Here is a 144,179-nt window from a genome sequence, read left to right as displayed (position 1 = left end):
AAGCTGGGACAAGTAATGGGAACTCATCCCGTTACGCGGCACTAGGGATTCGAACCGCTGAACTGCCGACCTTTCAATCGACAAGCTCAGCATCTTAGCCACTGAGTAACCGCATCCCTTGGCAATATGATAGCACTGTTCAAATATTGGCATACCATCTGTTGTGTACCTTACTTTGGAGATGACCACTTCTAATGCTATGATTCTCTGATCTCAATACCAGGTCTTAACAGTAGGGAAGTTTCTGTAGTAACATAAGCTCTAAGTCCTTCCTGTTAAGATCCATCTATTTTAAAAGAAATAAACTATAAATGATGCCAGATAAATAATACCATAAATATGTAGTTGCAATATACCTCATTTTTAAAATTCAATTTTTTAAACTTCCAGGCAGCCATTTATTCCAAACAAAGTGTCTTATTCACATACAGTTTCTCCTACTGTCAGACCAGATTCCATGCTTCTTCTTTTTTGTAGAGGTGAAAGAAAAACATTCCCCCTCCTGCCACCCTAATATACCCTTTGTCAGGTTTCGAGGTCGTCTCAAATAAATTGCATTTCAAACAAAGTCTTTGATGAAAAACTCCCATTTATTAACTAACTCCGACTCCATCATAGCCAACACTGACTTCCTGACCCAAAACCCTCCCTTTCCGTTCCCCACTCCCCTGCACTCATTGGCCATCTTCCAAGTCACTCTATCCCTAATCTACTGCTCCAGCTCAAAGGAATTTTCCCCCTCCCATCCCATCTCCTAGGGGATATTATCTCCAGGGAAAATATGTAGGTGAAAAGTCAAACGTCCCTTTCCAGATGCCTCTGCTTCTCCTTCTTATGTCAGCACTAGAGTAAATGCAGCTTGAAGTGCTGACACCCTTCTTGTTATATTCAAAATACAAAATAAAAGAATAACTTTTATTTTAATAAAAGAATAAAAGAATCAGAAGGGACCTTCGAGGTCTTCTAGCCTAATCCCCTGCTCAGGCAGGAAATACTATAATATTTCAGACAAATGATCCAACATCTTAAAAGCTTCCAGTGTTGGAGCATTCACAACTTCTGGAGGCAAGTTGTTCCACTGATTAATTGTTGTAACTGTCAGGAAATTTCTCCTTAATTCTAAGTTGCTTCTCTCCTTGATTAGTTTCCGCCCATTGCTTCTTGTCCTACCCTCAGGTGCTTTGAAGAATAATTTGACTCCCTCTTCTTTGTGGCAGCCCCTGAGTTATTGGAACACTGCTCTCATGTCTCCCCTAGTCCTTCTTTTCATCAAACTAGATATACCCAATTCCAGCAACTGTTCTTCATATGTTTTAGCCTCCAGTCCCCTAATCATCTTTGTTGCTCTTTTGATTTGATTTGATTTGATTTATTTGATTTATATACCGCCCTACTCCCAAAGGACTCAGGGCGGTGAACAGCCAAACAGTAAAAATACATAGGTACAAAATTTAAAAACAAAGTAAAATCGAATTAAACAATTTGGCCCAGACAGATTAAAACACCCCAATCATTTAAAAACCGATTAAAATTTGCATAATTAAAAAGAGGGAAAAGATTAGGCCAGGCCCACCTGGTGGAATAAAAAGGTCTTAAGAGCGCGGCGGAAGGTGTGCAGATCCGGGATCCTCCGTATCTCTGGGGGGAGCTCATTCCAGATAGTAGGTACCCCCACAGAGATGGCTCTCCCCCTAGGGGCCGCCAGTCTAGTGGCACAGCAGACTAATAGCCTGTTATTAACATTCAGCTGTCTGCAATTACTGCAAGTTCGAATCTCCCCAGGCTCAAGGTTGACTCAGTCTTCCATCCTTTCTAAGGTAGGTAAATTGAGGACCCAGTTTGTGGGGGCAATAAGCTGACTTTGTATAAATATACAAAAGTATGAAGGCTATTGCTTAACACATTGTAAGCCGCCCTGAGTCTCTGGAGAAGGGCGGCATATAAATCAAATTAAAAATAAATAAATAAATAAAAAAGTCGACATTGTTTGGCCGACGGCATCCGGAGGAGCCCCTATGAGAGCGTACCGGCCAGTGGGAGGCTATTAGTGGTAGTAGGCGTTCCCATAGATAACCAGGTCCTAAGCCATGGAGCACTCTAAAGGTGGTAACCAAAACCTTGAAGCGCACCCGGAAGACCACCGGGAGCCAGTGCAGCTCGTGCAGGAGAGGTGTTACATGGGAACGCCATGTCGCTCCCATTACCAGCCATGCGGCCGCACTCTGGCCAGTTGGAGCCTCCGGGTGCTCCTCAAAGGGAGCCCCATGTAGAGAGTGTTACAATAGTCCAGGTGGGAGATGACGAGGGCATGAGTGACTGTGCATAGGGAGTCCCGATCCAGAAAGAGACGCAACTGGAGAATCAGGTGAACCTGATGAAAAATCCTCCCGGTCACGGCCGTCAAATGCTCTTCTAAAGACAGCCATGAATCCAGGAGGACACCCAAGTTTTCTGCACTCTTTCTAGAGTCTCAACATCTTTTTTACATTGTGGTGACCCAAGCTGGATGCAGTATTCCTTTCTTGATCGGGATTCCCTTTCTTGATCAGGATTCCCTGTGCACAGTCACTCACGCCCTCGTCACCTCTCGCCTTGACTACTGCAACGCTCTCTACATGGGGCTCCCCCTGAAGAGCACCCGGAGGCTCCAACTGGTCCAGAACGCAGCAGCGCGGGTAGTGACGGGAGCAGCATGGCGCTCCCATGTAACACCGCTCCTGCGTGAGCTGCACTGGCTCCCGGTGGTCTCCCGGGTGCGCTTCAAGGTGTTGGTCATCACCTTTAAAGCGCTCCATGGCATAGGGCCTAGCTATCTTCGAGACCGCCTGCTGCTACCGATGACCTCCCATCTACCCGTGCGCTCCCACAGAGAGGGCCTCCTCAGGGTGCCATCAGCCAAACAATGTAGGCTGGTGACCCCCAGGGGGAGAGCCTTCTCTGTGGGGGCACCTACCCTCTGGAATCAGTTACCCCCAGAGATAAGGAGAACCCAAGACCTCAGTGCCTTCCACCGTGCCCTTAAAACCCACTTTTTCCAGCAAGCCGGGCTGGCTTAAGAAGAAATTTTTAAAGTTTTAAATTGGTTTGTGATTTTTTAATTTTTTGGCCAAATTTATATATATATTAATTGTTTTTTTAATATTTGCATTTTCATGTTCTTAATTCTGGCTGTACACCGCCCTGAGTCCTCAGGGAGAAGGGCGGTATATAAATTGGAAATAAAATAAAATAAAATTAAATTAAAAAAGTAGTCATTTCAATAATTTTGGCTAAAGTCCTGATGGCACTCAGCAGCTCCACTCACTTATCAGAGAAAGACTACCACAAAGCAGGAGGCAAAATAGAAATGATGGCACTGATTTTCCTAACCAAGTGAGCATTATAGATTTGACACTGTCACCGACTAGAGCTGTAGTTCTGTTAAGAATCAAATATCATTCTTCTCAAGTTATTTAGTTCTCCAACTATTCATTTTAAAGTCATCTACTTGGCTAAGTTTTCCAGGCAGCTGAGGCTCAAGTAGAATGATTAAAAGTACCGTATTTTTCGGACTATAAGACACATTAGAGTATAAGACACACCTTAGTTTTTGGGGAGGAAAATAAGAAAAAAGCTGATTGGTGGGTGGATTGGCCTCCTGAAATACCCCCAATCAGCTGTTCCCAGAGGTGAATTTTAGCAACAGGTTCCTTGGTTGTGAGCTCTGTGCCTTGTTTTTTGTTCTGCCTCTGAAACTTCTGAAACTCTGTTTCAGAAAAAACTTTTTTTTTCTGCCTCTGAAAGCCTCCGAAACAGAGCTTCAAGGGGAAAAAAAGGCTTTTTTTCTGAAGCTCTGTTTGGAAGCTTTTTTTCTGAAGCTTGTTTCAAAGGCTTTTATTCTGAAGGACTATCTGTACTCTGTTCAATCTCCTTTTTTTGGTATTGGTATATAGATTAACTCCTTCCGATCTGTTGGTTATTGTGTCATTCTCCAGATTTGTTAGCATAGTTTGGTTAGAACCTGAGTCTTCTTTTGTTGCTTGCCATATTATTTTAGATAAAAGCCTTTCAGAGGCTTTTTTTCTGAAGCTTTATTTCTGAGGCTTTTTTTTCTGAAGCTTCTTTCAGCGGCTACTTTCAGCTTCTGAAATCTCCTTTTGCGAGGCTGGGCGGGGCTACATTCAGAGTATAAGACGCACCCAGATTTTCACCCTCTTTTTGGGGGGAAAAAGGTGCACTTATACTCTGAAAAATACCGTATAATAAGTGAAGTACAATAATTTTTAAAATATCCACCACCATAAGCTGGTTGCAACTCATTGGATGTATCTATATGAACACATAATTTCTCTTGACCCAACTAATCTTGTGGCTTGCTTGTATAATGAATTTTAAATTGTCCAGTTCATTTTATCTCATATTTTCCAGCAGACATAAGTGTCATATTTTGTTTCCAGATTTCAAAGAATAAATTTAGAGTAAAGCCATAAAACCAATGCAGTTACTAGTTTGTTCAATCTACAAGCTGCCACCAGTCTTTTTTCCCCATTTCCTCACCCGCTCCATCTACTTCACTCCTCTTCACCCATTCTTCTCATCCCACTTTTATTTTAACACATGTCCCATCATGGGGGGAAAGAACCAGTTTCACATAGCTAATGGAGAGACATTCTGCTTAACACCAACTCAAATTAGCCAATTCATTCAGTGAGGAGAAAATATGCTCACACAATAGAGCTCATCAACTTTGAAGCATAAGAGAAAACACAACTCATTTTCACCCTCTCAATCAACGTTGGGAATGTGAATGAAGCATAGGCATATTGCCCTGTAAAAGCACATTCATTATATAGCAAAAACAGCATCCAGCACCACAATCCTTTTCTGGCTGGGTGTTTCTCATACATGCATCTCACTTTAAAAAAATGTTTAAAATTGGCTTTCTAAATAAACTTGGGTTTGCATTAATGTGCAGAGATTCAATATTGGAAGGAGTAGGGTTGGTATTCATTTACCTTCGCAAATGTGAGCTCACGCATCACCTCCACACATGCGCAGGCCCTTCCGCACAGGCGCAGAGCGTCAAAAATGGGATGTGATGACATCTGGGCAAGTGGGCGGAGCCTCTTGCAGCCACCACTACCGATTCGCCCGAACCTGATAGAACCAGCTGAATACCACCACCACTGGGAAAGAGATAATGGAAGAAGTTTGAAATGTTCATATTTAGCATGTGAATCTATTGCAGCCTGACATTAGCAAGCCACTTTACCAGATGAATAAACTGTTAGTTACAAGCAAATAGTTGAACTGTGACTGAGGATAGAATAAATGGTAAAAAAAAAAAAAAACCAGAGACAATGGACATGTAGAAAGTACAAATGATGGTAACAATGCAGCAAAGCAGAAGTTGGGAGATAGCATAACCATTTTCTCATTATGAAACTGATGGTGGTAGAATAATAAACTCTTGTTCCTACTCAAGGCACGGAAAATAAAACTGAAACTTCTTGATGGCTCGTAATATAGCTTTTTATATTTTAAATCTGTCCTTTGTGTTCTTTTGATAAGCTCAGTAGTGAACATTCTCAGAGGCTGAAGGGGTCCCATACAGTGGTGAAATGTAAAATTTGTTACTACCAGTTCTGTGGGTGTGGCTTGGTGGGGGTAATGTGACTGAGTGGGCGTGGCCAACTTTTTTTTACTTTTAAAACCATTTTTTCTACAACCTCTTCGGCCAAAGAAGTTAGTAAAAAAAATGCTTTTAAAAGCCTCTGACAATCCCAGCTGAGTTGCCTGATCATCAGAGGCTTTCTTTTCTTTTAAAAACATTTTTTTTTCAGCCAAAAAGGTTGTAGAAAAAATGCTTTTAAAAATAAAAAATAAGAAAATTCTGGAATGTGCAGAATTAGATAAATTAACTAAAGAAATTAAGGGGGAAGAAGAAACAAAATACTATAAGGTATGGAGTAGATGGTATGAATGGTTGAAAAATAAAGAAACAAGATAAATGAATGAAGAAAGGAGGGGGAAAATGTGTACGATCAATTTATAGGATAGAAGGAATGATAGAAAGCAGAAAATGAACATCAAATAAGTTAATACTAAAATATCTGTAAATATTGATGTATAGAAAGAATGGACCGCTGCAACCAATTGAAAAGAAAAGTGATATTAATCTTTATTTTATTTTATTTTTTAAAAAATTATTATTATTATTCTATAAATGTTGTATGTCTATGTTTGGTTTTTAATGTGTTTAAAATAAAAAACTTTTTTAAAAAATAAAATAAAAAAATAAATTTAAAAAAGTGTCTGATGATTGCACGGCTCAGCTGGACATGGGGGGTGGGGAGAGATTTTTGTGACCGGATTGGGCGATCCGGTCTGAACCGGGAGGATTTCACCCCTGGTCCCATATTACTTTTTCATCATCACAGCTGTCATTTCTGATGTCAAATTAACATCTACTGCTTCTTTTGTGGAAAGACTATTTGCTCTATGAAGAGTACGGTAAGAAATTATTGACATAGAATATAACATTTTACCTACTGGAAGATGAGTGGGTAGGTGTATCTCTGTTAGTGGTTCACTGACTTTTCCCATTCTAGTAAGCAACAAAGCCATCCACAAAAGCTCCTAATTTGTATGACTTCTTAATTTTTACTCCTATGATCTCTCACCTTTTCTTATAGAAGAGAATTCTTTATTGGCCAAGTGTGATTGGGCACACAAGGAATTTGACTTGGTGCATATGCTCTCAGCATACATAAAAGAAAAGATACATTCGTCAAGAATCATAAGGTACAACACTTAATGATAGTCACAGGGAACAAATAAGCAATCGAATCATATTAGGATACAATCAATATAAATTGTAAGGATACAGCAACAAGTTACAGTCATACAGTCATAAGTGGGAGGAGATGGGTGATAGGAGCGATGAGAAGATTAATAGTAATAGTAATGCAGACTTAGTGAATAGTTTGACAGTGTTGAGGGAATTATTTGTTTAGCAGAGTGATGGTGTTCAGGAAAAAACTGTCCTTGTGTCTACTTGTTCTGGTGTGCAGTGCTCTATAGCATTGTTTTGAGGGTAGGAGTTGAAAACAATTTATGTCCAGGATGTGAGGGGTCTGTAAGTATTTTCACAGCCCTCTTTTTGACTTTTTAACTCTTTTTGCAGTATACAGGTCCTCAATGGAAGGCAGGTTGGTAGTAGTTGTCTCTACTAGGGGTGGGTTCTACTTACCTTTACTACCGGTTTGCAATGGGAGCACACACTTCTGCGCATGCGCAGATCACTCATGATGATATTGTGGTGATTGGGACGAGCCTCCTGCCAGTTTTACTACCGGTTCTGTAGAACTGGACCGAACCGGGAGCAACCCACCACTGGTCTCTACTGTTGATACTATGTTGTCTAGTATTGTAAGAGGCGGTAGTATGGGGGGGGTTCTCCTAAAGTCTACCACCATTTCTACGGTTTTGAGTGTGTTCAGTTCCAGATTGTTCAGGTCGCACACACTGTGGTGTCTATTCAGTATTTCAAAAACTAAAATAAACAAAAGAGAAGGCAGTGGGCAACTTTGTCTTGTTTCTTTTTGGATATCATATGGTTTTTATTAAAATAATATATTTATATTAAAACATAAAACACAAATAAACTTTGTAGTCTTTAGCTATTAATCTTTACTGTTAATACCTCTGTGGAGAAGGTTGTTATATGGGAGTTACTGTGCTAAGTTATTCTAGGTCTCTTAAATCAGAATGAATTGTGATTTTGACCTAAGAGCTAAGAATTTTGCATAGCTGTTTTAAATTCCACAAAGTGGATTTGCTATGATGATTCTGACTGCCTATCCTCACTGAGGCCTCAGATTAACATACAATTAGCCAACTCTATATCAGTTAAATGAATCATGAGATATAACTATATAAGTATTTTCTAGAAGAAATCCATGTCTATCCTACTTACATTATATTCACATTTAACTATGGTTGACTGAACAAACCCAGCCCAATAAACCAAAAAGCAAACTGCATTATGATTTGGCATATTGAATGATCCAAGGCAATGATTCTTAATTCTTATCTTGCTTACTTAACAAACTTATCAAAACAATACCTTTAATTAGTGTATCTTAACAGAACCTAAATTGGTTCAAGAAAATATAGAGGATGAATGCCTCTAAATGGGCTGGGAATTATAAATCAGATTTGTATGTGAACAAATCTGTCATTCAGTTTTGAAATGATATTAAAGAAAACACAAATGAGCTGAATCATCCTTTATTGAATTCAACAGAATTGGTAATTGTCCATTTCAGAAGTATACCAGATGGATCTTAATACATGCATACATCAACATCATCATCATGAAGTTACTCATTCCAAAGCAACCAGAATTTTGTGTCTGCCTTCTTCATAGAAATGAGCTGTGAATTTGGATCTCACTAACGTAGGATAATGACAGCCAGTTTGGTGTAATGAATAAAATTATGCTCAAATCCTTATTTTAAAATAAATTTAACTATTTCCTGCAAATACGCTAACGTACTAACACCCAGTACCATTCCTATTCCCCTGAATTTTAATCAAAGTAGTTAGATGGGACATTGATATTTCTTTTCCGAAAGGGAGGATCCATTATGACAGAAGATCTTACAGTGCCCCCAAAACAGAAACTGGATCTATTTAAAACATGTGGAAATCTTCATACTGAATGCTACAGGTAGGGCTAGTACAAAGAATCAAAATAGATTCCCATTTCTTATCTATATATATAAAAGCAAAATACCACTTATGCATCATCACAAAATCTCCAGAACCTAAAGCCTACAAACTTGAAATTTGGCACGTATGTTCCTCTTGGCTTCTAGGTGCTCGCTAAGAAAGGATTTTTCGAAATGACCATCAGATCATTAGTATTTCTTACATTACTATTAACATGCTCTGATGCTAAGGAGTTAGACGTTCTACTCCCCCTCCCCACTTAAAAGAACTCTGTTCCAACTGCTGCTTGGTTGTGGGTGTGGCCAGCGCATGACTCATCTGGCCTGCAGGCTGGAAGGTTAGACTTTCTACTCCCCACCTGAAAGAGAGAGAAGGGGATAAAATAGGAAAGGCCTCTGTGGGGCCAGCCTGAGGGAGAGAAGGGGATAGGAGAGGATCAATGGGGCCAGCCTGAGGGGGAGAAAGGGAGGAGAGGCCTCTGTGGGGCAAGCCTGAGGGAGAGAAAGGGATGAGCCAAGGTGGTGCAGTGGTTAGAGTGATGCACGGATTGAAGATAAGCAGCAAGAAAAAATCACAAAGTACCGGGACTTGCAAATTGAAGTTGAGCAACTGTGGAAAAAGAAATTGTGTGTTGTTCTGATTGTAATTGGAGTCCTTGGAGCAATACCCAAAGGGCTACCCCGCTATTTAGAAATTCTAAATTTACCGGACTTGAACATTTTGACTTTACAAAAAACCACCTTACTCGGAACAGCTTACATCCTTCGACGATATCTTAACAGTTCCTAGGTTCTTGGTTAGGACTTGAGCTGCTGAGCTATTAACCAGCCTCAAAGGCTGTGAATCTCACTAAAGATTAAATAATAATAATAATAATAATAATAATAATAATAATAATAATAATAATAATAAAAGATCATTGGGGCCAGCCTGAAGGAGAGAAGTGGATAAGATAGGAGAGGCCTCTGTGGGGCAAGCCTGAGGGAGAGAAAGGGATAGGAGAGGAGAGGCCTCTGTGGGGCAAGCCTGAGGAAGAGAAAGGGAGAGGAGAGGAGAGGCCTCTGTGGGGCAAGCCTGAGGGAGAGAAGGGGAGAGGAGAGGCCGATTGTAACTACTCATTAATTTTCAATCTTAATTTAATTTCAATAAGTGTCGATTTATCAAGCCTGATCACATAGTTTCGTAGCGGAGCACAGGTATCCAGCTAGTGTTCTTATAGATGGTCCTTTCAACTGAGCTGAGCAAGAGAACTATCAGAGGAGCAGAACTCATTGTAAATACAAGAGTATCCCAGCCCAGCAAGTCTTTTAAACTCCTTATAATATCGAGTTGGAATCATTAAAATACACCTCATATAGTTTTACTCATATCAGTTCTGCTTGATAATGTTCATCATCATTGTTCAAAATCAAAATGGAACGTACCATGTTTTCTCATCTGAATCTGAGACAAAAGACAATTAAAAAAAAAACTAATACTGTTTGCTTTAGGGCTTTGTAGTTATCCTGAATAATAGGAGTGAATCAGTTTGAATTGTTGAGTTGAATTGTAGAAATGAATTGTTTGTTCGTTTTCCTTTTTTCTTAATGATTTAATTTGACCAGCAAGAGCTGTGCAAATCAGCGGGGAGGAAACATCCCATTGTCCTTTGCGCCGTTCTAGATAAAGAAGCATGATGCCTTAATCTAATATGATCCTGCTGTGGATAGTTCAGGGGGAAAAGCTAATTTCCAATTCTAAATTAACTGTTCCTATAAATATTATGCAGCTTTCATTTTATCACAGCGAGAGAGACAGCCGAATGAAAATCAGAGCAATAAGTGTCTCTCTGGGTCAGTGTAAAGAATCCTGTGACAAACTCATTTCTCATAGCCAATTTGAATGTATCCATATATTCTATTCTAATTAGTTATTTGAATACATGAATAATAAGTCAAATAATGGGTGTAACCTCCGAGAAATGAAAGCTCTCATGACATTAATTGTGACAAGCAATGAATACCCAAAATGAATACCAATGGAAAATTCATTTAGCCTTAACAGTGAACTACTTTTCAGTCCATAAATATATATGTGTGCAAAGCATTTTGGGATATAAACTTATTTTTTAAAAAAAACTTCCCAGGAAAGGATGCTGAGGGAATATTCTTAACTGCTATTCTAGTTCCAAAGATTTGTAAAACAACCAGACCAGCAGTGGGTTTCAAAAATTTTTTACTACTGGTTCTGTGGGTGTGGCTTGGTGGACGTGGCAGGGGAAGGATACTGCAAAATCTCCATTCCCACCACACTCCAAGGGAAGGATAATGTAAAATCTCCATTCCCTCCCCAATCCAGGAAAAGGTTACTGCAAAATCCCCATTTCATCCCAATTAGCTGGGATTTGGGAGACAGAGAATAGAAGGGGGCAGGGCCAGTCAGAATTTTTACTACCGGTTCTCCGAACTACTCAAAATTTCCGCTACTGGTTCTCCAGAACTGGTCAGAACCTGCTGAAACCCACCTCTGAACCAGACAATCCTAAAATGACAAATGGGCCATTTTTCAGAAATATTTTCTTACCTAAACAGAGAAATAGAATGACTGTGGGAAACCAGAAAAGCAATGGAAACAGGAACAACTTCTGTTTTCCTGCTGGCTTCTCCATTGATTTGTTGAAAGCGGGCAAGGATCATTGGAAATGGTGCTTGCTGCTTGATTGCTCCCCAATCCAGCATTCGGTAAAATAATCCATTTGAATTAACTTGGTGGAATAATTATTGCCCTATATCTTTCAATATCAAATAAACATGAGAATTTTTATTAGCATATAGATTTTGTCATTTTTCAGTCCTTAGGAGGAAACATTTTAAGGATATTCAGGAGGTTTCTTCTTACTACTTCTTGATATCCAAATAAATATCATTGCTACTTAAACACAAATTCTCAGGACCATTAAAGTCCCTCTGTGAACCTTTCTTTGTCTGGACATGACCAAACATCCATGCTTTGAAGTTTGGCAATATTTTTAAACGACAACAAACTGTAAACACCCCTGACAACTCTTTGGTGATGAGAATTCATGCTACTGGTTGGTGATGAGAATTCGTGTTACTGATAAAAGCAGAGTTAACTTCATTATATCTATTACTAAGGTTGTGCAAAACATTAAAAGGTGTCAAAAATGTTAAGAAAATGACTGTCACAATGTGATTGAAATCTGCCCATTGTTAATATGTGATATACACACACACACACACCAGGGGTGTGATGCTCCCAGTTCGGACCAGATCGCCTGATCCAGTAGCGATGGAAGCGGGTGGTTCGGAGAACCAGTAGCAAAAATTCCTCCCCGTCCCCCCAGGCCCAGCTGAGCCGCACAATCATCAGAGGCTTTTTCTTTTAATTTTTAAAAGCATTTTTTCTACAACCTCTTCGGCTGAAAAAATGCTTTTAAAAGTAAAAAAAAAAAAGCCTCTGATGATCGCGCGACTCAGTTGGGATAGTCAAAGTGTTCGTCAGCTGATGATCCCAGCTGAGTTGCCTGATTGGCAGAGGCTTTTTTCCTTTTAAAAGCCTCTGACGATCCAAACTGAGTTGCGTAATCAGCAGAGGCTTTTTTTCTTTTAAATGCCTCTGACGTTGCCTGATCGGCAGAGGTTGTTTTTTTTTTTCTTTTAAAAGCCTCTGACGATCCAAGCTGAGTTGCCTGATCGGCAGAAGCTTTTAAAAGAAAAAAAGCCTCTGCCGATCAGGCAACTCAGCTGGGATCGTCAGAGCCTTTTGAAAGCATTTTTTTACAACTTCTTCCCTGAAGAGGTTGTAGAAAAAATGGTTTTAAAAGGGGAAAAAAATTGGCCACGCCCACCAAGCCACACCCACAGAACCAGTAGTAACAAATTTTAGATTTCACCACTGACACACACACACACACACACACACACATTTTATATTATGAAAGATTGGTGTAGAGGATAAGACATCAGGCTAGAAAGTAGGAGACTGTAAGTAGTAGTCCCACTTCAGGCACAAAGCCATCTGGGTTAGCAAAGCTGGCTGAGGAATTCTGGGAGTTGAAGTCCACAAGTCTTAAAATAGCCAGGGTTGGAGACCCCTGATCTGAGTGACCTTGAGGTAGTCACTGTCTCAGCCTTGGAAACAGACAATGGCAAACCACTTCTGAAAAAAAAAAAATCCAAGAAAACTGCAGAGACTAATCCAAGTGATCACCAGAAATAATAATAATAAAAAAAACTAACTCAAAGGCACACACACATTGTTGTACGTGTCATGCATAAAAATGCTAGTTTTCAATATTTATTTATTTATTTTATTTTATTTTTTAAATTTTTATACCGCCCCCTCTCCCGAAGGACTCGGGGCGGTGAACAGCCAAGATTAAAAAACATACAATATAAACATTAAAATACATTGAAAACAAAATTAAATCCCTAATGGCTTTCCCCAATTTAAAACACCTTACCCATAAAATTCACCAATTAAAAATTTTAAACCAGCCCGGCTTGCCGAAATAGGAACGTTTTCAGAGCCCGGCGAAAGGTTCGGAGGTCCGGGATCAGTCGTATCCCTGGGGGTAGCTCATTCCAGAGGGCGGGTGCCCCCACAGAGAAGGCTCTTCCCCGGGTGGTCGCCAGTCAACATTGCCTGACTGATGGCACCCTGAGGAGACCCTCTCTGTGGGAGCGTATTGGCCGGTGGGAGGTTATCGGTGGCAGAAGGTGGTCTCGTAAATACCCGGGCCCTAAACCATGGAGCGCTTTGAAGATGAGAACCAATACCTTGAAGCGCACCCGGAAGACCACTGGAAGCCAATGCAGCTCGCGCAGGAGAGGTGTTACATGGGAGCGCCATGTAATATAATAGCCATCTTGGCATTTTTCACCATGGCCTGGAGGCATCTCTAATGTGTGCGACTTTCCTCAAAGCACTAAAAAAAAGCTGTGTCTTCTGGAAGGTTGGTGTGATGTGGCTCCTTCAAAGGTTGCATCTTAGCTTTCTCACATTTCACTAGCAGTTTCAATAAAAAAAAACACTGGGGACAGAATCCACAGGGCTTTGCAAACCAACTGAGAGGGTTAGTACAAGTAAAGCATCTTTCCTCAAAAGATAAAGCAGCCAGGCAACTCTTCCAAAGAAAAAAAACAAGTGCTTCTAGAGTCCTAATACTCTTTGCAAGATGTCTTTTTCAAATCCTTCGGACTGCTCCATTTGTTATATCCTTTATGTAGTCATCTTCTGTCAATAGTTTTGTGATGGATTGACTGATGCAGAGCTTAACTGAATAAAATAACTGTTCATGTCATTTAGAGTTGATATAGATACATATGCATCAGTGGTGGGTTTCAATTTTTTTTACTACTGGTTCTGTGGATGTGGCTTGGTGGGCGTGGCAGGGAAGGATACTGTAAAATCTCCATTCCCTCCCCGATCCAGGAGAAGTTTACTGCAAAATCTCCATTTCCTCCCGATCAGCTGGGACTTGGGAGATAGAGAATAGATGGGGGTGGGGGCCAGTCAGAATTTTTACTACCGGTTCTCCAAACTACTCAAAATTTCCGCTACCGGTTCTCCAGAACTGGTCAGAACCTGCTGAAACCCGCCTCTGATATGCATATCATGCGCAGTGCACTTATACACAGTGTACACCGCATACACAGATTCCTTTGATTGCATAAAAGCTTTAAAGTTAACTGAGAGAAGAACACTGTGTGTCTTCTGATTTTGGTCATGCCATATTGAGTGGCAAGGCCATAAAGAAATTCAAAAGAAGATGAACACGACTCTTGAGCTTTCTAGAGCTGGCCCCAAATGTTTGGACTACCATTCAGCAATACAGCCCTTGAATTTGAAAGGAAAAAGATGCCCTGAAACACACCCTTAATTCTTTAACCAAATAGAGTAGAGTGGAGTGGAGTGGAGTGGAATGGAATGGAATGGAATGGAATGGAATAGAATAGAATAGAGTAGAGTAGAGTAGAGTAGAGTAGAGTAGAGTAGAATAGAATAGAATAGAATAGAATAGAATAGAATAGAATAGAATAGAATAGAATAGAATAGAATAGAATAGAATAATGAAGAGTAGAGTAGAATAGAGTAGAATAGAATAGAATAGAATAATGAAGAGTAGAATAGAGTAGAATAGAATAGAATAATGAAGACTAGAGTAGAATAGAGTAGAGTAGAATAGAATAGAATAGAACAGAATAGAATATAGAATAGAATAATGAAGAGTAGAATAGAGTAGAATAGAATAGAATAATGAAGAGTAGAATAGAATAGAATAGAATAGAATAGAATAGAATAGAATAGAATAGAATAATGAAGAGTAGAATAGAGTAGAATAGAATAGAATAATGAAGAGTAGAGTAGAGTAGAGTAGAGTAGAGTAGAATAGAATAGAATAGAATGGAATGGAATGGAATGGAATGGAATGGAATGGAATGGAATGGAATGGAATGGAATGGAATGGAATGGAATAGAATTCTTTATTGGCCAAGTGATTGGACACACAAGGAATTTGTCTTGGTGCATATGCTCTCGGAGTACATAAAAGAAAAGATACATTCATCAAGAATCATAAGGTACAACGCTTAATGATAGTCATAGGGAAACAGTCAATATAAATCTTAAGGATACCAGCAACAAGGTTACAGTCATATATATCTTTCCCCAAAATTAGGCACTACTGTAAAGAGTTGCAATAAATCATAGTTCAAAGCTCCTCTTTGTCCATAGCCTGAGCCTATAATCCACCACATGCTCTGATTAGAGGGACACTCCATCACTTGTTCAACTTTGATTGCTGCATTAAATTCAGGCAAAAAACAGAGAAGGGTCCTATTTTATTTCTCTCCCCTTTTCTCTTTTGTGCATAGAAATAGAGCTTTTTTGTTTCAAAATATTTTATTTGTTTAGTTTGTCAAAAATGTACGAGAAAATAAGTATAAGTATGAACATGGACATGAACACGGGAAATGAGTACGAATAAATGGGGACAGTAGGACAGGGATGGTAGGCACACTGGCACACTTATGCACGCCCCCTTAGAGACCTCTTAGGAATGAGGTGAGGTCCACAGTAGACAGTTTAAGGTTAAAGTTATGGGGGTTTGAGGATGTAACAACAGAGTCAGGTAGTGCATTCCAGGCATTGACCGCTCTGTTGCTGAAGTCGTATTTTCTGCAATCAAGTTTGAAGCGGTTTACTTTGAGTTTGTATCTATTGTTTGCCCGTGTATTATTGCAGTTCAAGCTGAAGTAGTCATTGACAGGTAGGACATTGTAGCAGACAATTTTGTGTACTTACGCTTAGGTTAGTCCGTAGGCAGCTTAGTGCTAGATTGTCCAAGGCCAAAATTTCGAGCTTGGTGGCATAAGGTATTCTATTGTTAGCAGAGGAGTGGAGTACTCCTGTAAATAAATCCTGTAATACAAATATGAGCAAAGAAAATTGGGTTAGTTTGCTTTGAAATACGTTTTCTCTATTTAAAGAGTAATTGGAATTTTTATAGAGAGTTTTTATTTTAATTGGCTGCTTTATACCTTGGCTTTTATTTATTTGTATGTTTCTTTTCTTTCTGTTATTATTTATTAATGTATTCTATTGAAATTCTTTTCTTTGTACTTTTTTAAAAAATATCCTGTAATCAGCCCAGGGAATTATCATCATTGGAAGGATTAAAATGATAATGGATGGATAGATAAATTGTTCTGTCCCAGTTTTTACAGCACAGTAATAAACAAAATAAGCAAATATAGTATCACAGATCAGAGCTTGCCTTTCTTTAAAACTAAAATTCACTGGGGGGGGGGGGTTCTGTACTAAAGATGCAGCATGATTGCCTTAGTGTATGAGAACCACAAACAAAAAATTAAATATTATCATTTTACTTCTTTATATTTAAGAGCCATAATCTCTCAAACGCCCCCCCTCCCAGTCTGATATAGGTTTATGATATGCTTTTTGGTCATAAACTGGAAAGTCTAATTGAGTTTTCTTTTGGGGGGCAGGCAGGCTTTTAAGATTAACTTTAAACCTTCTAAATTATTTTAGTTCCAATGTAACTTAAAACTGACATGCCAAGAAATCTGAAGCAAGCAAACAGGGCAGAACGTTCATAGGGGAATATCTACAGTGCATCAGAGAATTGGGTTGTGTATCAGATTGCAAGTCATTTCATACTTATTCATGGCTAACTGCCTCATGCTTCTCAGAAAGCACATCAAATTGTACAATTTTAAAAAATGCCGAGTTTGGCTAGCATTATGGCTCAACACAAATAGCAACAAATCCAGATACACCTGGAAAATGGTAGAGTTACTCATGCAAGGCATCGGTTAAAATGAAAAGCTCAGTAAGGAAAATAAAACAAAAATGCTGAAAAAAGTGAACTTGATGTTTTCAGAGTTACAAATGTGTAAAGTACTTAGGTCACGTAATTGTTCTCCTATATTTTAACTTTCTAGGTTTCTGAAATACGTAATTTTTACTTGCAGATGTTTCATTCACCAGCACCAATGCTAGTCAGCCTGGGGGTTTGTTTCCGGTTTAAATACAATGAACATCCATTTTACTGGAAGATGTTGTATAGGCAGCCTGCTTCCTGTCCTGGTGTTCTGGATTACTTCATGCATGCGAAGCGCATGCATCAGGGGTGGGTTCTAATTTTTTTTATTACCAGTTCTGTGGGTGTGGCTTATTTTGTGGGCGTGGTTTGATGGTCATGTGACAATTCTTTAGGATTTAAGAGAGGTACTGGTCTACCAGGCTTTTAACTGCTTGCAGAGCTGTACTGGTCTACCCATTTATTCTTGGAGCGTCCTGGTCTATCCATTTGTTTTTCAAGCGTCCCGGTCTACTCATTTATTTTTGGAGCGTCCAAGTCTACCCATTTGTTCTTGGAGGGTCCTGGTCTACCCATTTGTTTGTGGAGTGTCCCGGTCTACCCATTTGTTCTTGGATCGTTCTGGTCTACCACCACACTGCCTTTTAACACTGATCAGCTGTAGGGCGGCCCTTTGAACCCCCCGCGGCAAGAGTTTAAACAGTTTTTTTCCTTCTAGCCAATCAGCTGGGACTTGGGAGGCAGGGAATAGATTGGGGGCAGGGCCAAATAAAAGGTAAGAATAACACGGGCGGGGCAGGAGGGCCCAGCTCCCGAACAAAGAGAACTGGTTCGGTGACGTCATATTGTCATTGCTACCAGCTGGGCCGAACCGGACCGAACCAGGAGGAACCCACCACTGGCATGCATGAAGCGAATCGGTGGTAACACCAGTTGAAACCCACCACTGATCTGTATGCTTCTTGACTACTCAATCTGGGTATTTCTCCCACCTCTACCCTCTTCCGCTGCCAAATTCCCCAAATTTCTGCCCGAGCCCCTATCTCCCTTCCAGACATATCTTCCAACTCCCTTAATACATTTCCCCCATTTTTAACAATTTTAAAAAGACTCTAAAAAGGCTGAATATGTGAAACATATGAAATAATTCAGGCATGTTTATCATGGAAAAATTCTGCGGGGCCTCCTTTTTCAGGCAGCCATTATTGTCTATTGATTTATGTTTCAGACTCAGGCTGCAAAGAAGAAAGCAAAAGGCAGACGGACAGATGAAGCATGCCTGTGAATGAATGAGGAAGGAGGCTGAAAATAAACCTAACATGAGAGGACAGATTTAAAAAAAAAAAAAGAATTTCACATATATTTAAAGATGACAGAGCGAAAAGTGGTGAGCATAATTTAGCTGACAGGTGGGGAAAACATATCTTATGCAAATGGCGCTTGATAGTTAACAGTAGGAAGCATTGTGATAATGTATTTTAATGGCATGGTATCTTATATTCGCAAGGCTGGATGAGTGGTATCGCTGTAGAATTTCCAGTAAGGAAAGAAAAAAAGTAAGACACCAAGTTTAGACATTGCCTGTTCTGGAAGATGTAATGGAGGACTTGCCAAAAGACCTCAAATTTTTTTTATATAAGAAATATAACAGTATCGTGAAAATCAGAAGTAGGCAGCTCTGGTGTTCAAGGACTGCACTGAACATCTGAAGTGGGACAAGGTCTATGAGATGTGGTATACCCATTAGAGTTTTTCAGTTTTACCCTGTTTTTGAGTTTGGGTGGATTCTTCATAAATTTGTACACTATAATAAATTTATGAATATTTTTTAAAGTATTGAGGTCTTAATTACTAACACAGGAGTTGATCCTGAACGCAGTTTTAGTAGATTTCATGCCTACGATGTTTCTGTTTCTACCTCCACTTGAATGTAAGCAGTTTACAATCTATTATTGTAAATTGGTAGAACATAATATAGATGACTATTATGTGATAAGAATGAGTCATCTTAATGAAGCATTTTAATCCTGTTCAACACTTCAATGAATACTGCCCATTAAAGTCACTTTACTTCAGGGGTGTCAAAGTCGCGGTTCATGGGCCAGATGTGTCATGCGCTGGCCATGCCCACCCCCATTTTAGCAAAGGGGGGAAAGTCATGATACATCATGTGACGACAATGTGATGCCGCAAGTTTGATACCCCTGGTCTACTTCAACCAAGACTATACCAGAACAGATCACTTCAATAGACCTACCTGCCTCACAAATACAGGTTTCTGAAGCGGAATAAAGCAAAGCAGTACACAACTCTTCCACAGACAGCCATTTTACTTTGTGGAGGCGCCTCACAGGAAAACTTCACTCAATTCTCTATCCAAGGGAAGTACCCATTCAAAGATCAGCACAGCCTCAGAACTGAACATTAATTTTGCAAGCTACAATGAAACCTATGCTGTTTTGAATATTTAGAGGCATTGAAATTGAATCAAGCAACACAAAGTTCATATTCTAGGGTATTTAATACAATCTTAACCTGAGACTTTAAGTATTATTTTTAGTTTAAGGATTCAGGGCATAGAAATCATTGATAAAATGGATATGAATCTCTAAACAGCTTGACTAATCATTTTAGTAAAGGACAAGAGTGCTGGAAATGGGAGTGAAAAATCTTATAGGAGATGTTGCAGGAAAGAATGGAAATCTGCATTCCTGCCATGTGCATCAAATGTGGGTCTGCGCTAAATATTGTTCAGTTATTTGTCCGGGATATACAAAACTTCTTGAACTTGAAACACGGCAAACTCAAACAGTTCCAGAATACTTCAAACCAGTATAAATAATACCAGTAAGCTCCTTCAGCATAAGACCAAGAATTTTAACACAGGAGTGTAACCTACTTACGATACAATAATCTATTCACATTTAGATTCTCCAAACTCAGAATATAGTTTTTTGCTACACATGAAATGCTATTAGGATGATACCATTGGCCATGAAAGATAATCTGAGATCAACTGGTAATTCTTGAGCTAGATATCACCCATTCTAACCCTATAATAGATCCCCTGGAGGTTGCAGATCAATTTAGGTAGAAAATAATCTGACTGCCATCAGATTAAAAACGGTTTTGCATGCTCAAACTGTTTCTACTTAGCTCAAATGACAGATGTGGTGTTTTCCCAGTTTCTATTTTAGTGGCATTTTCAATTTGTTATTTATATTTCAGTGAACTGTGGGGGAGTATAAAATGAAGTTCAATATTTAATCTAGATACTATATTTAATATCCCAGTCAGAAGGGAGTCAAGTAATATTAATATAAATGAATAAGATTCCACTACAAGGGTAGACAGTTCAAGTGATCGTTCTTTATATAAACTGGAAAAATGATGATCTTTTGGAGGTAAAAGAGGCAGAGTGACATTGAGAGATGGACATTTAGATTAATCCTAATCCCAACCCTTTGTATTTTGCCTTTCTGTCTTGTTGTTTAATTGCAAACAAATGAATAGAACTCTGTAGAACTTGAGGATTGAGAGAAGAAAAGAGCATTGTTTATTCAAACATTTGTTGTTTAACAAATAACGAGATAAAAATAATCACTAATGTATGAAATATTTGCATTTGTCTAGTGACATAAAAATCTTATGGCATTCAAATTCTATCTGTGTTTGCAAATAATAAACTGTTCAGATAAATGCTGAATCACATATATCACCATGAGAAAGGTGGACGAAGTTTTCTTTTAGAAGCCATATCTGTTTTCCTTTCTGCCTTTCTTCTGAAAGCACCAGTTGGAAATACATTTTGTTTATTAAATTTATATTGATAGAGTTGGTGATTGTATTTCCAGCAGAAAATAGTGCATTAAATCTCCCAGAGCCTTAATATATGTTTGTTCATTCTATCTGTCTGTCTGTCTGTTTGTCTGTCTGTCTGTCTGTCTGTCTGTCTATCTATCTATCTATCTAATCTATCTAAGATGGATGGATGAATGGATGGATGGATGGATGGATGGATGGATAGGACAGGACAGGACAGGACAGGACAGACAATTGAAACTTGCCACTATGTGATTGACTCTTGCCAATTTTCCCCAGGGAAGAAGACTTAAGCCTTTGCAACCCAATGGACCACAGATATCTCTGTGCTAAATTTTGATTTAACCTTTTTATGGAATAAATGAAAATGCCTAAACTAAACTAAAAAGCATCATTGTCAAACTAAGATAGCTACATTCACACATTGACTCAGCTAAAAGCAATGTACACATTATGGTTCATTATGAAGAGTAAAGATTATCATTTATATGATTCTATGACAATCATCAGGGAGGAAAGGATGATTACGTTGTGTGCTATCATGAAAGAGCCCCTGTTACAACACGGTGTGATATTTTCAGTCATATGCAATGTTTAATCTCTAGTACCATTGTTTTCTGATTAATGTGTTCTATGGCCCTAGCTACTGAGGCTTGTAAATCATATTCATACTGTACTTTAAGGCATGCCCAACATAATTACCATGATTTATTCAACAAAATATAGTCTGATGTAATGACTAAGATTCTGGAGACTATGAATTCTAGGCCTCTCTTACGCATGGAAGCCGGGTGGGTGACTCTGGACCAGTCATTTCTTTCAACCCAACTCATCTCACAGTGTTGCTGCTGTGAGGAAAATAGGAAAAGGAGTAGGATTAAATATGTTTGCTGCACTGAGCTATTTATAAAAATAAAAAATGTAGATAACAATTAATTAACAAATGATTGGTTGTAGTGTTCTAGTGAAAAAGAAATCTTTTGAATTCAACTTCATCAAACTGAATCATTCACGTAAACATCTCAGAGTTGTTAGTTTTCTATTTAGATGACCAAATATTTTAGTAGAATAGAATATTTTAGTAGAATTTTAGTAGAATACAATAAAAAGTGGTTCTGTGTCTATAAATTAAAGTAACTCTGATAAACAATGTAGTAATTTATTAGAGTTACTTTAATTTATAAAGACACAAAACCACTTTTTGTTGTATTCTATTAAAATTCTACTAAAATATTGTATTCTACTAAAATATTTGGTCATCTAAATAGAAATATTTGCCAAATGGGTCCAAGAAAACTGGTACATCTGCAGTATATCACTTTTGGCAATACCTAACAAATCCTTGGCAGGTAGAAAATGTTCTAACTGGAAGATGGAGGATGCCTTTGGCCATAATAAAGATTTATTCATTCATGAAGAATAAAAAGTCAAATTAAACATAGACAATATATACATGACTGCCATTTATAGGAGATGTCTTCTTATATCCTGAAGGATATTTTGTTCTGAAATATGTAAGGGAAAGAAGTATTATTATGGTCTCACAACCTTAGGACATTCTAAGAAGCAGACCATTCCTTCAATATTTAAAAACTTTATTTTGCTGCATGCAACCTAGTGATCTCATACTGAGAGTAGTTAAAGGCTGATCTAATTTCTTCACTTGTCTCTTACAGGCTACAAGCTAGATGCCAGATGAATGTCCTCCATGATTCTCATACGACTCTGAGATATCTACGCAGATTCACCATTGGGCAGTGCAAATTCTCACAGACAGAAACTCTTCTTTGCTGAGCAAATAAGGTTGGGGATCGGTATGTTTTGCTTAAGTATGAATCTATTCATTATCATCAACAGGTCCCTTGTTATTTTTGTTTTCAATATCTTGAATATTTTGTTTTATCAAAATCAATATTTTGTTTTCAATATTCAAAGTTATTTATCCATGGAGCTCTTATTTCTCAAAGGGATATGAAGTATATATAAATAGAAAACAAACCTCAAGTTGTCTCAGACCATAGGAAAAGTAAACATCTGTTTATACACATACACCCCAAGAAACTCTATACAATTTCAGACAAATGGCTGTCCAGTCTCTTCTTAAAAACTCCAGTGATGGAGCAGCAACAACTTCGGGAGGGAAGCCAATCCATTGGTTAATTGTTCTCCCTGTCGGGAAATTTCTGCTTAGTTCCATGTTGGTTCTCTCCTTGATTAGGTTCTATCCATTGCTTCTTGTACTTTGGAAAATAGTTGACCCCCTCTTCTTTCTGGCAGCCCCTCAAATATTGGAACACTGCTATCATGTCAGCCCTCGTCCTTCTTTTCACTAGACTAGATATACCCAATTCCTACAACCATTCTTCATATGTTTGGGCCTCCAGGCCCCTTAGCATCTTTGTTGCTCTTCACTGCACTCTTTGCAGAGTCTCAACATCTTTTTTACATTGTGGTGACCAAAACTGGATGAAGTATTCCAAATATAGACTTACGTTTGTACTAACACTTCACATGATCTTGATTCTATCCCTCTGTTAATGCAGCCTAGGACTGCATTGGCTTTTTTTTTTTTTTTTTGATTTATATGCTGCCCTTCTCCGGAGACTCAGGGTGGCTTACAATGTGCTCAGCAACAGCCTTCATCCTTTTGTATATTTATACAAAGTCAGCTTATTGCCCCCACAACTGGGTCCTCAATTTACCTACCTTAGAAAGGATGGAAGGCTGAGTCAACCTTGAGCTTTGGCGAGATTCGAACCTGCAGTAATTGCAGGCAGCTGGTCTTAATAACCAGCTTAATAACAGGGTGCCTTAGACCACTGTGCTACCAAGGCTCTTTTTAGTGGCTGAAGCACACTGCTGGCTCATATTTAAGTGATTGTCCACTAAACTCCAAAATCCCGCTCACAGTTACTGCTATTGAGCCAAGTTTCACCTAATCTGTAGCTGTACATTTGGTTTCTCTTACCTAAAACCTTATTTTTCTTTACACCAAATTTCATTTTGTTAGATAGGGCCCAGTCTTCAAATCTGTTAAGATCAATCTGGATATTGAGTCTATCTTTTGAGGTGTTGACTACTGTATTTCTGCCAGCTTGGTGTCATCTGCAAATTTCATGAGTTTTCCTTCTATTCTCTCATCTAAATTTTTTATAAAGACATTGAAGAGTATTGGGCTAAAACAGAATCTTGGGATACCTCACTGCTTACTTCCCTCCATGTAGAGGTAGTTCCATTAAGGACTACACATCGAGTGCCGTTTGTCAGACAGTTACAAATACGTTAGGTGGTGAAGCTGTCTATCCCACATTTTTCTACCTTACCAAGAAGCAGGCTGTGGTCTACTTTGTCAGATGCCTTACTGAAATCCAAGTATGCTATGTCCACATCATTTTGCTGATCTACTAATTTAGTCACTTTGTCACAGAATGAAATAAGATTTGTTTGGCATGATTTGTTTTTGACAAACCCATGTTGGCTTCTGGTTATAACTTTGCTTACTTCTAGGTGTTCACAGATCTGTTGCTTGATTATTGATTTCAGAATCTTCCCAGGTATTGAAGTCAGGCTAATTGGACTGTAGTTTCCTGGATCTGTTTTTTTTCCCCCTTTTCTGAAGATAGGAATAACTTCAGCTCTTTCCCAGGCCCCAGTTCTCCAGGCTCTTTGAAAGATATGGTTCAATGGTTCTGAGATCACATCTGCCAGCTCCTTCAGAACTCTGGGATGTAATCCATCAGATCATGGGGATTTGAATTTGTCTAGAGTGGGCAGGTGTTAGTTGGACTCCTTTTGCAACTTTTAAAATGGTTTTTACAAGGCAGAACCTAGTCCTATCATATGAAAACTATCTCTGCATAATCCCAAGCATAGTCAATTGCGTAAATGTGGCAGCAAGGAGGAAATGTTGGGGAGACATTTTCAAAATTATTGCTTGTTAAGCTACTACTTTCTCATCATTTTCCAATCAAAATATACATCACCCTTTTTTTCTTTCTATCCATTACAAATGTTTTTACACCCTTCTATACTTGTGAAGAAAGCTACAGAACTTCTAATTAAATATTGCCTCCTTAAGCATAACAAAGGTGCTTTAGTCAATTGACTAGGAGCCCAACATTTTCATTTCTCTTTAATCCTTTCTCTCTCTAACATAGCACATTCTTCTAATTTCAACACTGCCGAGGACCTTTCAATCACACTGACATATATTCAAAACATCTCACTAAAATTAATACATTCTCAGTTTCAACCACCCAAACCTGATAATGTATTAACTCGAGAAAACTTCTTGAATTCAAGAGCCTGGGTATAATGGCAAGAAAGGCAAAAGGAGAGAGAATTTTTTGCTCTTTCCATAAATAACTTTTTTTTCCTTAATCAGAAGAATGTATAAAATTTTAGCTGTGACATTATGCACACTTACCAGTGAGGAAAACTGAAGGAATCCAGTGGGATTTTCTTATAACTAAACAGACAACAAACTAAATATGTTTTCTATTGTCCCAGAACTTACATTTAAAATAAGAAAAGACATTTTCACAAATGAAGAAGAATATATGTGTCCCAGAATAAACTTGCAAGATCCGATCTGGGTTGGTCACTGGAACCAGAGGTTTAGTCTTCATGCTGGAGCTTATCTTCAGGGAACTTCTCTCTAGCAGAGTGTGTGCTTTGAACTATTCTGGGTATGGTATTTATATGGTTCCAGGTTGTTTATGGCTTTTTAGTTGTTAGTTGGGGTATTTCTGGCTAGCGATTAAGTTGTTGGCTGTTGTTTCCTTGTAGTGCCAAGTCCTAGCTTCCTGTTTACTAGATAAGTGTTCTGTCCCCAACCCCATGCACACACACCAACAGACGTTCAGGAGTTAAAGACCAAACCAGCCGGCAAAATCTTTTTCCTTATGATAACGGAACTTGGCAACAACCTAGTGGCTGCTTGCCAAGAGTTTATTATTTACAAAGAGGAGAGATAACTTCTCCCCACTTCTGATACATCAAAGGAAAGCAGCTCAATAATTACGGAATTAAATCAAGTCCAGAGATACTCCAGCAAAGTCTTAAAGCAAAAGTCCGGCAATGCAGAATGGCGTGGAAGCTTTCAGCTTTGTTCGTCACAAGGTTTGACTGGCCACCACGCTCCCTTTTATATCCTGTGGGGTGTGGTCCAGTGACTCAGCCTAATCTCGGGTACGCCCTTTCTTCTGTTGTGCGCACTTATCTCTGTGATGCTGGCGTGGGTCCAGCCAAGACTCATTACCCTCATCACTGTCCATCTGTGGCTGCGTGGACGTGCTTGGCCCTGGCCCTATCTCTTGCCCTTCGGCGGACACCGAAGGCTTTGCCAAAGTGGAGGGTCCTGGAGAGGGAGGCCTTGCCAACTCCTCCCCTTCACTCTCGGAGTCCTCTCCTGACGATGACACAGGCTCCGGTAACGGAGCCACAACAATAAGCTGGTAGGAAGTCAGTATTCCTCTTGATTGATCAGGGGCCTGTTTCCCAGGCTTCAACCACTTCCCTGGTTGTTTTTGTACCTGCTTGTCCAACAATCTTAGTAGCTGCAATATTTAACATATGTCCTTGTTCACTGCAATGTAAGGCTACCAATGAGTTCGGATCTCCTCATCTGACCGCTTGCTAGTGTTCTTACAATCTGGTGGTTAGCTTCTTCCTTTTCTGTCTGACATAGTCACAGGGCCAATCCATGCAGGGGATCCAGTAGATTACATTGGAAGTATTTCCCACCTCCTAGTGATCTTTATAATGCATAATTTGTCCTCATCTGATTGCTTCTGTGCGATGACCACTTGCAGATCATGGAAGCTGTAGAATGGGTTTGGCAGCACAACTTAATAGTTAGCCATCAACACCCAAATAACTAAAAAGGCACACACAACCAGGCACTATATAAATACCACACAGAATAGCCCAAAGCACATACTCTGCTAGAGAGAAGTTCCCTGAGGATGGGCTCCGGAACGAGTATGAAAGTTTGGAAGACTAAACCTCTGGTCCAGATTAGATCCTGCAAAAGACATTTTGACAGAATAACAAACAAAACTTTCTGATGGTACTTTTTCAAAACAGAGTGGCTTTCTAAGAAAGTCCTATTCTTTGAATTAGGTATTTGTGGTTAAAGAGGCTGGATAAAGGCCAAAAGCAGATTTCCTTCCTGGATGGGATTTGAACTATATTACCTTTACTTCCCATTTTTCTTTGTAAATGATTACATAGAATCATCACTCCCAAAATGTATTGGTTCCATTTTATAGAAATTCAAAATGGCTTACCTCCTCCAATATCCCCAATCTGGATTGAGAAATGACTGGTCTAAAACTACTGTGTGATCCTTTGTAGTTAAATCAGGATTTGAATCTGTGTCTCCTTGATCCTAATCCAACCATCCCTTTGAAGCTAAGGACAATTCTACAGGAAGTCTAAGCTACTTGTTGTCTGTGGTGTTCTAATCAACCAAACTTCATAAATGCTGGCCTAGATTGCAGTGAGTTGGGAGTGGATTTGAGCTGGTGCTCAGTTCATACTATGATCACCTCAAAATCATATGATCATACCAGGGGTGAAATCTACTTACCTTCCCAACAGGTTCGGAAGTGCACGCTCCACGCGCATGTCACTTGCTTTGCTTGTGCATGGGTGCATGCGCATCACGTGTGTGCACACACCCTCTGTGCATGCGCAAACCCTTCTGAGCATGTGCAGAGGGTAAAAAACAGGCTACTTCCTGGTTAAAACCAGGAAGTAACGACTACTGGGCGGGTGGGTGGAGCCTTGTGCCACCATCGCTACCGGTTCTCCGAACCACTGGCCGCCATCACTACCGGTTTGGCCGAACCGGTCTGAACCAGGAGCATTTCACCCCTGGATCATACTCTGCTCTCTGTCCTTTTTATCCATGTAGGAAAGGCAAGCTCCACTGACTGGCTCCTTTATGGACTGGCCTAAAGATGTGCCATTCAGGGACTATTCTCTCCTCACTGGTCTTTTGTCTTTCCATTGATGTCTCAGATGTTTGTAGATATGGGTGCTTTCCCCTCCCCTTTTTCCCATATTATTCCCTTTGACACGAACCTTTTTTTCTTATAACATCCTAGCTCTGAGGCTATAGAAACCAGAGCAATAAGGAAAAGGGTTTTTTTTTTTTCCTTTCATTCTTATGTTTTTCTCTATAGCCTCATGGAAGGTTATTTCTAGCAAGGAAGAACTGATTGTTTAACTTCATAAAAACAAAGTAGTCATGTTCCTACATTTTTTTAAAAAAATACAATTGTTTTTAAAAAATGGGATAGAATGGGATGGGTTAAAAATGTTGTTGTTGTTAGTTGCGAAGTCGTGTCTGACCCATCGTGATCCCATGGACAACGTTCCTCCAGCCCTTCCTGTCCTCTATCATTCTCTGGAATCCATTTAAGATCACACCTACTGCTTCAGTGACTCCATCCAGCCACCTCCGTCTCTGTCGTCCCTTTCTTCTTTTGCCCTCAATCTTTCCCAGCATTAGGCTCTTCTCCAGTGAGTCCTTCTTTCTCATTAGGTGGCCAAAATATTTGAGTTTCATCTTCAGGATCTGGCCCTCTAAAGAGCAATCAGGATTGATCTCCTCTAGGACTGACCGGTTTGATCGCCTTGCAGTCCAAGGGACTCGCAGGAGTCTTCTCCAGCACCAGAGTTCAAAGGCCTCAATTCTTTGGTGCTCAGCCTTCCTTATGGTCCAACTTTCACAGCCATACATTGCAACTGGGAAAACCATAGCCTTGATTATATGCACTTTGGGTTAAAAATGCAATTGTTTAAAAGAAGGGAAGGGAAGGGAAGGGAAGGGAAGGGAAGGGAAGGGAAGGGAAGGGAAGGGAAGGGAAGGGAAGGGAAGGGAAGAGAAGGGAATCTTTGTAGTATTAAGAATCAGACTGGGAAAGCAAGGGTAATCTGCTTCACCCAACCTGAACAGAAACTAAAAGAGTGCTTACTGGAAGATATAAGGATTGAATGTAATATGAAGACGAGGATAGTTCATTGTCTTAATGGTTATCTCTTGAATCAACTACAGGTTTATAGGACAACCAGCAATTACCCAGGAATCAAGATAAAGTGGCTGCACAGACTAAATGCAATGAGCTGAGGATAGAAGGAGGAGAATGTCATCCATTCCTGTATTTATAAAGTGGCCAGAAGCCCATTCTGTCAATGGCCCACGCAGCAATGCGAATTTGCCTTATGCTCATTTCTGAATTCAGTTCATCCGATAGTGACCATAAAAACACATATCTGTTGCAATATTAGCATACAGCATCTGTCAAATTTCTTTTTCAGGAAGTTCCATCTGGTCTTTCATCTAAACCTCATGCATGAAAACAGTATTATTTGCCCACACCTTTCAGAGTTATATATTTTACACACATTTTTATACAGACATTTTTTTTTCAACCTGTTTTATGTTTACTTCCTGTAAAATTTGAAAGCTGCGCTGAAAGCTTTAGTTGAACAGCTTAATATCTGTAAAATGACTACTATCCAGCACGGATCTGAATGCTTTTTAATTCCCTGGGATTAGCTCATTGTGCAGGTTTTAGCCTCCAATTCATTATTTCATATGGCAAATATAAGATGAATGGTGCTTCATTTCTTTTCAGGGTGAAACTTGGGATCTATTCCTATTGCACATCGTCCAATTGTTTACAAGGGCTATTTGTGCCCCATTACAAATCATTTGTTACCTACTTTGTTAGAAAATATCTATGTTTCTGATTGAAAACATATTTAGCAAAACACAAAATATAACCATAGAACAGATGCAACAAAATCTAAGTACCCAAGCAGGTAACAGGCAGATTATTAATTGAGAGATACTTTTTAATGGAAAAGAATGAGTCCTAATCTGTTACTTAACTCATTGATGACACCCAGCTGTACATCTCCACCCCAGGCCACCCCAATGATGCCCTTGAAGTGATGTCCCAGTGCCTGGAGGCTGTGCGGATCTGGATGGGGAGGAACAGGCTCAAGCTCAACCCTTCCAAGACTGAGTGGCTGTGGCTCCCGGCATCCCGATATAGTCAGTTGACTCCATCACTGACTATTGGGGGCGAGTCTTTGGCCCCCACAGAAAGGGCTTGCAATCTGGGAGTCCTCCTGGATATGCAGCTGTCCTTGGAGGAACATCTGATGGCTGTAACCAGGGGGGCCTTTTGTCAGGTTCGCCTGATCCGCCAGTTGCGGCCCTTTCTTGATCGGGATTCCCTGTGCACAGTCACTCATGCCCTCGTCACCTCTCACCTTGACTACTGCAATGCTCTCTACATGGGGCTCCCCTTGAAGAGCACCCGGAGGCTCCAACTGGTCCAGAATGCAGCAGCGCGGGTAGTGACGGGAGCAGCATGGCGCTCCCATGTAACACCGCTCCTGCGTGAGCTGCACTGGCTCCCAGTGGTCTTCCGGGTGCACTTCAAGGTGCTGGTTATCACCTTTAAAGCGCTCCATGGCATCGGGCCTAGCTATCTTCGAGACCGCCTGCTGCTACCGACGACCTCCCATCGTCCCGTGCGCTCCCACAGAGAGGGCCTCCTCAGGGTGCCATCAGCCAATCAATGTAGGCTGGTGACCCCCAGGGGGAGGGCCTTCTCTGTGGGTGCACCTACCCTCTGGAATCAGTTGCCCCCAGAGATAAGGAGAATCCAAGACCTCAGTGCCTTCCGCCGTGCCCTTAAAACCCACTTTTTCCAGCAAGCCGGGCTGGCTTAAGAAGAAATTTTAAATGTTTTAATTGGTTTGTATTTTTAATTTTGGGCCAAATTTATATATATTTTAATTGTTTTTTAATATTTGTATTTTATGTTTTTTAATTCTGGCTGTATACCGCCCTGAGTCCTCAGGGAGAAGGGCGGTATATAAATTTAAAATAAATAAATAAATAAATAAATAAATAAATAAATAAATAAATAAATAAATAAATAAATAAATAAAATTGCTTCTCTACTTGCCTCCTACATTTGCTATAGAGGCTGTAGAGGGTTTTTTTATATCAGTAGAGGGAGTTATAAAACTGGAAAAAAAAGAGCCTTAATGTCCATGGTGATAAAAAAAAAAAGCTTCAGTTTTGCAATTACTAATAACCCAGAAACATAAAATTAAAATTACAAATAGTGAAGTACAAAAAGGAAACAAAGGAATGTAGTACTTCAAAATCATTCAATGCCCAAAGCAGGCCTTGAACTAACCAAAATGATTTAATGTGATCATATCAACTTTTGCATCAAATTAACTTTTGATCAATTTTCAATATCCTTCTAGGTTCAGTTCCAAGTGGGGAAAAAGACACTGGATTCATGGAAATTGCTTGGAAAGAAGGTTTATTGATGAACAGGATCACATGCCTTGGAGATCTTCGTCGAAAAAACAGCAGAGATGCTGAGAGTGCCTGGGTTTCATGCCCTCTTTTGGGCTTTGAATTTGAGCTTATGTTCTGATTGGTTGTCAGACTCCCATGGGGGCCATGCAGGGGTAACTTTGTAGGTTGTTTTTTGAGTCCCAGGCTTGGTTGACTCTTGCTGGGTGATGATGTAATAAAAGGGCTTTGGGCAATTCCTACTATGACTCTGTCTGAAGAAGGTTAGATCTTTGTTATGTAGAATAGATTGGCCCAGGCCTTAATGGCCCATTGACAAAGGTTGGGGGGAGGGCTGAGTTTCTGCCTCCCTTTTAGGGGAAATATTCTGCCCTTTTAATATTTCCTAAAATATCTCATTTTCGTAGGAGACGGGTGGGTGCTAACTTCCTACAGAATAAAATCTGGAATAAACATACAGTTGCTATCATTCAGATGCTGTATCACTCTATCTAAAAGTCAGATGCAATTATCACAGTCTGCTGACTGATTTAATGCCAATCCAGAAGTAGTAGTACAAAATTAAATATTAGCTTTTCAGGATATAGAATTAATATAATTCTGAACAGCAATTTTAATTCTATAGTAATTTCTCTCAATTCTCATTCATTAAGTTTAAACCTCCTAAGGTAGCCAATAAAATGCTTTCAGTATCATCTATTCTATATAAATGAAGTAGTTCTAGTAACTTGATTTCAAGTGATGGCGGAAAGGTTTTAGGTGTCTTGCTGTATAGAGTAATCATTGTAATAATCAGTTATCAAAAAAGAAAAAAACATGGTCCTTGCTGTGTGTGTGTGTGTGTGTGTGTGTGTGTGTGAGGGAGGGAGAGAGAGAGAGAGAGAGAGAGACAGAGAGAGAGAGAGAGAGAGACAGAGAGAGAGAGAGGGAGAGAGAGAGATCTCATAAGCCCAAATTGAACATAATTAGTCAGAGCCAATGCCATTTCAACACTAGAGTTACCTCATAGTTTGACCACCCATTTCTATCATACTACAGCTTCAGGAGCAAACATATACAGCCACAATCCTTAGTTCTGCTTTCTACATCTAGTTGAATAACTTGATTTTGAAAGATATCAATTGTTTCAGAACAGAGCTTTTGCAAATTCTTGCATTCGGCACAGTCGTGTCTGCTATTTCAACAACACCCGCAGAAGACACTCGGCATGGATTGACACCTAAAGGCAAGATTTCATCTTTAGTTTCCAGTAGCCATCACTTAAAGCCCAAGTGGCATGGGGATAAAAACACACACACACACACCAAAGAAACCCACAAGAAATATTTGTGAAAATAAAAGATGGAAAATGAAAGAAAAACAAGCAAAGGAATGCAGCCAATTTATTTTCCATCTAAAGGTTCAAAGAAGAAAAAAGGAGGAAGATTCAGGAATAGCTTGCAGAAAACAGAACGTATCTTTCAATGATGTGAAGTCAGTGGTGGGATTCAGCCGGTTCTCTCCGGATTGCGCGAACTGGTAGCGGCGACTGTGGGAGGCTCCGCCCACCTGCCCGGAGTAATGCATGACTAGTGCGGATGCACCAAAGGCCGTGCGCATGTGCAGAGGTGGTGCGTGCACTCACATTTGCGAACCGGTAGGGAAGGTAAGTGAATCCTACCTCTGTATGAAGTGTAATAATAAAATGAGGAAGGAAAAATAAATATTCTATAGTTTGACCTGTTCTGATCACGTTTCTATTTCTTCTTTCAGTGATTTCTTTTATTTATTTATTTATATATAATAAATATATTTATACATCACAGGCCATCTCACTCACACAGCAACATTCATGCACCTAATTTAATATAAAGGTTATGTTGATAAGCAAAGACAATTGATTGAAATATACTGTTTCATAGTCTACTTGATGGCAATAGAGTCCGTTTGTTAAGTATGTATTATATATCCAAACCCACTCTTGTATTTTAAATATGAAGTTAATCTTTCGGTGTTTGTTGTGATAAAATGTTATGATCATAATATGGATATGTTGTTGTTATGCATATGTAACTTCTCTTGTGGCTCTGCTGCACTAGCATTTGCACCTAATAATTTCACAAAGGTCTGGCATTCCAGCAAAGCCAAAGATTAAATAATCCTAGGCTTTCTACTGAAAAAGGCAGAGAACAAGGAAGATTTCCCTTGGACAATGTTCAGAATCAGAATAATTTTATAGGGTGGAAGACAGCTCCCCCTACCCAACCCACATCCTCCATGATCAGCATAAAAAAAAGGGGGATTTCTGCCATTTATATCTGCCATGATGCTCTGACGTGAACTAAGAGGTCATGCAAGGACACTTTATAAAAATAAAATTGGCATTTAGCTGGTGTCACTGCCACAGCCAGGGTTTACAGAGGAGAGCTTCTGACACACTGATTTGTGTATCTTTCAAATCTATATCCTGCCGGATTGCCAACAGTTCTTCTATATACATTATAGCTGCCCACATTAGGGAAATAAACACATAAGTGAGAGTACATTTTTTTAAAAATGCCAGTCTAAGACTTAACTAAGCTCCATGCTTCCTCAGCCATAAAGCTATGGTTTAAATAAGTACCATAGATGCTGGACATTACTTTTTTCCAACCTGATCTCCCTCACAGAAATATTGTAAAGGAGAAAATAATAAATTAAAGAATTTAAAGAATGGGCAGCATTCATTGAAACACTATTTTCTCACTTAATTCTGCATATCACGGATCTTTTAATATGATTAATGCAGCCTGGGGGATGCTCCCTGCCTGTTAAAAAAGAATATATACACAACAACCCCTTAAGGAAGGAAAAGAAGCCGAATCATTTTTAGCATTGTAATAATTCTCACACTCAGCTTAATAGCAACCCACCCACCCCAGAATTAGTGTCCGAGAAGATTGCTTTTATGAATTCTTTTCCCCCCCAAAAAACTCTGTTCCTTCTCAATTCCACTTTATTTTATTTGAGGGTCCTTCTAATCCAGGGGTTCCCAACCAGGGGGTGTGTGAGATGATATTCCAGGAGGTACGAAAACTTGGGTTTAGAAGTTTCGAAATTATAGTGTATATGTATAATTATAGGCATATCATTATTTACTTTTGTAAGGGGTGCGAGAATATATCAGAAGCGTTCTAGGGGTGCAGGGTACAGAAAAAGTTAGGAACCCCTGTTCATTTTTTAAAATCTTTTTTTTTTTTTCTATTCTTCCCACAATAAAAGTTTGCCAGGATTAGTTTTGGTCACCACAATGTAAAAAAGATGTTGAGACTCTAGAAAGAGTGCAGACAAGAGCAACAAAGAAGATTAGGAGGCTGGAGGATAAAACATATGAAGAAGGGTTGCAGGAACTGGGTATGTCTAGTTTAATGAAAAGAAGGACTAGGGGAGACATGATAGCAATCTTCCAATATCTCAGAAGCTGCTGCAAAGAAGAGGGAGTCAAGCTATTCTCTAAAGCTGAGGGTAGGACAAGAAGCAATGGGTGGAAACTAATCAAGGAGAGAAGCAACCTAGAACTAAGGAGAAGTTTCCTGATAGTTAGAACAATTAACCAGTGGAACAACTTGCCTGCAGAAGTTGTGAATGCTCCAACACTGGAAGTTTTTAAGATGTTGGATAACCATTTGTCTGAAGTGGTGTAGGGTTTCCTGCCTAAGCAAGGGGTTGGACTAGAAGACCTCTAAGGTCCCTTTGAACTCTGTTATTCTATTCTATTCTATTCTATTCTATTCTATTCTATTCTATTCTATTCTATTCTATTCTAGTGCTGGTAGTCACCTATAAAGCCCTTCATGGCATGGGCCCAGGGTATTTGCAGGATCACCTCCTACCGGCCTCCCACCACCCAGTGCGCTCACATAGGGCTGCCCTCCTCTGGGTCCCCTCGGCCAGACAGTGTCGGCTGGTGGTCCCCAGGATAAGGGCATTCTCTGTGGTTGCACCGACCCTCTGGAATGGGTTGCCCACCGGGCTCCACACGGCCCCCAACCTCCGCACCTTCCGCACCGACCTAAAGACATGGCTCTTTCAGCAACTTCCCTGATCTGCTGTGGATTTTAACTTGGGGATTTGGGGATTTTAATTGGCTTTTAATATTATTTAATTTTTATCTATCGTTGGGTTGTTTTATTGTTGTGAGCTGCCCCGAGTCCTACGGGAGAAGGGCGGCATATAAATCTGACAAAATAAATAATAAATATTCTATTCTATTCTATTCCACTTATGACTGTATGATTGTAATTTTGTTGCTTGTATCCTTACGATTTATATTGATAGTTTCCTGATTGCTTATTTGTACCCTATGACTCTCATTAAGTGTTGTACCTTATGATTCTTGATGAACGTATCTTTTCTTTCTTTTATGTACACTGAGACCATATGCACCAAGACAAATTCCTTGTGTGTCCAATCAAAGTTGGCCAATAAAATTCTATTCTGTTCTGTTCTGTTCTGTTCTGTTCTGTTCTGTTCTGTTCTGTTCTGTTCTATTCTATTCTATTCTATTCTATTCTTCTATTCTATTCTATTCTATTCTATTCTATTCTATTCTATTCTATTGTTTTGTTTTGTTTTGTTTTGTTTTGTTTTGTTCTGTTCTGTTCTGTCCTGTTCACTGTTTCAGTTCCCTTGCCTATTTCAAGGCGACGCTGATTAGTGATCCTGGCAAGTTGGCTCGTTCGCTCAGCTAAAAGTGTCCCATTATCATTAAGAACGCGCATTTAAAAGGGAGTAAATAAAATGCCATTCATTCAGAGTATTATTTAGGAATATTATGGGGGGGGAGGGACGGACAGAAACGCACATGCAGTAAAATTAAAAGTCTGCTAAGACCCAACTAAGCCTGAGCAGAAGCCGTCCCCCCCTCCCCAAATGTTCTATATTCCGGGCTACCGCATTAGAAAGGTTACTCTCCTTTTCCCGTTTGTGCAAAATGTCCCATTGCGAGACCGGCCAAGCTTCTACTCTCCGTCCCCCACCCCACCCCGCCCCTCCCGCACCAACAGCAGCCAGAGAACCTGAGCTGCTACCCAAAAGCCGCAGAGTTCCAAGTCCTATTTGCGACTTCCCCCTAAACCCTTATTGGTTAAATCGGGAAAGCCCTCCACCAATGGGAAAGGGAGCCCCGGCATTCGGTGTTCTGCCCGAAGATGTGGAGCAGCTTCCCAGTCTAGCCTTCTCAGCGGGGGCGGCGGGAGGGCGGCTTTCTCCTGAGGGGAAGGTGCTTGCCCGCCCGCCCGGACTTTCCTCTCCTGCGCCCGCCCGACCCCTTTTTCCCAGGGAAGGAAAGCAGAACGAAGGGAGCAGCTGCCGCCTCGTCCTCCAGTCCTTTCTGGCTCCGGTGGTGCTGAGTGAGGAGGGTGCCGCCGGCTGCCTCTCTGTCTCCCCCGCTGGGGAACGGGGAGCCCCGGGCGGAGAGGAGCCGCAGAAGGTCGCCGCCCAGAGGAGGCGCCCCCAATGGCTTCGGTGCGCCCCGGCAGGTAAGGGAGGTCTGGGAATGAGTAGCAATGGGGAGGCGGTATTGATGCTTTTTTTTTTTCCCACGGAGGAGGCAGCTCATCTGCAAAAACTTCTTCCCGGAATAAAAAGTTCTTTTTTAAAAATTATTATTTTTTCTTTCTATTCTTCCCGGAATAAAAGTTCATTTTTAAAAAATCTTTTTTTCTCTCTCTCTTTCTATTCTTCCCGGAATAAAAGTTAGCCAGCCTGTAGTTCAAGATTGTGCACAATTTTGGATGCCAAAATAACTGGTTGGTGGAGAGGGAGGTATATAGGAGTTATTATTATTAAGCAGGGCAATAATCTGCATTAAGCTTTTTTTTTTTTTTTTGGTCTGATTGAGAAATGGCATTTTAAAGAAGAAAAATCTCCCCCACCCAAACAATGCATGTGTTGTTTAGGAGCTTGTAATTTCATTTTTTTAAAAATGTTAGCGCTGTTAACATCTGTCTTCCTAGTGTGGCCACTAGGATGGGTTTATTTTTTTTTGTGAGTCCTTGATGCCCTCTAGTGTTTTGTGAGATTCAGAATTGTTTCATTGGCGTGACAATCAAATAGAACTTGAATTATCCCGGATCTTATGAACATCTTTTTTTAAAAAAATAAAATAAAATCTGAATTTCTAAACGTGGTTATGTCTTTACTTTTTTAAAAACTTTTGTTTGCAATTTACGTGGGATTTTTTTTTTTTTGAAGGAAGAGATGAAGAACAGAAAATTAAATATTTTAGAAAACAAGTTGATATCCAAGCATTTTAGAATATATATATAGAGAGAAAAAAAATGTAATACCGTGTTTCCCCGAAATATTACATTTTTTTGAACCCTGAAATAAATGCTTGGCCTTATTGCTTTGTGTTCAAAAGCCCGATTGGGTTTATTATCAGGGGATGTCTTATTTTGGGGGGAAACGGGGTATAATGAACTTAATATGCAATGATGAGATGCGACCCTGTATATATCCAACTGCCTTAGGCAAAAGGCAGCATGTGTATACAAATCCTAACTAGAAATGTAGATGAAACAATGGCAGAGAATATATTGTTTAGATTGCACCCATACTGCACACAATTCTTTGGATTAAGTATCGTTGGATTGAAAGGGGTGTACCTCTGATTAAATGTAAGGAACTGTATTATTAAATGTTTTAGTAACTTCATTTGAAAAAGAATGTAATGAGTAAGGTACCTTTCGTGATATTGTTAAAATCTGGATGTTATTCTGAATTTTGTTTATATCCTGTCTTTATTATGTTTATAAATAACTCAGGGCAGCAAACATATCTAATTCTGTTTACTCTTTTTATTTTCCTCACAACACCCACCACCATGAGATGGGTTGGGTTGAGAGAGAGTGCCTGGCCTAAAGTCTCTCAATTGGCCTTCATGTCTAAGGCAGGACTAGAATTTACAGTCATTGGAATAAATTCATTACAAAGTCAATTGATGAAAAACAGCAATTCTAAAACAGAGAGAAAGTACAATACAGCCTACCTAAATAGGGGAGTCGGAAGCTTCCAATCTGATTTTATTTTACTTTTTTAAAAAATAAATACTATCTTATTACTTTGAAGGAAAAATACACATGAACCTCACACTTTGTTCTGGATGTTAAGGCAAGTGAGGGAAGTGTCCCTAGCAGTTTCATCCACAGTTGAATAAATTATTTCAGTCTAGCTGAAACAGTTTTCAACTTCACAGTTGCAATCCTGTTAGGCATGTTCCAGTTAGCTCAGTGGGATGTATGGGATTGCATTCTTGGTTCCTTGGATCTAAAAGGGATTCAGGCCACGTTTTGCTGGAGCAGCATTCAGATGTGTCAGACTGAAATATTTAACTTAATACTATGAAATATGTCATTTTTTTTAACATCACTACAATTTTGGAATATTTAACAGAACAGAATATCAGAGTTGGAAGGGACCTTGAAGGTCTTCTAGTCCAACCAGCTCAGATAGGAAACCCTATACCAAGGGTGTTAACGCACATCGTCACATCGTCATCATGTGACGTATCGTGACTTTTTTCTTCTTCGCTAAACCGGGCATGGGCGTGGCCGCGTGACACGGCCCACGGGATGCAAGTTTGACAGTCCTGCCCTATATCATTTCAGACAAATGGTTGTCCAATCTCTTCTTAAAAACTTCCAGTGTTGTAGCACCCACAACTTCTGAAGGCAAGTCGTTCCACTACATTTATGTCAGGGAAGATGCAAAATATAGGGTTAAGTACTATTCGTCTTAATTATTTATATTGTAGCCAACTCTAGATTGGTATGTAAGTGAACCAAAGAGCAACAAAACTGCAAATAGTCACAACATTTCATGTTTAAATCAGGTTAAAACAATTTCACAAGGTGGTATTTGGAGAAATGTGTTATCCTCTATGGAAGACTGCTGTAAATATGTCACTGGTGAAGTAGATTTTCCTTAAAAGGAATGCTGCATAAACCTCAGGAATAGAGAATATAAAACATTTTGTGATTAGTGTAAGGTCTAAAAGAATAGGTCCATGTTTTGTGATTCATACCTGATGGATTCATATATGCTGGAAATTTATGAAGTATCAATATGGCCCTCTCAGATTCCTATCATTGGTTTTTTTTAAAAAATGTAAATAAATACACACAATCTGTGATTGTAAGTGTTCCAAGCAAGTGAAATCCAAATATAGTTAAGTTAAAAAAAATGTTAGAATGTGTCCTTCTTTAATCTTATACTACACAATATATTAAACATTTACTTTTTAATTGCATCAAATCAGAAAAGAGGAAAATCAGGCTGATGTTAAGATCACAGAAGCCTGATTATTTTCTGCCCAAGGATTATGTAGGAGTTTTATTTTTCCCATTAAAATCAGTGGGACTTAAACATTTTTTTTGCTTATCATGTCTTAATGTTTATAGTGTATAGTTCCCTAGCAACAAATGTTGCTTATCCTATTAGTTTATATTGAATGTATTATTCCGTATAATTCATATATTAAGCCATACTGTATCAATTATCTTCTTATAACTACATTTAATTTGTAATAATAATTGCTGTTTATTTTAAGATATTTATTTTTAATGTCTTTTTAAACTGATGCATTTTACTGCCAGACACGGTGTTAGTTTTCTTTAAAAATGCTATTCATACTCAGTGTTGGTTAGATGACTTTAATTTCTATGTACTATTATAGAAAATATTGTGCAATTTGTCATGTTTAGTTGAAGCATATATAATTTTAGTCCAGGAAAAGGACTGAACTTTATTTGTTTATTCAATTTTTATGGCTGTCCACTCACCACTCTATTCCAGGAAGCTAACAGTACTAAAAAAAAAAAAAAAAAAAAAAAAAACTGAAAAATACTTCACTAATAAAATCCAACAAACAGCAGTGATGCAACTAATAGCTATATGCCAAGCACAATAACTCAAAAAACACATATTGACACTTACTGGTGATTCACACAACATTCTGCTCCAGTGTCTAAGGGATGATCCAGATCCAGATCCAGCATGCTTTGGGGCTCTCTGGATATTGGAGGAAAGTTGTTCCATTGAGCTGTCATACCAAATGAAAAGTCACATTCTTGGATCCTGCATGCTGGTATTGTTTAATAGGTGAAATCTGGAGCATGCCATCAACTCCCCACCCCCCCATCTGATTGGACACGGGGGGGGAGGGGGTTTCTCTAAAAATCCTGATCCTGTATATTGTCCTGTATAGTGTTGACAATCTCTGAATTTTAAAATACTTCTATCTGTCACTGTCAATGGTAAATGTGATGGGAGAGTGAATAGAATGGAATGGAATGGAATGGAATGGAATGGAATAGAATAGAATAGAATAGAATAGAATAGAATAGAATAGAATAGAATAGAATAGAATAGAATAGAACAGAATTTTTATTGGCCAAGTGTGGTTGGACACACAAGGAATTTGTCTTGGTGCATATGCTCTCAGTGTACATAAAAAGACAAGATACATTCATCAAGAATCATAAGGCACAATCGTAATATTCCTGATGTTGAAGATTTACTTTATTACATTTCTAAATTTATTTTTATATTTTGTTCTAATGTTTTAATAATTACTTTAAATATATAAATATGAATTGTTTTTTCTATATTTTATTATATTGGGCAATAATAAATTTCAGGATTTAAATGATTAAATTAAATATTATGCCAAAAGATAACTTACATACCAAATAGTAAGTAATTGTATTTGGTTTGGAATAAAAAAGTACTGTTAATTACTTGCATCTAATGAAGATGAAGTTGTTTGATAAATTGCCATATAGAGTGCAGACCATCTAGGAAGAATCAGGTTGGAGAAGACTGTATTTATGGAGCTTTTTTTGGAAGAAGACCATTTTAACTCAGTTCTCATTTCAAATTTAATTCCATTGTTAGATAGTAACAACGTATTAAGATTATTGTGATCAATTGGTTAAGAGTGAAAAAAAATCACTTAACTCTTATTTTTATTTTTTCAGAATATATTGACTGAATTGTACTGAAGACACAGGCTGCAATGGTGACATAAACTGCTAAAATTGAACTGGAATAAATTCTGAAACTCAATGCAGTCAAAACTGGAAAGCATCTTGGCTTGACTTACAACATGACTTTTATTGTGAAACTTCATAGACATTTTCAACGAACAGTAATATTACTAGCTACGTTTTGTATGGTGAGCATTGTTATTTCAGCATATTATTTATACAATGGCTACAAGCAAGAAAATGAAGCTTCTGAACTTTCTTCGGAGGTTGAATGTGGAGATCTTCCAGTGCTGCTATCTCCATGGAAGAAAATTAAGACCAGGGAACCACTAAGGACTGACCCTGTCGTGCTTGTATTTGTGGAAAGTCAGTACTCTGTACTTGGTCAAGATATAGTCATGATATTAGAATCCAGCAGGTTCCAATATCACATAGAGATTGCTTCTGGGAAAGGTGACCTTCCTGTACTGATAGATAAAAATAAAGGCAAGTATCTTCTAATAATATATGAAAATATTTCTAAATATGTGAATATGGATTCCTGGAATCGGGGCCTTCTAGATAAATACTGTGGGGAATTCAGTGTAGGGATGATTGGGTTTCAAAAAAGCAATGATAATACTTTGCAGACTTTTAAGTTAAGAGGTGTTCCTTTCCAGATTCATGGCAATGTAGGTATAAAAGACTGTTGCATCAATCCTCATTCTTCTTTGCTCCATCTAACAAAACCATCCAAGCTTGATAAAGGGCCTTTGCCTGGAAGCGACTGGACAGTTTTCCATATAAATCATTCAGCTTACCAACCTGTTGTATTTGCAAAAGTAAGAGTACCTGAAAACCTTCCTCCGGCTGCTATTAAAAATGTTCTACACGCAACAGTTATTCATGACTTGGGTCTTCATGATGGAATTCAGCGTGTTCTTTTTGGTAACAATTTGAACTTCTGGCTGCACAAACTCATCTTTATAGATGCTGTCTCATTTTTGACTGGAAAGAGACTTCCGTTGTCCCTGGATAGATACATACTTGTAGATATTGATGACATCTTTGTTGGAAAAGAGGAAACAAGAATGAAAGCCAATGATGTTCAGGTATGGTATGCCAGAAGGTCTCCTATGATATGGTGGTGATGTCCAAATATTTATTTTTTTTTAATGCAAAACTCCTATAGTTAAATAAAGTTTTATTTACATAGAAAGTCAACTCCTTTGTGTTCAATATATTCATTTGAAATAAAATCAGTATTTTAATTAAGCCATTGTTTGTTTTTACAACGGTTAAATCTTTTAATTTAGTAGAGCTAAAGCCATAGCATTTTGGCTGGCCTTTGTGGGAACCTGGCTATTATAGGCTATTTTTTTTTTTATTTGATTTATATGCCCCCCTTCTCCGGAGACTCAGGGCAGCTTACAGTGCGTTAAGCAGTAGCCTTCATACTTTTGTATATTTTATACAAAGTCAGCTTTTTGCCCCCACAAACTGGGTCCTCAATTTACCTACCTTAGAAAGGATGGAAGGCTGAGTCAACCTTGAGCCTGGCAAGATTCGAACTTACTTTAATTGCAGACAGCTGGTGTTAAATTACAGTGCTTTTAGTCCGCAGAGCTATCCAGGCTCTGTTATATTCTTGCTGAATATAAATTATATTAGCTATTATATTAGCAAGAATGATTAATCTTGCTGCTATTTTTTTCTATTGGTGAGATGTTGTGATATTAATATCTGTATATTAAATTTTATGTTGTTATGATATACTGGATTTTTTAAAAACACTCTTATAATGTACAGAAGATAAAATTATAGAGCAGTAGATTCCATGGGTTGTTTTCCATTTTGTGTAGTTAAGAGTTCTATGTGCAATGAAAACATATATGACTGCCAATAAAATGGGCTGGTGGATCATATTTGCATAATTTCTGCCCTCTCTAAGGTTGATGATACAATTTATAGCATACCATTGAAGAGAGGTTTGAAGTATGCTCAAGCTTTTTCAGTAACACAGATTTGATGATAATCACTCCTAATGTTTCTGAGATCTGTGAGTATAGCAACCAGGCTGAAGGCACCACATTTTATTTTCTTAAGCTGTAGATTACATGGCAAATGGAATACTTTAGAGCAGAGGAGGAAAATTTATTCTTTAAGTTTAATTAAACTATTAAGTTTAATTATTGGAAAAACAAAAGTTTGTACATGACAAATTAACGGATTTATTTTAATCCCACCTTTATGATTTTTACAAATAGCTCAAGGTGGCAAACATATCCAGCATACCTTCCTCCTCTTATTTTCTCCATAACCCTGTGAGGTGAGGTGAGCTTTGAGTGACTGACCCAAGGTCAGACTTTCATGCCTAAAGTGGGACTAGAACTCTTAATCTCCTAGTTTCTAGTCTGGTGCCTTAACCACTAGACCAGGGGTCTGCAACCTTAAACACTCAAAAGAGCCATTTGGACCCGTTTCCCACAGAAAAGAAAACACCGGGAGCCACAGAAACCCTTCCCATGCCTGACTATTTCTTGAGCGGCCACAAAACTAGCATATGTAATTGAATTAAATGTTCTGTTTTCTTCTGAAACTTTTCTTTTCTTGGATTTATCCATGGTTGGCCTACTGGGGATTGAAAAACTCAACAAATTGTGTATCACACATTGGCACTTGTGATGCATATTTTGAGTGACAGGGAGCCACAGCAGAGTGGTGAAAGAGCCACATGGGGCTCCAGAGCTGCAGGTTGCTGACCCCTGCACTAGACCGAACTGGCTCCAGAAGAGTATGTGCAAAATATTTTTTCGTGGAAAGTTATAAATTAAACAAGATAAGGCATTGCAATACTCTAAGTAAGGAGGACATATTTATTTCTTCATTACAGCAGATATTTTAAGTTATTTGCTACAAACATCCTGCATTTTCTGTTCTCAGTTCTGGTTCTTGCTTGCACTAAATTCAGATGTGGTCCTCAGAAAAGTTGCTTTTTATTTTTTGGGGTTTTTACTTGCTTTCCCTATGAAAAGCTTCCATATTCTGAAATTTATTAATATTCTGCAAAGGGCAAACTTACCTAAAAGAACCTATCGCTATAGACAAGTTAGTCTTGGCTGGTAGAGTTATGGTTCAAACTACCTGGATAATACTAAGTTTGTAAGACTTTTTGAAAATCAACAAATCTCTTCACTTTCCAAGAACTATTCTGGATGGCTCAGAAACTACAGTACATGGATTTTCTCTGTAATAATTATCCTCAATAAGCTAACAATTGGTTTAGCACAGCTTTTCAGCTTCCTCCTCTCCTTCCAATTCATGCAGACAGATGAAATATTAATATGCCGTATGTTGTGTTTCAGTTAAAATCTGGATTTATGTGAGTAGGTGTAACCTTTAAAGAAAGTTATTTTTCTGCACTTTAGTTCTCTTGTTTCATTAAGAAAAAAATCAATCATGAAACAGATGGCTAGGGAATAACCTATAAATTTTCAGTTTAATCTAAAATCAATCTGGGATTTATCACTTTAATTATTGGGTTTGATGCATCAGAAATTGAGAATAGAAGATTAAGGGTATGAAATTAAAACATAACTCTTGATATTCCTTAGCTTAATTACTGAATTTTTAAAATTTGCAATTAGTAGTCAAAAGACCTGATTATGAAACAGTATAGCAGTCAATTACAAACTATAATTTGTGATAAATTTGAAATAGCATTTTAATGCTTAATATTTATTTAGTAGTTAATCTGGCCACCCAACTTGCAAAAAAAAAATTGTGACTGAATAGTATTCTTTTAATATTAATAGCAGTATTTGAAACTCTCATAGAAGTGTTTTCCACAAGGCACATTTTCATACAAATTACAGTATTTTTGCCTTTTTTAAAGTTCTTCAGTTTACAGATCCTTAGCCCTTCCAATCTATATTTTCTCATGTAGAATTCAATACAAAGAGTAGAGATGATTCATCCAGCCCCTTTTTTACTCAATCTATATTATTAGAAAACATTTAGTTGCCCTTGGCTGCACTATACCTTCAATATAATGCTCTACCTGCAGCATTATCAAATTTCTAGTTGAAATGGAAATCTTAGCATATATATAAAAGTATTCCATGAGTGCAGTACATTTCTTGTGTGGACTTGTTTTTCAATTATATTACCTGAGGGACTTGTGAGAAGACAGTGGCTGATAGCCATTTATACATTAAATTCTATGCAGAGCCATAGTGACTGAACAAGGCTCAGGTAGCTACAATTTTCATTCTTCAATATTCACTTTCAACTAGAAGTCCTTAATAAAGTAGATTAAAACCAGTGGAAAAATTTCCATTTTGCTACATGGCCTGAGTCTGATATGAAAAACATTTAAGGATCAGTGACTACCAGAACCTGAGTGTGCATTTAAACAATTCATATTGAAAGAAACATGGATAGAAAACTGGCTTCCAATTTTGAACATGACATGAGAAATAGCAGTTTCTTTTCTTTTATTAAAAATTAATTCAATTGTTTAAATGCAAGCCCAAATTCTGCCAGTGAAAGTTGCTGACTATTAAATGACAATTTATTTTATTCATAAAAAATAAATACAGAAATTTATTAAGATATAACAATCTTTAAAATGCTAGAGTCTGCACATTGTATAAATTTTCATGATGTCACTCATTGACCGAAAAGAATGAAAATTGTTAATTAAAGCAAACTTTGATTACCTTTAAACTTATTTTATTTTATTATTTTTATTAGTCATATTTCTATGCCGCCCACTCTACGAGGACTCTGGGTGGCTTACACCAAAGACAGTATGCCAAATAGCATATTGCCCCCTAACAATCTGGGTCCTCATTTTATCCACCTCGGAAGGATGGAAGGCTGAGTCAACCTTGAGCCGGTGAGATTTGATCCACTGATCTGCTGAACTAGCAGTCAGCTGAAGTAGCTGCAGTACTGCACTCTAACCACTGCGCCACCTCGGTTTTTTTTTTAATTAATTAAGATGGAATTGTGATTTTATATCTGAACAAACAACATGTTCCCCAGTTTATACAAAACAGAAAAATAAAATTGTTATAAAATAACAGATTTTATTTTTTCTTTCATGATGTAACTTCTTCCAACAAGTGCCATGCATGGCATTAAAGTGCTCATCTGAATAGCATTGAGCTATGTTGGAATCAATCAATATACCATCATCTGCACCAGGCCAATACCTATAGATTTGAATCTGAAACGATGCATAACCATAGTTAATTCCTTGGTTTATTATATAAATCGTAATGGCTTGGTTTCACACAATATGCGGAAGCCACTATGATGTAGTTCATATCTCAATCACTAAGCCAAAATCAAATAAACCACATTACTATTTTATAAACTAAATCATACTGTTTGTGACCCCATTTCCACTGCAAACTTAGTTATAAAATAACCAATTCATTTAAAACTAGTATTGGAAACCAGAAAGGTATAAAAGTTGGGGACAGAATTTGACAAAAGTGTGCTGGCTTTCAAGAATTTTCAAAAAATCGAGGATGAAATTCTGACTTTAAGGTCATTTTTGAACATTACTGTAGAAAGAAGTTCAGGAACTCTTATTTTACACCATGGAATGTTGAAAAAGTAGAACAGGGAAAATATTTTTAAAGATAATGTGTTCTTTTAGAGATGTTAGCAATGTCAGGTGCAATTAATCTTTATTACTATGAACATGGAAGAAGTTGTCCTTGGTAGCACAATGGCACTGAGTAAGTGAAGCAATGTTGTGCAAATTATCTGGACTTTAAAGGAATATTTGTACACTATATGAATACTATATGAATTATTAGATACTGCATTTCGTTCTACCTGTATATCAGAAGTCGGACATGAAAATAGTCTGTAACGGGGAAGGCTGTGCATATTGAATCTCTTTTCATTTCTCCCTATACCGTGTTTCCCCGAAAATAAGACCCTGTCTTATATTTTTTGAACCCTGAAATAAGCGCTTGGCCTTATTGCCATGCGCTCAAAAGCCCGATTGGGCTTATTATCAGGGGATGTCTTATTTAGGGGAAAACAGGATAGGTCAGTTCATGAAAAATGAGTGACTGTTAATTATGATCTCTTAGTGGCAGAAACAGCATCCATTTAAATGTAAAGTTGCTAAGGAATACTATTGGGAAGTTGTTATTTCACTCATGTCCGTCTTAGAAGTCTCATATATACATCTGGTTGGCCACTATGGGAACAATAGAATGATGATTTGATCCAGCATGAATCTTCTTACATTTTTAGCAAATCAATATGTTGATACATATTATATGGTCATGTGCTAAGAACAGTTAATGTTCTTACTGTAGTTACAGGTATGTGTTAGGGCAGGAGTCCTCAGACTTGACAGCTTTAAGACTTGTGGATTTCAACTCCCAGAATTTTCCAGCCAGCTATGCTGTCAATCTTAAAGCTGTTAAGTTTGAAGACCTCTGTGTTAGGGGAAATACCCTCCACCCACCCACTCCCCAAATTGTTTACACAAACTCCATTAATGAAATGTTAAAGTAAAATAGTCAATGGTGAATTAGCTACCACTTCTAATTTTAGCACTCTGGAAATAAGGATTTGGATTTTGGATACTATTAACCAGAGAGCTGTGAAGTCTGAATGTATTAAAGGAACTAAGGATACCTAAATCAGAATCAGTACATATACTCAGAATGTCTAATATTAAGAACTCCAAATTCTTGAGTAATAGAAAAATCAAAAACCAAAGAGTAGCTCTGTCTCACTTTTGCTCGGATTTTGAATTTAGATTTCCTGGCAATTACGGTACTATATTCTAATAATTTGTAAACGAAAGAATGAATTCAGATCTATATTTTACAGTAGCAGTTTATCTAATTGATCATGTTTTGTTTTGTTTTAGAAATTAGGATTGTTCATAGATTCGTGGGTTTCTATGAAAAGAAAATGCAATCAAAGTTATCAATATATTTATTTATTTATTTATTGGTTCGATTTATATGCCACCCTTCTCCGGAGATTCAGGGCGGCTTACAATGCGTTAAGCAATAGTCTTCATACTTTTATATATACCTGCTTAGTAGGGCTTTCGCCCCCAACCCCCTAAACAGTGTTCTATTTTTATACAAAGTCAGCTTATTGCCCCCACAAACCGGGTCCTCATTTTACCTACCACGAAAGGATGGAAGGCTGAGTCAACCTTGAGCCTGGTGAGATTTAAACTTGCAGTAATTGCAGGCAGCTGGGGTTACTTAACAATGCTTTAGTCTGCTACGCCACCAAGGCTCTTTATAACTCTTATAACTTTGCATTGATAATAAGATATATATTCAGAATTTACCATTGTTTGTGATTCTATTAAGATCACCATGAACATGAGAAGACTATGGTGGTGGAGCTATTTTTCCTATTTGGAAAATGCAGGAATATTAAATATAAATATTAAATGAATTAAAGTGGCGGCAAAACCAAAATGATGTGAAAACTACACCGTTTAACTCCCTACCACACTCAGGAGAAAACACACTGGAGACTGGAGAGAGAATCCATGTCTCTTTAAATTAATCTAATTCTTATTCCTATTAGCACAGTATGCAACCCACCTAGTGGGAAACTGCATATCCCTTGTTCTTTTTCATGATGTACTGTAAGAATTACTCATAATTCTTTTTTGATCCCTGACAGGCATAATCAGATTTGTTAATGAGTTCACATTTTACAGCCTGGCACTTTAATTGGACTCTGAAATTTGTCTACCTAGAGCAACTCTAAGGTCAAGAATGTAGTATCTAAGAAAATTGAAATGATATCCCATTGGGATTTTTTAATTATCCTCGGTTTTTAATGTTTAAGGTGCCCATTGTCTTACTTAGCAAGTTTCAGTTTGGTAAGATCAACTGTTGAAGGTCATATGAAGGTCAGGCTGGCATATAACCTGTGTAAATGGACATGTAAATCCCAAAACTGGATTATTAGAATAAATAAGAGACATCTGTGTTGTTTGAGAGGCAAAGTACTTTTAGCTTCTATAACTGATCTGTCCAGAAGCTCCTAAACGAGGCATGTCTAACCTGTGACGTGAAGACCACATGAGCTAATAATGCAACCCCACAAGGTCATAAACTTTTAATATGTGATTCATATACATTAACTAGATTGTATATTTTATATGTAGCCCAAAACGATTCTTCTTCATTCAGTGCAGCCCAGACAAGCCATAAAATTGGAGACCGAGGCCCTAAACACTTACCTCAGTGAAAAGCAACACTATTGAAAGCCAGAGTTAGTTCACTCTCATATATATATATATTGTTAGATAGACAGACAGACATAGAGATATAGAGCAATATGCTGACTCTAAACCGCTTAGAGGGCTGTAAAGCATTATGAAGCGGTATATTATTATTTTATATACTTTATTCATTAAACATGAAACTCAGTCAACTGAACATTCAAAAATGCATCACAAATACCATTGACTGGTGCTAATGGTTGATATGGGTTGCTGCCAGCGTCCTAGGCATCAACCAAGTATTTTCTTAAAATATATGATGTTCCGAGTAGCGCAGTTTTTTGCAGTTCCGCTGGTGTTATTGCAGGAAGCTGCAATTTGTTGATATATCTTATAAAATTCTTGGACATGGTACCAAGTGCCCCGATGACAATGGGTATCACTGTTACATGTTTCATCCATAATCGTGTAGTTTCAATGGCCAGGTCGCAATATTTTGTGATTTTTCCAGTTCTTTTTCTTCGATCCTGGCATCTTCTGGTACCGCAATGTCAATAAATTGTATGTTTTGGTTTTCGATATCTGGCATGTTGTGTTCCAAATGATGATCCGTCTGTATTCAAAAATCCCACAAGATCTTTACCTTCTCATTTTCTATAACTTTTTCCACTTTATGTTCCCATGACTTTTTATTTTTTATTATTATTATTACTATTACTATTATTATTATTATATCTCTTTTATTCATTAAACATGAAACTCGGTCAACTGAACATTTAAAAATGTGTCACAAATATACAGTTGACTGGTTCTAACGGTCAGCATCCTAGGTATCAACCAAGTATCTTCTTAAAATATGGTTTTTTAAAAAAATTTGATTTATATGCCACCCTTCTCCGGAGACTCAGGGCGGCTTACAATGTGCTCAGCAATAGCCTTCATCCTTTTGTATATTTATACAAAGTCAGCTTATTGCCCCCACAACTGGGTCCTCAATTTACCTACCTTAGAAAGGATGGAAGGCTGAGTCAACCTTGAGCCTTGGCGAGATTCGAACCTGCAGTAATTGCAGGCAGCTGGTCTTAATAACCAGCTTAATAACAGGGTGCCTTAGACCACTGTATTACCAAGGATGTTCCAAGTAGCGCAGTTTTTTGCAGTTCCGCTGGTGTTATTGCAGGAAGCTGCAATTTCTTGATGTATTATTATTATTATTATTATTATTATTATTATTATTATTATTATTATTATTATTACTACTACTACTACTACTATTACTATTGGTTAATCTTTAGTGAGATTCCCAGCCTTTGAGGCTGGTTAATAGCTCAGCAGCTCGAGTCCTAACCAAGGACCTAGGAACTGTTAAGGTATCGTCGGAGGATGTAAGCTGTTCCGAGTAAGGTGGATTTTTGTAGAGTCAAAATGTTCAAGTCTGGCAAATTTAGAATTTCTAAATAGCGGGGTAGCCCTTTGGGTATTGCCCCAAGGGCTCCAATTACAATCGGGACAACACACAATTTCTTTTTCCACAGTCGCTCAACTTCAATTTGCAAGTCCCGGTACTTTGTGATTTTTTCTTGCTGCTTATTTTTACTATTACTATTGTTATTATTATTTTACCATAGTAGAATATTGAGGTTACATGGAGTGAACATGTATTTACACAAAGTGAACATGTATTTACTGAAAATGTTGGCCTTGTATGTATAGAAAAAGAACTACTTACTACAAATTGAATTAGCTAAATGAAATGCCTTTTGTTTCACTCCCACCAACAGTGGGACTCTTTAAGGACCCTAAAAAGTTGATATGGCCAGCTTATTTTTTTTCCAAATTATAAAAATAAAAATCAGCTACGTCAGGAAGCAAAAGTGCACCAAATGAGCTATACATGAGTCCAGTAGTGTTCCAGTGGTATTTACTTTACTTGATTTAACTGCAACGCATTCCTTATTGTTAGAATTTCGCTGAACAATTATATTGGGAATGATATCAGTGGTGGGTTTCAAAATTTTTTACTACCGGTTCTGTGGGTGTGGTTTGGTGGGCGTGGCAGGGGAAGGATACTGTAAAATCTCCATTCTCACCCCACTCCAGGGGAAGGATACTGTAAATTCTCCATTCCCTCCCCAATCCAGGGGAAGGTTACTGCAAAATCCTCATTTCCTCCTGATCAGCTGGGACTCGGGAGGCAGAGAATAGATGGGAACAGGGCCAATCAGAATTTTTACTACCAGTTCTCTGAACTACTCAAAATTTCTGCTACCGGTTCTCCAGAACTGGTCAGAACCTGCTGAAACCCACCTCTGGATGATATGTACCGTGATGACAGAATATATAGCAATTTTCTTTTACCCTTTGGAATTAAAAATAAAAGCTATCCATGTAAGAGAAACGTATTTGTACTCTTTAATTTAGAATTTAGAAATTCAGAATAAGGTACAGAATTACGGATATGCATCAGTGGATCTACCAGAAAAATCCTGTTTGAACTACCTTAGTTAAGGGCATGGTAAAAAAATAAAAAATAAACACTGTGTGTAACAGTTGCCAACTTTAATGTTGAGACTGTGTAGCCTCAGGGCTCTAGCACTACACAGCTAGAGCAAGCTGTGATCACTAATGGACCAAATGTGTCAGTCACTATGAATCAGATTCCATACTGAAATCTCTGATTCAGCAGTGCTTTCAGTTCTGGAGAACTTGGAATAAAACGGTTTGTCTTTTTTCTTCCTGCTGGCAATTTCCTGGTAATTATTGTATTCTAATAATTAACTCATAAAACTGCAGTGCTAAACAACTAGCACACTCTTTTTACCTGACTTACAATACAGAAATGCATCTTCTTCACAGAACCTTTTATTTTAAAATTAGCGTGTACTATCAAATAGTCTTGGCTCCTGGTATTTATCTGGATTACCCTAACCCTAACCCTAACCCAGTCTTCCAGTTTTTAGTCTGGTGCTTTAACCATCACACCAAACTGGCTATCATTTATTTTATTTGGATGCAGATTAAAACATATATGCACACCAGTATTCATGTATGAGTTTCAATTCCTTTCTTCTCATTTTCTATTTTCCCAGTCTGAATGCCCCCTCCCCAAATATGAGAGCACAAATTCCAGAATTCTTAATGGCAATGCTGGCTGAAAACTGCATAAGGTAAAGGTAACACATATGTTACCACATATGTGCTAGTCGTTCCCGACTCTAGGGGACGGTGGTCATCTCCGTTTCAAAGCCGAAGAGCCAGCACTGTCCGAAGACGTCTCTGTGGTCATGTGGCTGGCATGACTAAATGCCAAAGGTGCACGGAACGCTTTTACCTTCCCACCAAAGGTGGTCCCTATTTTTCTACTTGCATTTTTTACATGCTTTCGAACTGCTAGGTTGGCAGAAGCTGGGACAAGTAATGGGAGCTCACCCCGTTAGACTGCGCTAGGGATTCGAACTGCTGAACTGCCGACCTTTTGATTGACAAGCATCTTAGCCTAAACTCCCAGTCGCCCAGTTTTTAGTCTGGTGCTTTAATCATCACACCAAACTGGCTCTCATTTGTTTTATTTGGATACGGATTAAAACATATATGCACATCAGTATTCAAGTATGAGTTTCAATTCCTTTTTTCTCATTTTCTGCTTTCCCAGTCTGAATGCCCCCCTCCCCAAATATGAAAGCTTAGGTTCCAGAATTCTTAATGGCAATGCTGGCTGAAAACTGCATAGCATTCATCTAACAGGGGAAGCTGTTTTAGGTATATGGTTTGTAGTACTGATTAGCTAAATGCAGCAACACTAGCCATTCATTGATGATATCAAGAAAGAAATGCCTAAGAAAACCTAGGAATAACTTTTCTTTCTGCAATTCAGCAATCGCCACAGGGGATCATTGTGTCAGGGCGCTGATTAATCCCATTCTGCCTTTGGGATAATCGCACCTTGATTACGAGGGGTGGATCGAGACCTTTCCTTGCCAGCATACTTTAAGAAAAGAAACCCGAAGATATATCTTCTAAGAAAACTCATTTATTTGTTATAAAGAAAATAAAACATCTAACTGTCTAAAAAAATTAATTGTTACATTTTTGAAAAAGTTCGTGCCGGCTACTTCTCAGCAGCTGGACCTTTCGTGGCAAGAGAAGAAAGAAAGAAGTATGAGAAGGAATGTGGGTGGAGAGACATGCGCAGTTTAGCTTACTGATAAGGATTCTTGGCAAGCTACGGAAAGTCTGATAGTCCAGAAATGAGAGCTCAGCTGGTAAATAAAAAAACACAGTGACACATTGAAGGTTTACTGTATGTTTATTTAATAAATATTCATAAAATGACACAATCTTAAAAGAAAAATAACTTTGATTTTCAAAACAATGCTTATAGCAAAACCCGTTCTATTCTAAGCGTTTCTTTTTAATTCAGGAGAACCTTTCTAGTAATTTCTGCTGATTTATATTTAGAATGCATTTTTTGGCTGCTGAGTAGAAATCAGCTGGGGCAATTATGTGTTTACTGGTAGACCGCTCACTAGTTTCCGTTAGCTTCTTTCAGCACTACAGGGATGATTCTTGAAGATTGCTTTTATAAGACAATAAGCAATACGTTTTTTTAAAAAAATTGTAACGCCAATGCATGTTTATTCCCTTTGAAGGGTTGAAAAATGTGCATGTTCTTTCAATCTCAGTATATGTATGTGTGCGCACTGTATTTGGGTTGGCTGTGTCTCTCTGGAGATAGAAAAAAATTCATTTTCTTTTTAGCTCTCTTTCTAAAATAATTTTCTCAAAAAAGAAAAAATAAACCTTTGGAATCTCTACATCAAATAGGGATAGAAGTAAGTTGGCAACTGCAACTTAGAAGCAAAACAGTTATCCACTGCAAAGCAGTTTTCCATATCAAACTTTCGTATGCTTTGCTTTGTAAACATGTGAAAACCCTGTTCACTAGGGCTGTACAAAACATTCCAAAGAACTGTCAGTTCCAGGGTGTTAAACCCAATGATAAATTATCGTATTTTTTACTCCATAAGACACACTTTTTCCCCAAAAAAGTTTTTTTTTTTTAATTTGATTTATATGCCGCCCTTCTCCGAAGACTCAGGGCGGCTTACAATGTGCTCAGCAATAGCCTTCATCCTTTTGTATATTTATACAAAGTCAGCTTATTGCCCCCACAAACTGGGTCCTCATTTCACCTACCTTAGAAAGGATGGAAGGCTGAGTCAACCTTGAGCCTTGGCGAGATTTGAACCCTGCAGTAATTGCAGGCAGCTGGTCTTAATAACCAGCTTAATAACAGGGTGCCTTAAACCCCTGTACTACCAAGTGGGTGGAAATGTCTGTGCATCTTTGGTGAATAGCTGCCGGGCTGTGGCAGCGGGGTCCTTTTACCCCGCCTCTTCTGTCTTTGCCATTGCCCGCCTCTTCTGTCTCTTTTCCATAGCGCAGGAGTCAATAGGCAGAGCTGGCACATGAGAGGACACCTATCTGAGGTCCTCTCAGGCTCCGCCTGAAATTTTTTTGTCTTGTTTTTCTCCTCTAAACCTAGGTACGACTTATGGTCAGGTGTGTCTTATCGAGTGAAAAATACGATATGTCTTTGCATGCTAACAAGCAAGTGGTTGTACATGTAGACCCACACAGCGAGTTAAGGACAATGTGTGAAATAGTTGCAAGAGTCTTCCAATGATTATGGCTCTTTTAATGTTTTGAAGGAGGCTGTTTTACTCCTGCTGACATGCTTTGTTACATATATATATATATATATACCACCATTCAGTGTCTGGTTTACAGAAGCCTGATTAACAAAACTGGAAGGACTTCAGTCGCCGCCTCCGCTGAGATTTTTGGACAGCTGTTCATTTATGTGAGACAGGCCAAAAGCTTGAAAGTGTTGAAAGCTTGAAGGCTACTGAGAATTTCTAACTTGTAGTTAGTGGTTCTTAGTTATTGTAGGTAACTAAGGCCTTACCCAGTGGTGGGATTCAGCTGGTTCTCTCCGGATCGGGCGAACCTATAGCAGTGGATGGAGGAGGCTCCACCCATCCACCCCAGACGTAATGCGTGAGCACTGCACATGCACACGCACTCACATTTGCGAACCGGTAGGGAAGGTAAGTGAATCCCACCGCTGGCCTTACCTGCATTGTACTTGGAGAAGACCAAATTAAGTAAGATCAATACTTAAACAGCAAGATCTTTTTTAAATTATTATTATTTTTTATTGAACAATTTTCTTGGTCATGTATAAAATTTCTATGTTCACAATAACAGTATACCGTTTGGGTACAATCTGTTGAATACAGATAATAAATCTTATACACACAATAGTTGTGACTATTATTCTCAATACCTATTCATCTTCATCTTCACTTATCCTTGTTGAGAATTTTGTGTTATTTGATTAGGCTGTCTGTTCGATTTTATCTATAGTCTATTAATAATAATATCAAACATTATAAACATCAAGTAAATATCACATTGGTAACCATTAACCTCCAAATAATCTTAGGGTTTACTTATCTTAATTATTCAATATTCATTATTCAATTACACAAATTACTTTATCTTTGCTTACCTATCCAGATTTCTAACTTCTGCTACTATTTCCTACCCATTAATAGAATACTTCCCAGATTAAAAAAGTAATCTTTCCCCCATTTCTAATTTCTTAAACAGCAAGATCTTATCTGGTTCTCTTCTCTCAGTTTTCTCAGTAGAAAATGACCTTGTTGAACATGATTATACATTTTAAGAGTTATTCAACTCATCAGTGGTGGGTTTCAGCAGGTTCTGACCAGTTCTGGAGAACCGGTAGTGAAAATTTTGAGTAGTTCGGAGAACCGGTAGTAAAAATTCTGACTGGCCCCGCCCCCATCTATTCTCTGCCTCCCAAGTCCCAGCTGATTGGGAGGAAATGGGGATTTTGCAGTAACCTTCCCCTGGAGTGGGGTGGGAATGGAGATTTTACAGTATCCTTCCCCTGCCACGCCTACCAAGCCACGCCCACCAAGCAATGCCATGCCCACCAAGCCACACCCACAGAACCGGTAGTAAAAAAATTTTAAAACCCACCACTGCAATTCATGTGTTCATTGCTCACTGGTGGTAGTAGGTGACTAGAGACAAAAAAGATAGAATGCGTACTTGAAACATTTGGAGAAAAATAAAGGGAGAGATACAAAGAGTGTCGAGTACTCTCTTAGATGGAAATTTATGATGGGCCCTGTCAGGCATTGCTGACATTTGTTCCTGCAAAGGATTTTCCCACTGAATTTTTTTTTTCTTTTACACGTTCAGCCTTCCCAGCTTTGTCTGATTGCTATGAACTATTCTTTCAAGTAAAATTGTCCACAGAAATTAAACCGCAGAAGCTACAGTAGTGGCCAAAATTGTGGAAACCTTTTGGGAAAAATGTATTTTTGAGGTTTGATGGTTAATAACACCACTTTTTTTGTTGTTTTTTGGGAGTTTCAAGATAATCATATTCCACTGCTGGAATATCCTGGGAATAGCCCAGATCTTAACCCAATTGAAAATCTATGGAGCCGATTAAAGAAACTTGTTAGTCAGAAGAAGCGACCCAGCAATAAAACCCAGTTAATAGAAGCAATCATTCAATCTTGGCTTCACATTATAACAGCTGCAGAACTAAAAGACCTGGTTCACTCCATGGGAAGACATTGTAAGGCCATAATTCATGCTAAAGGTTACCCAACTAAGTATTAACTGCCATGTTGATAATTTTTGTATATCTCATTTTTTCTATGGTGATAATTTTTGTATATCTCATTTTTTCTACGTGTTTCACTTTTCTTCTTTATACTGTAACTGCTCTTCTAATAGCAAAACCTTCATAAAAGGTTATTGCATTACGTTCTTGATTAAATTATCTTTCAATTGATATATAATTTCATGGTACTACTCCAAAAAAAAGTGGTGTTATTAGTTAGTTTTAGAAAATACACTTTTCCCAAAAGGTTTCTTCTATACTGTAGCTCTTCTCCAGAAAAAAAAACTGTATAGCTCTCTTCTCCAGAAAAAAATTATTAAGGTTTAATAACAATACTAACTTTATAGCTAGGCTATTGATAACACTTCATAGGTAGACTAGGGAATGTCATACTTTGAAGAGCAACTATGCAGGTAGTCCTCGACTTACAACCACAATTGAGCCCACATTTTCTTTTGTTAAGGAAGACTTTTTGTTAAGTGAATTTTGCCCCATTTTACGACATTTCTTCCCACAGTTAAGTGAATCACTACAGGTGTTAAGTTAGGAACACGGTTGTTAAGTAAATCTGGCTTTCCCATTGACTTTGCTTGGCAGAAGGTCGCAAAAGTTTATCACAAGACCCCAGGACCCTGCCCCCATCATAAATATGAGTCAGTTGCCAAGCTTCTGATCATGTGACTATGTGAATGCTGCAACAGTCATAAGTGTGAAAAATGGTTATGTGACATTTTTAGTATTGTTGTAGCTTTGAACGGACACTAAATGAACTGTTGTAAGTTGAGGACTACCTGTATAATCATTGGCTGGGTTCACATATCACAGTAAACTTGCTTGTTTAATCATAATGTGTTGAATATATTGTAATTGTTATATGGTTATATCTGCACAGTATACAATACAATAAACCATGTAATTCAAATGCTGGGTTTATAGAACATGCTAAGCTAAAATCTAACAAACCATTGCAATACATATAGTGTTGTACGCAACCATCACTACTGTAGTCTTAAACCACAAAATAGCAGTTCGTATGGCAACACCGGTTTCTGACAATCAAGGGAACTTTGTTCTGTTGCACTCAAGAAATACAGCTTGGAAAGTGGAAATGTTGTCCTTCAGTACGTGTAGTATGCAGGGGTGAAATGTAAAATTTGTTACTACCAGTTCTGTGGGTGTGGCTTGGGGGGGTAATGTGACTGGGTGGGCGTGGTCAACTTTTTTTTAAAAAAAACTTTTCAAAGCATTTTTTCGAATGCTTTGAAAAGCCTCTGCCGATCAGGCAACTCAGCTGGGATCGTCAGAGAGGCTTTTTTAAAAATACCTCTCTGCCGATCAGGCAACTCAGCTGGGATCATCAGAGACTTTTCAAAGCATTTTTTTTTACCACCTCTTTGGCCAAGAGGTTGCAGAAAAAAATGCTTTGAAAAGCCTCTGACTATCCCAGCTGAGCCGCGCGATCATCAGAGGCTTTTTTTTTTTACTTTTAAAAGCATTTTTTCGTCTGAAGAGGTTGTAGAAAAAATGTTTTTAAAAGTAAAAAAAAAAAGCCTCTGATGATCCTGCAGCTCAGCTGGGCATGGTGGGGGGGGGGGGGCACTCAGGGATTTTTGCTACAGGTTCTCTGAACCATCCGCCGCCATCGCTACCGGATCTAGTGATCCGGTCCGAGCCGGGAGCATTTCACCCCTGGTAGTATGTATGTTTAAGTTGAAAATGTTATAAGAAATTTAGCTGCCTTTATTTCTTTGAGGAGCTGGAGAAGGAAAACCAAAATTAAAAATGGCAAGACGTAACTTTTTAGGCTATTTTTTGTTGCATCTTGTTTCAGTACAGAAAATAAACCTGTACTTCTCCAAGTAATAGGATTTTATTGCTGCTGTGGTGGTTGTAGTTGTTTTTCTAATGATGCACTAAACTATAAAAAGAAATGGAAACTTCAAGTGTTTTATGGCTTGGGCAGCAGATTTGGGCAGCAGGTAAAAAATAAATCCCAGAGACTTTGTTCTCAGTTCTATCCTCTGACTATTTCCAACCAAACTTGCAAGACATCCTTTGTCTTCTAAAGTTCAGTGATACATCTAAGCAAAGAAATCCCCCAACTTCCTGAAGCTTCAGTTGGAATTCTATAACTTGAAGTTCTAACATAATTACCGTAGTAGCCAAAATTGTGGAAACCTTTTGGGAAAAGTGTATTTTTGAGGTTTGATGGCTAATAACACCACTTTTTGGGGGGGGCTGGGGGTGGGGGGGAGTTTCAAGATAATCATATTCCATTGCTGGAATGGCCTGGGAATAGCCCAGAACTTAACCCAATTGAAAATCTATGGAGCCGACTAAAGAAACTTGTTAGTCAGAAGCGACCCAGCAATAAAACCCAGTTAATAGAAGCAATAATTCAATCTTGGTTTCACATTATAACAGCTGCAGAACTAAAAGACTTGGTTCACTCCATGGGAAGACATTGTAAGGCTGTAATTCATGCTAAAGGGTACCCAACTAAGTATTAACTGACGTGATAATTTTTGTATATCTCGTTTTTTTCTATGGTGATAATTTTTGTATATCTCATTTTTTCTACGTGCTTCACTTTTCTTCTTTATACTGTAACTGCTACTCTAATAGCAAGTCCTTCATAAAAGTTATTGCATTACACTCTTGATTAAATTATCTTTCTATTGATATATAATTTTATGGTACTACTCCAAAAAAAAATGATGTTATTAACTAGTTTTAGAAAATACACTTTTCCCAAAAGGTTTGCACAATTTTGGCCACTACTGTATAGGACAGAAGACTGTTTTTTTAGATTTCAACATCAAACATTAAAATACAAGCTAACATCAGGGTATTCTTTTGTATTTTTTTTCTTCAGCTCCTTTTGTTTCATTTCTTCTAGCTTCCTTGCATCTGATCTTGACATGCTGATCTGATTTTTCCATCAAAATCTTCCATTTTGGTGATGTTTTGCTTTTTTTTTTTTTTGCTTGTTTGTTTATTCTGCAGATTTTCTATTTTAATTGTAGCTGTACAGTTGGTTTGTTTCCTGCAGTGAGTTGGTATTTTTGATATTACAGTATTATCTTTTAATATTGTTTCTTTCTCTTTCTTTCTTTCTTTCTTTCTTTCTTTCTTTCTTTCTTTCTTTCTTTCTTTCTTTCTTTCTTTCTTTCTTTTACAAGCTTCAATGCAGGAAATCTTATTGTGTTGTTTTTGTGCTATTGTAGATGTTCAGTTATTCTTCATTCTTGCTTTGCAGTTAAAGGATTTGGTTCTTCTTGAAGGTAGAGGAGACAGCACCTGGTTTGGGAATGAAAACAGTTTAATTGTTGGTTTCCTCTACTAACAATTTCACCTGCTTGTATCTCCTGTCTGAGTTACTTTTGGGAAGCTACTTTTGATTCTTTGCCCTGGATATACCTTTGCAGTTCTTCCACTTCTATTTCTGTGAATACTTTGTGTTGTATTATAAATCAGCATTGAACTTTTAGCTTCTGTTCTGCTATTTCTGATTCTGGATGTTATTTTTACAAGAACTAGTACATTCTTTTTAAATTTCTTTTTCTTATTGGATTTCATTTGTTATAGCCATTATTTCTTCCTTTTCAGTATATTTGTGCCAGGTAAGCAACTTTTCTTCCAGTAGTCCTGCAGTTGCTAGCCCTGGTTGGTCAGCCAAAATGCTTAGTATTATGGTTCGGTGTACAGTCAGCCAGATGTTTAGACTGGATTTGGCATTTTTAGCCACCTATCAAGTCCTTCCCAAGGACCTGCGATAGGGAGATGTTGTTGTTTGATGCTTATGTCACAGGATCCAAGTTAAGCTGCCTTTTGCAATTGACTGATGGTGACTTTGTCAATGCCGGTAGTGTTCAAATGGTGCTCCAGTTGTTTTGAGATTGAAACTAATGTGTCTATTATTATATTGCACACCGTACCTGTTGTTCAGTGGTGGAATGCTGCCGGTTTAACAACCAGCTTGGTGAGCACGCGCTTGTGCGCAGCATTAAAAATGGATCATTTAGAACAGTGGTCCCCAACCTTTTTATCGCCGCGGCCCGCTGAGCGCGCGCAGGGGTGGGGGCACGGCCCAGGAGCTTTTGCGCACGGCCCATTGCGCACGGCCCAGGAGCCTTTGCGCTGCAGCGTTCATGTCCCCCGGCCGCTGCGCGGCCCGGTGCCAGGTACTCCACGGCCCGGCACCGGTCCGCGGACCGGGGGTTGGGGACCACTGATTTAGAAGCTCAGCTGCTTACCTTCCAGGTCAGCAACTGTAAGTAGAACAGCGGAGGGGGGAATCAGCTGTGCCGTGCGATTGAGATGAGCTACAAAGCAGAAAATAAAGGACACGATAGAGCGGGGATGGGTGGGTGGGGCCAACTGATTGTCGGCGCTAACAGTTCACCCGAACTGGTCCAAACCGGCTGAATTCCGCCTCTGCTGTTGTTCTTATTATTCTGGTTCATTGCAGTCAGCCAAATGTTTAGATTTAGCATTTAGCATCTATTCATTATTGTAATCTATTCATAACAATATGCTTGTTCTTTAGTTGCTGTTGTCCTTCATACGCATTGAGTTCTTCCCAAGAACATAGAAGGTCATAATGTATCAGAATAGTACATGTGTGCATCCAAGCAGTGTGGCCTTTTGCAATTAATAGATGGACATTTGGTCAGTGTGCAGATTTTTTAAATAGAGTGGTATCTTGCTACTCAACTGCTTTGAAACTCATTGAATTTGGTATTTAATGCATTTTTATGTGAATACTTTGTCCTGGTACTCATTGTTTCTTTGTGCTCAATGCATAAACTAGAATTTGTTGGTGTCATCTGCCTTCTGACTCACGACATTATTCCCTATGGGAAAAAATTGTTTGGTACTCATCATTTTTGATACTCAATGCGCCTCCCAGAATCAATTGACAACAAGGTACCACTCTACTGTACAAGACATTTGGGTTTGGCATCCAGTGTGCTGATAACCACTTGGGAGTACCACAGCCGGTTTATGCCCTAATGTGTCAATTTTGATTTTCAAATCTTATTCTTTTTTAAACTCTGATGCCGCTCAACTCTCAATAACTGTAGACAGCTGACAACAATCAAAGAAATTACCATAATATCAATAAAACATTAAAGTTAGATTAACAGTGACAAATATGATGAAGTGAGAGGAAGGACTTGCTCTTCCTCATCAAAAGTCCGGTGAGAAGTTACTATTTAGCTCAGGGGTGTCAAACTCGATTTCATTGAGGGACGCATCAGGGTTGTGTTTGACCTCGGGGGCCGGGGTGGGCGTGACGAGAGTGGCCAGCTTGACGTCACTCCTGTCATGGGCACCTGTGGCGGCCCAAGCACTGTGCCAGCGAAAACAGGCTCCCGAGCTCCGTTTTCAGCTACCACGGCCTCTTGCAATGCTCTGCCAGTGAAAACGGAGCTCACATGCAGCCTCCCGAGCTTTGTTTTCACTGGCAGAGGGTTGCAGGAGGCCATGGCAGTCAAAAACAGAGCTCAGGAGCCTGTTTTCATTGGCAGAAGCACCACAGGTCCTTTGCTGTTTCCAGGGCAGCCCTGTGGTCAGATCTAAGTACCCCACGGGCTAGATCCAGGTCCCAGGCCATGACACCCCTGATTTAGCTCTTCCACAACCCAGCTTCCACTCTACATTATGGGAAAGTCATGAACTGGAGTCTGGAGTCTATTTGGATGTGGCAGGGACAAAACAGGCTAAAGGTAAACGGAACTTCGTTAAACTTTATTCAGAAGGAATCTTTGCTAAATCTGGTGATAATTCTTAAATGGCTAACATCTTCCTTGAAACAGAGTATTTGTAACTTGGGAACCCTGGAATTATAGCTACTACTAAATAGGCATAGGGCCTTTGCCCAGTTTCAGATGCTACAATGCATTAAAGGAAGAGAGGGAAAAAAATAAGTGCTTTTAAAATGTGGTTGTTCTTATGGAAATGCCTTTAGAATGATATTATATCATTTAGTGTAGTGTTGCTGCATCATTTAACATCAATTTCAATTTAAGATTATTTGATGCACAATGAACTAGCGGAGAGATGGGAAGTAGAAATCAATGGCATATATTACTACGGCAAACTGAATCGTGTTGTATAAAATAATTGTACAAGCAAGTGAAAAAGCTGTTAGGATTCAAAAGTTTAAGCAGGAGCTGAATTTGAAACTGGTAATAAAAATCAAGTCCCGTGTTTTTCTGCGCAGGAATCATGAAGGAGAAATATATGTTGGCTCTTGATTTGAAGCTTATTTATCTCAGTGTGACATCTGAAGCTGCTGGCAGATCCGGTGCTGGTCATAGACATTTTCAGACCTTAGCAAAATGTCAAAATGTTGCCCTTCTTGACATACAGAGAGAGACATTGGAAGCAGAAAAAAAAAGAAAGAGTCAGATCACATTGTTCCTTGATAAAAGGAACTGTGTCCAGCCAGGCATAGGTAATGCAGAAAAGATTCATGGTTAACCCAGCACAGGGAGACAGTTAAATTAATAACTGGAAGGGATATAACTTCAGGATGATTAACTCTTAGGACTAAAGTAGCTTTTCGCAAACTGACACCTTTGTGAGACAGGTTGGATTACAGTTTCCATCACCTTCCAGGCTGCAGTAAAATTAGAAGCCAACACTTTGGGCAGGGTGAAATACCTCTACGGCAAAGAAAAACAACAACAAGGCAGGTGTTTTATATATTTCACATGCAGGAGTACATACATACAGGCACAATTTGTTGTGGCCTGCCGGTGGCCAGCAGAGCTGGCAGCAGAGTTAGACAGTGAGGAACTTGGGAAGGAACTTGGGCCAGTCCTGGGGACTGGGGAAAGCTCGGATGAGGGCTCTGTGTCGGAGGCAGAGAGGGAGGTAGATAGCAGTGAGGCAGAGGAACAGCTGGAGCCCGTTCCCAGTGCTTGCATGCGTAGAGCTTCCAGAAGACAAGAACAACTCGGAAAGCAGGGTCGACTCAGGAGTAAAGCCACACCTTGGAGGTGATTGGCCCCTCCCATAGGAAATAAAAGAGGAGCGAACAGGGAGTGGGCTTTTGCAGGAAACAATTCGTTCATTCCGTGACTCTGAGAGACTCTGTGCCAAGTTTTGCCTTGTACTGCGGTTGGAAATAAATTATGTGACAGCTTGCCAAACGAGATAAGGTGTGTTGAGAAATATTCCTTTGAAAAACTGTTTGGACAAACCTTGCTGATTGTGAATGAACGTAATTAAATAAAAGAGGTTTTGCTGGGATCAATTCCTGCCTCCTTCTTGTTAAGGGAGCCTAGGTCAGAACACAACTCTTCAAATATGAGATGTTCAGGGGATGCCTTGGAATTGTGTTTTGAATATGTCCATTGTATTTTTTTACAGATTTGGACTAGGTAAACATGCATGTTGATGGTCATGATTTAATTACATGGTTTCCAGGATGATTTCAATCTCATTATGTAGGCCAGCCAGGAGCATGGTGTCCAAATACAGGTAGTCATTGAATTATGACCACAATTGAGCCCAAAATTTATGTTGCTAAGTGAAACATTTGTGAGTTACGACTTTTCTTGCCACAGTTGTTAAGTGAATCATTGCATTTGTTAAGTTAGTAACATGGTTGTTAAGTGAATCTGGCTTCCTCATTGACTTTGCTTGTCAGAAGTTTGCAAAAGTTGATCACATGATCCCAAGACACTGCAACCGTCATAAGTATGAACCACTTGCCCATAATTTTAATTATGTGACCATGGGGATACTGCAACATTCATAAGTGTGAAAAATGGTTATGTGACTTTTTTAGTACTGTTGGCACGCGCACTTCCGAACCGATAAGGAAGATAAGTAGATTTCACCCCTGATACTAACAATATCATGCTAACAATAAAATTCTGTCTATTTAAAAAAATATATATGTGAAGGAAAAAGTGTGATACCTTATATTCCAAAAGGTATCATACATTAATGTTTTAATACCATTACAATTGCAGTAATTGTAATGGTATTAAACCACTAATGAATGACTCTCCCTGTTTTCCTATTCAATATTTTAAACACATGATTATAAGCTTAAGGGATCGTCAGACAAATTGCATTTTCAGTGATGCAGCTGAGCTGAGAATCTAACTGAAACAGCCATGTCATTGTCACAGTCCATTTTGTGAATGCACCGATTCCATCAGATAGACTCATAGGAATAGTTCTGCCTTTATCTTCACGTCATAAACTTTGCAGCCATAGAAAGTCACAGAAAAGCCAAGTCTACTGCATGTCATTGATTTCAGTAAATTTATGTTCATCATCTTGCTCTAGGTTGGAACTTGCATGCATCAAATTAGCAGTTGCAGGATAAAAAGGACTATGTCTCCATATCCTGCTTGTTCTGACCTAGGCTTCCTGAGACAGTAAAAAATACACAATTAGTCCCAAAAACCCTCTTTTTATTTCAACGGCTGTGAATTCTGTTCATTCACAGCCTGTGATGAGTTACAAATAGTTTGTAAAGAGTCCGACAGAAGTCCGCCACAGTCCTTCGGGATAAGGCTGATAAACACACACCTTTATCTCCCTTGACACGCTGCCAAAGACCTAATTGGCAATTAGCTTTGCAAGGCCACATGGAGCACAGAGTCAAGACGGAGCTTCAGAATTTACTGACCAGAATGAACAAAGTTGCTTCCTGCAAAGGCTCACGTGCCTTTGCTCCTCCTTTATGTCTTATGGGAGGGGCCAATCATCTCCAAGCCTTACTCCCAAGTCGCCCCTTTTATCTTAACTATTCTTGCCTTTTTTTTTTTTTAATTTGATTTATATGCCGCCCTTCTCCGGAGACTCAGGGCGGCTTACAATGTGCTAAGCAATTTTGGCAGCTTTGCGCATGCGCGCGCTGGGAACAGGTTCCCACTGTTCCTCTGCCTCGCTGATGTCAGACTCTGGAGGCTCTGGAGTTAACACATAACTCCCAGATGGCCTTGGCCCCATCTCTGCCTCTGAGGCCCTTGTCCGAGCCTTCCCCAGAATCCAGGAGTGACTCGTGTTCCTCCCCAGCCTCCTTACTGTCTGACTCTGCTGCCAGCTCTGCAGGCTGCCGGCGGACCACAACACTGCTTATGGGCAGTTCAAAAATATTTGGTTGGCTTTAAGAGACAAAAGGCTTCACAAAAATGAATTGTTTTAGGAGGACTGGGCATGGGTGCATAAAACCAAAGTCAGCTGTCCACACATATTGTGATCTGCTAGAGGTTTGCTTCCTTTCTCAAGTTACTCAGATAGGCAACTGAGTTTAAAATATTGTGAAATATCTGCATTTTAAAATTGGAGAGCTGTGTTTTTATTTATGAGATAGATTAAATATTATCTTCTCTCCAGCTTACATCTAACATCATCAAACTATAACAGAGTTGGAAAATAATGCAGTACAACAGGGTGCTCATTAGTTCTCGTTTAATTGGCCTGAGAATTTTTGTAACCTTTAATTAAGGAATTTAATGAGTTTTAGCAACAGGATAATTAAATCATCTTAGGTAGTGAGCAGAACCCAAGAACTGATAACGGCAAAGCAGATAAGATCTCAAAGACAGGATTGTTAATTGCATTGCTTTATTCAATAACATTGGTTAGCGATAACTGGCCTACATTGTCATAATTGGTTTCCTTTCTTCTGGCTTCTTCTTTAAAGAATTTAGATTTTTTTTTTAATTGTATAAATGAATCAGGCATATTAAAAATTGCTATCAAAATATAGGGACAAATAATCCGGTAATCAAACCCAACTATAGCATATTCAGCGGGAATGGCAAAAAGGAAATACCGTATTTTCCGGCGTATAAGACGACCGGGCATATAAGACGACCCCCTACTTTTCCTGTTAAAATATAGGGTTTGGGCTATACTCGCCGTATAAGACTACCCCTCTTCCAACGCACACCAAATAAAAATTAAAAAACATCAGATTTGATTTCAATATGGTAATTTTAATTCAAATACTTATGACACGCAGGTACTTAGCAGGAAAACTGTCACTTATAAACATAAGGCTGTTTGTCATCAAACATGTCAACATAAAACAGTGCAATTGGATTAAACTTTTCCTAATTCACTGTAAAGCTCAAAGGAAGGATAAGACAATAAACCCATGGGAGCTGCCATGCTGTTTGTTTTCTAAGCTGTCAACCAAACTGGAACTGATGATGATAGGAGGAAGATAACAAACAATAGAGAGCCAGTGCCGGGCAAGTCCCTGGCGAGTCAGTAACGCCCATCATAACTGCAAGCTATTTTTACAGGTTTTGCTGGCATGACAGTTTCCCTTTAAAAGCCTTCAAAATCCTCCTGTTTGTCATCTGATATCATAAGTACATCAAGGACATCTTGTGATACATTTGTAAGGCAGTCATCATATGGATCTAATTCCGTATCAGATGGTGTGGTCTCAGCTTCGGCTTCCTCTTCATCTTGCCACAAGTAGTCGTCCTCCATACCATCTAATGAATTTGATATGCCACACTTCTTGAAAGACTTGATTACTGTTTCTGCATCAATATCATTCCAGGCTTTTATGACAAACTTGCACAAACATCCAACTGTGGAGCACGCATGTTTCCTCCTTTTGTGAATGACTTTTCACGGCTAACCATCCACTCATTCCACTGTTCTCGAATGCGATCTTTAAATGGCTTGTTTAGGCACACATCCAGTGGCTGTACCAATGATGTCAATCCTGCAGGAATAACTGCCGCATCTGTGTTTATTCTTGCAAGCCTTTGCTTGGTGCTGGGAGTTAAATGAGCCCTGAACATATCCCACACCAGTAGACTACGTTTTTGAATAAGTCCACCTGGTCGCCTGCTCCATATATTATCAAGCCATAGCTTTACCCCTTCTTCATCCATCCAGCCTTTTTCATTCACATGTACAAAACAACCAACAGGGAACTTTAGTTTCGGCATTGTTTTTCTTTTAAAAATAATCATTGGTCTCAGTTTGGAGCCATCAGCTGTGCATGCTAGTACCACTGTAAAACTGGACTTCTCATGTCCTGTTGTTTTAATTAAAATTGTTTTTTCACCTTTTGGATGGACAGTTTTATTTCCAATCATATCAAAATTCATTGGAGTTTCATCCATATTTCCGATACTACTTAACGCATAGCCATGTTTCTTGCGCTGTTTTATTACGTATCGATGGAAACTATTTACTTTGGCATCAAGATCTGCAGGTAATTTTTGTGCAATTTTTGTCTTTTGCCTCAGAACCAAATTATGCCTTTCCAAGAATCTAGTACACCAGGATACAGTGGCCTTAAATCTGTTGCTGTGATCTGGGTTAGATTTGGCCCACTGAAGTGCAAACAAACGTATTTTATTTCGTGTCACTACATAACCGTTTTGGCGATGCTCATTCACCATGTCTGCTACATGTTTTTCGAGTTCTGGCCAATGTGGGGTGCCTCTTCTTAATGCACACTTACCCCTTGGCATACTCTTTAATGCTTTTACATTTGCTTTCCAGTCCCGAACCATCTTTTCTGTTACTCCATATTGTCTTGCAGCAGCACAGTTATTATGTTCCATGGCAAAGTTTACAACTTTAAGTTTAAAACTGGCTTCATATTTCTTTCTTCTTGCTGATGGAGCCATGATGGGGTCTTGACTGTTATATTTGTATACTATACTGTATGTACTGTTGCTGTACTGTATGTATTGTTGCTGTACTGTAGAGAAAGGTAATGGGCTACGCTACGTGTAGTGGCAAGAGGGCTATTTTGTACCAGGTTTTTTTTCTTCACCCATGCAGCCTTGTCATGAATCTGAGTTGCTGGCACTGACTGATGACGCTACGGAAGCGCCGACAACATTGACAGGAAGCTGTGCCGATCTAGTCAAGGCTGCATGCTGCTGAATGCTGGAACCAGCTGGTTGCTGAGCGGAGCTTCTCCCAGGCATCTAGGGGGATATTACCGACGCTCCGACTTCCCCAGCTGACCCCCACTGATGGCGAGCCCCACCGGTCTGGGGAAGTCAGAGCGTCAGTAACATCCCCCTGGATGCCTGGGGGAAGCTCCGCGCAGCAACCAGCTGGTTCCAGCATTCCAAGGCGATTCCAAGGAGGTCCATGGTGAAAGCGGCGCCGCGGTCGACCTGGGCCAGCGCCTTGCACACCTGGCTCTGCGTCTCCATTATGAGAAGCTCCATGCGACTTCGCATGTCTCCGCCCCAGTCGCGCAGCTCTCGCAATCCGCTCACCAGAGGAGCCATGAAGTGCTCGCACCGCCTGCCAGATCTTCCTCGTCCTCCTTTCCCCACGGCTTTTCCCGTTGTAATTGCTGCTGCTGCTGCCGCCGAGGCTGCTCCTTCATCTCCGCCCACCACACCACACCCAGCCTGGCCAGCACCGCCGTGGCTCCCGCAGTCCAAGCGGATCGGCACCCAGGCTCGCAGGCGAAGGGTGGGAGTGCGCAGCGATCGACGCCGATCGCTGCCACCCACCATCGCCCCAACGGGAAGAACCGCCCAGCAGCGATTCCAAGGAGCCTGAAGCAAACATCCTGGAGCAACGCGGGCCGGCCTGGAGGCTTAAACCCCAGGAGCCCAGGTGCCGAACCCCGCACAGCAGAAAAGACATGACAGCTGGTGCCCAGTTCCTTCTGCAGCCATCCGGATCAGCGCCCGGGCTCGCAGGTGAAGGGTGGGAGTGCGTGGCGCCGATCCGGACGCCTGGAAGAGGTGGTGAAATGCAGACCAATACCTCGTGGGGAAGGAGTCCGCCGTGTCTCCCACAGTCCAAGTGACGCCGATCGCTGCCACCCACCATCGCCCCAACGGGAAGAACCGCCCAACAGCGATTCCAAGGAGCCTGAAGCGAACATCCTGGAGCAACGCGGGCCGGCCCGGAGGCTTAAACCCCGGGAGCCCAGGTGCCGAACCCCGCACAGCAGAAAAGACATGACAGCCGGTGCCCAGTTCCTTCTGCAGCCATCCGGATCAGCGCCCGGGCTCGCAGGCGAAGGGTGGGAGTGCGCAGCGCACTTTCCTGGCTTGGCGCTGATCCGGACGGCTGCAGAAGGAACTGGGCACCGGCTGTCATGTCTTTTCTGCTGTGCGGGGTTCGGCACCTGGGCTCCCGGGGTTTAAGCCTCCGGGCCGGCCCGCGCTGCTCCAGGATGTTCGCTTCAGGCTCCTTGGAATCGCTGCCGGGCGGTTCTTCCCGTTGGGGCGATGGTGGGTGGCAGCGATCAGCGTTGATCGCTGCGCACTCCCACCCTTCGCCTGCGAGTCCGGGCGCTGATCCGCTTGGACTGCGGGAGCCACGGCGGTGCTGGCCGGGCTGGGTGTGGTGCGGTGGGCGGAGATGAAGGAGCAGCCTCGGCGGCAGCAGCAGCAGCAATTACAACGGGAAAAGCCGTGGGGAAAGGAGGATGAGGAAGATCTGGCAGGCGGTGCGAGCACTTCATGGTTCCTCCGGTGAGCGAATTGCGAGAGCTGCGCGACTGGGGCGGAGACATGCGAAGTCGCATGGAGCTTATCATAATGGAGACGCAGAGCCAGGTGTGCAAGGCGCTGGCCCAGGTCGACCGCGGCGCCGCTTTCACCGTGGACTGCTGGGAAAGGAAGGAAGGTGACCCGAATTCCGGGGTAGAGTGGGGACGCGTTCCTTTCTCGTGGGCCCCGCACTGCCTGGCACCTCTTGTAGGTTGGAACTAATTCGGAGTACAGCTTCCCCTCAATGTTGCCGGCGCTCCCAAAGTGTCATCGGTCAGCGCCAGCAACTCAGATTCGGGTACCCGGCGTATAAGACGACCCCCGACTTTTGAGATGATTTTCCTGGGTTAAAAAGTCGTCTTATACGCCGGAAAATACGGTAATACTTACAGTAAGTATTATTTCCAAGCAACTTAAGTATATCCTCATTCTTCAGTTTAAATTCTTTATTTCCTTTTAGTGAATCTGGATAAGTAAAAACCGACCTTGACACAGTCCCACTTAGACCGATTACTAGTGGATATTAGCACCCCCCTTCCCCGATTCAAGGACTTTCCCTTCCACTCAAGACTGGGGACACAATCTGGGGGTCCTCTTGTACTCACAGCTCAGCTCTATCTGGTTTACCAGTTGAACCATTTCCTGAAGTGGGAGGACGGTCATGCATGGCCTTCTCACCTCAAGATTTGATTATAGCAATGTGTTACTGTCCTTGAAATTCACTGAGAAGGTTTAACTTAGTCCAAAATGTGTAGTGTGCAGGCTATGTGAATTGCATTGGTTGCCAAAGTGCTTCCAGCTGAAATTCAACATTCTGGTTATTACTCATAAAGATATACATGTTGGGCCAGATTACTTGAGGGAATCATGTCTTCCCTGATTTCTATCTGACAAACACAAGCCAGCAGAATTGGCATATTTCTAGTACTTTTCAATTCAACAATGTCATCTAGTCATTTATAGAAACCAACCAGGAAACGGGTTTTCTTTGTAATGGTACTTGGTCTTTAGAATGGGTTCACCCAAAATTGTGAGGTTTCCACCCTTTGATGTTCCATAGAGCCTTGAAGACCTGGCTGTTCTCCCAGCTTTGGGGTGAGATGTATAGAGTCCCTTGGTTGTGTGTGCTATTATTGTTTCCTATTTGTATACCGCGCCCAAATGCTATCTTGTTTTTAGTTTGTAATGTTTTTTAATGTTATTATTTGTGAACTACCCACAATCAGTTGAAGTCAAGGGCTGTCCAAGTTGAATTGAATTAAATACATTCTCTCAGGGGTGGTATTTACTTATCTTTGCTACCGGTTCACAAATGTGAGTGCATGCGCAGAGCATCAAAAATGGGACATGATGATGTCCGGGCGGGTGGACGAAGCCTCCCATAGCCGCCGCTACCAGTTCGCCAGAACCCGATATAACTGGCTGAATACCACAACTGATTTTCTCTCTATGTGTACATATGTATGCACATGCGTGCACATGTTTACTCCTGGTGTTTTCCTGGACAATTCTCTGCAGCTTTCTTTGCAAACTTTTTGGAAAGTGGTTTGCTATTGCCTCCTTCCTAGGGCTGAGAGGAAGCAACCGGCCTGAGATCACTCAGTTAACTTTCTGCCTAATGCAGAATTAGAACTCAAGGTCTCTCAGCTTTTAGCTTGGGGCTTTAACCACTATACAAAACTGGGGGTGTTGCAACAATTGTAAATGTGAAAAATGGTCATAAGTTACTTTTTTCAGTGCCATTTAACTTCAAACGGTCACTAAATGAATTGTTGTAAGTTGAAGACTACCTGTATAAAGTATCTCAAGAACTTACGTTGAATATTCCAAAGCATTTAGAAATGAAATTTCTCTCCTCTGTCCTTCTTTCTCTGCCCCCACATGAAAGCATTCCCATTCTGAGACAGTCACAGAGAAACAGTGAAATAATCCCTGCCATCTGCTGTTCTATATTTTTCATAAGTTTTAACATTCTGATTTTAGAACCTAAATGACAAGTAAAATGTCAAGTCATCCAGAAAATAATCAGAGGCATAACAACCGAAATGTTAACTAAACTTGTCTATTGAGAATATAGTTTCTAAGTATCCCCTATTTTGAAGATACTACTGTATAGTTCTGTTGGAAGAAATATCCTTCTGGGTTCAGTTCCAAGTGGAGAAAAAGACACTGGATTCATGGAAGTTGCTTGGAAAGAAAGTTTATTGATGAACAGGATCACATGGCTTGAGTTCCTGAGCAGAAAAGGGCAGAAATCAGAGGTGGGTTTCAGCAGGTTCTGACCAGTTCTGGAGAACCGGTGGTGGAAATTCTGAGTAGTTCGGAGAACCGGTAGTAAAAATTCTGACTGGCCCTGCCCCTATCTATTCTCTGCCTCTCAAGTTCCAGCTGATCAGGAGGAAATGGAGATTTTACAGTATCCTTCCCCTGCCATGCCCACCAAGCCACACCCACCAAGCCATGCCACGCCCACAGAACCGGTAGTAAAAAAAATTTGAAACCCACCACTGGCAGAGATGCTGAGAGTGCTTTGGTTTTATGCCCTCTGTAGGGTTTTGAATTTGAGCTTGTATTCTGATTGTTTGTCAGACTCCCATGGGGCCGTGCAGGGGCAACTCTGTAGGCTGTGTTTTGAGTCCAAGTTTGGTTGAGCCTTGCTGGGTGATGTAATCTTCCCAGGTGCCATGTGGTGAGATGGGTAGAGGGCTAATCCTACCTTTGTTGGATCTTGGGTGAGGGCATTTGCCTATTATGGCTCTGCCTGCAGGAGGTAGATCTTTGATATGTAGAATAGACTGGCCCAGGCCTTAATGGCCCATTGACAAAGGTGGGAGGGCTGAGTTTCTGCCTCCCTTTTAGGGGAAATATTCTGCCCTTTTAATATTCCCTAAAATATCTCATTTTCCTAGGAGAGGGGTGGGTGCTAACTTCCTACACTGCTTTCTACTTAATTGTACAAATTAAGAATCAATTGGTAAAGTTTTTCACATCTTTAAAATCATGTATTGTAATCTGAAAGTTTTCTTTCTTTATTTTTTAAAAAAAATATTGAGTATTTGGCAAACTTACTAATTGTAAGAGAAAAGCAAGTTTGACATCAGCATCAGAAACTTGTTTACGTTGCTGGTTTGAGCTCCGAGCTTGGCGATTTGATTGCAAACATTTCATCCCCATTCAAGGAGACATCTTCAGTGCCCTTTGGATTGTGCTTGTCTGGCCTTTAAATATCTTTCTGAGTCCTGGTCTGGTTTCAGGTTATGTGATTGGCTGGCTGTACCGTGTTTCTCCGAAAACAAGACCCTGTCTTATATTTTTTTGAACCCAAAATAAGCGCTTGGCCTTATTTTCAGGGAGGTCTTATTATTTGGGGGCATGTGGAACAAGATGGGGCTCCTCTTGCCGTCTTAACTGAGTTCCAGCTCTGCATTTAAATATTTTCGGGGAGGGCTTATTTTCGGGGGAGGCTTATTTTAGCACATGCACTCAAAAGCCTGATTGGGCTTATTATGAGGGGATGTCTTATTTTTGGGGAAACAGGGTAGTTGCTGAGACATAATCCTTGGTTTTAAGTACCATTTGTGTGATGTAAATTAGTGTTGTTTTGTTGAGATGTCTTCTGATGATGTCATGGTCTGTTTTGGGGTTGATTTGATTGCCTGCGTGTGATGTGGTCTGATTTCTTGTAATCTGTCGAGTTATAACTTTGTTTGCAGCATGGCTGTTTGTTGGTCTTTAAATGCTGCCTTCAGGATCTGAAACCAGACCAGGACGAGCACAACTCAAAGCCTACTGAAGATGTCTCCTCGAATGGGGATGAAACGTTTGCAACCAAATCACTCAGAGCTCAAACTAACAACATAACTACTAACCTGAACTACTAATATTCAAAGACATTTCGAGAAACTTGTTTATTGTGAAAATTAAGAGCTTTCTAATTAGTGTCTTGCACTTCATTAGGAGTTCAAGTTATATGTCAGTCAAATACTGATTGGTAACTACAGTAGTGGCCAAAATTGTGGAAATCTTTTGGGAAAAGTGTATTTTCTAAAAATAGCTAATAACACCACTTTTTTGGGAGTAGTGCCATAAAATTATATATCAATGGAAAGATAATTTAAGCAAGAATGTAATGCAATAACTTTTATAAAGGATTTATTATTAGGATAGCAGTTACAGTATAAAGAAGAAAAGTGAAACACGTAGAAAAAATGCGGTATACAAAAATTATCACCATAGAAAAAATGAGATATACAAAAATTATCCCCATGTCAGTTAATACTTAGTTGGGTAACCTTTAGTATGAATGACGGCCTTACAACGTCTTCCCATGGAGTGAACCAAGTCTTTTACTTCTTTACATTCTGTTATAATGTGAAACCAAGATTGAATGATTGCTTCCATTAACTGGGTCGTTTCTGACTAACAAGTTTCTTTAATCAGCTCCATAGATTTTCAATTGGGTTAATAGTTGGGAATCTGGCTATTCCCAAGCTATTCCAGCAGTGGAATATGATTATCTTGAAACTCCAAAAAAAAAAAAAGTGGTGTTATTAGCCATCAAACCTCAAAAATACACTTTTCCCAAAAGGTTTCCACAATTTTGACCACTACTATAGAAGTTTAGCATCAAGTACCTATATAATATTCAGAGGCAATAATAAAATTCAACTTCATATTTCTGGTTCAACCATGGTCATTAGCTAGAGCACTGGACATGTTACAGGCATAAGATGGTCAGTATGGTATATGCAGCCAATGTGATTTCCCAGCCCAGAAAATGGGAAAATTTCATATAATCAGCATAAGTCTGTGCATTTTAATAACCAATTGATTGTTGCAGGATTTGCCTCCGGTGCTTTATTCAAAGCAGAAATGTTCCCAAGGTGATTAGACTTTTCCTAAAGTTATTAGACAAATCCTAGAGAAGCCATTGCAAACAGAGGCTGATTTTGTTGCGTCTTATTTATCAGGAGGGACATTCAGGGGGTTTTGAAATGCCATTCCAAGAATAAAAGCATGCTACATTTTCTTTTTTCTTCTTCGGTTTCATATTGCTTTACACTCGGCTTTGTTTTTAAACACACAAACCTCTATTTGTAGTTGGAAAAATAAAATTAAACTAATGCCAACATTTAATTTTGTAATATCTGAAAGTATTGGATCACTTTAAAAAATTATAGGTTTTGGCACTTACAATTTATGCATGGTCTGTGTCAGGGTGGATTTGATTTAAATCGAGTTGACTTAAATCACAATTTAAATCATGATTTAAATCACTAGTAAAAAGGCTTGATTTAAATCATAATTTTTAAAGAGCAGCTGTCATCTCTTCTACTCCTTTGACCCACTGTTGACTCACCGATAGTCCCAGTGTTGCAGAATATACAGCCTCCTGCTACATAACTAAGCTCCATTTCATGCTGAATAAACTAAGTTATTTATGTATCTTAAATAGAAAACTATCTGACGATAGATTTTTACCCCAAAAGTTTTTTATTAAAATAAATTCGATAAAAATCAAAAAAATCCAATTTAAATAAAAAAAATCCAATTTAAATCAAGAAAATCTGATTTTTTTTTATTTTTTTAAAAAAATCATTGATTTTTATCCACCCTGGTCTGTGTCTTTCTGTCTAAGTAGAACTGGGTATCTTGTCTACCAATCTCCAATGTTTCTTCGTTGCTCCCTAATTTTAACTAAAACTCTTCAGAGTGTTTCTCAGAAAGAAATGTCATCAGAGATCCAGCTTCATTTTTTTAATACAGTAACAGTAACAAAATTGGAAGGGACCTTGGAGGTAATCTAGTCCAACCCCCTGCTCACACAGGAGATCTATACTAGGGATTCGAACCGCCGAACTGCCGAGCTTTCTGATCGACAAGCTCAGTGTCTTAGCCACTGAGCCAGTCAATGTCTGTTGATAATGGTAGTCTACAAGAAAAATCAAACTAAATAAAAATAAAATATCTGAATTGTTGGTGTTCAATCAGATGTGGAGGTTAGGAAGTTTTTTCAAAGATGCTTTGAAGGTGAGCAGTTTGCTTCTATTACACAGCCCTAAAAAAGTGTGACCTGCCTTTAATATGTATCTAATGCATTTTAATTTCTATTTTATTTCAGGCTCTGCTGGATACTCAGAACCTTTTGAGAGCTCAAATTACAAATTTTACTTTCAATCTGGGATTTTCAGGGAAATTTTACCACACAGGTAAAAAAAAAAATTGTAAAATTATTCTCCATTTGTGCACTGCAGATAATTGGAATTTGTTTTGGGTTGATTTACTTTATTCTACCATGTTTCCCCGAAAATAAGACTTATATTTTTTGAACCCCGAAATAAGCACTTGGCCTTATTTTCAGAGAGATCTTATTATTTTGAGACACGTGGAGCAAGACGGGGTTCCTCTTGCAGTCTTAAGTGATTTCCAGCTCTGTCTCCCTAACCCTCACCAGAGGAAATGGCGGGGACCAGGTCCGCATCCATTTAAATATTTTTGGGGAGGGCTTATTTGGGGGGGGTATTTTAGCGCATGCACTCAAAAGCCTGATTGGGCTTATTATCAGGGGATGTCTCATTTTCAGGGAAACGGTATTAAACAAAAGGAAAGAAATAACTTTTGAGAGCATGAAAAAAATAATTCCTTCAGCAGAATTAAACTAAAAAAAAAAATTAATAAACACTTCCTTATGTACAATGTTGTACTTAGTTGTGGGACTGTTGTATTATCCATAGGAATATCATAATTTTAACATTCTGGCAGTATAGCCATAATAATACCACGGTATCTCATGGACCATGTTTAAGCAGTTTGTTTGGATAATAATAGTGTAGTTCGTATGCTAGAAAATAGTAGAGAAATGCGTTGGAAAGGTCTCTCTTAAACAATTGTTCTGGGGGCAAAAAAAGAAACATACTTGACAACTGAGATTTTTAATTCAGGATTTAATAACCCGATACCCTGCAGATGTGTAGACTTACCAATACGTATCAGCCATGCTGAAAAATATTTTGAGAAATTAACCTAACATATCTGCAGGGTATGAAGCTGGGACAAGCTTTCTTATATTGAAAAATTGACCCAATATGTACACTTAGGAGGTCTCGTAGAAGAAATTCTATTCCCTGATTTGTTTCATAAAACTTAGTTCAATAAAAACACAGGCTGTACAAAAAATTGATGAAATACTACAATGATTTTTTTTTTAATTCTGGAATCCAAATAAAATATATGAGTAACATCATTGTCTACCACTATTATAAATAATAAAAATGTTGCTGTTCAGTTGCTAAGTTGTGTCCTATACTTCGCCCATAGCGTGTCAGGCTCCCCTGTCTTTCCCTGTCTCCAAAGTTTGTTTAAATTCATGTTCACTGCAATGATGACACTATATAACTGTTCTGTCCCCGTCTCACACACGCACCCCCACAGACAGGTAACAGTTAAAAAGAACTCAGCCGACAACAGTTTATCTTGTATCAGAATTGGCAGCAACTCAGTGGCTGGCTGCCAGGTATTCTTTACTTACGAGGGGGGAGTTTCTCCCTTTTCCGGGAACAAAGCCAATACACAATAATCAACAAAGTCCAGTAAATACAAAGAAGGTTGGCCGATATCCGTTTTTTGCTTGTCACAGAACTGAACCGGCCACCACACCCTCTTTTATACCCTGTGGGGTATGGTCCAGTGACTCAGCCTAATCCCTGGCACGCCTCTTCTTCTGTTGCGCGCGCTTATCTCTGCGACGCTGCCGAGGATCCAGCCAAGACTCATCTCCCTCATTACTGTCCACCTATGGCTGCGTGGATGTGCTTGGCCCCGGGCCTATCTCTTGACCTTCGGCGGACACCGAAGGCATTGCCAGAGAGGAGGGTCCTGGAGAGGGAGGCCTTGCCAACTCCTTTCCTTCACTCTTGGAGTCCTCTCCTGCCGATAACACAGGCTCAGGTAACGGAGCCACAACAATAACAGTGATGGCTAACCTTTTCGTCGCTGCGTGCCAAAAGTGCATGCGCGCACCCATAACACAATGTACATTGTACATCCCTGCATGCGCCCCAACCCCCACGCATGCGCACATGACCCCCTGCGCTCCCCCTGCCCCCGTGCATGCACACACAACCCCCGCATGTGCCCCGCCCCCACACATATGTGCAAGACCCCTGCGTATGCACACGACCTCCCCATAGGTCTCCTGTCCCCTGCACATGCACGCATGTCTCCCACATGTCCCCCATGAATGTGTGGCAGAGACCCGAAAACCAGCTGTCTGGCAGGAGGCGCATCCACATGCACGGCGGAGCTGAGCTGGGGCGACAGCTCGCGTGCCCACAGAGAGGGCTCTGCATGCCACATGTGGCACGCGTGCCATAGGTTCGCCATCTTGTCTATATAACCATCTCATTCTCTGCCATCCCTTCTTTTTGCCTTCCATCTTCCCCAACATCAGGGTCTTCTCCAAGGAGTTCTTCCTTCTCATTAGGTGGCCAAAGTATTTGAGCTTCAGTATCTGAAAAGTAGTATTATTAATACATAATTCTTCCAGTCCAGTCCTCCTGGCAGGAAGTCTTTGTTATTTCACCAAGTTTGTTTTACTCACCTACTACAGTCTATATTAGTTCCACATTCACCTATCAAGATTATACCATGCAAAAAAGTCATTGTGATTGTGCTGTCATCACAGCAACGATTTACAGTGCTTATGATGAGAAGTTCATAAAGGACTTAATTAATTTACATCATATATAGAACACAGACAATATTTCAGCCTCTTCAGGACTGAAATTGTACATGTACGCAATTATCTCAGAACGTATCTCTTTAAGTTGCCTCATCCCTGAAGTGGCCATATTGTTCTGTGATAGAGTCATTGGTTTTAATGAACTACTAAAAGGTAATGATCCCAGGCAGGCAGCTATATCAGTTTGCCCGCCTGAACAGCCAATAAAGAGACTGAGAATAGATAGTATTTAAGGTATATAAAATGATGTGTGTTGAAAGCTGTAGAAAATTGATGCATGTGCTTTCAGTGTTCTGCAAAAGCTTTCAGTCCTACTTAAACAATAAGTAATTAATGAATAGGACAGAGTCACCCATTAAGGTTTAAGAATACAGCAATTACTTATAGCTGAGGCACATTGTGATTTACTCTGAGGTGTCATTTCAACTTGTAAATTAACCATGGTATCTCAAGATAAACTTAGCCTATTCACCTCTCGAAAACAGAGCTAAATGGCCTTTTGAGAAGCTGTTTTTCATATGCACTCCAATATCTCTTTTTGACCGGAAGCATGGTATTAAGTTTGAGAAAAGGGGTGGTAGTTAAAAGAAAGGGATCTTGAAGGAAAGAATTTATAAGAAAAAATGTATAGTTCTACGTAGTCATTGCTGTGTATATTGCAGACTTTCTATATTAATACTTAATAAGACTAAAGTCAGACTTTTGTATTAAAAATATAAAACTTTGCCCATTATACTGTGACAGTAGTAAACTTTGTTTTATTTACAGTATGTCACAGAAGTGAATATACCCCCTCACATTTTGTAAATATTTAAGTATATCTTTTCAAGTGACAACACTGAAGAAATGACACCTGGCTACAATGTAAAGTAGTGAATATACAGCTTGTATAACAGTGTAAATGTGCTGTCCCCTCAAAATAACACAACACACAGCCATTAATGTCTAAACTGGCAACAAAAGTGAGTACACCCCTAAATGATAATATCCAAATGGGGTATAATATCCAAATGGGTTTTCCCTCCCTGGTGTCATGTGACACGTTAGTGTTACAAGGTTTCAGGTGTGAAGGGGGAGCAGGTGTGTTAAATTTGGTGTTATCGCTCTCACTCTCTCATACTGGTCATTGGAAGTTCAACATGGCACCTCATGGCAATGAACTCTCTGAGTACTCACTTTTGTTGCCAGCAGTTTAGACATTAATGGCTGTGTGTTGCGGTATTTTGAGGAGACAGCACATTTACACTGTTATGCAAGCTGTATACTCACTACTTTACATTGTAGCCAAGTGTCATTTCTTCAGTGTTGTCACATGAAAAGATATACGTAAATATTTACAAAATGTGAGGGGTGTAGTTCTATGACATACTGTATATTTAACCATTTTTTTAAGCAAGCCGGGCTGGCTTAAGAAGAAATTTTAAATGTTTTAATTGGTAGTGAGTTTTAATTGGGCCAAATTTATATATTTGTTTTTAATTGTTTCTAATATTTGTACTGCATGTTTTTTTAATTTTGGCTGTACACCGCCCTGAGTCCTCAGGGAGAAGGGCGGTATAGAAATTTTAAATAAATAAATAAATAAATAAATAAATAAATAAATAAATAAATAAATAAATAAATAAATAAATAAATAATAAATATAAAAACTTTCTGGAATTATATATAATCAATATATTCTTAACATACATAACGAGAGACCGGAAGCGTCATGGCGAGACTGGCTGGAAAATAGCTGGCTCTGACGAGCTTCGCGAAAATCCAGCCAGACAAACCGCTGTCGGGGGTCTTCAGACCAGATCTGCCTTGTACGGACGGTGAAGAAGGAGAGGTGACTCGGAAGACCAAGAGGAACAGGCAAGTTCCTTGAAAGGTCGGAGGAAGCTCTTCGAACCGGCAGTGGGGGTGGCGGCCATTATGACCGCTTTGAAGCTGGGGCAACCGGAATAAGAATTGTGCAGGAGCGGTGTTTGGATGGAGTATTGGTACCGTGTGAGTGATTGGCCAACTCACAGGTAAAAAGGAAACTTTAAAAAACAATTAAAAGGTGTCCTGGCGAGGAAATAGCGGCTATTTGGCACTTGGGAATTTTAATGGAGGGAGAAGAACAAAGAAGAAATTAAAACACTAAAGCCCAGAAAAGAAAACTTTTTATTTGGACTTGAAATTGGATTCAGAGAAACTAAAATTGATATAAGAAAAAAAATCCTGAGGGAAAAAACTTTTTAAAGAGGATTTGGAATAATTTTGACAGTTTTGACAGTTTTGAATTCTGAAGGAAGAACAAAAAGGAGGTTAAAATAGCAACAAATTTACAACTGGATTTAAAATTTAATTTCGGAAAATAAAAAGCAAGAAAAGAAGAAGAAAATTGAGAGAAAATATTTGATATGTGGATTTAAAATACTTTTGTAAATTGAATACTTTGTGACTCTGAAAATTGTGGATTGGAGAGAGACATCTACCGGTGGAAAGAAAGCACTACAACGAATAGCTTAAAAATTGGAAAAAATAACTATAGTGACCTTGAGAACTACAAGAGTTGTGAGAAAAATTAAGGAGTATTTGTTTATACTCAAACTGCTTGGCCTTGATTACTAAAGGAGATGGAATACAAAAATCAGATGGACATAAGTATATGGACTTAAATTTTAATTAAATACAAGCTAAAATATTAATTTGTGGCAGGAATTAATTGAGATGGTTAAAAATACGTGTTAATCATTAAAGGTTAATTAAAAAGTCAGAAATTTTGTTACAACATACTTAACGGGACAAAGAGATTGTAAATGAGAAGCAAGAAAATAATATTGAAGGTAAAGAAATCGAAAGTAAAAAGATAAATGATTACACTGGGATTAACGGTGTCAAAAAAGGAAAAAAGAAGCAAGCAAAGAGAGAAAAGGAAAGGGGAGGAGACTGGGGGGGAAGCAAGATGATTACACTGGGATTAACAGTGGGGAAAAAAAGAATGGAGAGAGGGAAATATTTTCCAAAAAAGAAGCAAGCAAAGGAAAGAGAAGGAAATGGGAACAGATTAGACAAAAACTGGGGGCGAACTATGCGAGTAATAGACTTAAAAGTAAGAGAAAGGATTCAGAAGAAAAGATAATTATAAAAAGAAAAAAAAGAAAAAGAAGACGAGAATGGGATAAAGGGAGAAAAACATTAAGAACTGAAATACTGGCGGGACTAAGAGAAAATGGTTAAAAGGGGAAGAATAGTGGAAAGGATGAAGGGAAATAAAGTATATAATCATAGAGCTAAGGGAACTGTATTAATATTAGTAATTGTGAAGATAACAAATAAAGATCATGATATATATTGTGTATTGTAAAATGAACAGTAGATGAAATATGAAGTGACAATTTGGTTCAATTATGAAAATAATTGAAATTAAGAGATAAACTTGAAATGTAAAAAAGTGTGATGGGGATTTTAAATGATGTGTTGTAAGTGATGAAATAGGACAATTGATTGATGTTATAATAAGAAATCAGGAATTAAGAATGGAAAGTGATATTGCTTAAGTTAAAGGGTTTCAACACAAAAATTGAATAAGATGAAACACATTATTTATAGCTTAAAAAAGGGTCAAGATTTTGAGAAATATATTTTATAAATGGAGAAATAAGATAATTGAAGTAATGTTAAGAAATTAGGATGTGAAGGGCGGATGGTAATATTGTTTATATACTATGTATTAAGAAGAGATTAAGATAAAATAAAAAATAGAGAAAATGAAGATCACGGCAGAAATTGAAATATGCAAATTGTATTTGGAGAAACTAAAAAAGTAGATTGGAACAGATTATAAAATATATGTAATTATGTTATAAATTGTAAAAGATATGACCCGGTCAATACTCTGTGCATGAAATATGTATGTAAAAGGAAAATTTTAATAAAACTTGTTTAAAGATAACATATATAACAAGCACTGTTGAATATGAATTTTAGCAAGCTGTAGACCTCTAGAGAAGTAAAATAGTTTTGTAGTAAGAATGTAATATTTTAAGTGTAAACATAAATTACATCAAGTTTACCCAGGAGATGGACATGTAAATTAGCGGAACAATTTGCTTCAGCAAAATATTCACTTTCAGTTGTAGTTCTAATTAGTCTTCACAGTTCACTTCAGTTTATTAAAATCATAGCCCACTACAATCAGAGTGCTCTGTGAACACAACAAACACACAGTATCTTAGATGATAAAATAAAATTTAAGGCAAAGTTAAAACACATTTATAAAACAACCTAACGAATATCTATGACAGTGACGGCAAACCTTTTTGCCGTCATGTGCCAGAAGCGGGGGGAGTGGGGGGGTCGCATGCCCACATCCATAATAATAATAATAATAATAATAATAATAATAATAATAATAATAATAATAATAATAATAATAATAATAATTTTATTTCTATACCGCCCTTCTCCCGAAGGACTCAGGGCGGTGTACAGCCTATTTAAAAACACAGACAAAACAATGATATAAAATTTAAAATAATTAAATAAATGGCTCAAATTTAAAACCCCAATAAATTTAAATACCCCAATTTAAAACTATTGTATTGATAGTCCGGCCTGGCGGAACAACAGGGTCTTCAATGCGCAGCGAAACACCCGGAGGTCAGATATCTTACGAATTTCCGGGGGCAGTTCATTCCACAGGGCTGGGGCTCCCACAGAGAAGGCCCTCCCCCTGGGCGTCGCCAGCCGACATAACTTGGCTGATGGCACCCTGAGGAGACCCTCTCTGTGGGAACGAACTGGTCGGTGGGAGGCTATTGGTGGCAGAAGACGGTCTCGGAGGTACCCGGGTCCTATGCCATGGAGCGCTTTAAAGGTGGTAACCAACACCTTGAATCGCACCCGGAAGACCACCGGGAGCCAGTGCAGCTCGCGCAGGAGGGGTGTCACATGGGCATAACGGGTTGCGCCCATAACCACCCGCGCGGCAGCATTCTGGACCAGTTGGAGCCTCCGAGTGCTCTTCAAGGGGAGCCCCATGTAGAGAGCATTACAATAGTCCAACCGGGAAGTAACAAGGGCATGAGTGACCGTGAGCAGGGCGTCCCGATCCAGAAAGGGCTGCAACTGGCGAATCAGGCGAACCTGATAAAAGGCCCCCCTGGCCACGGCCGTCATATGCTCTTCTAAAGACAGCCGCGCGTCCAGGACGACACCCAGATTGCGAGCCCTCTCTGTGGGGGCAAAGATTCACCCCCAATAGTCAGCGATGGCACCTGCTGACTATATCGGGGCGCCGGAAGCCACAGCCACTCGGTCTTGGAGGGGTTGAGTCTGAGCCTGTTCCTCCCCATCCAGGCCCGCACGGCCTCCAGGCAGCGGGACATCACATCAAGGGCATCGTTGGGGTGGTCTGGGGTGGAGATGTACAGCTGGGTATCGTCAGCGTACAGATGATACTTCACCCCAAAACCACGGATGATCTCACCCAGCGGCTTCACATAAATGTTGAACAGGAGGGGCGAGAGGACCGACCCTTGCGGCACTCCCCATACGAGACGCCTCGAGGTCGACCTCTGCCCCCCTGCCAACACGAACTGCGAGCGGTCGGAGAGGAAGGAGGAGAACCACCGCAAAACGGTGCCCCCTATTCCTAACCCCCTCAACCGCTGCAGCATGATACCATGGTCGATGGTATCAAAAGCCGCTGAGAGATCTAATAGGACTAGGACAGAGGAACAGCCCCTGTCCCGAGCCCTCCAGAGATCATCCACCAACGCGACCAATGCCGTTTCTGTGCTGTACCCCTGCCTGAAGCCCGACTGGTACGGGTCTAGATAGATAGCTTCATCCAGGTGCCGGGGAAGTTGTCGTGCCACCACGCTCTCAACAACCTTCGCCACAAAACGAAGGTTGGAGACTGGACGATAGTTGGCTAATTCAGCCGGGTCCAGGGAAGGCTTCTTGAGGAGGGGCCTCACTACCGCCTCTTTCAAGGCAGCAGGAAAGGCACCCTCACCCAAAGAAGCACCTATAATCCCCTGGAGCCAGCCTCGTGTAATCTCCCGGGAGGCCAGTACCAACCAGGAGGGACATGGGTCCAATAAACACGTGGCGGCACTAATCTTACCCAGAACCCTGTCCACATCCTCGGGAGTCACAGGATCAAACTCCTCCCAGATAACATTCTCAAGACCTGCCCCGGTCTCCTCCCGTGGACTCATCCAATCGGAGTCCAAGCCATCCCGAATCCGAGCGACTTTATCGTGCAGGAATTGCACAAAATCCTCAGCACGACCCTGCAAGGGATCTTCCCGCACTCCCCCCCGAAGAAGGGAGTGGGTCACCCTAAACAGGGCGGCTGGGCGGTTCTCTGCAGATGCGATAAGAGTGGAAAAATGGTTAGATTTTGCCACTTTTATCGCCACTAGGTAGGTCTTGATATAAGACCTCACCTGTGTCCGGTCGGAATCGGATTGACTAGTCCTCCAAATGCTCTCTAGGCGTCTTTTCCGACGCTTCATCTCTCTCAGCTCCTCAGAGAACCAAGGAGCTAATTGAGATCGGCATCGGGTTAGAGGCCGCAAAGGCACGACGCGGTCCAAAGATCCGGCGGCCGCCCTTTCCCAGGCGGCCACCAGCTCTTCAGTCGAGTCATGTGTTAGAGTCTCAGGAAACGGCCCAAGCTCCGTCAGGAACCTTTCGGGATCCATCAGGCGCCTGGGACGGAACCATCTGGTCGGTTCCGTCTCCCTGCGGTGGGGGCAGGCGGTAGGAAAGTCTAGTTGAAGGAGTGAATGATCTGTCCATGACAAGGGTTTAATATCTAGGTCCCCTCTACCAAGATCATTCAACCACTGACCAGAGATAAAAATCAGGTCCAGAGTGTGTCCCCCTATGTGAGTGGGGCCTTGAACTAACTGGGTCAGGTCCAAGGCCGTCATGGAAGCCATGAACTCCCAAGCCACCTCTGACGCCTCACCTGTGGATGGGAGGTTGAAATCCCCCATGACAATAAGTCTGGGGGTATCGACCGCCACCCCGGCAATGACGTCGAGTAGCTCGGGCAGGGTCGCTGCCACGTGGCAGGGAGCCAGGTACGTAGTCAGCAAACCCATCTGCACCGCACGGCCCCACTTCACACAAAGGGACTCACATCCGGCTATCTGAGGAACAGTGATCTCCCTCGGACAAAGACTCTCCCTAATGATCACCGCCACTCCCCCACCCCTCCCCTGGGCCCTTGGCTGATGAAATGCACGGAAACCTGGCGGGCACATCTCTATGAGGGGGACCCCCCCTCTTGGCCCAACCAGGTCTCCGTAATACCTGCCAGGTCTGCACCCCCCTCCAAAATAAGATCACAAATGAGGGGGGCCTTATTAACCACCGACCTGGCATTACATAACATCAGCCGCGGACCCTGGGCCTGAGGCTCTACACAATGCCCCCCGTGCACCCTGCCCCCCATGTGCCCCACCCCCTGCACATGCGTATGTGACCCCCCTGCACTGCCCCGCCTCTGCACATGCACCCGTGCATGTGTGCACGACACCCCCCGTGTGCTCTGTTTTGAGCCTAGCAGGCCTCCCTGAAGCCTCTGGAGGCCGGAAACGACCCATTTCCAGACTTCCATTAGGCCTGTTAGGCTCATTTCTCATCCTCCCCAGGCTCCGGGAGCTTGCCTGGAGTCTGGGGAGGGTGAAAACGGCCCCCCTGGCCCTCCGGAGGGCCTCTGGAGGCTGGAAATGGGCCATTTCCAGATTTCCGGGAGGCCTGTTTTTCACTGTCTCAGAGCCTCTGCACGAGCCCTGTAATTACCTGGCATCCAAAATGGGCCGCGTGGAGACTCCTGAGTGGGGAGGGGTGGCATGGGTGGGGCGCACGCATGTGCGATAGAGGTGACCTAGGGCAACGGCTCGTGTGCCTGCAGATATGGCTCCGCGTGCCACCTGTGGCACGAATGTCATAGGTTCGCCATCACGGATCTATTAGTTCCAGGATACAGCCAATACGTTAAATTATAATGTAGACACTTTCAGTTGTGACACACCGTAGAGATGCTTGCAAATTATACCTTTCAGTGATTAATTAAGCGCATCTACGACTTTAATATGCAAATATTAAATATGCATGTTTAAATCAACTATAGCTTTTGTTTTGTTGCAACCTTCTTTTTAAATTGCATATTTATCATTCAGTGGCTTAGGGTTCTGCTCTAATTCTTACTACTTCTGAGTAGTTATTCTAGGAAAGATGTCGATCACTATAATAGGAATCCAGTCATAGGGATGTCTATTACAATCATAGACCAGAATATAATCAGAATATCTGTTATTAAATAAAAAAATACAATTATAGTAATATAATACGATAATCAGAATAAATGTAAAATATTGTCCACTAGATGTTATTTGATACATTATTTAATGTCTTATTCATTGAACACACAGTTTGACTCTAATGTAGGTCAATGGAACTGCTTATATTCCAGCTCAAAATATACTATCATTCTGTTACGACTGTTATTAATTTGGCTTATTTTCAAATCATGCTTGTCCTAATCAAAATCAGGCTGCAAAATGCAGTACATACCTGATGTATATTCAGGTGACTCACTGTTTACTTTAAACTGTGCTTTGAGTAACATGATCAAATGTGTTGCATTCTGTCTTAGATACTTGATTGCTTATGAATTGTTGCTATGAATTTGAAATTGGTTTCATCTTCCTGCTGTAATTTGTTGCAATTTAAATGTTCACCATGCTTCTAATAATCGTAACAAAGTTATTTCAAAAATGGGAATATTATTTAATGAATTATTTATTCCTACAGGCACTGTAGAAGAAGATGAAGGAGATGACCTGTTACTGGGGTCTGTTGATGAATTCTGGTGGTTTCCTCATATGTGGAGTCACATGCAACCACATCTGTTCCATAATGAATCTTCACTAGTGGAGCAAATGATTCTCAACAAAAAATTTGCCTTAGTGAGTAAAATTCATGCATCATAGGCTTATAGTAGAAATGATATGTAACTGATACAGAGTACAGAGTGCTTAAATTAAGCATTCCCTCTTAAAAGTTGAGACTGTCTTGAAATATAACTTTAATTAGTTTATCAGGATTTTCAACTCCATCTTAGTTATTCTACCACTGGATGAAATAATAAAATTACAGCGCAGAGACATTTATATTACAGAGCATCTAGGTGAACATTTAGGTGTCCATGACTACAGTTTATTAAAACAATCGTCCATACAAATGCATGCCCACCACACTGCTTCCTTTTGAAGTAAGCAGAACTACTGAAACAGAATGACAAACAGTGAGCAAAATAAATTAAATGCATAAAATAAGAGAAAAGAAAAAGGAAATTTAACTCATCCCTAGAATACCCCAGTACCATTCATTAAACCACTTCCTATCTTTCTTGTTTCCGCCACATTCTTATACCATTTCATAAATTGCCTTTAAACTTCTCACTTCTCCCTTTTTGAGGAACTTCTTAATCCTACAAATTTCTCACCAGTTACAATTTTCTTAGTCTTCCCTTTCCTCTTGATTCATTCGGTTTTCTTTCACGTATTTGTACTGTGATTCAGTATTCATTCTCATTCTGTATTATCCAAATTCCTACAAAATACTTCTTTCGTATTGATCACTTAGTTTATATTTAATCTACATTCAGTTAATCACCCACCTATTTGTTGTTGTTAGTTGTTAGATGTCGTGTCTAACCCATCGTGACCCCATGGACAACGTTCCTCCAGCCTTTCCTGTCCCCTACCATCCTCTGGAGTCCATTTAAGCTCATGCTGACTGCTTCAGTGACTCCATCCAGTCACCTCGTTCTCTGTCGTCCCATTCTTCTTTTGCCCTCAATCTTTCCCAGCATTAGGCTCTTCTCCAGTGAGTCCTTCCTTCTCATTAGGTGGCCAAAGTATTTGAGATTCATCGTCAGGATCTGGCCTTCTAAAGAGCAGTCAGGGTTGATCTCCTCTAGGACTAACCGGTTGGATCGCCTTGCAGTCCAAGGGACTCGCAGGAGTCTTCTCCAGCACCATAGTTCAAAGGCCTCAATTCTTTGGTGCTCAGCCTTCCTTACGGTCCAACTGTCACAGCCATACATTGCAACTGGGAAAATCACCCACTTATAGGTGGATGAAGTGAACAGCACTACTCTGCTACACACAATCATTTAAACTTACTTTGAGAAACTTTCTTCACATTATCCACACTGATTTCTCCATCCATTATCTTTTGTTTAGTAACATTCTCCCAAAATAGATGGATTCATATAGTGATATAGATTATACTTGGTATAATTTTTCATCCTGTTTAAACACCTTGTAATTATGACCACATTTTCCCTGTCAAACACAACTTCCTGAGTTCTTAATACATTAATTTTCAAGTCCATATGCCTTATTGCATCAGGCAATCTGTCTAACATTCGCAACAAATCATTCAGTTCCTCAGCCAAGAACAAGGCATTTGCCTGGGTACGAAAATACATACGCATGCATATTCGAAATCACACCTCTGCGATCACCAAAATGATTCCTTAGATATGTTCCATACATATAGCTGGATGATGAAACAATTTGTTCAATTTTGTCACACACAACTTGGATTGAGGATTCTGATGCTAAAGAGCCAGCTTCAGGTGCACGGTATGGATGACACTCCAAAGAATCAATAAATAATCACTTTGATTGAGGCTGACCCATCTCAGTTCTGAGAAGCAGCCCAGTGCATGTCACACCCTTTAAGAAAAATAAGTAGCATTCATTATTGTTCATAATTAGTTCCCATCCAGGGCTTACCTTATATTAAGCTAACTCCCTATGATACATCTCTCTTGGGGACAATCATTCTAACCTAGAACCCAGTGGTGAAATCAATTTTTTTTACTATCGGTTCTGTGGGCGTGGCTTGGTGGGTGTAGTGTGGCTTGGTGGGCATGGCAAGGGAAGGATACCGCAAAATCCCTCCCCACTCCTGGGGGAAGGATATTGCAAAATCTCCATTCCCATCCCACTCTGGGGCCAGCCAGAGGTGGCATTTGCCAGTTCTCCGAACTACTCAAAATTTCCGCTACCGGTTCTCCGAACTACTCAAAATTTCCGCTACCGGTTCTCCAGAACCTGTCAGAACCTGCTGGATTTCACCCCTGATAGAACCAAGTAGTCATGGGATTCAACCGGTATAACAACTGGTTTGCTGAGTACGCGCTTTGCGCACTCAAAGTTTAGGTCACTGCCCTTTATCCTAGTCTATGAATCCACAAATATGAAGTAAACTGTCCTACTCACACTATCATAGTGGGTGTCCTTCTGAAGAGCAAAAGTATGTATGTTCTCTGTACTACGTAAAGACACAGGACTTCCAAAATTGTATTTATTTTCATCTTGTATTCTTTCAGCTAGTATTTCCCACACAGGCTAGGCTAAGAGAACAATAATGGTATTGATTGAATCATCACACAGATGCAGGCTTCACATACATATTAAACAAATCAACAGTTTGCTTGTTTTCATTTCCAAATCCACACCGGTACCTGTGTTATTTTCTGGTGGTCTGTCATTCAAATACTGGACGTGTCTGATCCTGGATAGTTTCTCCAGATTTATGCCAGGCAGTTAGGTGCTACCACCTACGCAAAGATCATTCTATATTCAAAACAATGAAAGTACTTGTTTTAATATCCTGTAAGTATAAATGACAGTCATTTTCACTGTGTAAAGAGTACAGATAGCTTCATGCATTGTTATTGAATGCAGTCACTTTGAAATAACAGAACATTCAAATAAAAGTTCTGATTTTTAGAAAGTATGCTTGATTCATAGATTATATTTTTAATTATACCTGAAAATTTGAAATATCCATTTTGTAAACATATGTATCCTAATTTTTTTAAAAACCTGAAAAGTTGCAGCCAAGTGGTATGTAGATGCTCCTATGTTTCAATTTATTTCCGCATAAAGACATACCCCAAATTTAAATAATTATACCAAGAAGTCAGATGGAGATCCAATGGAGAGGAGTGCCACTAACAGGAATACTGAGAATGATGTAGAAATACAGTTCCACTGTGTCCATTATAAATGACTTCCAAATAAGATTTTCTTGCATCAGAGCAAAAACCCTTCAATTTTTCCTAAAAATACTTTGCCCCCCTATAGCCAATCTAAAGCTAGTGTTTCCATACAATCGGGTGAGATGCTCCCGGTTCGGACTCGATCGCCCAATCCGGTAGCGATGGCGGCAGGTGGTTCGGAGAACTGGTAGCAAAAATCCCTGTCCCCCCCCCACCATGCCCAGCTGAGCCACGCAATCATCAGAGGCTTTTTTTTTACTTTTTAAAAGCATTGCTTTTAAAAGTAAAAAAAAAAAGCCTTTGGGGATCAGGCAACTCAGCTGAGATCATCAGAGGCTTTTAAAAGCATTTTTTTACAACTTCTTTGGCTGAAGAGGTTGTAAAAAAATGCTTTTAAAAGCCTCTGACGATCAGGCAACTCAGCTGGGATCGTCAGATCTTTTTAAAAGCATTTTTTCTACCACCTCTTCGGCCGAAGAGGTGGTAGAAAAAATGCTTTTAAAAGGTAAAAAAAAAGCCTCTGACGATCACAGCTGAGCCACGCGATCGTCAAGAGACTTTTTTTTTACTTTTAAAAGCAATGCTTTTAAAAGTAAAAAAAAAAGTTTGCGCACCGCAGCTGATCACCCCCCCCCCCCCCTTGCAGGCTGTTCTACTTATCGCATGCCTCCTTTTATGCTCGCACTTGGTGTGTGGTGCACACTGCACATGCACAGCCAACGAACCAGTAGTAAACCGGTTCAGATTTCACCACTGCATACAATTCATTATATACACACAAACCACTGGAACCAGGGAGAGGAATTTAAAACATAATTTTAAAAACAAGCCTGGTATTACACTACATTACTCTTGCTATAATTCACCCAAAAATGGGAGTTATATAGAAACACAGCTTTATTGTTTATTATGCACAACAAGCAATGTTGCTTGAGAAATCTTGTATATCTGTTCATCAGTATATTGTCTGGGCCCTTGTTAGAAATTTAACTTTAAGCAGGCGAAAAGAATATTTAAAATGTCACAGGAATCTCCATATTAAGCTTTAAAGCATACGCTTTACAGTGGGAACGGATTTGCCATTATCAGAGTAACTGGGTGTTCAACCAAGATTTAAAAATAAACTACTTATTTAAATTAGCAAGATGGTCCTGGGAGGGGTTCATTTGCATATTAGCAGATAGATGGTTTGATAGAAAACATCTATAAATATTATACAATTTCACATCATCACATCAAAAGAGAAATCTGGCTCACATGCTTGTTGAACTGGAGCTAAATTAAGCTAGAGAAAAGAAAACAAAAAGCCTATAAAATATTGTAACATATCCTAGATAAAACAGGAAGTGTACATATTTAGAAAGACACTACAGTGTTTCCCCGAAAATAAGTCCCTGTCTTATATTTTTTGAACCCCAAAATAAGCACTTGGCCTTATTTTGGGGGAGGTCTTATTATTTTGGAGTGGAGCAAGATGGGGTTTCTCTTACCATCTTACCTGATTTCCAGCTCTGTCTCCCTAACCCTAACCAGAGGAAATGGTGGGGACCAGCTGTGCATGCGTTTAAATTTATTTATTGTTTATTTATTGGTTTGATTTATATGCTGCCCTTCTCCGGAGACTCAGGGCGGCTTACAATGCGTTAAGCAATAGCCTTCATACTTTTGTATATACCTGCTTAGTAGGGCTTTTGCACACACACACCCCAAAGCGGTGTTCTTTTTTTATACAAAGTCAGCTTATTGCCCCCACAAACGGGGTCCTCATTTTACCTACCTTGAAAGGATGGAAGGCTGAGTCAACCTTGAGCCTGGTGAGATTTGAACTTGCAGTAATTGCAGGCAGCTGGTGCTATTTAACAGCACTTTAGTCTGCTGCGCCACCAAGGCTCTTCCCATATTCCATATTCCCAAGTTCATATATGTGTAGGAGGATGTCGTCATATGTGTCCACTGGTTCCTAGCTACAAAGGATTTTATTTTGCTGTTTCAGGAACATGGCATCCCAACTGATATGGGATATGCTGTGGCTCCACACCATTCCGGCGTCTATCCTGTTCATGTTCAACTTTATGATGCCTGGAAAAAAGTTTGGAATATCAAAATCACCAGTACAGAAGAATATCCACATTTAAAACCTGCACGGTACAGAAGAGGTTTCATTCACAAAAACATCATGGTGAGCTGTGGTTTTTTTTTTTTTTTTTATCCTGACTTTTCTGATTACTGTGATCCACGAAAAAGTATAAGAAATATTTGAAGAGCTATTTTTAGTTTATTATACCCTACCACGAGGTTGTAATTTATTTCAAATGTCTTTTATGCAGAGCTGGGATTCACTTAGCTTCCCTACCGATTCTCAAATGGAGGATTTGTGCATGCTCAGTAGTTGCGCATTATATCCGGGTGAGTGGGTGGAGCCTCCCGCAATCATCGCTACCGGTTCGTGTGATCCGGACAGAACCGGATGAATCCCACCATTGCCTTTATGTTAAAATGGGATCAAAGATGCTTTGAAATTTTTAAATTTGTCAAAATGCAGCTAGTATTGCTGAAAAGCAGCTAGAGCCGGATGTTCAGCCATCTTTTTTATCTAACCACTGATGCTGTGAAAAGGCTGTGAAGAGGCTGATGTTAACTTTAAGGATTATGAGTGGGATCATCTGTTTTAAAACCGCCTGTTTATTGATGGGATGGCACTTTGAGATCAAATCCAGATACCTTTCTAAGTATTTCATTGCTATTAGGAATATGTTTGGAAGCCTTAGCGTAAATCCGAGTGAATATATGTGTATGTTTTAGTTACAGTACATATCAGTGTTTAGGATATTGAGTTAGAATGTTAAAAGTATGCAAAGTATTGTCAAGCATAGAAAGTTAAAGTACCGTATTTTCCGGCGTATAAGACGACTGGGCGTATAAGACGACCCCCTACTTTTCCTGTTAAAATATAGGGTTTGGGCTATACTCGCCGTATAAGACTACCCCTCTTCCAACGCACACCAAATAAAAATTAAAAAACATCAGATTTGATTTCAATATGGTAATTTTAATTCAAATGCTTATGCCTTTCCAAGAATCTAGTACACCAGGATACAGTGGCCTTAAATCTGTTGCTGTGATCTGGGTTAGATTTGGCCCACTAAAGTGCAAACAAACGTATTTTATTTCGTGTCACTACATAACTGTTTTGGCGATGCTCATTCACCATGTCTGCTACATGTTTTTCGAGTTCTGGCCAATGTGGGGTGCCTCTTCTTAATGCACACTTACCCCTTGACATACTCTTTAACGCTTTTACATTTGCTTTCCAGTCCCGAACCATCTTTTCTGTTACTCCATATTGTCTTGCAGCAGCACAGTTATTATGTTCCATGGCAAAGTTTACAACTTTAAGTTTAAAACTGGCTTCATATTTCTTTCTTCTTGCTGGTGGAGCCATGATGGGGTCTTGACTGTTATATTTGTATACTATACTGTATGTACTGTTGCTGTACTATATGTATTGTTGCTGTACTGTAGAGAAAGGTAATGGGCTACGCTACGTGTAGTGGCAAGAGGGCTATTTTGTACCAGGTTTTTTTCCTTCACCCATGCAGCCTTGTCATGAATCTGAGTTGCTGGCACTGACTGATGACGCTACGGAAGCGCCGACAACATTGACAGGAAGCTGTGCCGATCTAGTCAAGGCTGCATGCTGCTGAATGCTGGAACCAGCTGGCTGCTGAGCGGAGCTTCTCCCAGGCATCTAGGGGGGTATTACGACGCTCCGACTTCCCCAGCTGACCCCCACTGATGGCGAGCTCCACCGGTCTGGGGAAGTCAGAGCGTCGCTAATATCTCCCTGGATGCCTGGGGGAAGCTCCGCGCAGCAACCAGCTGGTTCCAGCATTCCAAGGCGATTCCAAGGAGGTCCACGGTGAAAGCGGCGCCGCGGTCGACCTGGGCCAGCGCCTTGCACACCTGGCTCTGCGTCTCCATTATGAGAAGCTCCATGCGACTTCGCATGTCTCCGCCCCAGTCGCGCAGCTCTCGCAATCCGCTCACCGGAGGAGCCATGAAGTGCTCACACCGCCTTGCCAGATCTTCCTCGTCCTCCTTTCCCCATGGCTTTTCTGGTTGCTGCTGCTGCTGCCGCCGAGGCTGCTCCTTCATCTCCGCCTGCCGCACCAGACCCAGCCCGGCCAACACCGCCGTGGCTCCCGCAGTCCAAGCGGATCGGCACCCGGGCTCTCAGGCGAAGGGTGGGAGTGCGCAGCGCACTTTCCTGGCTTGGCACCGATCCGGATGGCTGCAGTAATGGTGAGAGCGGGCAACCTCGGGAGAGCCATTTCGGGACTCCGTTTTGCACGTGTAGCGGATCCCAGTTACCAAGAAACCCGGAGAAGAGGCACAAGGGGGGTTTATCAAAAAGGAGCTTTAAAAGAGGTCTCGATACAGAGGACGCGGCGAGCATGGACACTGTCCACACAAACAGGCACCAAAGTCTCGTTGCGGCAACGTTAAGCCGCGACTTTACACGCCTCCTAGTTTTAGGCTGCTTGTTCCAATGCCTTCGCGATAAGCCGGCAGAATCAAAACTCTTTTTTTCTTTCTTTCCCTCTCTCTCTCTCTCTCTCTCTCGGCGGCTTTGAACCCGTGGAATTGGGGGGGAGAGGGGGAATGTTATCAGCAACAAACAACAACAAAAAGTGTGTGTTTGTGGAGAGGGGAGGTAGTGGTAAAGGCGGCAGACCGGGTTTTTTTTCCCCAAGCTGATCTCTTTCGCGGCGTATCCAGCCCAACCCCATTCAGAAGAAAGGCTGCAGCCGGAAAGAAACGGGGGGGAAAGACATCTGCACCTTTTGTTACATACACACACACGAAACCCACAGTTTTCTGGCCTCTCGCGCAGATCTGTTGTGGGGTGGGGTGGGTGGGAACCACATAATTCCGGGAGGCGAAAAGGGGCGCAGGGATATTTCCAGAAATGAGCGAAATAATGCAATCCACGCAGCGATGCCCATATTCAGATTCTACCTCTGGCTGAGAGAAAACTGCCTTGAAAGTTTCTCTGCCCCCCCCTTTAAACCCAAGACCCTGCCTCGTTTGCAGACTAGAGCACTTCTTTCCCCCGCCCGATTAGCCCAGGTTAAAATCTTAAAAGCTCGGGCGCCCCTCAAGCCGCTTCTCCCGACACCGGGATGAACGAGAAAGCCGTTTTAGCTTCACCTATTCTTCCACACACACCCCTCCACCCCGGAAGGTAACTTAGCGCTGCTCCAGGATGTTCGCTTCGGGCTCCTTGGAATCGCTGCCGGGCGGTTCTTCCCGTTGGGGCGATGGTGGGTGGCTGCGAGCCTGGAAGAGGTGGTGAAATGCAGAGCAATACCTCGTGGGGAAGGAGTTCGCCGTGGCTCCCGCAGTCCAAGCGACGCCGATCGCTGCCACCCACCATCGCCCCAACGGGAAGAACCACCCGGCAGCGATTCCAAGGAGCCCGAAGCGAACATCCTGGAGCAGCGCGGGCCGGCCCGGAGGCTTAAACCCTGGGAGCCCAGGTGCCGAATCCCGCACAGCAGAAAAGACATGACAGCCGGTGCCCAGTTCCTTCTGCAGCCATCCGGATCGGCGCCAAGCCAGGAAAGTGCGCTGCGCACTCCCACCCTTCGCCTGTGAGCCCGGGTGCCGATCCGCTTGGACTGCGGGAGCCACGGCAGTGCTGGTCGGGCTGGGTCTGGTGCGGCGGGCGGAGATGAAGGAGCAGCCTCGGCGGCAGAAGCAGCAGCAATTACAACCGGAAAAGCCGTGGGGAAAGGAGGACGAGGAAGATCTGGCAAGGCGGTGCGAGCACTTCATGGCTCCTCCGGTGAGCGGATTGCGAGAGCTGCGCGACTGGGGCGGAGACATGCGAAGTCGCATGGAGCTTCTCATAATGGAGACGCAGAGCCAGGTGTGCAAGGCGCTGGCCCAGGTCGACCGCGGCGCCGCTTTCACTGTGGACTGCTGGGAAAGAAAGGAAGGTGACCCGAATTCTGGGGTAGAGTGGGGACGCGTTCCTTTCTCGTGGGCCGCGCACTGCCTGGCACCTCTTGTAGGTTGGAACTAATTTGGAGTACAGCTTCCCCTCAATGTTGCTGGTGCTCCCAAAGTGTCATCGGTCAGCGCCAGCAACTCAGATTCGGGTACCCGGCGTATAAGACGACCCCCGACTTTTGAGATGATTTTCCTGGGTTAAAAAGTCGTCTTATACGCCGGAAAATACGGTAATAGGTACATGTAAGTTTTATGTTATATTTCTACATAATATTCGTATTTTAAATGAAAAAAATCTCATGTTTGAAAGTGGTTGGATGGGCCTATCTTATTTTATGGTGATAGTACTAAAGTTGCTGGAATTACTATTTTTTCTAATAAATGTATTTTAACACATGTATGTATTGGTTATGGTTATGGATCAAGAATATTTGGATACCAAGGGACAGTTTTAACTTCTTCTTTAAATATGTTTTACATATGATACTAGATAATTTCTATAGTCCTGCAAAAAACAATTCTGATTAATTTCATAGATGTCTTTCAAACTATCTCAGATAAATTGCCTTTGTCTTTCTATGAGGCTTTGTCCATTTTCTATATGCTATATGTGATTTTATGCAATTTAATCATGTTTCTCCACCTCCAATTATCATTTTCTTGTCTGAAGAATCATAATTGATTCCCTGATGTTTTTCTTAATAAAATTATTCAAGCTCCTTAATTATTTTTGTTGCTGGATTCTGTATCATTTTCAGTTCTGTTATATTCTTTTTCAAATTATTCCAGATAAGGATATATAGTAGCACAGAATTTCCAGGGATGTTAAAGTGTTGGCAGTTTTATTTTCAGCCCCATTCCTAATTATCCTTACCATGGAATCACGGAATCTCTGTTTTTCACAACAGCCACACACAGGGTCAGCAACTTTGTTGAGCCATCCACTATGGCCTCAAGGTTTTTTTCCTGGTTATTTATAGATCTCATCAGTAAGTATTTGGAGTTTGGTCCCAATCTGTATCGTTTACATTTAAATCAGGGATGGGCTGCTGGGGGTTCGCAGGGTTTGGGAGAACCTCTAGCTAAGATTCTGTGCAGTTCGGAGAACTCCCAAATCCCACTTCTGGCTGGCCCCACCCACCCCACCCCTCCCAGGAGTCCCCACACAGCCCATTTTGGATACAGGTAAGTGCTGGGTGTGTGCGGAGGCTCAGGGAGGATGAAAAACGGGCCTAACGGAAGTTCGGGAAGGCTGGAAACGGGGCCGTTTCTAGCCTCCAGAGGGCCTCCGGAGCCTGGGAGGCCATTTTTGCCCTCCCGGAGGCTCAGAAAAAACCTCTGGAGCCCAGGGAGGGCAAAAACACCATGCCCCCACTGTGGTGGAGGAGGCCAACTAGCCATGGCCACGCTCATCCAGCAGCTGGGCAGAGAACCCCTTGCTAAAATTTTGGAAGCCCACCCCTGATTTAAATGATCTTGCCTTGTTTTCCCAAGTGAAGAGATCCTTCTGGAACATGTTTTACCATCCTGAACAGTATCTACAAATGTAGCCTGCTCCCTATTTAATCCTAAATTAATTTTAAAAGTCCCAGTCCCAGTTCAGAAGCCTGGGGATCAATTTTTTCTTCTATGAATAAAATTGCTGATTTAGTCTTACTCTTTGATGTTGTTTCTTCCTACCCAATTAGTTATCTAGGTTTTTTTATAATCTTCCATTTTATTTGTTTGCTATTACATTTATATGCCACCTTTCTATTGATATATATTGATATTATATTTTATATTATATAAAATGTAATAATAAACTCAGCATAATTTATTTTTAAAAAGCTTCATGAAAAAGGTACATTTTAAAAGATACATTTTATTTCTAAATAATTTGAGAGTGGGGGCCAATTTAGAAATAACCGTAGCTTGGAAATCACACAATAAACAACTTCTTCCCAACTTTTTGGCAGCAAGGACATTTTCAGGAAAATCTATTAAGTATTTTTAACAACTTTTATGAGGAACTTTGTCAAAGGCTTTTAAAAAGCCAGGCACATAAAGTTGAAAGGTCCATATGCCAGTTGACACTGTCAAAGATCTCTTAAAAGTCGAGTTAGTATTTTCTTTGTTGGGATCCATGCTGGTTTTCCATCACCATGACTTATTTCTTTACATTTTTATTTTTTATCTACAACTGCAACACTTCCAAACAATTCTAAAGAATTATTTTTTTAAAAAAACAAATCACTGGGTACACAGAAAATCTATCATAACTCTTCATGTAGATCTTCTGTAAAAATATTATATTTCCACTATACATATTGGCATGCTGTTATGGAAGAATGTAGTGACTTGCTAGGCAAGGAATCGTTCTTTAATAAAGCAGACAGACCATAGCATGCTGGTTGGAAGAATTCTATATTTTAAATGTTGTTTTATTGACAAGTATATAGACATCTTTTTGAAATGATCATTTATTTAAAAAGCTATTTCTTCCAACTCCAATATCAGACAAAGCGATGGGAAAAAAAAGAAACCAACAGGGCTTTTGAAATTGTCCATCAAAGGTTAATAATTGGAGAGTGGAGGCAAACATATTGTCTAAATATAATACTTTGGAATTTATTTTATTTTTATTTAAAAGACTAACAATTATTTTTAAATCAGCAGCTGCGTGTATATATTAACCGATTTGCCTATCTACTGTAAACTATATTTTTTTTTTCTTTCCTACTCTTTTAATGATATGTATTTCGTGGTCATTCTTCCTGACAAATGTGCTGTTTACTTTGTGTAGTCTTATGTTTTGAAATAACATTAAAATAATAGTCAAATCTATAAAATATAAAGACTTACAGAGGAAAATTATAAGGGTGAGCCCCATTACTTGACTCACTTCCTACTCACTTAGCCATTTGAAAACATGCAAATGCAAGTAGATTAATAGGTACCACTTCAGTGGGAAGATAATAGTTTTCTGTGCACCTTTGGTGTTTAGCCATGCTGGCCACATAATACGGAAAATATCTTCGGACAACTCTGGCTCCCTTGGCCAGGAAATGGAGATGAACACCGTGCCCTAGATTCAGACATAACTGAACAGGGAAACCTTTACCTTTTTAATCTAAAATAAGCGTTGCTTATCCTAAGCTAGACAATGCACTCTTTTTCGTTCTCATTATTGTATATAATCTTCTACAGGTTCTTCCTCGACAAACTTGTGGCCTTTTTACTCATACAATTTTCTACAAAGAATATCCTGGTGGTCCAAAAGAACTAAACAAAAGTATACAAGGCGGGGAATTATTTTTCACAGTAGTTCTCAATCCAGTAAGTAGTTTAAATTATTTGAACAAAGATAAATGCTGAGCATACCTTAAGAAATATTGACTAATAGCATTATTTTACTCTTGTTCTTTAGTTATATTGATGATGTATTCATTAATACATGTAAATGTTTTACAAAATGTAATAATTTTGTATAATCTCCATAATTTCTTAATAACTATCCTTACCATTCTTCTTATTACTTGAAGCCAATGATGTTAGCATGTGCTTTTGGAACAATAAACATGATTGAAATGTCACTAAATGGTTTCAGGAAGCCTAACATCAGTCTTCTACAGATTCCAGGTTATAAATAAATTATTTTAATTATATAGAATAACAAATATCAAATGAACAAAGTACAAAATAAAGAGCTGCTGCTTTGTCACTCATGCTCTGATTTTTTTTTTTTTACCTTACTGGAGTTAGAAGGCTTAGAATAGAATGAGTTCCTCTGACAGATATAGAGCAAACTACTTTAAAGCAACATATAAGTGTGGGTTCTTTTTTTACAAACAGGCTCTGTTTGCACAACACATTTTGCTGGATAAAGGGAAAACCAACTGTTCTGGAGTTTTTGAAACTCTAAAGAACAGGTCTTAGGTTTAGGGGTGGGCTGCTGGGGGTTCGCAGGAGTTTGGGAGAACCTCTAGCTAAGATTCTGTGCAGTTTGGAGAACCCCCAAATCTCACTTCTGGCTGGCCCCGCCCCACCCCTCCAGGAGTCCCCACTTGGCCCGTTTTGGATGCAGATAAGTGCAGGGCGCGCCTGGAGGCTTGGGGAGGGCAAAAAACAAACCTCCGGAGCCTGGGGAGACCGTTTTCCACCTCCCGGAGGCTCAAGGAAAGCCTCCGGAGCCCGGGGAGGGCAAAAATGCCCCCCCATTCTGGTGCAGGAGGCCGACTAGTCTACGCCCATCATGGCCATGCCCACCCAGCAACCTGGAAGAGAACCCCTTGCTAAAATATTTGAAGCCCACCCCTGCTTAGGTTGGAAGGGAAGATCAAATGACCCCAACTATGTATGTTTATTTCTTTGTTTGTTACTTTTATTGAAGAGCTGAAGGGAGTAAATATAGCATTGATCCCTCCAGTTGCTTCACAGCAAAATCCCTGTTTCTGTAAACTCATTGAAATGTTGGTACTAATGAATTTATAACATTTATTATAAATATTTTAATGATTTGAAACTGGCAAACTACTAAACATTTCTTTTTATTAAAACATCAAGCTACAAGTTAATGTAATAAGGGAAATATTTAAATGCTATTCCTGTTAAATAAGTAATCTGGAATAATTTAATGCTCATATATTATTACAAGACGGTAATAAAATATTCTTTTGATATCTGCAACCATAACTATATCTATATCTATATCTATATCTATATCTATATCTATATCTATATCTATCTATCTATCTATCTATCTATCTATCTATCTATCTATCTTTCTATCTATATCCCAGAAACTAGTGAATTGTGATTTCACTGAACTAGGGCTGCATAATATCTTGGTTTACGTAGGTAGAACCTGGCTAAAGAGACAAACACATAAAACCTACGAAAAAGAAAGAAAAACAAATATTGTACCTTTACAGGGAGGATACATGAGATGAGGGTGTGGCTAACTGATGAGGCCTTATAAGGCCGAAATAGATCTATCTTAGTCTCCCAATGGGCAGCAGGGAGCTTGCTGGCTGCTGGAAAAAAAGCCTTAGAAACTAGTGGATTGGGATTTCACTGAACTAGGGCTGCAGAAAAATCTTGGTTTATGTACGAAGAACCTGGCTAAAGAGAAATACACATAAATACCTACGAAAAGAAAAGAAAACAAATACTGTATCTTTACAGGGAGGATACATGGGATGAAGGTGTGGCTAACTGATGAGGGTTTATAAGCCTGAAGTAGATCTATCTTAGTCTCCTTAGTCTCCCAATGGGCAGCAGGGAGCTTGCTGGCTGCTGGAAAAAAAGCCTAGAAACTAGTGGATTGGGATTTCACTGAACTAGGGCTGCAGAAAAATCTTGGTTTATGTAAATTTCTACTAATTAGTCCAAAATAGATCTATATTAGTCTCCAAAAGGCAGCAAACTGCTTGCTTGCTGTCTGAAAAAGCCTAGAACTAGTGGATATGATTTCACTGAGCTAGGGCAGCATTTTGAACATCTTAGTTTATGTAGGAAAATACAGGCTGAGGAGAAATACATACATACATACATACATACATACATACATACATACATACATATTATATATATATATAATCTCAGGTAAAATTCAAATTTCTTTGGTGCGTCCAGTTTTCAGCCATTCTAGCAACTGTAGGGATCATGAGGTCATGGCCGAGAAGCATTCAGGTATCAAAGATATGGCTAATTGCATAATTCTGCTCCAGAGTCATTGAATATGCTCTACTTCTAAAAAAAAACTTAATGAAAATAAGAATCCAGTTCAGGTAAGCAGGCAGGGAGCAGTGTGGTTCCCTTTTCCAACCCCGATCACCACCGGAATTCCCACATGTTAGAAATGTGGGAATCCCGTAGATTTACATTTTTAAATATGTAGATTTATAGGAACAAATGTAACATTCAGAAATATTAGTAGCTTTTGTAGGTAGTATCTTCTAATCTGAATGTGCACCCTTTATGAACTGAAATGAACAGAATTACTTTTTTAATATTCATTCTACATAAAACAACTATTGTTGTTATTCACCTTTTATATTTTAAGAATAAATGTATTAGAAGTATTTCAAGGGGGAAAATGGAGCCTAATTTTAGCCACACAGAATTGTATAAAACTTGATAGTGAATTTAAATGTCTGTGCCATTAGGACAAAAGTGGCATTCAAGGACAAAAGAGGTATTCATATAATCAAAAGCGGTGTCAAGTTTCTTGGTTTTTTTTTTCAGTATATCAAATAATATAAAGTATACATTACTATTTGTGAACATTTCATTTTTCTCAAGCATTATAACTTCCAAATTATTCAGACTAAGGAATCTTAAGGCCTATTGAGAAAACCATTCTTTGCTAACTCTATTTACTGGAAATGGAAGAGCTTTTGCGCTAAAATAGTTCATCTAGCAAATTCCTAATATGCACACATTTATGTGGAATTGGTTTATGCTCCCCATATTGCTGGCTGATAGTAGCTATAAAATTATTCTGGCAGCAAAGCCCATTGTGTTCATAAAGCATGCAGGCTGTTTAAATTCCATCAGATTATGTAAAGGACATTGGGAGCTCATAATACATCAACTTTTAATACTGGCTATCTTTATGAAAAGTATGATCTACCCATGGTAGACCTGACAAACAATCAATGCCAGGGGACATATTAATTCACAAAGTGGAAAAAAGAAGAATTTTCCCATTACTGATGCTGTTTAAGGAGGGGGCATGTTAAAAATAATATGTAGGTTTGTTCCATCCTTGATGAAACTTTTCACCTAGATTGCCATAAGTGTATCTTACAGACCACCTTATCCAAACAGAGGAAATAGACGAATTCTTTTGCCAATCAGTTAGCTAAAGTGTGCAGGAAACTCACTGTCAGACTGGCCATAACTGTAACCTCTAAATAGAAAAAATCCTTGGCTCCATTTGTTGAGAAAGGTATAGTTTTATTAGAAGTCAAGTGTATTGCAGTATTGCATAGCCAGAACTGAGAATTGTGCACCCAAATGCCTGAGTTTTTTTTTTTTTAATTTGATTTATATGCCGCCCTTCTCCGGAGACTCAGGGCGGCTTACAATGCGCTAAGCAATAGCCTTCATCCTTTTGTATATTTATACAAAGTCAGCTTATTGCCCCCACAAACTGGGTCCTCAATTTACCTACCTTAGAAAGGATGGAAGGCTGAGTCAACCTTGAGCCTGGCGAGATTCGAACCTGCAGTAATTGCAGGCAGCTGGTCTTAATAACAGGGTGCTTTAGACCACTGTACTACCAAGGCTCTTCTGTTCTACTGTTCCCTCCCTCAACTGTCCCTCGCTGCCCACCCTACTGTAACCAATCAAGCCCATGAAAGATGTTTTCATAAGGATCAATCCAAGCGCAGCTTGGTATGTGACTTGTTAAAGTTGGGGTTGAATCAGGGGTGAAATGCTCCCGGTTCAGACCGGATCGCCTGATACGGTAGCGAGGGCGGTGGGTGGTTTGGAGAACCTGTAGCAAAAATCCCTGCCCCACCCCATGCCCAGCTGAGCCGCGCGATCATCAGAAGCTTTTTTTTTAAAAGCATTTTTTCTACAACCTCTGGCCGAAAAAATGCTTTTAAAAGTAAAAAAAAAAAAAAAAAGCCTCTGATGATCGTGCGGCTCAGCTGGGATCGTCAGAGGCTTTTAAAAGCATTTTTTCTACAACCTCTTTGGCCGATCAGGTTGTAGAAAAAATGCTTTTAAAAGCCTCTGACGATCCCAGCTGAGCTGCCTGACTGAAGAGGTTGTAGAAAAAATGGTTTTAAAAGTTAAAAAAAAAAAGTTGGCCATGCCCACTCAGTCACATTACCCCACCCCCACCAAGCAACGCCCACAGAACCGATAGTAACAAATTTTACATTGCACCACTGGGTTGAATGATATAATATATAATAGAAGATAGATAATAGAAGATAGATAGATAGATAGATAGATAGATAGATAGATAGATAGATAGATAGATAGATTCTTAAATTTGGGATATCTGAGTAATGAACACTACCTACTTTGCTTGACTTTGGATATGACAGTTGACAATTTATTTCATATCTTATTACTTCAAGAAATGCTGGTAGAAATGCTGGCTACCATTGTGATATTTCTTTCTTCTCAAGTAATTTTGACAGCATTCTGCCAGTTATCTGTGATAAGCCTTCCTTGTGGATCCATTGCTAGGATTCTATGTCTTAAGCATTTGTCCTCTGCTCTTATTTCTTTCTTCCTTGGGCCATCCCATTTCTAGTACGTAAGGAATTCAAGAGTGTGAATCTTTTGCACAGTGGAACAGTTACTATAATAATTTTGCTACATTTATTAGAAATGACAAAAATTACATGGGTCATTATGTATTTTGTTGCTCCAGCAATGCTAAAAGTCTTGTATAGAGTTATCTGTTGATGTGAAAGAACATGTCTAAGGGAGTGACCAGCCTGAAAGTATTGAGGATAATATCTAGCTTAAGAAATTTACATCCAGAGGCTATCTAGAATCTGTGAAAGCATACTTATGCATCATTTTTTAAAAAAAATGTTCCTTTGCTTATGGCCCTGATGGCGAACGGTGGCACACAGAGCCCTCTCTGCAGGCATGCCAGCAATCGCCCCAGTCCAACTCCACCATGCATGCGCGTGAGCTGGTCTTCAGGTCCCTGCCGCACATGCACGAGATGCTGCGCCCCATTTTGGGCCTGGAAAGCTTCCTCCACCAACCTGGAAGCTAAAATAGAGCACAGGGATGCTGCATGAGCCCCCCCCCCCGTGCCCCATTTCGGGCCTGGAAAGCCTCCTATACCAATCTGGAAGCCAAAACGGGGGACGGGGGGGCCTGGGGCACTTGCGTGGGGGTCCGGGGTGCATGTGCAGGGAATGCATGCATGTGCGGGTTCGGGGGGCATGCACAGGGAACATGTGAGCATGCACAGAGCTGGAGCACATGCACGGGTGGGCGCTCACATTGCATTTTGGGGATTTGTGCATGAATACGTGCATTTGCGAGCGCACAATTTGGCCACTCGGCACCAAAAAGGTTAACCATCACTGGCTGATGGCTTCTGAGGGAGATGTTTAATATGGATTACTTGTGCAGCAAATATTTTAAATCAGCAGGTACAACCTGTTGGTTCAAAATTTTTGCTGCAGAAGTAATCCATATTAAACATCTCCCTCAGAACCTATAAGCAAAGGAATATTTTTTAAAAGAATGCTGCAAAGTATGCTTTCACAGAATAAAAATCATTTCAATAAGGTTTCAACTTAATAACAAACATTAAATTAGCTGAAAAATGAAATGTGAGATCCAGATAATTAGTATTTCCTTTTGTTAAATCTAACTTTTTGAATGCTATACGTTCATCAAGTATTTGGATTTATATAATTATATAATGTTCCTGACATACTTAGTTCTGTCACTGCCTTCGTTTTAATCCTCAAGAAAGTTTGGATGGAAATTTGAAATGAAGTTAATAATAACCTATTGCAATTTCTGCTGATATTGATAAAAAAAATTTCCTGTTAGATCCCAGTAAATACACGGGTGGTGTTTTTGCATGCATGTATCTTTTCTGCTTTTATTTAGATTCCAATGCTTTCTAGCCATAGTTGGTGTCCCCAGTCTCTACTCAAAATAGCGAGCAGTCAAAAATACAGTTTCTGAACAATAATTTGTTCCTGCAAAACAGTTTACATGCCTTCATCTCAATAGTAATTTATCACAGTAACCTAACAGAAGACACTGCAATTCTGTTGTCCTTGGAATCTTTTGCGAAATATTTTTGTGTAGATACTGAAAAAAAAGTTGTCATCATTTTTCATGCCTGGGTTTTATCTGTAATTTTATAACAGTTGGAAAAATACTGCAATGAAAATATTTGAAATGCCTTTCTGTACTGCATATGAATGCTGGTAGAATGCATTCCTATATCTGAATACCAATGGTCCAGACAACAATCAGATAAGCAATTTCAGACCAAACGATGCCTACGGAAAACCTTTATTTCAACCTTTATCAGTCTAGTGTCCTCTAGATAAACTGGACTTCATCCTGTCAACTTACAAAGCAGCAGGATTTAAAACATCTGCAGGGAACCAGATAGGAAAAATTATTTTAATCATCTCTGTTTACCTCAGGAAGCTAATTCACAGCTCAGTCATAAGGCTCCAACCATTGCCTCCCAGGTTAGAGATGGACACTATGTAAACAAATCGCAACCATCCAGGCTCTCTAAAGGACTCATTAAGTATTGGTTAATTGGAAAAGGCAGGAAGAAGTCTTGGAAAAATACCAACTTTCCTGATACATTTTGACTGCAGAGGGCAGGCAATTAGCTCTTTTGGATGACATTCCATTTTTGTCTCATAAATAGTTTTTGTCTCGGTGAGTTTTCCTCCAAGTCAAAAAGAAAACAGAAAAGTTGAATTAAGTATCTAGAGCCGTGATGGCGAACCTATGGCACGCGTGCCACAGATGGCACACGGAGCCATATTGGTGGGCACGCGAGCTCAGCTTTTGGGCCTTCTGGGCTCACTGGAAGTCAGCAAATAGGCCATTTCTGGCCTCTGGTGGGCCTCCGGGTGATGGGGAAGGCTGTTTTTGTCCTCTCCAGGCTCCTAGAAAGGCTTTAGAGTCTAGAGAGGGTGAAAAATGGGCCTACTGGGCCCACCATGCCATCGCGTGCCAAAAGCAGGGGAAGTGTGGAGGGGTCGCGCACACATGCACGGGGGCGAGGTGCATAGAATTATGGGTGTGGACAAGCGCGTGTGCGACCCCCCCCCCCGCACTCCCCCTGCTTTTGGCACGCGATGGCAGAAAGGTTAGCCATCACTGATCTAGAGATTACAGAGGTATTGCCAAGCTTAAATGTGACATCTATAAGAAGGTATTTTAGGATAACAGAATAAAAAAGTTCGAAGGGAGGTCTTGGAGGTCTTCTAGTTCAAGCACCTACTTAGGCAGGAAACCCTATATCATTTCAGACAAATGGTTGTCCAATCTCTTCCTAAAAATTTCCAGTGTTGTAGCATCCACAACTTCTGAAGTAAAGTCATCCCACCAATCAATTGTTCTAACTGTCAGGAAATTTCTCCTTAGTTCTAGATTGCTTCTCTCCTTGATTAGTTTCCACCCATTGCTTTTTATTTATTTATTGTTTATTTATTGGCTCGATTTATATGCCGCCCTTCTCCGGAGACTCAGGGCGGCTTACAATGCGTTAAGCAATAGCCTTCATACTTTTGTATATACCTGCTTAGTAGGGCTTTCGGGCCCCCTAAGCGGTGTTCTATTTTATACAAAGTCAGCTTATTGCCCTCACAAACTGGGTCCTCATTTTACCTACCTCGGAAGGATGGAAGGCTGAGTCAACCTTGAGCCTGGTGAGATTTGAACTTGCAGTAATTGCAGGCAGCTGGTGCTGCTTAACAGCACTTTAGTCTGCTGCGCCACCAAGGCTCTTTTGTCTTGCCTTCATGCGTGAAGGGTATACATGATACCTTTTCAGTCTTATTAGGCATCTGTTCCATACATTTCAAGTTATAAAGTACTGCAATTGGAATCTTTTAAGAATGTAATGCTTTTCCAAATATTAGATTCAAGACTGGGTTTTTAAGATGGGTTTATTTGGGATTTAATAATATCAAATATGCCCACTTGGTGTGCATTTTGTTTAGATTTGCATTGTCATTTAAATATAAGGTTATCAAGTACAATTAATTTACAATCATAACTCTAACCCCAATTTATACTGGAGTTCTTTTAACTTCTATAATTCCAACAGGAATTTAGACACAGGCATACGACCAGGCCTGAATGACCAGTGATGTTCTTGCAAGCCTTGCCAGGAGTAGGTCAGGAAATTTGGATTTGTGTACCAACTGAATCAATCTGATAAATTAGACTTCCTCCTGCCCCTATTGTCTTCCTTAGATGGTCTTTTCATCACTCCTATTTTTATTCATGACTCTCTTACCTTTGCTTTTGATTTTAATGGATTTTTAGAATTGGTAACAAGCTTGGTAAATTTGAGATTTTCCATATATTTTTATCGTACTTGCAAACTTCCAAAATTTGGAAGCGTGACTAAGCTTCTGGGTATTTTCTATAATGCCAATTTGATTTTCTAGATTTCAGTCTTCCAATACTAGTCATCTCTGAGCTCCTAGCCAGTGTTTTTGCCTCTTCTTCCCAGGTACCCACTGCCAATCTCTCTACTTTTTCCAAAAACTTTGAATTCTTCTGCACTATTTCTTCTTCCTAAGCCTGTCCCCTATTGTATGTATATACAGCATATACATATATCTGTATACATATATACATCAGGGCTGGTATTCACTTACTTTCGCTACCAGTTCACAAATGTGAGCATGCACGCTCGTGCGTAACACCTCTGCGCATGCGCAGAGCATCAAAAACAGGACATGATGATGTGCGGGTGGGCGGAGCTTCCCACAGCCGCTGCTACCGGTTTGCCCGAACCGGATAAAACCAGCTGAATACCACCACTGATATACATATATTCAGGCAGTTTCTCAAAATCAGTAGGCCCATTATTCCTTTCTATGCAGATGTTTCTGGGATCAGCTTGTACACCTCACAAAGGTTGCTTGTTAAATTTGTCTGCCATGTTACAAGGCATCTGAGAACAGAGCTGAGCATAATATCTAGTGTCTGATCAGCTGTTGTGCATCTAATGGCCCAGCATGACAGCAAAACGGATCAGCACTATTGATGAGGCCTGAGGCACTGGAATATACTGCCTGTTAAAAATTTACCACCACTTTACTGCCTGAAACTCATACCCTAGATATAACAGTCAGTGTGGCTTCTTACTCTGTTCCCATATGTTCCAGGGCCAGATCATGATGATAAAGCATGTGCAATTAATTTTTTTTTTTACTGCATTGACAGGTGTCAGCTAGCAGCCTTGTTAAGGTTTGTGGACTCTCTCAAGAGGAGAGATTAGCTAATAAATCTCCCACCTGGCATTATGTGACCAAATTGCAGAATACTTTGCTGATGAAAATAATTAGATTTGTCTTATCCTTGAATCTGCATGGACCGATATGGTAGAAAGGGAAATATATTGCAGAGTTAATAGAGATCCTGTCACTCCAGGTGGGTTCCATGTTCCACTTAGCTTCTTAGGTGGGGATTAGACATGAGATCCAAGAAGTGATAAATGCCTCATTAAAAGAGAGGTGTTTTTTGACGCTTGAACAGGGCCCTTCTTAACAGGTTCTTTCTCAATCAGACTATTTTTGATTATTGCAATTTGGTATCCAATCTATCCTTTTGGGGAATCTATTGAGATTTCCACGGTGCTTTATCAACCAGGATGCAGACCTGGGTTGCTCTGAAAACCACCTTGAACCCACAATTATCACATACTGGAAAAACCTGAGAGTTGATAAGTGACAACTGCCAGGAGCATATTACATCAGTGCTCAATCCCTGATCGCTGATAAGCTTGTGACTATAATTCTAGTTCTAGTTTTGACCTACAATGTAATTTTACCTCAAGCAATTGTCAGGGTTCCGAGTAATGCATCCACTGAGAGAAGAACTCCGAGACAGGTAGATTCCTCAAAGAACATCTTTATTGGGCACACCGTATCGGCACAGCTAGTGAAAACCAACTCTAAAAGTTCCAGCGGTTTCCCCCGTAATTAAAAGAGCAAATATTTCCTCCCAGGTGTCACCGATCACATTGTCCAATGAAGGTAACTAGGAAGTTGCTCGCCACTCCTCTGCCATCTGTCGGGATGACCTTGGTTCCCACAGGAAAACTTTTTTGTTTTTGTTTTTTTATTATTATTTTTTTTTATTAAAAAATTTATAAATTTTATTAAAACACACATTTGACGTTTACACAACATATGACATATAAATAGTTTATCCTTTTTAAGCATTGTTTCATAGTGGTTTTCCATCTGATACTTCATACTTCTTCCCCTTTTTCTTAGTCTAATACTCCTTCTTTTTCCCCTCCTTCTCTTTTTCTTCTCTTTTTTTCTCCTCCTCTATAAAGATCCCCCTATAAAGATCTATATATTTTGATTATATCTTTACTGTTTTACATTTCTACATTCTTATTATATACATATAAAAAGAATTATATACATAATTGCACCACTCAATACATATACTATATATATATTTTGTATTTCTGTTCTTTTCTCCTTGTATTTATTTTTCTTTATTAATAGTATTAAACCAATTATACCATTTATTCCATATTCTGTAATAGTCTGTCTCTTCTTTTTCTTTAATTTCTTTTGTTATTCTGTCCATCTCAGCGCATTCTAAGATCTTATCTATTAGTTCTTCTTCAGTTGGGATTTTTTCCTGTTTCCAATTTTTTGCATATGTTATTCGTGCTGCTGTTAAGATATGTAGTATCAAATATTTTATTTCTTTGGGGTATGGTTTTGTAAAGATTCCTAACAGGAATGTTTCTGGTTTCTTTTCTATTTGTTGTTTTGTTATTTGTTCTATCCATTTCTTAATGTTCGACCAAAATTTTTTTGCTGCCGGGCAGCAAACTTTTTTGTTTTGCTAGGTAGCCGGTCTATCTTCTCCCCCCCACCACCACTTCCCTTCCCCCTTTCAATGTTCGTGGCAACTATGAGGCAGGAGAAAAATGGCATCAGCCAGGTCAGCTTCAGAGTTGACAGCAATCATGGGGACCATCTTTTTCAGTCAGAATGAACACATCCAGTGGATACAGCAGAGGAAATTCCTGTGAGATAAAGACCTGAGGCAAAAAGAGGATGCTTTTCTGTTGTAGCATCAACATTGTACAAAAGACTCCTTGTAGTTATTAGGTTTCCCTCCTCTCTCGCCCCCCCCCCCCCCCATCATTGTCCTTTTAGAATGCAGAAAAGACAAATTATTTCAAAGGACCTTTGGGATTTGAACTTTGTTTTGCTGATATGTTATTCATGTCAGGCTGTGTATTCCACTGTGAAGTATTAATTTAGAATGACAGGTTAAGGCGTGACTGTTACTGAGGTGGTTTCAGCTTTAACCACGGCCATTTTAATGTTTATAGTTACTATGGATACTGTATTATACATATTGTCATATTGTAAGCGTTGTAAATGCTATGTGTTGGTGTTATAAATCATAATGAAATTTGCTGTTTGTGATAAAACATTATTATTATTATCATCGTTGGCGCAGAATATGAAAACGATGATTACCACCCTCATTGTTCCAAATTACTGGATCCTATGGGAAGGCTACTTAACAGAATAATACCACTGCATAAGACATAGTGGCTCAGTGGCTAAAACGCTGAGCTTGTCGATCAAAAGGTCGGCAGTTCAGCAGTTCGAATCCCTAGTGCCGCGTAACGGGGTGAGCTCCCGTTACTTGTCCCAGCTTCTGCCAACCTAGCAGTTCGAAAGCACATAAAAAATGCAAGTAGAAAAATAGGGACCACATTTGGTGGGAAGGTAACAGTGTTCCGTGTGCCTTTGGCGTTTAGTCATACCGGCCACATGACCAAGGAGACGTCTTTGGACAGTGCTGGCTCTTTGGCTTTGAAACGGAGATGAACACCGCCCCCTAGAGTCGGGAACGACTAGCACATATGTGCGAGGGGAACCTTTACCTTTAAGTGTATATATGATTATAATGCATTCTGGTCTTTTCTGTCTCTTTGACCTTTGGTGAGCCATGACAAGAGCACCATCATTTTATTATAGGAGAAAATTGAGAATCCAGTTTTGCTCTTTGGCTCTTAGATAAAGACCTCAGCTGGATCTGTTGTGTCTCTATCTACCTATAAGCCCTGTACCCATATAGGGTGCTGTTGTTACTAGGGATTTGCACAGTTCCGTTATTTGAGGGCCCAGATTGAAAACAACGTTTAAAAATACATGTTTACTTTAATATAATTTTTTATTAGAAAACTATGGAACATAAAAGAAAAAGGTGAAAAAAAGAAAAAAATATGAAAGAATCAAAGAAAAAGTGAGAGAGAAAAATAATCTAAACATGCAATTTCCGATGTTCACTGCAGCAGTTACAAACATGGTAATTACTATTTCCAATATCCCAAATTACATATCATGGGTCCCTTCTTCCTGCAAAGAAAGGGATTTCCTTTGATCAATAAATCCCCAAATCCCCAATTCATTTTTATCCATTTTCAGCAAAAAAAAAAAAAAAAAAAGTCCATAAAGGATTTTCAGTATTTTACAAAGTAATTGTTGCTCCCTCCTTAAAAATATTTGTATGTTTTCTTGTAAGAATTGCTTGTATCAGGTAACTTTTGTGAAAGGGATTATTCAGTGGTGGAATTCAATTCTTTTACTACTGGTTCTGTGGGCGTGGCTTGGTGGGTGTGGTGTGGCTTGGTGGGCGTGGCAGGGGAAGGATATTGCAAAATCTCCATTCCCTCCCCACTCCTGGGGGAAAGGATACTGCAAAATCTCCATTACCTCCCCATTCCTGGGGGAAGGATATTGCAAAACCTCCATTCCCACTCCATTCCAGGGGAAGGATACTGCAAAATCCCCGTTCCCACTCCTGGGGGAAGGATATTGCAAAATCTCCATTCCCTCCCCACCCCACTAACCTGCTTTCCAGCTCCATTCTCCTGTGCAGAGCAACAAAAGAAGACCCAGACGATCAGTGGGGCCAGTCAGAGGTGGTATTTACCGGTTCTCCAAACCTGCTGAATACTCAAAATTTCTGCTACCGGTTCTCCAGAACCTGCTGAATAGCACCTCTGGGATTATCCATGTCTGTTTATCATTAGATATATCCAATATTTGTGAACCATAGAGCTGTGAGTAGGGAAGGCAGGTGCAAACATCTCTCTTTAATCCTCAGGCATGGAGAGCACTGTTTTTTGTTATCCATCTTTAAAAAATGAATTCCTGTCACCAATTTAGGCAAATATATTCAAGCATAGCTGGAAGACTAATTCATTATTCTGTCACTTTGTAAGTCTAATGGAGCAAGAGCAGCTGTTGCTAAGTCTCTGAATACCTCAGATGGAACTCTTTTGAGTAATAGGATGGCAAAATCAGGAACTCTACATAGTGTACACAATGCCAAATTAATTGGAAAATAGATGGTCTGGAAGTTAAACATACTCTTGTGGCCTGTAAACATTTGTTCTGCATCTAAAATAACTTTGTTATATTTAATTGAATGGATTTTTGTTTCCAGCCCATGAATGAATCTTTAAACATCAATTATTTCATTTTAATAATAATAATAATAATAATAATAATAATAATAATAATAATAATAATAATAATAATAGTACCTTGAAGGGTTACATGACATTACTTCTTTGTGCACATTAAGCAAAATGTGATGTGACTTTAATGCCACAATTAGGCTCAGGACAAAAAAATATGTCAGGAAGATGTTGAACAACTTCAGAATGTGCTGGTAGAATAGCTTAAGGCCAATTTAACATTTTTTCTCCACAGTCTGCTATAACTGACTTATTTCAGTTAATTAGTGGCAGGTCTTATTTTTTTAAAAAGGGAATTATTACTACCAATGTTTCACAACTCTGAATGCAGTATAAAAGAAATTAGTATCAGCCAATCTATCTTTATTAATTTGCAAAGTTCAGTTGTAAAATCCAGGCAAGAATGTTATATATTTTTCATACTTCCTGTAATGTTGCTTTAGAATCCAAAGGCTTAATGGCCAGGGTGGGTTCTATTTACCTTTACTACTGGTTCGTAACAGGAGTGCATGTGCGCTTCTGCGCATGCGCCGACCATCAATTATGATGTCCGGGTGGGTGGGCTGAACCTCCGGGACAAACCCACCACTGCTGATGACCATGTATGAATAATCTTCCACATTAGTTTTGAGCCCATATTTGGCTCTGTGCCTAAGATACCTGAATGAATTTGTTGATAGGCTGTTTGCTGTTTGCAAAATTGCTGGGAGGCAGAGGCAGATTTCTTTTTCTACCAAAAAAGGGAGGTGTGTTTTATAGTCCAGAGCGTCTCATAGTCCGAAAAATACGGTAACTAACACATATATACATAAAGTCCTCCCTAGTTGAATGCTGATTGGTGTACTATAACAATATTAGTTTCCCACCCCTTGTGAAACAGGCCAAAAAAAAGTTCAAACTGTTAAACTACTAAATCTACTTGCAAATTGTTAGCCTGTCATCTAGAAACTATATTAATAACAAAATGTTCTCTTGAATGGCTCCTATCCTGCTTTCCTTCAAACAAGCCTTGAAGATGTGTTTGTCTGTCTGGTTCTTCTTACGCTGTGATAAGTCAAGGTATCCTTTGGGAAGGTGTGGGTGGATCATTTCATCCTGGTTAACCATTGTGCTTTCCCTTCCAAAAACCATTGTTTTGATATTTTTATTGTTGTTTGCCACCGAAAGTCATCTTTATACACTTCACTTTAAAAGAAGAAAGAAAGTGCTACTATTCTATAGCATTCTTAGGACTACAATGAAATTCCCTTCAGGGAAAAAATAATACCTATTTTACCTGAACTACTAACCTTTTCAGTTTCTGTCGCTCTTCTTCTTTCAGTACAATGCTAAAGGTGTTGGCAGAAAAGGAATTATTGAGAAGTGAATTGACATTATAAATGTCAGAGGTCACAAAGGAGTAAGAACTAAGCGTGGCTGTTAAAAAAATCAAGTTTATATTCTATCGGGAAATTTTCCTGTCTAGTGCCTTCAAAAATAACAGTTCAGTTTTTGGTCTGCTTATGGTTTAAGGACGAAACATTTTTTGAAAAAATGAAAACGTTATTTATGTGGATGGTGGAATTCAATTTTTTTTGTACCGGTTCTGTGGGTGTGGCTTGGTGGGCGTGGTGTGGCTTGGTGGGCATGGCTTGGTGGGTGTGGCAGGGGAAGAATACTGCAAAATTTCCATTCCCACTCCACTCCAGGGGAAGGATACTGCAAAATCTCCATTTCCACTCTACTCCAGGGGAAGGACCCAGATAGTTGGGGGCAAATATGCTATTTAGTATACTGTCTTTGGTGTAAGCCGCCCAGAGTCCTCGGAGAGTGGGCGGCATAGAAATATGAATAATAGATAGATAGATAGATAGATAGATAGATAGATAGATAGATAGATAGATAGATAGATAGATGATAGATGATAGATGATAGATAGATAGATGATAGATAGATAGATAGATAGATAGATAGATAGATAGATAGATAGATGATAGATAGATAGATAGATAGATAGATAGATAGATAGATAGATAGATAGATGATAGATAGATAGATAGATAGATAGATAGATAAAAAGATACTGCAAAATCCCCATTCCCACTCCACTTCTGGTGGAAGGATATTGCAAAATCTCCATTCCCACCAGTGGTGGCTTGCTATCGGTTCGGTCCTGGATCGGGTGAACTGGTAGTGGCGGCGGGAGGTTCAGCCCGGACACTTCTGCGCATGTGCAGAAGCATCGTGCCTCAGCACATGCGTACCCACGAGCGAACCAGTAGTGATGGGTTTTGAAACCCGCCCCTGATTCCCACCCCACTCTGGGGCCAGCCATAGGTGGTATTTGCCGATTCTCCGAACTACTCAAAATTTCCACTACTGGTTCTCCAGAACCTGTCAGAACCTGCTGAATAGCACCCCTGATGTGGAAGAAGATTTCTTTCCTAAAAAGAAAATTCTTTCTTCTCAACATCAATATAAGTTTGGCGTTCAGTTGAGGAATTGTGTCTTTCTCTTCATCATTAGAAAATAATAAAGGGTTTACTACAAACCCTGGCTGGGGAATTATGGGAATTGAAGTCCACACATCTTAAGGGCCCCTATTTTGAAAAACGCTGAGAACAAGAACTACAAAGCAATACGAAGTAAAACCTTAGTCTTAAGGTTATATTGCTTTGCTTAATCTATTTGTATTGCTGTCCAGTTTTTTAAAGAGCATTCCCTAAAAAAAATTGAGAGGGCCAGTATCTTTTTGAATGGGCTTTATTGTTAGTTCTGTCAGGGTTCCAAGTAACACACCCAACAAAAGAAAATTCCAAAGCTTGAAATTCCTCAGAGCTACTTACTCAAAGCTCAAAAGCTATTTTGATTAATAAATTATTTTACTTAGTTGTATTAGTTTTGTTGTTTTAAATACATTAAATGTGTTGATTTTATTCTTGCTCTATTGTTAACCAGTTAGAGACATTAATAGTTCTTGATAAATCAACAAAAACAAAAATAATAATATAATACAATAAGTGACTTATCATCCACTGCTGCCAATCCATATGCTATGATCAGTTGTATCAGCTCGTGGTAAAAAGTGATTAAGTGGCTTGCAGATTTCAGAGTAAAACCCTCTTCTTATTTTATGGATAATAATAATAATAATTGGCTTTCCATACTCTCATTTTAAGTAACAGCTTAAAATATTCTTGTTCAGATACATCTTGGAAGAATTAGACTTCCTTTAAAATGAATTCTTAAATACTCCACATTGTGTTTATTTAGTCTATTATTTGAATTTATGTTTATTGAGTATTATTTTTAATATTTGTTGTGCATCCTTTTGGGCTACTTCAGATAATAAGAAAAAAATAATATCATCCATGACTTGTCAAGCCTCCAAGTAACATGTCCCAAAAATTAAAATCCAAGGCAGGCATCCATCTTCCTTTGTAAATCCATTTATTAGGAACACATTAAATTGGCAAGGACTTGGTGTAATTCCGACTCTGAACCGGATCTGGAATTACACTCAATAAAAGCAAAAGTTTGAGACTTCCCTCCTGAGTCACAATCTCCAATCAATTGTCAGTCCAAACTCACGGAAAAGGAATGCTACCTAGACATAACATTCCCCCTTTATCTTTACACCTCCCCTTTCAACAGTTAGAAAGAGGCGAGCCTGAAATGATTTTAAATTCAGTTACTACAAACTTAAAGGCTAATAGAAAAAGAGCACAAAGGCGACAAAAAAAAATATGGCTACACATATGTCATTTTCAGGGTTGGCAGGATTATTGAACTGATTGATCACCAATACCTGTAAGTGTTAAGTAATAGGAAAAAGCTTAGCGCCTTGTTCTTATGGAAGTCCATTTAAAAAGCAATCACATTTTTTCATGTTACTTTACTGCCATCTAGTGATAGAAGTACATTTGCTTTTTGTCTTTAAGATCAGTATTTTTATGACTCACCTGTCTAATTATGGCAATGACCGGTTGGGTTTATACACCTTTGTCAATCTGGCCAATTTTGTTCAAAGTTGGACTAACCTGAAGCTGCAGACTCTACCTCCACTTCAGCTGGCTCACAAATACTTTGAACTATTTCCAGAACAAAAGGATCCACTATGGCAGGTAAGACGTGCACTGCAAGAGTCCTGTCATTTTACCTGGTGTAAATTTTAAATTTAACATATGTAATCAGTTCTTAGTGATGGAAAGGATATAATATGTACATGATAAAGAATAAGGTGCTTGACTACAAGTTTTGACTACATCAGTATTAATAGTAATATTGAAACTATGAAAATGTAATATGAAAAAAATGCAATAGTATTCTATGGTTACATCGATCAATCAGAATAGAAGTGGAAGGGACCTAGTCCAACCTTCTGCTAAAGCAGGAGGCCCTAGGCCCGTGCTAGGGTACGGGTGTCATAGGTGGCACGCAGCGCCCTCTCTGTGGGCATGTGAACCATTTTCCCAGTTCACCTCTGCTGTGCATGCACGCGCGCCTCCTGCCAGCCAGCTAGTCGTCGGGTCTCTGCCGCGCATGCATGGGAGGGCAGGGGGGTTACGGGGGGCCTGCACGTGCATGCACAGGAGGTGGGGCATATGCGGGGGGCGCACATTAATGCATGGGGGTGGGGCATGTGTGGGAGGTGTGCACGCACATGCGGGGCCGGGGGAGCATGCACGGGGGGCACATGCGCATTGCATTTTGGGGATTCGGCCATGCACGGGTGCATTTGCGGGTGCATTTGCGCACACATACACGCTCTTTGGGCACTCGGTCCGGAAAAGTTTCGCCATCAGGGCCCTAGACCATTTCAGACAAGTGACTGTCCAGTCTCTTCTTAAAAGCCTCCAGTGATGGTGCACCCACAACATCTGAAGGCAAACTGTTCCACTGGTTAAGAAGTTTCTCCTTAATTCCAGATAATTTCTCTCCTTGATTAGTTTCTTATCTTGCATTCTGGTGCTTTGGAAAATAAGATGAGCCCCTCTTCTTTGTGGCAGCCCCTCAAATACTGCTATCATGTCACCCCTAGTCCTTCTTAATCATAATAAAAAAACGATTTGCCTTATACAAAGTCTTTGAGCTAGGGAAATCTCCATGAATAAAGAGCATTTCAATAGCAGTAAAGGAAACTGTTGGAAAATGTTACTTCAGTCTTCTAAAATATACACAGTCTGGGCACTTTGATATTGCTCCTCTTAGATAACTTGGCCAAAAATGAAAGTTCTAACATATCTAAAAGTATACTTTACAGAAGGCAGATATATCAGAAGAATCCACTATATCAGTGATGGCTAAACTTTTCCAGACGGAGTGCCCAAAGTGAGCATTCATGTGTGTGAATACACGCATGTGCGCCCAAACCCCCAAAATGCAATAAACGCATACACCCCCGTGCATGCGGCCCGCTCCCCACGCATGCATGCACGCGCTCCACCATGCATGTGCCCCCTCCCCGCACATGTGCGGCAGAGAGTCGAAGACCAGCTGGACAGCGGGAGGTGCACACTCACACGTGGTAAAGCTGAGCTGGGGCGATGGCTCGCGTGCCCACAGAGAGGGCGCTGCGTGCCATTTCTGGCATGCATGCCATAGCTTCGCCATCACGGCACTATATTATAGATCTTTGTGTAACTCTCAAATACTTTTTTTTAAAATCAAAGCTTTAAATATTACATTTTAATATTTAATATCTTAAATATTAAGACAGTATAATGTAACTCAGTGGGATACTTCTGAATAATCATGTGAGAAAGATAAATATTCTAGTAACATAATAAAAAGAAGTCATGGATTATAGTTAGATTAAAATAAAATAAGGCCATGTTTTAATTGCAAAGAGATAATATTAATAGCAATGTTCATTTTTTTATTTTTCATAGATTCATCAGTTAAGACTTATTGTTCACTAGATGTATTTGGCTTCTGTATTTTCTTCAGTGCAACACTTGAGTAGTGTCATATAGATTAGTGACCAAAAAACCCCAAAAAACTAATATAAAATTGTTCTTTCTCTCCATTTAGAATCCTTGTGATGACAAACGACACAGAGATATCTGGTCTAAAGAAAAAACTTGTGATCGTTTACCAAAATTCCTGGTTATTGGACCACAAAAAACTGGTAAAAACTTTATATAGGGTGTAAATCAAGAATACAAGCATGTGGGTTCATATGCCAATATCTTTTTCAGGCTGTCATAACTCCATCTCCAAAGACATGTAAAGCCAAAATGTTTGGACTTTTTTTATTATTTTTGAAATTGGATGAGAGCAGCAAAATCTCAATGGATCCCTAAGGGATCCTGAAACTCCAATGAATTCTTACTGTGCCTCCTTTGGTCTATGGCATGCATGGCAGGGTTCTTGAAACCTCAAGCAATACTGTCACCTGCTTCTTAAGCAAGAGCCATGGTCTACGACACGGGTATCAAACTCACGGCATCACGTTAATTGGGGTGGTATTCACTTACCTTCACTACCGGTTCACAAATGTGAGTGCACGGGCCACCTCTGTGCATGCTCGGCACGTCAAAAACAGGACATGATGACATCCGGGTGGGTGGGCAGAGCCTCCTGCAGCCACCGCTACCGATTCATCCGAATGGGATAGAACCACCACTGACATTGATGTCACGTGACATTTTGTGACATTTTTCCCATCCGTGGAGCTGGGGTGGGTGTGGCCTGCACATGAAGCATCCGGCCTGTGGGCCACCAGTTTGACACCCGTGGTCTAGGAGAACCTCCAAATTCTGTACCAGCTCATCCAAAAAGAGCATCTCATCCAGAGTCAAAGATGACATATTTCCAGGGCCTGGGGTGGAGGCAAAAAAGACAAACTGCTTCATCTTGTCAGGGTTGGGTGTTGTCCTTTCGTTTCTTTTTAGTGTCTTTGCAATGTTTTAAGACAAAAAAAAACAAAAAAACCCAACATTAAAGCAATGCACCTTGATTTCTTTTCCCATTCCGATGCTGCTTGAATAAAAATCAAAGAAAACTTAATCAAAAGAAACTTACTTTTGTTCAGCAAAGAAAGCTTTTTATACATGTTTGTTTTTTCTTTAAAATACTTTGTTTTGCAAGATCCAGTCTGGGTCGGTCACTGGGACCAGAGCAGTGGTGGGTTGCCCCCGGTTCGCACCGGTTCTATAGAACCGGTAGTAAAACCGATGGGAGGCTCCGCCCACTGACCCCAACATCATCAAAATGCTTCTGCGCATGTGCAGAAGAGCGTGCACGAGCGAAGCGAGCGCACGCGCGCAGCCCCGCTACAAACCAGTAGTAAAGGTAAGTAGAACCCACCCCGAGACCAGAGGTTATCTGGAACCTCTGGTCCCGGTGACCAACCGAGATTGGATCTTGCAACCTTATCCTGGGACACGTATATTTGCCTTCATACTTTGTTTGCTTTCTACTTTGTTTTATTTGCTAGTGTAAATGCGATGGTGCTTGCTAAAGGAGCTGTACATGAAATAAGGATCTGGTTGACAGAGTGCAGAAGTTTCATCTCAACTCTTGGACTGTTACTCTTTTTGCAGGCACAACGGCTTTATATTTGTTCCTGATTATGCATCCTTCCATCATTAGTAACTCCCCCAGCCCCAAAACCTTTGAGGAGGTACAGTTCTTTAATAGAAATAACTACCACAGGGGGATTGATTGGTAAGATGGGCTACTAGTATGAATCTAAATCATTCTGTATTATGCACAATATCCAAATATATATATATATATGCAGTATGTCTAATGTATGCAACTTAGTGTGAACTGTAAAGTTTTACAGTATGCAACTTAGTGTGAACTTTTACTATTCTTCCAAAAATTCTGTGCGTATAAGGCAGTCCTCAGCAGCAAGTATAATTTTTCCTGTATTCACTTGGAAATTGGAAAATAGCTGTCTAAATATACAATGAGCTGCATTAATTATGCAAGGACTCGAAAATTAATTAAAAAGTCCGCTGCATATTATTGTGGTGTAGATGCAAATATCTAAACAGTCAAAAAATCTGAATTTTCATAAAGAAGCAAATTTTTATTTATGAAAACAATATATTGAAATAAGAGTGAAAATCTGCTACATTGTTCTTATTTCTGCATAGAAATTTCTAAACGTTTCCATGATTTCAAATAAATATTTTCTATATGAACTGTGGTAAATGGTATTCCAATTTCATGGATGAACATCTCACTTCTTTTCAAATGGACACACTTGAATCTAGCTTAACCAACTCACTTCTTTTTCCTCTTCTCTGAAATTTCCACACCTTCCCTACACAAAATAATGTTCACTGAACTTAGTGCACTTACTGGAAAATGGAAAGTGGGTTATAGCTTAATAGTGTTTTAAACAAATTACTTTTTATTATATCAAGTCCACTAACATACATAAGTCACATTTCTACAAGACCCATAAAATGAAAATAAATAATGTTACTAAAAAGAAAACAAATGTTGATATTTTAAAATTTTCATTTTGAGGACAAATTCTATACCGTGGACTTTTAACTTTTAATAAGGATAGTTGTAAAGACAATGTGTAAATACTGTTTGAATCAATGCCAAGAGCCCTGGAAACAAATGGAAAGTTTGGTTGTATCATTTCACAGCTGCGATATATGTTACTCATTCTAACTAGATTTGTAAGATGTCAAAGTTCCAACCAGATTTTTAGGTTATGGCGTAAAACCCCTTGCTGTTTCTTTGTCATAAAGATGTCAGAGCTACAGCTGAATTTGACAAGTTTAAATGTAACTCAAACCAAATCACATCCAAATCTCCTAAAGTTAACTTAAGATATAATGCTTTCTATTTAGAAAATATTTAGAAAATAAGGAAACGGTGGCTCAGTGGCTAAGACGCTGAGCATGTCAATCAAAAGGTCGACAGTTCAGCGGTTCCAATCCCTAGTACCGCTTAACGGGGTGAGCTCCCGTTACTTATCCCAGCTTCTGCCAACCTAGCAGTTCGAAAGCACGTAAAAAATGCAAGTAGAAAAATAGGGACCACCTTTGGTGGGAAGGTAACAGTGTTCCGTGCACCTTTGCCATTTAGTCATGCTGGCCACATGACCACGGAGACGTCTTCGGACAGCGCTGGCTCTTCGGCTTTGAAACAGAGATGAGCACCGCCCCCTAGAGTTGGGAACGACTAGCACATACGTGCGAGGGCAACCTTAACCTTTACCTTTATTTAGAAAATACAATTAGGCAGAATGAAAATCAGTTGATAATCTATTTATAATTGGTTTCACATATATAGAAGTTAGCAAAAATGATATGCTTTGCTAGGAAAATAGCTTTAATATGCCCAGCATAACTTTTTTTCCCCATATAATGCTGTACTAAAATATTTTTCATGTTTTGTAGGTATATGGAATTTTTTCCTACACCATCCAATGTAACCACTGATTTTCTCTTTGAGAAGAGTGCCAATTATTTTCATTCTGAAGACGCTCCTAAACGAGTTGCTTCATTAATTCCTAAGGCAAAAATCATAACTATTCTCATTGATCCATCAGATCGAGCATATTCCTGGTATCAGGTATACATTTTAACAAAATGCAAATTCTAAATGTATGTATGATAATTTGCTTCTGTTATTCATTGCGTACCACAATTGCAGTCAGACGTATGGATCATTATTGACAAGTCCATAATTGATAGACTTAAAAACTGTCAATGAAAGCTTTCTGTTCCCTTCTTTAATTGTAATTCAGATGTTTATTGGGCAGTAAGTCATCTCACTGAGAACTGACTGCTACAGTTTAAGAATAAACATATGCTTAGCAAGCAGAAATCAATAATTTTTTAAAAACATGAAGCAAGAGAAAGCTTTTAAGACAGAAAAGATTCAAACAATAAAATGTCTTATCAAATGAAATAATCAAATTGTTTTCATTTTTTTATTTTTTATTCAAAAATTAAAATACAAAAAAATAATAATAATAACCAGGATCAATCTTCCAGATTGTTATGCTTAAAAACATTCAAACAAATATTATGAGTGTTATATTTTATATACTTTTGCTTCTGTCCTCTTATATAATGGTTAATCTGTATATAACCTTGTTTGTATTAAATCCAGCAAAATGCTTGCTTCATATTTGGCCTTGAATCAAAGAGGTACAATAGCTGCGTGGAAGGCGAATATTCAAAAAGGAAGAATATTCTGAACTTAAACTAACTTTGCTTTACAGTTGACTTCCTTAAATTTGTTTTTCAGCACCAAAGATTTCACAAAGACCCAGCTGCTCTAAAATTTACATTTTATCAAGTGATCACTGCAGGACACCATGCTTCATCAGAACTTAAGATGTTGCAGAAGAAATGTCTGATACCTGGATGGTATGCCATTCATCTGGAAAGATGGTTAACATATTTCCCACCTTATCAGGTAAACAGTATCAAATTTCAAACTATTCAGGATCTAATGAGTAGGCAGGATTTTTAGTGCTCACAGGTTGCTGTTGTTTTGTTTTTCTGAGCCAGTAACAATAGATTGCCTCAACAAAACTTCACCTGCCAATTGTTATTTCAGAGTTTAGGGAGTATTAAGCATTCCAGAGACTGCAGCTGGTCTAAACATGGCCCAATCATGCTGTATCACATTCCCTTTGTTTTAGTTATTCATTCTATTCCATTATGTGGAACATTACGCCTCATGAATTTGCATATATGTGTAGATTGTCCAAAACGTGAATTGTCCACAACGTTGCTCTTGTTCAACCTGTATATTCCTTGGCATAAGAGACTCAATTTTCCTTCTCATTTTTAAAGAAAACTTTGTCCTTATCTAATTCTTTTGAAAGTCTAGCTATTTCAAGCAGGGCCAGCTTAATTAGGGTTTAAAGCTTTAGGACAGGGATCTCCAACCCCTAGTCCATGGACCAGCACCAGTCCGCAGCATGCCAGAAACAGGGCCATGCAAACAAGTGAAGCCCCATCCACAGGATGTAGAAGAGCACACAAAAGCACGTCCCTTCCGGTCCGTGGAAAAACTTCTCTCCACGGAACCAATCCCTGCTGCCCAAAAGGTTGGAGGTCGCTGCTTTAGGACACTACTAGCAATTCTTCATTGTTGTCATCCTATAGCTTCCACTAAGACAGTATCTGGCTTACACAGTACATATTCCATTGTCCGTTAACTAATGTAGACTTGAAAATGATGTTTGATCCAGGGGTGAAATTCAGCAGGTTCTGACAGGTTCTAGAGAACCGATAGCGGAAATTTTGAGTAGTTCGGAGAACCAGCAAATACCACCTCTGGCTGGCCCCAGAGTGGGGTGGGAATGGAAATTTTGCAATATTTTTCCCTCAGGAGTGGGGAGCGAATGGGGATTTTGCAATATCCTTCCCCTGGAGTGGGGTGGGAATGGAGATGTTGCAGTATCCTTCCCATGCCATGCCCACCAAGCTACATCACACCCACCAAGCCACGCCCACAGAACCGGTAGTAAAAAATATGGATTTCACCACTGCCCACATTGGTTTCCTAGACTTAAGCCTGAGGCAAGGTTAGAAAGTCTAATATTTTATGTATTGGAAAATAAGCACATTTTTATAGTTTGCTTAAAAGAATTAAGTTTTGAAACTTGCATATACATTTTTCAAGGCAAATCACATTTAATTTCTTACTGATCAATTTGGTGTTTCTAGAAACCTCATTTTATTTCTCAGTCACCATTGGTGTATCAAGCAGTTTACAATTCAGATCAATTTCATGTAACGAAGTGAACATTAATGAAACTTCAAATCATTAAAATTGATGATAAATATGAATGGATTTAAATGTTATTCAATTTGTACATCCCTTCCTTTCTAAAACTTGAAAATGAGTTTCAAGTTGTTTATACAATCTTGAATCCAGAATTGATTGTTAATTTTCTTTCTTTCTTTCTTTCTTTCTTTCTTTCTTTCTTTCTTTCTTTCTTTCTTTCTTTCTTTCTTTTCTTTTTCTTTTTCTTTTTCTTTTTCTTTTTTTTTCTTCTCTTTCCAGTTACTAATTATCGATGGACAGCAGTTGAGAAATGACCCAGCTATAGTAATGGAAGAAGTGCAGAAGTTTCTGGGAGTTACTCCTCATTATAATTATTCAGAAGCTCTAACGTGAGTTAATTTGTTGATTTAACATATTATATACAATTAAATTCAGTAGTGGTTTTCACTTACCTTCGCTACCGGTTTGGAACTGTGAGCACGCACAGCGCTTCTGCACATGCACAGAACCTTTTGCGCATGCAAAACCGTGATGATGTCCAGGCAGATGGGCGGAGCCTCCCACCGCCACCGCTACCAGTTTGCCCAAACCAGGGCGAACCGGTAGAAACCCACCACTGATTAAATTGTACAGAATAAATATTTTTGAGAACAAAGCAACTCATACAATTGTAACTTGGCTTGATAAATCAAAATATGCATAAATATTATATCCCTTCATGTAAGCTATTGAATCAGGCAGTCTATCATTAATACTTATTTGTCCAAACTAAGAAATTACTAAATTTGGAAGAAATTTACCATGATTAGAAATATTCTTCTTTACTTGTGGTTTCTAAAAAGGAATAATAAAAGAGCAATCTACATGGCTACATATACAAATGAAAACACACCTTTGTCAAATATCCTATTTAAAAGCCATAGTATAATTATTTCTTTATTTCTTCTGTCAAACATTTTTTTAAAAAAAAAACTTTGTTCCAAAAAGTTACTGTGTTTCCCCGAAAATAAGACCCTGTCTTATATTTTTTTAACCCCAAAATAAGCGCTTGGCCTTATTTTCGGGGAGATCTTACTATTTTGGGGCACGTGGAGCAAGATGGGGCTCCTTTTGCCATCTTACCTGATTTCCAGTTCTGCGTTTAAATATTTTCGGGGAGGGCTTATTTTCAGGGGAGGCTTATTTTAGTGCATGCGCTCAAAAGCCTGATTGGGCTTATTATCGGGGGATGTCTTATTTTTGAGGAAACAGGGTATACATCTAAAATTTTTCTTAGAAGTACATTCTTAAGGAAACAATATTAATATATTAATTAATGAATGACAAATTATTATGATTAATAATAACAAGTACCGGTATATTATTAATTTTATAATATCAGCATTTTATTTTGGGATTTACTCAAATACGACTCCATTAAACGAGAATAACACTAGCAACTATTCACCACCACTGAATTTCCATAAATCTTCCTTTAAAATGAATATAGTGGACTATTTCAGAGACAGAGGAAGGACTATATCCCGTAAACTGGTTCTGCCTTTTAAACTGGCAAATAGAATGACATCCTTTTTTCCACTTACAGCAAAAGATTTTTCATCCAAAAGCAAGAAGAACCAAAACTCATTTTCTTTTCTTTTGATAGAAAAACACAACGCTAACCTCATTCACATGGCATCCAGTGGGTCTACAATAAATAATTACACACAGAGACCATTTGAACTTAAAAGATTTATTCACCTGCCCTTAAAATGAGATTGATAACCTTGGTCTGTGTCTTTGTTTGGGTTCTCATAAGAAGGACTTAGAATAATATGGCGTCCATTCCTAGCTCTATTTCATGTCTCTGAGGCAACTATGGGTTTTTTTGTTTGTTTTGTTTTGTTGCAGCATGTATAGAAAATTGATTTTATTTACTGAGAAATAAAGATGATTTTAAAGAGAAAATAGATCAAATTCACTTCTAGAGCAGTCCTGTTCAGCTTCCTACTTCTTTTTCTTCAGAGCTCTTGACTGTGGATACTGTGGATTATTTCCAGCTGCATCTAAATCCAGTGCTGGTTTTTTTTTTTCTTATGCAAAACGATTTGTTAAAATGTTTCCATTTAAAACAACTCATTTTTTTCAAAACCTCTTCTTTCATTCCAGCACTTTTACTTTTTTGAATTATTTTAGCCTTAAAGGTAAAAGTAAAGGTTCCCCTTGCACATATGTGCTAGTCGTTCCCGACTCTAGGGGGCGGTGCTCATCTCCGTTTCAAAGCTGAAGAGCCAGCGCTGTCCAAAGACATCTCTGTGGTCATGTGGCTAGCATGACTAAACGCCAAAGGCTCACTGAATGCTGTTACCTTCCCACCAAAGGTGGTCGCTATTTTTCTACTTGCATTTTTACATGTTTTCGAACTGCTAGGTTGGCAGAAGCTGGGACAAGTAACGGGAGCTCACCCCATTACGCGGCACTAGGGATTTGAACCGCTGAACTGCTGACCTTTCGATCGACAAACTCAGCGTCTTAGCCACTGAGCCATCGCATCCCTTATTTTAGCCTTAGATATCCTTATTTCAGTTTATAAGCTAGCAAATAACCAACCAATTTTGTTGAAACCAATGACACCAAATGTGGTACAAGTTTGTTAGAAATATAATCCATACAAGGAAGTAGTATAAACTTAGAACACACAGTGATTGTCCTAAGCATCCCACTGTTGTGTTTGTGAGTAGGCAAAGACAATTTATTACTTATTCCTTTCCGGAAATGTGCCTATCGTTGACTTAGTATAATATGCAAATCAAGCCAATACTGTATACGATATCAAATCCCATGTTGGGATTTGATATCATATAACATGATATCATATAACATGATTATCATTGTTATGTATTATCAATAGATTATCATGACAATCATTGGTATATATGCATAAATGTGAATGTTAGGAAAATTTTATGCATCACAACCTGTAAATTATGTATGGAAGGTAGAAATACATAAACCTAATCCATATGTATGTATTTTAATTCATAGAATCTAATTTTCTTGACTTGGAAAATGCTGAGAACTAATAACATGGTCTGTCTTCTATATGCCAAACTCTTTTGATTAAGAAATTTTAAAATATATTCTCTATAACTTTTTATATATTCTTTATAACTCTGTTACACTGTGCCAAATTGGAAGAATAGTGAGTCAGATTATTAATCTGCTTTGGGCTTGCAAGAACTTTCTGGCAAATAAAAAATATATATTCTACCCTGGAGATTCCAGATACTAAACCTGAAATGTGAAAATCATATGCTCATTCATTAAGGTGTAGATTTATATTTCGCCTCATTTAATTTCTCTTGTGAGTGATAGTCTTTTTACAGCTCTTCTACTTTTTTGTTTGTTTCTTCTGTCAAATATATTCTGGAGCTCCATTAAAAAATATGAATGAAGAGTAGTAATAATGTCCTTCCTATGGGACAGAACAAGATAGTGGCTGGCTGAATTACTGGCTCCAGTCATGTTAATTCCATCTGGAGCACGGGTGAAATCCAACAGGTTCTGACAAGTTCTGGAGAACTGGTAGCAGAAATTTTGAGTAGTTCAGAGAACCGGCAAATACCACCTCTGGCTGGCCCCAGAGTGGGGTGGGAATGGAGATTTTGCAATATCCTTCCCCCAGGAGACTTTGCAGTATCCTTCCCCTGGAGTGCAGTGGGAATGGAGATTTTGCAGTGTCCTTCCCCTGGAGTGGGGAGGGGATGGAAATTTTGTGTATCCTTCCCCTGTCACGCCCACCAAGCCACACAGAACTGGTAGTAAAAAACACACCAAGCCCACAGAACTGGTAGTAAAAAAATTTGAATTTCATCACTAATCTGGAGGTCATATAGACAAGGTTATGCAGACAAGGCTATAAAAGGTGTTGACATTTTATTGCCTAACTAGAAAATGAAGAGCATTTATTGAGTTTAAATGTAGTATATGTTTCAGGTTTGACTCACACAAAGGTTTTTGGTGTCAACTTCTGGAAGAAGGAAAAACAAAATGTCTTGGAAAGAGCAAAGGGAGAAAATACCCTCCAATGGACTCTGAGGTAATCTCTTATTTTAGATGTACTATGGATAAAGTCCACTACTTTGTGATACAACAAATTTTATGGGGGAAAGAACTTTGCCCTTTAAGTTTCTGGCAATTAAAAATGTGTTACTGGTACTGGATTGTGCCCATTTATGACACAATCATGTATGGATTGTCATAAAAATTACTTAGTATTTAGGCAAGATAATTAATTTTATCTGATCTCACTCGCTAATCAGGCATAATCTCCTATTCATTCTACTGTGGCTGATTGCATCTATATTTATTTTGTGAAAAAATGAAGAAGATTCAAAGAAATCTGTAAATTAAGAGGCTTTCCTATAACCCAGAAAGTCAAACCGTTCAGTGTTAAAATATATTAGCTGGACTAGCTGAAAAGTTGTGCTTAGAAAAATTATTGATTTCATGGATTTATTTCATTTTTACCCTGCCATAACCCCACAAGATGCTTGGCAGATTTAATATATATTTAACATACTCATACTAGAGCATTGAGCATAGAAATATTTTTTTAAAAATGGGTTGAAAATCAATGATCAGTTGTTTGGGAAGGGGATGTACTAAGCCTGAATTTCATGCTTCTTCTTGAACAGCTCATAAGTCAACTGTCATGTTTTTAAAAAGCCACAAATCTGCAACCTAGATAGTGAAATCAAAAGGGAAATCGTGTATATTTTCCCATCTTTCTTCCTGGTGTGCAATCTCCCCTAGATCGATAAGAATATTTGTGTGTTCATTAGTTCTTCTATTAATATTTATTTATAAAAATGATTTATGCAACAAGAAAATACCATATTTTTCAGAGTATAAGACACACTTTTTCCCTCCCTAAAAGAGGGTGAAAATTTGGGTGTGTCTTATACACCGAATGTAGCCCTGCCCACCTGCCAGACCCTACCTTTTGGCCTCTGCCTCCCAGCAATTTGCCTCCTTGCAGCAAATAGCGCGTTTCAGCTTCAGCTTCAGCACAGCCTGATTAACACAAGTAGCTGATTGTTGGTTGGATCGGACTCCGGACCATGAGCTGTTTCAGGCTGCAGGGATTGCCATTGCCTAGTGCCACCTCCGCGTGCCCCATTTTCGTCCTTTGCTGTTTGCTGCAAGGAGGCAAATTGCTGGGAGGCAGAGGCAGATTTTTTTTCTTGTGCTAATCAGGCTGTGCTGAAACTGAAACTGAAACAGGCTGTTTGCTGTTTGCTGCAAGGAGGCAAATTGCTGGGAGGCAGAGGCAGAGGCAGATTTTTTTTTCTTGTTTTCCTCCCCAAAAAAGGTGTGTCTTATAGTGCAGAACGTCTTATACTCCGAAAAATATGGTATATTTTTCAGATTCAAATAAGTGAAAAGGTAGAAGTATAAATAAGGCAACTGCATTATTTCCCTAAATAAAATGTCAGCTTTTGTATCCACCAGTGCAGGGTTTTTCTGTCAAACTACTACAGAGATCACAATGTGGAACTATCAAAACTTCTACACAAATTGGGACAACCGTTACCATCGTGGCTGAGACAGGAGTTGCAAAAAGTGAGATAGCACAAGGACTCTTCTTGACTTAAAATACGAACAAACTTAAGTTTCCAGGAAACTTTATCGGAACTAAGGCTCTTCAACTTGAAAAAAAGGATTGAGATTTGTGTGATATATTGTCAACTGGATTCTAAAAAATTGTATGCGTTTATCTCTGACAGTACACGGGTTTCATAACAATGTAAGGATAGATGGATGTAGCTCAAAGCTTAATCTATCATGGCCTTCAGCTCTGTCAGAAATATGAAAATGCATCATGTAACTCCTATTCAATGCAATGGGGTTGTTAAGTGGATTGTGTTTAGAGACCACTCTGTGGCATCAAGTTTCAAATGTTTGGGTTAAAACTTCAAGAAGAAGATCTATATAATGTTCCAAAACCAGAACAAATATTTACAATTTTATATAGTTTATTCCTATCACTTTAATAATATCGTGTGTGTCTCTCTCATGCTGATTTTGTAAATTACCTCCTCTGCTCAGTTTTCAAATAATTGAATTACACTGGTGACTTTTTTTTAAAGGTAACAAAAATGTAGCACAAAATGCCAAGCCTACTCCCACTTCACAGTTCTGGTTTAGAAACATAGAACTGGATTTTAATTCAGTGAATGTGGAGTAAGAATATATATTATTTTAAAAAGTAAGGATTTCTCCCAATTGGCCTAAATTCTGGGAATAGCATCAGCACAATATAGAAGCAGTTTGCCATTGCCTTCTTCTAGAACTGTTTTATGAATCCTCAGTTTAAGTGACACTACTTAATTATTGAGATCAGCCAATGAGCAATATTAGCAAGTAAGAATTACCATTACTGGAATATGCATATATTAGAATTCATTTTATCTGTTTATTGTGTCATCAGAATTGGGAGTTTTCATAAATGTGAAGATTTCTAGAAGAGATGGACAGGTGCCTTAACTCAGCTGCTATGCTATATCAGGGGAAAAACTATACAGTATATCCATCTAGTTATGGATCCGGAAAAATGCTAGATACAGACAGGAGTGTTCCTAGGCCTGCTGTCTCATTCCGTTGTCCTTTGGGAGATTTGCGGCTTCAGCAATTGGAGGAACAATACTGTTTTGTAATATAAATGATTTACCTATTAAAACCAAGAGTTTATAGGATGCTAACATGCCCACAGTTCCCTCATGTGTCACCAGCTTTTACACAGCTGTTTGTGCACAGAGATTCCCACAGTCCTGACTGACAGCAAGAAAACAGAATATGTTCTCAAACCACTGTCAACAGAGCATTGAGGAAATCATGGTTCCATTAGAAGCACTGAAACATTTAAAACCACAATAAAATTATATTGATTTAAGTATGCAGGTGCTTCTACACACTCTTTCTCGCTTGTATCCCACCCAGGGGTGGTATCACTTACCTTCGTCACTGCTTGCATGCGCCACCTCTGCACATGCGCAGGGCCTTCCGCGCTTGCGCAGAGCGTCAAAAAGGGGATGTGATGATATCCGGGCAGGTGGGCGGAGCCTCCCACATCCGCCGCTACCGGTTCTCCCAAACCGGATAGAACCGGCTGAATACCACCACTGATCCCACCCCCGCTACTTCCCTAAATACTATTCAACTAGGTAGGTTGATAAACAGTCGTTGGAAAAATAGAGGCTGCAATGTTTTCATCCAGAACCAGTCAAAAGCTGGTGGGTCTCAGAATTCCTTTATCTTCCACAAAGTTTCACCGATTCATAAATTTGGCAGCTGTGGATGGGATTAAGGTTTCCAGATGGAATTAAGGTTTTCTGGTTTCTTCCCCACACAGACACACAGATAATATTATATATGCTAATAATGGATGCGCTAAGCTAGGCGTTAATCAGGTAATCATCCAAGCAGGCCTTTGATTGTGAAATATCATACAACTCCCAAACTCCAACCTCTGCAATATCTAGACACTAAGAAAATATTTAGATCACAATTTAAATGAAAAATCTCAAGAGAAAGAAGATAAAAACCGAACTCGTTTATGCCTGGGGAAAGTATTGGACATAACCCACCCTATTATTGATGCTTAATTGATGCTCTACAAGCAAATAAAAGCTAATAAAGCAAATAAAAATATATTTAAATGTGCTGCTGTTGCCTTTGAAAGCAATATGCACAGTTTTAAAGATGTGACAAAATGTTGGCTTGAGTTAAGTAGTGATGATCAATGTTTTAGAAGACTACGAAGAGTAAATCTAAATACTATTATAAGCCAATTTTACCTTACTACCAACTGTCCCATGATGCCTCATATCCAAAAAATATGGTCAGTATTGGTTGAATGTAAGCTAAAATATATACTTGGAATAAAAACATTGCTGTGTTCTATTGAAATTCATATGGTTAATTAAATATCCAAAACGTTGCCCAGCCAAAGGTAACATTCTCTTAGTTTAAATATTCTTTAAAAAGACTTCAAATTGGTGTAAATTGAAAGACATTCCATACTTTAGGGGAAAAAACTCTTTAATAAAAATTATTTAAAAATAAAAAACCTTTATGGAGTAGGAAGCTCCTTTAGCTTTAGTCCAATTTCAATCAATTATTGGAAGTCAGCACTTTAATACAATGTACAAGTTTTTCTACTGTACCTCTCTCATTACCTTTTGTGAACAAATGTAAAATTGTTCTTGGACATGTATGCACTCTCCTGTTCATTTGTGGAAAGATTTTTTGCCGAAGAGTGATTAACTTCGTCCTTTATAGAGGTGCAGTCATTTCTGCACAATATGGTAGAACTGCAAAGAACTTTTATGTGTTTTTTTTTTCCTTTTGTGGTATCTGAATAATGGGATCTCATTAGCTGAATGTCTGCATAAAGCAGAGAATATATCAAAAACAGTGTTTCTTTCAACCAACCCCTTCCAGATATGGGCTAAGAAAATTTGGGTCTATAATTTAATACATCTAGAAGTATGGGGAAAGACTACCCTAAAATATTAAGTTTCTAAAGTATTACTCTGTAATATGCAGTGGTTCTGTGACAGAGGTTTCTGAGTAAACACTGCAATGTGAGCCAGTATTCTGTAAATTTTGGTCTTAAAGCATTCAAAAAAATCACACAAGCATCTAATATCTTGCTTAACTGAGACTCCATGCCAATGTATGCATATGTGCCTGTATGTGTATACCTATAAAAGCAGAGACATACATATATTTCACAGATCCTTCACAGGAATTTACAGAATAATACAGATGTGACTTGAGTTGGCTGTAAGAAACAGGTGAAAATAAAACTCAATTTTAAAACTATCTGTAGGATAGTTAAAGGGGGAGTCAGGTGACAGAAATAGAAACACAGATATTAATCACATATTCCAAGAAAATTGTGTATGTTTCTATTGCAATATTTGCCCAATTCTGCACATGAGAAAACTATTATTAATATATTGTACAGATTATACTTTATTATTGCTAAAATGTGAAGCTTCCTCAGGAAGAATTTAAAAATAAAGATATTTCAGTGTTGATAGATGTAATATTCTTCTCATTCACATTGAATGAAAATCTATGGAAATGTATTTCTCAAAATTTTTAAAATAAAATAAAACTGGACATTATTCTGCTGGCGTCATGATTTCTGCAGCACACCAATAAATTAAGAATTGTTTTAGGTTTGCTAAAGTTGCACATGCATTCCATTACAATAAAAGTTGGCACGCCACATAGTTAAAAGTGATATTAGCTTCATAAAGGAAGTGACCACTGCACAACAATAGCAGACATGCTTATACTGAGAGGCATATATCGGATTGTAAAGTTATATTTTTGCTTTATAACTCATATTTAATTTATCATATTTAAATGATTTTAAGGTCATAAGTGCTTGCATATGTCTAACATTTTTAGGTCATAGAAATCCTCGCCTTAGTGATGAAGAAATGTCACTATAATTTCTACCTGATATTTAACCCACTTTATGAATGTTTAGTGATGTTGGCAGTTCATCTCTAGGAAAATTATATTCTTTTCTTGGAAACTTGGGAAAATGACTGTTTTAAGCCATGGTCCAAAACATCTAGTTCTATTTCCTGTATAAATCCAGGAATATGTTTTCTCATTTTCATGCAAACATATAAAAGCCAAATACCAACTCCCTCATCACGAAATCTCCAGAATGGTGAAGCCTACAAACTTGAAATTTGACACTTATGTTCCTCTTGGCTTCTAGATGCTCGCTAAGAAAGGACTTTTCAAAATGACCATCAGATCATTAGTATTTCATATACAGTATTATATTCACATGCTCTGACGCTAAGGAGTTAGACGTTCTATTCCCCCTCCCCACCTGAATAGAACTCTGTCCCAACTGCCAGTTGCCTTATATTAATACGCTCTGATGCTATCCCTTCGCTAAACCAGGCATGGACGTGGCCAGCGCGTGACTCATCTGGCCTGCGGGCTGGGACATTCTACTCCCCCTCCCCCTCTGTTCCAACCACCAGTTGCCTTATATTAATACGCTCTGGTGCTATGGAGTTATACATTCTACATTAAGTTTCAGGCTTTAAGTATCAATTTATCACACCCAATCACATAGTTTCATCGGGAAGCACAGGTGTCCAGCTAGTACTAGATAAAAAGTTTATCAGAAAGTTAATCTTTCTGATTATAGGACTCGTGTTGAATTTTATATTTTATCCAGAAACAAAGAATCACTCTGTGTCGTTAACCTGCATAGATTTTGAAACAGACTGTTGTTGTTTTAATGTATATATTGCAAATATTTTATGAAGTCTGCAGGGAAGCAAAAAGTATTATAAAAAATTATTACTCAAGCGCATGCAAATGTAGCTGAAAATTAAGCAAAGTATTTTAACTCAGATCTGTCCCTTGATAAGAAGAAAAAAGGGTATACATTTTGTCACTAGTTAGTTATGTCATCTATTCATTGCAATTTATGGAGCAGCAAGAGAATTCCATGTTGGTTTATGGAAGATAAACACAGGCTAAAAATAGTAAGAGATATTCTTTCTCAACCTGGTTCCCTCCAGATGGGTCAGCCTAGTAGTTCCATCACTCTTGGACAACTTGCTAGCCATTAATCGAACACAAGAGTAGTGAATAACCATTGCAACCTTTTGAACAAACACATCAATTGCAAGCCCAATCTAATCTTTAAATTTCTGATTCCAATAAAAAATAGTCCTCAATTTACAATTACAATTGGGATCACGTTGCTAGAGCAAGGCAGTGAGTCATACGCAATTTCGCAACCTTTCTTGCCATTGTTTGTTTGTTTATTTATTTAGTCAAGTACATATTAGATAATATATATAAGTATAAGCATGAATTGAATACATAAAATGAATACAATTAAAGGGAACATTAGACAGGGATGTTGGTGCACTTATGCATGCCCCTTTACAGACCTCTTAGGAATGGGGTGAGGTCAACAGTAGACAGTCTAAGGTTAAAGTTATGGGGGTTTTTTGGGATGAGACCACAGAGTCTGGTAGTGCATTTCAGGCATTAACAACTCTGTTACTGAAGTCATATTTTGTTAAGTGAATCATACGGTTGTTAAATGAATCCAGTTTCCTCCATTTGCTTTGTTAGAAGCTACCTGAAAAGGCCACAAATGACAATCACGTGACTCTGGATTGGTGCAACTCTTGTAAGTACATGCTGGTTGCTAAGCACCCAAATTTTGATCATGTCACTGAGACTGGTAAGTCATTTATTTATTTATTTATTTGCTGTTTTTTGCTGCTGTAACTTTGAACTGTTGCTGAATGAATGGTTGTTAACTTACGGAATTCTTTTCATAAGTAATATATCTTTAAAAACTGGAGAGTTATTAGATATATTGAGAATACATATGCACAGGCAGATTTTTCTGTCTACCATTTCAGAAATAGGGTGATGGATGTCTTGAAGTCAGGACTGTCTTCTGTGACAAAGTTGGTATTTACCAAAACTTAAGCATACCTATGGTATGTGGCATGATGGTACCTTCCTTGCTCTAAGTCGGGGGTCTCCAAACTTGGCAATTTTAAGACTTGAGGACTTCAACTCCCAGAATTCCCAGAATTCTGGGAGTTGAAGTCCTCAAGTCTTAAAGTTGCCAAGTTTGGAGACCCCTGCTCTAGGTGAAGTTATTTTTGTTCTGGACAAAATTAAATCCTGTCTATAGTAAATTCACTTTTAGTTTTATTGTCAACCCATAAATATATCTTCCTTTTCTATAAATACAGTTACCTGATAATAGTCACCCCATCCTTTTCATTTTTTTAAAAAAAAAGTGTCTCCTTTTTGCCTGCATGTTGATTTAATATAATCAATTCCCTGCCTTTCAATACAGTAAAAAAATTTAAAAGAACATTTAGAATAAAAGACCAGGAAGAATTTAATAATAACAAAACAAACAAACTTCAGTGCATTACAAACTTGAGGGAAAATGCATGGTTTATAGCCTGATGTTACTTGCCAGAGTTGGCATCGTTGTTGTTTTTTTCCGGGAAGGATTTACGGTAATATATCTAAGGCAAAGGCCCCCTTTTCAATATTCATTCCCCTATCATTAATTAATCATCAAAGGCTAGATCAATAAGAAAATTATCTTTTTATAATTAAGATAAATCATGTGACACCAGAAGTTCTGACAGATACCAGGGACCCAGACAATAATGGGAGATTTGAAATTTAAAAAAAAATCTAAATTGCCTTTGGCAAACCATAGAAAAACCATAATAGTGCTTGTATTCTGCTTATTAGATTTCCATTAGTGATCCGGTTGGCCATTATGAGAACAGAAATGCTGAACGTGATAGATTTTTTTTAATCTGACATAAATGGTGGTTCTGAAATAATCTAACCCTGTAACATGGATATATTTCAAGTTGTTCCTTCCACTTAATTATCAAGACCTTCCAGTTACCAGATCTCTTGAAATCTGTGACATTAATATAACGCATTAAAGAAATTCCTACCAATCAAAGTCAGCAACAAGGAGACAGAGGAAAAGAGATAATAAACTTTAAAAGATTTGATTCAGATTGGAGATTGATGATTTGAGAAAGACATGAGTCAGTTTCAAATTTAGTGATCTAACTTAATTCAAACTGCAGTGAAAGTCCATTAAAAGAAGATTTGTATCCACTGGGAGAAACACCGAATAATAAAAGCTGCCCCATTGTTTGGGGCAGAATAGGATGATTTTTTTTTTATTTTACTTCAAATTTATATACCGCCCTTCTCCCTAGGGACTCAGGGCAGTGTACAGCCAAATAAAAACACATAATAAATACATTAAGAACAGATTAAAAGGAAATATCTCAATTTGGCCCAAAATTTAAAAAGACAAACAAATTTAAAATCATTTAAAAGATTCGTTAGGCCAGTCCGGCTTGTTGGAAAAGATAAGTTTTAAGGGCACGGCGGAAGGCACGGAGGTCTTGGATTCTCCTTATCTCTGGGGGCAGCTGATTCCAGAGGGTGGGAGCCCCCACAGAGAAGGCCCTCCCCCTGGGGGTCACCAGCCTGCATTGTTTGGCTGATGGCACCCCGAGGAGGCCCTCTCTGTGGGAGCGCACGGGTCGATGGGAGGTCGTCAGTGGCAGAAGGCAGTCTCGATTGCATAGATGGCATACCGTTTTGCAGGTATTCACCCTGCTGTGTTTCAAATAATGCTTTTTTAAAAAAACAAATAATGCTTTTTTAAAAAAGTAAGGCCCTCTTTTTAGATTTGCTTTTATGGATGCCAAGCATGAACACAACATTAAAAAAAATGATTGTTTTCTTTCCATCATGATTGCTAGGCTGCCTCTGATTGCTTGGGTTTTTTTTGGGAATGCCAAGAGAGTTGCCAAGCTTGGGCTCATTCATCACCAGTTGTGATGCCAAGCTGTATGAGCCACACACATTGGCAAAGTTTGGCATTTCCTTGGCAGGACTTTGAAGAATGACTGTTGACTTTTCCTTATATGGAATGTAGATTTTGTTGCTTCTAATTGCTAACTTTGGGGGATATCTGGTTGGCAAGCTTGGCTGATCCTGAAAAGGATTTCAACCAGTATTGGCAGAACTCAGTTATCATCAGAGTTGCCATCATTATACAGCAGGAGTCTCCAAACTTGGCAACTTTAAGACTTGTGGACTACAATTCCCACAATACCCAAACCTCCCAATTCTGAGAGCTGAAATCTACAAGTCTTAAAGTTTCTAAGTTTGGAGATCCCAGCTATACATCAATAAGTGTATAAATATACATCTAAGTGCCAGAGCTCACTGTAACAGCATTGTCAAAAAGGAATTAAGAGTTGTTAACCTAATCTTGCGAAGCTTCCTCTCTGGTAATATTGTATGCAAACTAGGGCATACAAAACCTTTGCTAGAGCAATTCTCGAACACAGCTCATCTGCCTGGAACCTGCACTGTATATTGGACATTAATACAATTGAGTGAGTCCAGAGGTATTTCATGAGAAGAGTCCTCCACTCCTCTGCTCACAACAGAAAACCTTATGCCACCAGGTTTGGAATTTTGGGATTAGACAATTTAGAACTACTCTGCCTTCGGTCTGACCTAAGCATAGTACACAAAATTATCTGCTACAACGTCCTACCTGTCAATGACTACTTCAGTTTCAACCACAACAATACATGAGCACACAATAGATACAAACTTAAGGCAAACCGCTCCAAACTCGACTGCAGAAAATACGACTTCAGCAACAGAGTGGTCAATGCCTGGAATGCACTACCTGACTCTGTGGTTACTTCCCCAAACCGCCATAACTTTAATCTTAGACTGTCTACTGTTGACCTCACCCATTCCTAAGAGGTCTGTAAGGGGCGTGCATAAGCGCACCAACGTGCCTACCATCCCTGTCCTACTGTCCTCATTTATTCATATTCTTATCCTGTATTCATAATCATGGTTATACTTATATCTGTTATCTTATACGTGTTTGACAAATAAATAAAATAAATAAATAAATTATCAGATGCAGAAGAATAATGTTGGCAAAGCGAGATTCACTACCACAAAGACAGGTAGACCACAGAACAAATGGCATTTGTAGTTTGTCCACATATATAACACACTCCATTTTTGGAGCAACATGTATCTGTATTGGCTTGGCACCATTCATTCCTTGTAAAGAGCTTTAAATAAAGCTTTTGAATTTAACGTGACTCCTGGTGAATGAATCTGTATAGTATTTCTGGCAGCATTATGAAAACACCTTGCTATCGCCTTTTTCCAAGTTTTTTTAATACTTCCCAGTCTAGCCAACACCTATCCAAATAATAACCATGGCTTAACTTCTGAGACCAGCCAAGATCAGCTAAGAACAGCCATGCTGATGCATCAAAACACTGAAATTTTCTCAAATGGATGCAGAATTCAAAACTACGGTTTGATCCAAGTGTGTGTCCTGAAATTGAACTTGTCTTCAGAATACTGAGAGCTGACCTGTACCTCCGGGACAAGCACGGAAATGCAATATCCCATTAGCACAAAAGAAAGCAGAATAAAAACTTGAAGGTGACCTCATTAATGAAAATAAGATAATCAAAGAAAAATCACATGTGAATTCCCAGATTCCTTGTTCCAAGAAGGAATGAAACAAACGTGGGATCAGGAATAATGTTAAGTTTTTGGAAATTGTACAACAAACTGGCTCGATGTTAATTATGTTCCCTATTCTCAAAAGGGGTAAAACATTTCATTTTCATTTCATTTTCATTTTATTAAATTTGTATACCACCCTACTCCCGAAGGACTCAGGGCGGTGAACAGCCATAAAATAAAACATATAAATACAAAATTTAAAATAGAGATAAAACAAATTAAATAAATTTGGCTGAACCATTTTAAAACCCCAATTTAAAACCAAATTTAAAATTCCCATTTAAAAAGAGGAAAAGTTTAGGTCAGGCCAGCTTGATGGAATAGGAACGTCTTAAGCGCGCGGTGGAAGATACGCAGATCCAGAATCCTCCGTATCTCGGGGGGGAGCTCGTTCCAGATTGTAGGTGCCCCCACAGAGAAGGCTCTCCCCCTGGGGGCCGCCAGTCGACATTGTTTGGCCGACGGCACCCGGAGGAGCCCCTCTCTATGCCCGGAAAACAAGTTTTTGCAGCTTAGCCTAATATTAGCCATAGTTATTAACTAAGCCATAATTCCTTATTTCAAAACAGTGACTTTTGACTCCTTAAAATCAATATACACTTGTCAAGACTCATTATCGTACCCCACACAAAAGTGCCTTCAACAACTAGGGGCCAATCCATTTATCCAGAGTTCAATATATACCTGCCAAGGGCAAATCAGGTTCTTTGTAAATTCTGTTCTATCATTTTCCACAAATAAATAAACCATCAGAACAGCACGAAAGTGCATTTCCAAGTGATTTGGAAAGAAAATGATAATACAAGAACCCAAGATATGAATAACAGAAGAAGATCCAGGATCCATGGCTGCTAAATTAAGAAACAAGCTTAATATTTGCATAATGAAGAATTATAACGTTGTACTGAACCTTCAACACAGCTTTTTTTTTTTAATAACCAGCCTCTGCATCCAACTAAGTCTGGACATTTTAGCTGTCTGTAGATTTAGGGTCACATGCCCTAGAAATCAGAGCTTTTATTTTAAGAGCATCATGCCTCAGCCAAATAATTTTCCCAGGATTTTTTTTTTTCAGGAAACAGTGGCCTCAACTCTTCCAAGCCATTTCTCCAAGGCAAAGAACAAACTTCCTATTTGCGTGTTGTTGTCAAAATTGCATTTTCAGTTTTCCAAAAACTTTCAGATAATAATGACCCAATTTCTTCTCAGCTACCCTGAATATAGTTGAAACAAGACAAGTATTTGCAAAGAAAAACACAAATAGATTAAAATTCCTCCTCTATCCCACATGCACATATTTATTCCAGCTATTCATTTAGACAAGAGTGATGGTACCATCTGGAAGGTATCTCTATATGAAAGGAAATAGGCTGATCAGGGGTGAAATCCAGCAGGTTCTGACAGGTTCTGGAGAACCGGTAGCAGAAATTTTGAGTAATTCGGAGAACCGGCAAATACCACCGGTCCCAGAGTGGGGTGGGGATGGGGATTTTGCGGTATTCTTCCCCTGGAGTGGGGTGGGAATAGAAATTTTGCAGTATCCTTCCCCTGCCACGCTTACCAAGTCATGCCCACCAAGCCACACCCACAGAACCTGTAGTAAGAAAATTTGGTTTTCACCACTGAGGCTGATTACCCAAATACATAGAAAAAATTAAGATAGCAATAGCACTTAGACTTATATACTGCTTTACAGCCCTCTCCAAGCGGTTTAGAGAGTCACCATATTGCCCCCAACAATTTGGATTCTCGTTTTATCCACCTCGGAAGGATGTAAGGCTGAGTCAACCTTGAGCCTGGTGAGATTTGAACTGCCAAATTGCAGGCAGCCGGCAATCAGCAGAAGTAGCCTGGAGTACTGCACTCTAACCACTGAGCCACCGGAGCTTCAAGATGAAGATGCTTCAATCATATTTCTACAGTAGGAGTCCCCAATCTGTGGGCTGTGGCCCACTAGTGGGCTGTGAGGGGATTGCAACCGGGCTGTGGAAATAGCTGGCGAGCACATGCCTACCCACCTGCGTCCTCATTTGCATGAGCCGTGGGCGAGCACGTGCATGCGCTCCAAATCATTGCAAATTAGGCTTGTAAATGCATTATCTGGCATGCAGGTTACACAGCAGTCTGGAAATATTGGATTTAATTATTGGAAAATCTGAAGTGGATAACTTTTGTATAAGCGGTCAAATGCTATACATTCCGCATACGGACACAAGAATGATTTTAGATCATCTGAGTCTGAATGCTTTTCATTGCTCGATCTGATAGCTTCCACTTAAATGAAAAAGTCCAACTTGGCTTCATAAAACTGAAATTACAAAAAGAGTTTCCCAAGAAGAATACATTATTTGCTAAAAAACAGTTAGATTTTGATATAAAGACAAGACACATTAACCGGGTATCAGCAGCTAGCATCACATGGCCAACCTTAGGTAGTCTTGTAAGATAGGGACTCAGTGGCTCAATGGCTAAGATGCTGAGCTTGTTGATCGAAAGGTCGGCAGTTCAGCGGTTCGAATCCCTAGTGCCTCATAACGGGGTGATCTCCTG

The 144,179-nt window shown here is 39.5% G+C and overlaps 1 protein-coding gene across 2 annotated transcripts; it reads left to right on the top strand.

The window, feature by feature from the left end:
* The first annotated feature begins 41,367 nt into the window (after window positions 1–41,367).
* LOC139320769 (bifunctional heparan sulfate N-deacetylase/N-sulfotransferase 3) lies at window positions 41,368–132,050 on the top strand. 2 transcript variants are annotated; one of them, XM_070949212.1, is made up of 13 exons: window positions 41,368–42,339; window positions 76,798–76,885; window positions 88,225–88,379; window positions 93,486–93,671; window positions 100,697–100,825; window positions 118,655–118,837; window positions 120,747–120,843; window positions 122,261–122,384; window positions 124,088–124,262; window positions 124,944–125,114; window positions 126,717–126,826; window positions 130,413–130,515; window positions 131,931–132,050. In XM_070949212.1, exons 1-13 carry the CDS (start codon window positions 41,368–41,370, stop codon window positions 132,048–132,050), a joined length of 2,613 nt encoding a protein of 870 aa, XP_070805313.1. The 2 variants fall into 2 exon arrangements, with proteins under 2 accessions (XP_070805313.1, XP_070805314.1); XM_070949213.1 differs by lacking the exon at window positions 124,944–125,114.
* The last annotated feature ends 12,129 nt before the right edge of the window (window positions 132,051–144,179 follow it).

Source organism: Pituophis catenifer, unplaced genomic scaffold, assembly GCF_029215685.1.
Source record: "Pituophis catenifer annectens isolate HBS135680 unplaced genomic scaffold, rPitCat1.0.hap2 SCAF_8, whole genome shotgun sequence".
Taxonomy (NCBI): Eukaryota; Metazoa; Chordata; class Lepidosauria; order Squamata; family Colubridae; genus Pituophis; species Pituophis catenifer.
This window is presented reverse-complemented; position numbering and strand designations above follow the sequence as displayed.

Bases quoted from the DNA above. Each gene is read 5' to 3' on its own strand.
- LOC139320769 (XM_070949212.1), top strand. From the start codon at position 41,368: ATGACTTTTATTGTGAAACTTCATAGACATTTTCAACGAACAGTAATA. The intron at 76,886-88,224 runs GTAAAAAAAAAA...TTATTCCTACAG, and splicing joins AGGGAAATTTTACCACACAG to GCACTGTAGAAGAAGATGAA. The intron at 126,827-130,412 runs GTGAGTTAATTT...TATATGTTTCAG, and splicing joins AATTATTCAGAAGCTCTAAC to GTTTGACTCACACAAAGGTT.